Source organism: Macaca mulatta, chromosome 1 (assembly GCF_049350105.2).
Source record: "Macaca mulatta isolate MMU2019108-1 chromosome 1, T2T-MMU8v2.0, whole genome shotgun sequence".
Classification (NCBI taxonomy): domain Eukaryota; kingdom Metazoa; phylum Chordata; class Mammalia; order Primates; family Cercopithecidae; genus Macaca; species Macaca mulatta.
In genome coordinates, this window is record NC_133406.1 from 99332939 (window position 1) to 99477117 (window position 144179).

Genomic DNA, 144179 nt, shown 5'->3' on the forward strand with positions numbered 1-144179 from the left:
GGGATCCGAAATATCTGTTCTCAGATTCCACAGAAATAAGGCTAGCAAAGAGATCCACGACATACACATGTAACTCTGTGAGTGGAAGTCACACATCACAGAGCAGTTTCTCAGAAAGCTTCTTTCCAGATTTCATCTGAGGATATTTCCTTTTTCACCATAGCCCTCTATGGGCTTCCAAATATCACTTTGCCAATTCCACAAGAACTGTCTTAGCGAAAGGCTTCTTGAGGGGAAAGCTGTAACTCTGTGAGATGATTTCACAGAACACAAAGAAGTTTCTCAGAAAGCTTCTTTCTCTTTGTTATCGCAGGATATTTCCTTTGGCCCTATAGTCTTCAAAGGGATCCGAAATATCTGTTCTCAGATTCCACAGAAATAAGGCTAGCAAAGAGATCCACGAAACACAGATGTAACTCTGTGAGATGAATTAACAGAACACTAAGCAGTTTCTCAGAAAGCTTCTTTCCAGATTTCATCTGAGGATATTTCCTTTTTCACCATAGCCCTCTATGGGCTTCCAAATATCACTTTGCCAATTCCACAAGAACTGTCTTAGCGAAAGGCTTCTTGAGGGGAAAGCTGTAACTCTGTGAGATGATTTCACAGAAAACAAAGAAGTTTCTCAGAAAGCTTCTTTCTCTTTGTTATCGGAGGATATTTCCTTTGGCCCTATAGTCTTCAAAGGGATCCGAAATATCTGTTCTCAGATTCCACAGAAATAAGGCTAGCAAAGAGATCCACGAAATACACATGTAACTGTGAGATGAATTAACAGAACACTAAGCAGTTTCTCAGAAAGCTTCTTTCCAGATTTCATCTGAGGATATTTCCTTTTTCACCATAGACCTCTATGGGCTTCCAAATATCACTTTGCCAATTCCACAAGAACTGTCTTAGCGAAAGGCTTCTTGAGGGGAAAGCTGTAACTCTGTGAGATTATTTCACAGAACACAAAGAAATTTCTCTGAAAGCTTCTTTCTCTTTGTTATCGGAGGATATTTCCTTTGGCCCTATAGTCTTCAAAGGGATCCCAAATATCTGTTCTCAGATTCCACAGAAATAAGGCTAGCAAAGAGATCCACGACATACACATGTAACTCTGTGAGTGGAAGTCACACATCACAGAGGAGTTTCTCAGAAAGCTTCTTTCCAGATTTCATCTGAGGATATTTCCTTTTTCACCATAGCCCTCTATGGGCTTCCAAATATCACTTTGCCAATTCCACAAGAACTGTCTTAGCGAAAGGCTTCTTGAGGGGAAAGCTGTAACTCTGTGAGATGATTTCACAGAACACAAAGAAGTTTCTCAGAAAGCTTCTTTCTCTTTGTTATCGGAGGATATTTCCTTTGGCCCTATAGTCTTCAAAGGGATCCGAAATATCTGTTCTCAGATTCCACAGAAATAAGGCTAGCAAAGAGATCCACGAAATACACATGTAACTCTGTGAGATGAATTAACAGAACACTAAGCAGTTTCTCAGAAGGCTTCTTTCCAGATTTCATCTGAGGATATTTCCTTTTTCACCATAGCCCTCAAAGGGCTTCCAAATATTACTTTGCCAATTCCACAAGAAGTGTCTTAGCGAAAGGCTTCTTGAGGGGAAAGCTGTAATTCTGTGAGATGATTTCACAGAACACAAAGAGGTTTCTCTGAAAGTTTCTTTTTCTTTGTTATCGGAGGATATTTCCTTTGGCCCTATAGTCTTCAAAGGGATCCGAAATATCTGTTCTCAGATTCCACAGAAATAATGCTAGCAAAGAGATCCACGACATACACATGTAACTCTGTGAGTGGAAGTCACACATCACAGAGGAGTTTCTCAGAAAGCTTCTTTCCAGATTTCATCTGAGGATATTTCCTTTTTCACCATAGCCCTCTATGGGCTTCCAAATATCACTTTGCCAATTCCACAAGAACTGTCTTAGCGAAAGGCTTCTTGAGAGGAAAGCTGTAACTCTGTGAGATGATTTCACAGAACACAAAGAACTTGCTCAGAAAGCTTCTTTCTCTTTGTTATCGGAGGATATTTCCTTTGGCCCTATAGTCTTCAAAGGGATCCGAAATATCTGTTCTCAGATTCCACAGAAATAAGGCTAGCAAAGAGATCCACGAAATACACATGTAACTCTGTGAGATGAATTAACAGAACACTAAGCAGTTTCTCAGAAGGCTTCTTTCCAGATTTCATCTGAGGATATTTCCTTTTTCACCATAGCCCTCAAAGGGCTTCCAAATATTACTTTGCCAATTCCACAAGAAGTGTCTTAGCGAAAGGCTTCTTGAGGGGAAAGCTGTAATTCTGTGAGATGATTTCACAGAACACAAAGAAGTTTTTCTGAAAGCTTCTTTTTCTTTGTTATCGGAGGATATTTCCTTTGGCCCTATAGTCTTCAAAGGGATCCGAAATATCTGTTCTCAGATTCCACAGAAATAAGGCTAGCAAAGAGATCCACGACATACAGATGTAACTCTGTGAGTGGAAGTCACACATCACAGAGCAGTTTCTCAGAAAGCTTCTTTCCAGATTTCATCTGAGGATATTTCCTTTTTCACCATTGCCCTCTATGGGCTTCCAAATATCACTTTGCCAATTCCACAAGAACTGTCTTAGCGAAAGGCTTCTTGAGGGGAAAGCTGTAACTCTGTGAGATGATTTCACAGAACACAAAGAAGTTTCTCAGAAAGCTTCTTTCTCTTTGTTATCGCAGGATATTTCCTTTGGCCCTATAGTCTTCAAAGGGATCCGAAATATCTGTTCTCAGATTCCACAGAAATAAGGCTAGCAAAGAGATCCACGAAACACAGATGTAACTCTGTGAGATGAATTAACAGAACACTAAGCAGTTTCTCAGAAAGCTTCTTTCCAGATTTCATCTGAGGATATTTCCTTTTTCACCTTAGCACTCTATGGGCTTCCAAATATCACTTTGCCAATTCCACAAGAACTGTCTTAGCGAAAGACTTCTTGAGGGGAAAGCTGTAACTCTGTGAGATGATTTCACAGAACACAAAGAAGTTTCTCAGAAAGCTTCTTTCTCTTTGTTATCGGAGGATATTTCCTTTGGCCCTATAGTCTTCAAAGGGATCGGAAATATTTGTTCTCAGATTCCACAGAAATAAGGCTAGCAAAGAAATCCACGAAATACAGATGTAACTGTGAGATGAATTAACAGAACACTAAGCAGTATCTCAGAAAGCTTCTTTCCAGATTTCATCTGAGGATATTTCCTTTTTCACCATAGCCCTCTATGGGCTTCCAAATATCACTTTGCCAATTCCACAAGAACTGTCTTAGCGAAAGGCTTCTTGAGGGGAAAGCTGTAACTCTGTGAGATGATTTCACAGAACACAAAGAACTTGCTCAGAAAGCTTCTTTCTCTTTGTTATCGGAGGATATTTCCTTTGGCCCTATAGTCTTCAAAGGGATCCGAAATATCTGTTCTCAGATTCCACAGAAATAAGGCTAGCAAAGAGATCCACGAAATACACATGTAACTCTGTGAGATGAATTAACAGAACACTAAGCAGTTTCTCAGAAAGCTTCTTTCCAGATTTCATCTGAGGATATTTCCTTTTTCACCATAGCCCTCTATGGGCTTCCAAATATCACTTTGCCAATTCCACAAGAACTGTCTTAGCGAAAGGCTTCTTGAGGGGAAAGCTGTAACTCTGTGAGATGATTTCACAGAACACAAAGAAATTTCTCTGAAAGCTTCTTTTTCTTTGTTATCGGAGGATATTCCCTTTGGCAATATAGTCTTCAAAGGGATACGAAATATCTGTTCTCAGATTCCACAGAAATAAGGCTAGCAAAGAGATCCACGACATACACATGTAACTCTGTGAGTGGAAGTCACACATCACAGAGCAGTTTCTCAGAAAGCTTCTTTCCAGATTTCATCTGAGGATATTTCCTTTTTCACCATAGCCCTCTATGGGCTTCCCAATATCACTTTGCCAATTCCACAAGAACTGTCTTAGCGAAAGGCTTCTTGAGGGGAAAGCTGTAACTCTGTGAGATGATTTCACAGAACACAAAGAAGTTTCTCAGAAAGCTTCTTTCTCTTTGTTATCGGAGGATATTTCCTTTGGCCCTATAGTCTTCAAAGGGATCCGAAATATCTGTTCTCAGATTCCACAGAAATAAGGCTAGCAAAGAGATCCACGAAATACACATGTAACTCTGTGAGATGAATTCACAGAACACTAAGCAGTTTCTCAGAAAGCTTCTTTCCAGATTTCATCTGAGGATATTTCCTTTTTCACCATAGCCCTCTATGGGCTTCCAAATATCACTTTGCCAATTCCACAAGAACTGTCTTAGCGAAAGGCTTCTTGAGGGGAAAGCTGTAACTCTGTGAGATGATTTCACAGAACACAAAGAAGTTTCTCAGAAAGCTTCTTTCTCTTTGTTATCGGAGGATATTTCCTTTGGCCCTATAGTCTTCAAAGGGATCCGAAATATCTGTTCTCAGATTCCACAGAAATAAGGCTAGCAAAGAGATCCACGAAATACACATGTAACTCTGTGAGATGAATTAACAGAACACTAAGCAGTTTCTCAGAAAGCTTCTTTCCAGATTTCATCTGAGGATATTTCCTTTTTCACCATAGCCCTCAAAGGGCTTCCAAATATCACTTTGCCAATTCCACAAGAAGTGTCTTAGCGAAAGGCTTCTTGAGGGGAAAGCTGTAATTCTGTGAGATGATTTCACAGAACACAAAGAAGTTTCTCAGAAAGCTTCTTTCTCTTTGTTATCGGAGGATATTTCCTTTGGCCCTATACTCTTCAAAGGGATCCGAAATATCAGTTCTCAGATTCCACAGAAATAAGGCTAGCAAAGAGATCCACGAAATACAGATGTAACTCTGTGAGATGAATTCACAGAACACTAAGCAGTTTCTCAGAAAGCTTCTTTCCAGATTTCATCTGAGGATATTTCCTTTTTCACCATAGCCCTCTATGGGCTTCCAAATATCACTTTGCCAATTCCACAAGAACTGTCTTAGCGAAAGGCTTCTTGAGGGGAAAGCTGTAACTCTGTGAGATGATTTCACAGAACACAAAGAAGTTTCTCAGAAAGCTTCTTTCTCTTTGTTATCGGAGGATATTTCCTTTGGCCCTATAGTCTTCAAAGGGATCCGAAATATCTGTTCTCAGATTCCACAGAAATAAGGCTAGCAAAGAGATCCACGAAATACACATGTAACTCTGTGAGATGAATTAACAGAACACTAAGCAGTTTCTCAGAAAGCTTCTTTCCAGATTTCATCTGAGGATATTTCCTTTTTCACCATAGCCCTCTATGGGCTTCCAAATATCTCTTTGCCAATTCCACAAGAACTGTCTTAGCAAAAGGCTTCTTGAGGGGAAAGCTGTAACTCTGTGAGATGATTTCACAGAACAAAAAGAAGTTTCTCAGAAAGCTTCTTTCTCTTTGTTATCGGAGGATATTTCCTTTGGCCCTATAGTCTTCAAAGGGATCCGAAATATCTGTTCTCAGATTCCACAGAAATAAGGCTAGAAAAGAGATCCACGAAATACAGATGAAACTCTGTGAGAAGAATTAACAGAACACTAAGCAGTTTCTCAGAAAGCTTCTTTCCAGATTTCATCTGAGGATATTTCCTTTTTCACCATAGCCCTCTATGGTCTTCCAAATATCACTTTGCCAATTCCACAAGAACTGTCTTAGTGAAAGGCTTCTTGAGGGGAAAGCTGTAACTCTGTGAGATGATTTCACAGAACACAAAGAACTTTCTCAGAAAGCTTCTTTCTCTTTGTTATCGGAGGATATTTCCTTTGGCCCTATAGTCTTAATATGGATCCGAAATATCTGTTCTCAGATTCCACAGAAATAAGGCTAGCAAAGAGATCCACGAAATACACTAGTAACTCTGTGAGATGAATTAACAGAACACTAAGCAGTTTCTCAGAAAGCTTCTTTCCAGATTTCATCTGAGGATATTTCCTTTTTCACCATAGCCCTCTATGGGCTTCCAAATATCACTTTGCCAATTCCACAAGAACTGTCTTAGCGAAAGGCTTCTTGAGGGGAAAGCTGTAACTCTGTGAGATGATTTCACAGAACACAAAGAAGTTTCTCAGAAAGCTTCTTTCTCTTTGTTATCGCAGGATATTTCCTAGGCCCTATAGTCTTCAAAGGGATCCGAAATATCTGTTCTCAGATTCCACAGAAATAAGGCTAGCAAAGAGATCCACGACATACACATGTAACTCTGTGAGTGGAAGTCACACATCACAGAGCAGTTTCTCAGAAAGTTTCTTTCCAGATTTCATCTGAGGATATTTCCTTTTTCACCATAGCCCTCAATGGGCTTCCAAATATCACTTTGCCAATTCCACAAGAACTGTCTTAGCGAAAGGCTTCTTGAGGGGAAAGCTGTAACTCTGTGAGATGATTTCACAGAACACAAAGAAGTTTCTCAGAAAGCTTCTTTCTCTTTGTTATCGGAGGATATTTCCTTTGGCCCTATAGTCTTCAAAGGGATCCGAAATATCTGTTCTCAGATTCCACAGAAATGAGGCTAGCAAAGAGATCCACGAAACACAGATGTAACTCTGTGAGATGAATTAACAGAACACTAAGCAGTTTCTCAGAAAGCTTCTTTCCAGATTTCATCTGAGGATATTTCCTTTTTCACCATAGCCCTCTATGGGCTTCCAAATATCACTTTGCCAATTCCACAAGAACTGTCTTAGCGAAAGGCTTCTTGAGGGGAAAGCTGTAACTCTGTGAGATGATTTCACAGAACACAAAGAAGTTTCTCAGAAAGCTTCTTTCTCTTTGTTATCGGAGGATATTTCCTTTGGCCCTATAGTCTTCAAAGGGATCCGAAATATCTGTTCTCAGATTCCACAGAAATAAGGCTAGCAAAGAGATCCACGAAATACACATGTAACTCTGTGAGATGAATTAACAGAACACTAAGCAGTTTCTCAGAAGGCTTCTTTCCAGATTTCATCTGAGGATATTTCCTTTTTCACCATAGCCCTCAAAGGGCTTCCAAATATTACTTTGCCAATTCCACAAGAAGTGTCTTAGCGAAAGGCTTCTTGAGGGGAAAGCTGTAATTCTGTCAGATGATTTCACAGAACACAAAGAGGTTTCTCTGAAAGTTTCTTTTTCTTTGTTATCGGAGGATATTTCCTTTGGCCCTATAGTCTTCAAAGGGATCCGAAATATCTGTTCTCAGATTCCACAGAAATAATGCTAGCAAAGAGATCCACGACATACACATGTAACTCTGTGAGTGGAAGTCACACATCACAGAGGAGTTTCTCAGAAAGCTTCTTTCCAGATTTCATCTGAGGATATTTCCTTTTTCACCATAGCCCTCTATGGGCTTCCAAATATCACTTTGCCTATTCCACAAGAACTGTCTTAGCGAAAGGCTTCTTGAGGGGAAAGCTGTAACTCTGTGAGATGATTTCACAGAAAACAAAGAAATTTCTCTGAAAGCTTCTTTTTCTTTGTTATCGGAGGATATTTCCTTTGGCCCTATAGTCTTCAAAGGGATCCGAAATATCTGTTCTCAGATTCCACAGAAATAAGGCTAGCAAAGAGATCCACGACATACACATGTAACTCTGTGAGTGGAAGTCACACATCACAGAGCAGTTTCTCAGAAAGCTTCTTTCCAGATTTCATCTGAGGATATTTCCTTTTTCACCATAGCCCTCTTTGGGCTTCCAAATATCACTTTGCCAATTCCACAAGAACTGTCTTAGCGAAAGGCTTCTTGAGGGGAAAGCTGTAACTCTGTGAGATAATTTCACAGAACACAAAGAAGTTTCTCAGAAAGCTTCTTTTTCTTTGTTATCGCAGGATATTTCCTTTGGCCCTATAGACTTCAAAGGGATCCGAAATATCTGTTCTCAGATTCCACAGAAATAAGGCTAGCAAAGAGATCCACGAAATACAGATGTAACTCTGTGAGATGAATTAACAGAACACTTAGCAGTTTCTCAGAAATCTTCTTTCCAGATTTCATCTGAGGATATTTCCTTTTTCACCAAGCCCTCTATTGGCTTACAAATATCACTTTGCCAATTCCACAAGAACTGTCTTAGCGAAAGGCTTCTTGAGGGGAAAGCTGTCACTCTGTGAGATGATTTCACAGAACACAAAGAAGTTTCTCAAAAAGCTTCTTTCTCTTTGTTATCGGAGGATATTTCCTTTGGCCCTATAGTCTTCAAAGGGATCCGAAATATCTGTTCTCAGATTCCACAGAAATAAGGCTAGCAAAGAGATCCACGAAATACACATGTAACTCTGTGAGATGAATTAACAGAACACTAAGCAGTTTCTCAGAAAGCTTCTTTCCAGATTTCATCTGAGGATATTTCCTTTTTCACCATAGCCCTCTATGGGCTTCCAAATATCTCTTTGCCAATTCCACAAGAACTGTCTTAGCGAAAGGCTTCTTGAGGGGAAAGCTGTAACTCTGTGAGATGATTTCACAGAACAAAAAGAAGTGTCTCAGAAAGCTACTTTCTCTTTGTTATCGGAGGATATTTCCTTTGGCCCTATAGTCTTCAAAGGGATCCGAAATATCTGTTCTCAGATTCCACAGAAATAAGGCTAGCAAAGAGATACACGAAATACAGATGTAACTCTGTGAGAAGAATTAACGAAACACTAAGCAGTTTCTCAGAAAGCTTCTTTCCAGATTTCATCTGAGGATATTTCATTTTTCACCATAGCCCTCTATGGGCTTCCTAATATCACTTTGCCATTTCCACAAGAACTGTCTTAGCGAAAGGCTTCTTGAGGGGAAAGCTGTAACTCTGTGAGATGATTTCACAGAACACAAAGAAGTTTCTCAGAAAGCTTCTTTCTCTTTGTTATCGGAGGATATTTCCTTTGGCCCTATAGTCTTCAAAGGGATCCGAAATATCTGTTCTCAGATTCCACAGAAATAAGGCTAGCAAAGAGTTCCACGAAATACAGATGTAACTCTGTGAGATGAATTAACAGAACGCTAAGCAGTTTCTCAGAAAGCTTCTTTCCAGATTTCATCTGAGGATATTTCCTTTTTCACCATAGCCCTCTATGGGCTTCCAAATATCACTTTGCCAATTCCACAAGAACTGTCTTAGTGAAAGGCTTCTTGAGGGGAAAGCTGTAACTCTGTGAGATGATTTCACAGAACACAAAGAAGTTTCTCAGAAAGCTTCTTTTTCTTTGTTATCGGAGGATATTTTCTTTGGCCCTATAGTCTTCAAAGGGATCCGAAATATCTGTTCTCAGATTCCACAGAAATAAGGCTAGCAAAGAGATCCACGAAATACACATGTAACTCTGTGAGATGAATTAACAGAACACTAAGCAGTTTCTCAGAAAGCTTCTTTCCAGATTTCATCTGAGGATATTTCCTTTTTCACCATAGCCCTCTATGGGCTTCCAAGTATCACTTTGCCAATTCCACAAGAACTGTCTTAGCGAAAGGCTTCTTGAGGGGAAAGCTGTAACTCTGTGTGATGATTTCACAGAACACAAAGAAATTTCTCAGAAAGTTTCTTTTTCTTTGTTATCGGAGGATATTTCCTTTGGCCCTATAGTCTTCAAAGGGATCCGAAATATCTGTTCTCAGATTCCACAGAAATAAGGGTAGCAAAGAGATCCACGAAATACACATGTAACTCTGTGAGTGGAAGTCACACATCACAGAGCAGTTTCTCAGAAAGCTTCTTTCCAGATTTCATCTGAGGATATTTCCTTTTTCACCATAGCCCTCTATGGGCTTCCAAATATCACTTTGCCAATTCCACAAGAACTGTCTTAGCGAAAGGCTTCTTGAGGGGAAAGCTGTAACTCTGTGAGATGATTTCACAGAACACAAAGAAATTTCTCTGAAAGCTTCTTTCTCTTTGTTATCGGAGGATATTTCCTTTGGCCCTATAGTCTTCAAAGGGATCCGAAATATCTGTTCTCAGATTCCACAGAAATAAGGCTAGCAAAGAGATCCACGACATACACATGTAACTCTGTGAGTGGAAGTCACACATCACAAAGGAGTTTCTCAGAAAGCTTCTTTCCAGATTTCATCTGAGGATATTTCCTTTTTCACCATAGCCCTCTATGGGCTTCCAAATATCACTTTGCCAATTCCACAATAACTGTCTTAGCGAAAGGCTTCTTGAGGGGAAAGCTGTAACTCTGTGAGATGATTACACAGAACACAAAGAAGTTTCTCAGAAAGCTTCTTTCTCTTTGTTATCGGAGGATATTTTCTTTGGCCCTATAGTCCTCAAAGGGATCCGAAATATCTGTTCTCAGATTCCACAGAAATAAGGCTAGCAAAGAGATCCACGAAATACACATGTAACTCTGTGAGATGAATTAACAGAACACTAAGCAGTTTCTCAGAAGGCTTCTTTCCAGATTTCATCTGAGGATATTTCCTTTTTCACCATAGCCCTCAAAGGGCTTCCAAATATTACTTTGCCAATTCCACAAGAAGTGTCTTAGCGAAAGGCTTCTTGAGGGGAAAGCTGTAATTCTGTGAGATGATTTCACAGAACACAAAGAAGTTTCTCTGAAAGTTTCTTTTTCTTTGTTATCGGAGGATATTTCCTTTGGCCCTATAGTCTTCAAAGGGATCCGAAATATCTGTTCTCAGATTCCACAGAAATAAGGCTAGCAAAGAGATCCACGACATACACATGTAACTCTGTGAGTGGAAGTCACACATCACAGAGGAGTTTCTCAGAAAGCTTCTTTCCAGATTTCATCTGAGGATATTTCCTTTTTCACCATAGCCCTCTATGGGCTTCCAAATATCACTTTGCCAATTCCACAAGAACTGTCTTAGCGAAAGGCTTCTTGAGGGGAAGCTGTAACTCTGTGAGATGATTTCACAGAACACAAAGAAGTTTCTCAGAAAGCTTCTTTCTCTTTCTTATCGGAGGATATTTCCTTTGGCCCTATAGTCTTCAAAGGGATCCGAAATATCTGTTCTCAGATTCCACAGAAATAAGGCTAGCAAAGAGATCCACGAAATACACATGTAACTCTGTGAGATGAATTAACAGAACACTAAGCAGTTTCTCAGAAGGATTCTTTCCAGATTTCATCTGAGGATATTTCCTTTTTCACCATAGCCCTCAAAGGGCTTCCAAATATTACTTTGCCAATTCCACAAGAAGTGTCTTAGCGAAAGGCTTCTTGAGGGGAAAGCTGTAATTCTGTGAGATGATTTCACAGAACACAAAGAAGTTTTTCAGAAATCTTCTTTCTCTTTGTTATCGGAGGATATTTCCTTTGGCCCTATAGTCCTCAAAGGGATCCGAAATATCTGTTCTCAGATTCCACAGAAATAAGGCTAGCAAAGAGATCCACGAAATACACATGTAACTCTGTGAGATGAATTCACAGAACACTAAGCAGTTTCTCAGAAAGCTTCTTTCCAGATTTCATCTGAGGATATTTCCTTTTTCACCATAGCCCTCTATGGGCTTCCAAATATCACTTTGCCAATTCCACAAGAACTGTCTTAGCGAAAGGCTTCTTGAGGGGAAAGCTGTAACTCTGTGAGATGATTTCACAGAACACAAAGAAGTTTCTCAGAAAGCTTCTTTCTCTTTGTTATCGGAGGATATTTCCTTTGGCCCTATAGTCTTCAAAGGGATCCGAAATATCTGTTCTCAGATTCCACAGAAATAAGGCTAGCAAAGAGATCCACGACATACACATGTAACTCTGTGAGTGGAAGTCACACATCACAGAGGAGTTTCTCAGGAAGCTTCTTTCCAGATTTCATCTGAGGATATTTCCTTTTTCACCATAGCCCTCTATGGGCTTCCAAATACCACTTTGCCAATTCCACAAGAACTGTCTTAGCGAAAGGCTCCTTGAGGGGAAAGCTGTAACTCTGTGAGATGATTTCACAGAACACAAAGAAGTTTCTCAGAAAGCTTCTTTCTCTTTGTTATCGGAGGATATTTCCTTTGGCCCTATGGTCTTCAAAGGGATCCGAAATATCTGTTCTCAGATTCCACAGAAAGAAGGCTAGCAAAGAGATCCACGAAATACACATGTAACTCTGTGAGATGAATTAACAGAACACTAAGCAGTTTCTCAGAAGGCTTCTTTCCAGATTTCATCTGAGGATATTTCGTTTTTCACCATAGCCCTCAAAGGGCTTCCAAATATTACTTTGCCAATTCCACAAGAAGTGTCTTAGCGAAAGGCTTCTTGAGGGGAAAGCTGTAATTCTGTGAGATGATTTCACAGAACACAAAGAAGTTTCTCAGAAAGCTTCTTCCTCTTTGTTATCGGAGGATATTTCCTTTGGCCCTATAGTCTTCAAAGGGATCCGAAATATCTGTTCTCAGATTCCACAGAAATAAGGCTAGCAAAGAAATCCACGAAATACACATGTAACTCTGTGAGATGAATTCACAGAACACTAAGCAGTTTCTCAGAAAGCTTCTTTCCAGATTTCATCTGAGGATATTTCCTTTTTCACCATAGCCCTGTATGGGCTTCCAAATATCACTTTGCCAATTCCACAAGAACTGTCTTAGCGAAAGGCTTCTTGAGGGGAAAGCTGTAACTCTGTGAGATGATTTCACAGAACACAAAGAAGTTTCTCAGAAAGCTTCTTTCTCTTTGTTATCGGAGTATATTTCCTTTGGCCCTATAGTATTCAAAGGGATCCGAAATATCTGTTCTCAGATTCCACAGAAATATGGCTAGCAAAGAGATCCACGAAATACACATGTAACTCTGTGAGATGAATTAACAGAACACTAAGCAGTTTCTCAGATGCTTCTTTCCAGATTTCATCTGAGGATATTTCCTTTTTCACCATAGCCCTCTGGGGGCTTCCAAATATCTCTTTGCCAATTGCACACGAACTGTCTTAGCGAAAGGCTTCTTGAGGGGAAAGCTGTAACTCTGTGAGATGATTTCACAGAACACAAAGAAGTTTCTCAGAAAGCTTCTTTCTCTTTGTTATCGGAGGATATTTCCTTTGGCCCAATAGTCTTCAAAGGGATCCGAAATATCTGTTCTCAGATTCCACAGAAATAAGGCTAGCAAAGAGATCCACGAAATACAGATGTAACTCTGTGAGTGGAAGTCACACATCACAGAGCAGTATCTCAGAAAGCTTCTTTCCAGATTTCATCTGAGGATATTTCCTTTTTCACCATAGCCCTCTATGGGCTTCCAAATATCACTTTGCCAATTCCACAAGAACTGTCTTAGCGAAAGGCTTCTTGAGGGGAAAGCTGTAACTCTGTGAGATGATTTCACAGAACACAAAGAAGTTTCTCAGAAAGCTTCTTTCTCTTTGTTATCGCAGGATATTTCCTTTGGCCCTATAGTCTTCAAAGGGATCCGAAATATCTGTTCTCAGATTCCACAGAAATAAGGCTAGCAAAGAGATCCACGAAACACAGATGTAACTCTGTGAGATGAATTAACAGAACACTAAGCAGTTTCTCAGAAAGCTTCTTTCCAGATTTCATCTGAGGATATTTCCTTTTTCACCATAGCACTCTATGGGCTTCCAAATATCACTTTGCCAATTCCACAAGAACTGTCTTAGCGAAAGGCTTCTTGAGGGGAAAGCTGTAACTCTGTGAGATGATTTCACAGAACACAAAGAAGTTTCTCAGAAAGCTTCTTTCTCTTTGTTATCGGAGGATATTTCCTTTGGCCCTATAGTCTTCAAAGGGATCCGAAATATCTGTTCTCAGATTCCACAGAAATAAGGTTAGCAAAGAGATCCACGAAATACATATGTACCTCTGTGAGATGAATTAACAGAACACTAAGCAGTTTCTCAGAAAGCTTCTTTCCAGATTTCATCTGAGGATATTTCCTTTTTCACCATAGCCCTCTATGGGCTTCCAAATATCACTTTGCCAATTCCACAAGAACTGTCTTAGCGAAAGGCTTCTTGAGGGGAAAGCTGTAACTCTGTGAGATGATTTCACAGAACACAAAGAACTTTCTCAGAAAGCTTCTTTCTCTTTGTTATCGGAGGATATTTCCTTTGGCCCTATAGTCTTCAAAGGGATCCGAAATATCTGTTCTCAGATTCCACAGAAATAAGGCTAGCAAAGAGATCCACGAAATACACATGTAACTCTGTGAGATGAATTAACAGAACACTAAGCAGTTTCTCTGAAAGCTTCTTTCCAGATTTCAACTGAGGATATTTCCTTTTTCACCATTGCCCTCTATGGGCTTCCAAATATCACTTTGCCAATTCCACAAGAACTGTCTTAGCGAAAGGCTTCTTGAGGGGAAAGCTGTAACTCTGTAAGATGATTTCACAGAACACAAAGAAGTTTCTCAGAAAGCTTCTTTTTCTTTGTTATCGGAGGATATTCCCTTTGGCAATATAGTCTTCAAAGGGATCCGAAATATCTGTTCTCAGATTTCACAGAAATAAGGCTAGCAAAGAGATCGACGACATACACATGTAACTCTGTGAGTGGAAGTCACACATCACAGAGCAGTTTCTCAGAAAGCTTCTTTCTCTTTGTTATCGCAGGATATTTCCTTTGGCCCTATAGTCTTCAAAGGGATCCGAAATATCTGTTCTCAGATTCCACAGAAATAAGGCTAGCAAAGAGATCCACGAAACACAGATGTAACTCTGTGAGATGAATTAACAGAACACTAAGCAGTTTCTCAGAAAGCTTCTTTCCAGATTTCATCTGAGGATATTTCCTTTTTCACCATAGCACTCTATGGGCTTCCAAATATCACTTTGCCAATTCCACAAGAACTGTCTTAGCGAAAGGCTTCTTGAGGGGAAAGCTGTAACTCTGTGAGATGATTTCACAGAACACAAAGAAGTTTCTCAGAAAGCTTCTTTCTCTTTGTTATCGGAGGATATTTCCTTTGGCCCTATAGTCTTCAAAGGGATCCGAAATATCTGTTCTCAGATTCCACAGAAATAAGGTTAGCAAAGAGATCCACGAAATACATATGTACCTCTGTGAGATGAATTAACAGAACACTAAGCAGTTTCTCAGAAAGCTTCTTTCCAGATTTCATCTGAGGATATTTCCTTTTTCACCATAGCCCTCTATGGGCTTCCAAATATCACTTTGCCAATTCCACAAGAACTGTCTTAGCGAAAGGCTTCTTGAGGGGAAAGCTGTAACTCTGTGAGATGATTTCACAGAACACAAAGAACTTTCTCACAAAGCTTCTTTCTCTTTGTTATCGGAGGATATTTCCTTTGGCCCTATAGTCTTCAAAGGGATCCGAAATATCTGTTCTCAGATTCCACAGAAATAAGGCTAGCAAAGAGATCCACGAAATACACATGTAACTCTGTGAGATGAATTAACAGAACACTAAGCAGTTTCTCTGAAAGCTTCTTTCCAGATTTCAATTGAGGATATTTCCTTTTTCACCATTGCCCTCTATGGGCTTCCAAATATCACTTTGCCAATTCCACAAGAACTGTCTTAGCGAAAGGCTTCTTGAGGGGAAAGCTGTAACTCTGTGAGATGATTTCACAGAACACAAAGAAGTTTCTCAGAAAGCTTCTTTTTCTTTGTTATCGGAGGATATTCCCTTTGGCAATATAGTCTTCAAAGGGATCCGAAATATCTGTTTTCAGATTTCACAGAAATAAGGCTAGCAAAGAGATCCACGACATACACATGTAACTCTGTGAGTGGAAGTCACACATCACAGAGCAGTTTCTCAGAAAGCTTCTTTCCAGATTTCATCTGAGGATATTTCCTTTTTCACCATAGCCCTCTATGGGCTTCCAAATATCACTTTGCCAATTCCACAAGAACTGTCTTAGCGAAAGGCTTCTTGAGGGGAAAGCTGTAACTCTGTGAGATGATTTCACAGAACACAAAGAAGTTCCTCAGAAAGCTTCTTTCTCTTTGTTATCGCAGGATATTTCCTTTGGCCCTATAGACTTCAAAGGGATCCGAAATATCTGTTCACAGATTCCACAGAAATAAGGCTAGCAAAGAGATCCACGAAACAAAGATGTAACTCTGTGAGATGAATTAACAGAACACTTAGCAGTTTCTCAGAAATTTTCTTTCCAGATTTCATCTGAGGATATTTCCTTTTTCACCATAGCCCTCTATGGGCTTCCAAATATCACTTTGCCAATTCCACAAGAACTGTCTTAGCGAAAGGCTTCTTGAGGGGAAAGCTGTAACTCTGTGAGATGATTTCACAGAACACAAAGAAATTTCTCTGAAAGCTTCTTTTTCTTTGTTATCGGAGGATATTTCCTTTGGCCCTATAGTCTTCAAAGGGATCCGAAATATCTGTTCTCAGATTCCACAGAAATAAGGCTAGCAAAGAGATCCACAACATACAGATGTAACTCTGTGAGTGGAAGTCACACATCACAGAGCAGTTTCTCAGAAAGCTTCTTTCCAGATTTCATCTGAGGATATTTCCTTTTTCACCATAGCCCTCTATGGGCTGCCCAATATCACTTTGCCAATTCCACAAGAACTGTCTTAGCGAAAGGCTTCTTGAGGGGAAAGCTGTAACTCTGTGAGATGATTTCACAGAACACAAAGAAGTTTCTCAGAAAGCTTCTTTCTCTTTGTTATCGGAGGATATTTCCTTTGGCCCTATAGTCTTCAAAGGGATCCGAAATATCTGTTCTCAGATTCCACAGAAATAAGGCTAGCAAAGAGATCCACGAAATACAGATGTAACTGTGAGATGAATTAACAGAACACTAAGCAGTTTCTCAGAAAGCTTCTTTCCAGATTTCATCTGAGGATATTTCCTTTTTCACCAAGCCCTCTAATGGCTTCCAAATATCACTTTGCCAATTCCACAAGAACTGTCTTAGCGAAAGGCTTCTTGAGGGGAAAGCTGTAACTCTGTGAGATGATTTCACAGAACACAAAGAAGTTTCTCAGAAAGCTTCTTTCTCTTTGTTATCGGAGGATATTTCCTTTGGCCCTATAGTCTTCAAAGGGATCCGAAATATCTGTTCTCAGATTCCACAGAAATAAGGCTAGCAAAGAGATCCACGAAATACAGATGTAACTCTGTGAGATGAATTCACAGAACACTAAGCAGTTTCTCAGATAGCTTCTTTCCAGATTTCATCTGAGGATATTTCCTTTTTCACCATAGCCCTCTATGGGCTTCCAAATATCACTTTGCCAATTCCACAAGAGCTGTCTTAGCGAAAGGCTTCTTGAGGGGAAAGCTGTAACTCTGTGAGATGATTTCACAGAACACAAAGAAGTTTCTCAGAAAGCTTCTTTCTCTTTGTTATCGGAGGATATTTCCTTTCGCCCTATAGTCTTCAAAGGGATCCGAAATATCTGTTCTCAGATTCCACAGAAATAAGGCTAGCAAAGAGTTCCACGAAATACAGATGTAACTCTGTGAGATGAATTCACAGAACACTAAGCAGTTTCTCAGAAAGCTTCTTTCCAGATTTCATCTGAGGATATTTCCTTTTTGACCATAGCCCTCTATGGGCTTCCAAATATCGCTTTGCCAATTCCACAAGAACTGTCTTAGCGAAAGGCTTCTTGAGGGGAAAGCTGTAACTCTGTGAGATGATTTCACAGAACACAAAGAAGTTTCTCAGAAAGCTTCTTTCTCTTTGTTATCGGAGGATATTTCCTTTGGCCCTATAGTCTTCAAAGGGATCCGAAATATCTGTTCTCAGATTCCACAGAAATTAGGCTAGCAAAGAGATCCACGAAATACAGATGCAACTCTGTGAGATGAATTAACAGAACACTAAGCAGTTTCTCAGAAAGCTTCTTTCCAGATTTCATCTGAGGATATTTCCTTTTTCACCATAGCCCTCAAAGGGCTTCCGAATTTCACTTTGCCAATTCCACAAGAACTGTCTTAGCGAAAGGCTTCTTGAGGGGAAAGCTGTAACTCTGTGAGATGATTTCACAGAACACAAAGAAGTTTCTCAGAAAGCTTCTTTCTCTTTGTTATCGGAGGATATTTCCTTTGGCCCTATAGTCTTCAAAGGGATCCGAAATATCTGTTCTCAGATTCCACAGAAATAAGGCTAGCAAAGAGATCCACGAAATACAGATGTAACTCTGTGAGATGAATTAACAGAACACTAAGCAGTTTCTCAGAAAGCTTCTTTCCAGATTTCTTCTGAGGATATTTCCTTTTTTCAACATAGCAATCTATGGGCTTCCAAATATCACTTTGCCAATTGCACAAGAACTGTCTTAGCGAAAGGCTTCTTGAGGGGAAAGCTGTAACTCTGTGAGATGATTTCACAGAACACAAAGAACTTTCTCAGAATGCTTCTTTCTCTTTGTTATTGGAGGATATTTCCTTTGGCCCTATAGTCTTCAAAGGGATCCGAAATATCTGTTCTCAGATTCCACAGAAATAAGGCTAGCAAAGAGATCCACGAAATACACATGTAACTCTGTGAGATGAATTAACAGAACACTAAGCAGTTTCTCAGAAAGCTTCTTTCCAGATTTCATCTGAGGATATTTCCTTTTTCACCATAGCCCTCTATGGGCTTCCAAATATCACTTTGCCTATTCCACAAGAACTGTCTTAGCGAAAGGCTTCTTGAGGGGAAAGCTGTAACTCTGTGAGATGATTTCACAGAAAACAAAGAAATTTCTCTGAAAGCTTCTTTTTCTTTGTTATCGGAGGATATTTCCTTTGGCCCTATAGTCTTCAAAGGGATCCGAAATATCTGTTCTCAGATTCCACAGAAATAAGGCTAGCAAAGAGATCCACGACATACACATGTAACTCTGTGAGTGGAAGTCACACATCACAGAGCAGTTTCTCAGAAAGCTTCTTTCCAGATTTCATCTGAGGATATTTCCTTTTTCACCATAGCCCTCTATGGGCTTCCAAATATCACTTTGCCAATTCCACAAGAACTGTCTTAGCGATAGGCTTCTTGAGGGGAAAGCTGTAACTCTGTGAGATGATTTCACAGAACACAAAGAAGTTTCTCAGAAAGCTTCTTTTTCTTTGTTATCGCAGGATATTTCCTTTGGCCCTATAGACTTCAAAGGGATCCGAAATATCTGTTCTCAGATTCCACAGAAATAAGGCTAGCAAAGAGATCCACGAAATACAGATGTAACTCTGTGAGATGAATTAACAGAACACTTAGCAGTTTCTCAGAAATCTTCTTTCCAGATTTCATCTGAGGATATTTCCTTTTTCACCAAGCCCTCTATTGGCTTACAAATATCACTTTGCCAATTCCACAAGAACTGTCTTAGCGAAAGGCTTCTTGAGGGGAAAGCTGTCACTCTGTGAGATGATTTCACAGAACACAAAGAAGTTTCTCAGAAAGCTTCTTTCTCTTTGTTATCGGAGGATATTTCCTTTGGCCCTATAGTCTTCAAAGGGATCCGAAATATCTGTTCTCAGATTCCACAGAAATAAGGCTAGCAAAGAGATCCACGAAATACACATGTAACTCTGTGAGATGAATTAACAGAACACTAAGCAGTTTCTCAGAAAGCTTCTTTCCAGATTTCATCTGAGGATATTTCCTTTTTCACCATAGCCCTCTATGGGTTTCCAAATATCTCTTTGCCAATTCCACAAGAACTGTCTTAGCGAAAGGCTTCTTGAGGGGAAAGCTGTAACTCTGTGAGATGATTTCACAGAACAAAAAGAAGTGTCTCAGAAAGCTACTTTCTCTTTATTATCGGAGGATATTTCCTTTGGCCCTATAGTCTTCAAAGGGATCCGAAATATCTGTTCTCAGATTCCACAGAAATAAGGCTAGCAAAGAGATACACGAAATACAGATGTAACTCTGTGAGAAGAATTAACGGAACACTAAGCAGTTTCTCAGAAAGCTTCTTTCCAGATTTCATCTGAGGATATTTCATTTTTCACCATAGCCCTCTATGGGCTTCCAAATATCACTTTGCCATTTCCACAAGAACTGTCTTAGCGAAAGGCTTCTTGAGGGGAAAGCTGTAACTCTGTGAGATGATTTCACAGAACACAAAGAAGTTTCTCAGAAAGCTTCTTTCTCTTTGTTATCGGAGGATATTTCCTTTGGCCCTATAGTCTTCAAAGGGATCCGAAATATCTGTTCTCAGATTCCACAGAAATAAGGCTAGCAAAGAGTTCCACGAAATACAGATGTAACTCTGTGAGATGAATTAACAGAACGCTAAGCAGTTTCTCAGAAAGCTTCTTTCCAGATTTCATCTGAGGATATTTCCTTTTTCACCCTAGCCCTCTATGGGCTTCCAAATATCACTTTGCCAATTCCACAAGAACTGTCTTAGTGAAAGGCTTCTTGAGGGGAAAGCTGTAACTCTGTGAGATGATTTCACAGAACACAAAGAAGTTTCTCAGAAAGCTTCTTTTTCTTTGTTATCGGAGGATATTTTCTTTGGCCCTATAGTCTTCAAAGGGATCCGAAATATCTGTTCTCAGATTCCACAGAAATAAGGCTAGCAAAGAGATCCACGAAATACACATGTAACTCTGTGAGATGAATTAACAGAACACTAAGCAGTTTCTCAGAAAGCTTCTTTCCAGATTTCATCTGAGGATATTTCCTTTTTCACCATAGCCCTCTATGGGCTTCCAAGTATCACTTTGCCAATTCCACAAGAACTGTCTTAGCGAAAGGCTTCTTGAGGGGAAAGCTGTAACTCTGTGTGATGATTTCACAGAACACAAAGAAATTTCTCAGAAAGTTTCTTTTTCTTTGTTATCGGAGGATATTTCCTTTGGCCCTATAGTCTTCAAAGGGATCCGAATTATCTGTTCTCAGATTCCACAGAAATAAGGCTAGCAAAGAGATCCACGAAATACACATGTAACTCTGTGAGTGGAAGTCACACATCACAGAGCAGTTTCTCAGAAAGCTTCTTTCCAGATTTCATCTGAGGATATTTCCTTTTTCACCATAGCCCTCTATGGGCTTCCAAATATCACTTTGCCAATTCCACAAGAACTGTCTTAGCGAAAGGCTTCTTGAGGGGAAAGCTGTAACTCTGTGAGATGATTTCACAGAACACAAAGAAATTTCTCTGAAAGCTTCTTTCTCTTTGTTATCGGAGGATATTTCCTTTGGCCCTATAGTCTTCAAAGGGATCCGAAATATCTGTTCTCAGATTCCACAGAAATAAGGCTAGCAAAGAGATCCACGACATACACATGTAACTCTGTGAGTGGAAGTCACACATCACAGAGGAGTTTCTCAGAAAGCTTCTTTCCAGATTTCATCTGAGGATATTTCCTTTTTCACCATAGCCCTCTATGGGCTTCCAAATATCACTTTGCCAATTCCACAATAACTGTCTTAGCGAAAGGCTTCTTGAGGGGAAAGCTGTAACTCTGTGAGATGATTACACAGAACACAAAGAAGTTTCTCAGAAAGCTTCTTTCTCTTTGTTATCGGAGGATATTTCCTTTGGCCCTATAGTCCTCAAAGGGATCCGAAATATCTGTTCTCAGATTCCACAGAAATAAGGCTAGCAAAGAGATCCACGAAATACACATGTAACTCTGTGAGATGAATTAACAGAACACTAAGCAGTTTCTCAGAAGGCTTCTTTCCAGATTTCATCTGAGGATATTTCCTTTTTCACCATAGCCCTCAAAGGGCTTCCAAATATTACTTTGCCAATTCCACAAGAAGTGTCTTAGCGAAAGGCTTCTTGAGGGGAAAGCTGTAATTCTGTGAGATGATTTCACAGAACACAAAGAAGTTTCTCTGAAAGTTTCTTTTTCTTTGTTATCGGAGGATATTTCCTTTGGCCCTATAGTCTTCAAAGGGATCCGAAATATCTGTTCTCAGATTCCACAGAAATAAGGCTAGCAAAGAGATCCACGACATACACATGTAACTCTGTGAGTGGAAGTCACACATCACAGAGGAGTTTCTCAGAAAGCTTCTTTCCAGATTTCATCTGAGGATATTTCCTTTTTCACCATAGCCCTCTATGGGCTTCCAAATATCACTTTGCCAATTCCACAAGAACTGTCTTAGCGAAAGGCTTCTTGAGGGGAAGCTGTAACTCTGTGAGATGATTTCACAGAACACAAAGAAGTTTCTCAGAAAGCTTCTTTCTGTTTCTTATCGGAGGATATTTCCTTTGGCCCTGTAGTCTTCAAAGGGATCCGAAATATCTGTTCTCAGATTCCACAGAAATAAGGCTAGCAAAGAGATCCACGAAATACACATGTAACTCTGTGAGATGAATTAACAGAACACTAAGCAGTTTCTCAGAAGGATTCTTTCCAGATTTCATCTGAGGATATTTCCTTTTTCACCATAGCCCTCAAAGGGCTTCCAAATATTACTTTGCCAATTCCACAAGAAGTGTCTTAGCGAAAGGCTTCTTGAGGGGAAAGCTGTAATTCTGTGAGATGATTTCACAGAACACAAAGAAGTTTTTCAGAAATCTTCTTTCTCTTTGTTATCGGAGGATATTTCCTTTGGCCCTATAGTCCTCAAAGGGATCCGAAATATCTGTTCTCAGATTCCACAGAAATAAGGCTAGCAAAGAGATCCACGAAATACACATGTAACTCTGTGAGATGAATTCACAGAACACTAAGCAGTTTCTCAGAAAGCTTCTTTCCAGATTTCATCTGAGGATATTTCCTTTTTCACCATAGCCCTCTATGGGGTTCCAAATATCACTTTGCCAATTCCACAAGAACTGTCTTAGCGAAAGGCTTCTTGAGGGGAAAGCTGTAACTCTGTGAGATGATTTCACAGAACACAAAGAAGTTTCTCAGAAAGCTTCTTTCTCTTTGTTATCGGAGGATATTTCCTTTGGCCCTATAGTCTTCAAAGGGATCCGAAATATCTGTTCTCAGATTCCACAGAAATAAGGCTAGCAAAGAGATCCACGACATACACATGTAACTCTGTGAGTGGAAGTCACACATCACAGAGGAGTTTCTCAGGAAGCTTCTTTCCAGATTTCATCTGAGGATATTTCCTTTTTCACCATAGCCCTCTATGGGCTTCCAAATACCACTTTGCCAATTCCACAAGAACTGTCTTAGCGAAAGGCTCCTTGAGGGGAAAGCTGTAACTCTGTGAGATGATTTCACAGAACACAAAGAAGTTTCTCAGAAAGCTTCTTTCTCTTTGTTATCGGAGGATATTTCCTTTGGCCCTATGGTCTTCAAAGGGATCCGAAATATCTGTTCTCAGATTCCACAGAAAAAAGGCTAGCAAAGAGATCCACGAAATACACATGTAACTCTGTGAGATGAATTAACAGAACACTAAGCAGTTTCTCAGAAGGCTTCTTTCCAGATTTCATCTGAGGATATTTCGTTTTTCACCATAGCCCTCAAAGGGCTTCCAAATATTACTTTGCCAATTCCACAAGAAGTGTCTTAGCGAAAGGCTTCTTGAGGGGAAAGCTGTAATTCTGTGAGATGATTTCACAGAACACAAAGAAGTTTCTCAGAAAGCTTCTTTCTCTTTGTTATCGGAGGATATTTCCTTTGGCCCTATAGTCTTCAAAGGGATCCGAAATATCTGTTCTCAGATTCCACAGAAATAAGGCTAGCAAAGAGATCCACGAAATACACATGTAACTCTGTGAGATGAATTCACAGAACACTAAGCAGTTTCTCAGAAAGCTTCTTTCCAGATTTCATCTGAGGATATTTCCTTTTTCACCATAGCCCTGTATGGGCTTCCAAATATCACTTTGCCAATTCCACAAGAACTGTCTTACTTAAAGGCTTCTTGAGGGGAAAGCTGTAACTCTGTGAGATGATTTCACAGAACACAAAGAAGTTTCTCAGAAGGCTTCTTTCTCTTTGTTATCGGAGTATATTTCCTTTGGCCCTATATTATTCAAAGGGATCCGAAATATCTGTTCTCAGATTCCACAGAAATAAGGCTAGCAAAGAGATCCACGAAGTACAGATGTAACTCTGTGAGATGAATTCACAAAACACTAAGCAGTTTCTCAGAAAGCTTCTTTCCAGATTTCATCTGAGGATATTTCCTTTTTCACCATAGCCCAATATGGGCTTCCAAATATCACTTTCCCAATTCCACAAGAACTGTCTTAGTGAAAGGCTTCTTGAGGGGAAAGCTGTAACTCTGTGAGATGATTTCACAGAACACAAAGAAGTTTCTCAGAAAGATTCTTTCTCTTTGTTATCGGAGGATATTTCCTATGGCCCTATAGTCTTCAAAGGGATCCGAAATATCTGTTCTCAGATTCCACAGAAATAAGGCTAGCAAAGAGTTCCACGAAATACAGATGTAGCTCTGTGAGATGAATTAACAGAACACTAAGCAGTTTCTCAGAAAGCTTCTTTCCAGATTTCATCTGAGGATATTTCCTTTTTCACCTTAGCCCTCTATGGGCTTCCAAATGTCACTTTGCCAATTCCACAAGAACTGTCTTAGCGAAAGGCTTATTGAGGGGAAAGCTGTAACTCTGTGAGATGATTTCACAGAACACAAAGAAGTTTCTCAGAAAGCTTCTTTCTCTTTGTTATCGCAGGATATTTCCTTGGCCCTATAGTCTTCAAAGGGATCCGAAATATCTGTTCTCAGATTCCACAGAAATAAGGCTAGCAAAGAGATCCACGATATACAGATGTAACTCTGTGAGTGGAAGTCACACATCACAGAGCAGTATCTCAGAAATCTTCTTTCCAGATTTCATCTGAGGATATTTCCTTTTTCACCATAGCCCTCTATGGGCTTCCAAATATCACTTTGCCAATTCCACAAGAACTGTCTTAGCGAAAGGCTTCTTGAGGGGAAAGCTGTAACTCTGTGAGATGATTTCACAGAACACAAAGAAGTTTCTCAGAAAGCTTCTTTCTCTTTGTTATCGCAGGATATTTCCTTGGCCCTATAGTCTTCAAAGGGATCCGAAATATCTGTTCTCAGATTCCACAGAAATAAGGCTAGCAAAGAGATCCACGATATACAGATGTAACTCTGTGAGTGGAAGTCACACATCACAGAGCAGTATCTCAGAAATCTTCTTTCCAGATTTCATCTGAGGATATTTCCTTTTTCACCATAGCCCTCTATGGGCTTCCAAATATCACTTTGCCAATTCCACAAGAACTGTCTTAGCGAAAGGCTTCTTGAGGGGAAAGCTGTAACTCTGTGAGATGATTTCACAGAACACAAAGAAGTTTCTCAGAAAGCTTCTTTCTCTTTGTTATCGCAGGATATTTCCTTTGGCCCTATAGTCTTCAAAGGGATCCGAAATATCTGTTCTCAGATTCCACAGAAATAAGGCTAGCAAAGAGATCCACGAAACACAGATGTAACTTTGTGAGATGAATTAACAGAACACTAAGCAGTTTCTCAGAAAGCTTCTTTCCAGATTTCATCTGAGGATATTTCCTTTTTCACCATAGCACTCTATGGGCTTCCAAATATCACTTTGCCAATTCCACAAGAACTGTCTTAGCGAAAGGCTTCTTGAGGGGAAAGCTGTAACTCTGTGAGATGATTTCACAGAACACAAAGAAGTTTCTCAGAAAGCTTCTTTCTCTTTGTTATCGGAGGATATTTCCTTTGGCCCTATAGTCTTCAAAGGGATCCGAAATATCTGTTCTCAGATTCCACAGAAATAAGGTTAGCAAAGAGATCCACGAAATACATATGTACCTCTGTGAGATGAATTAACAGAACACTAAGCAGTTTCTCAGAAAGCTTCTTTCCAGATTTCATCTGAGGATATTTCCTTTTTCACCATAGCCCTCTATGGGCTTCCAAATATCACTTTGCCAATTCCACAAGAACTGTCTTAGCGAAAGGCTTCTTGAGGGGAAAGCTGTAACTCTGTGAGATGATTTCACAGAACACAAAGAAGTTTCTCAGAAAGCTTCTTTCTCTTTGTTATCGGAGGATATTTCCTTTGGCCCTATAGTCTTCAAAGGGATCCGAAATATCTGTTCTCAGATTCCACAGAAATTAGGCTAGCAAAGAGATCCACGAAATACAGATGTAACTCTGTGAGATGAATTAACAGAACACTAAGCAGTTTCTCAGAAAGCTTCTTTCCAGATTTCATCTGAGAATATTTCCTTTTTCACCATAGCCCTCAAAGGGCTTCCGAATATCACTTTGCAAATTCCACAAGAACTGTCTTAGCGAAAGGCTTCTTGAGGGGAAAGCTGTAACTCTCTGAGATGATTTCACAGAACACAAAGAAGTTTCTCAGAAAGCTTCTTTCTCTTTGTTATCGGAGGATATTCCCTTTGGCAATATAGTCTTCAAAGGGATCCGAAATATCTGTTCTCAGATTTCACAGAAATAAGGCTAGCAAAGAGATCCACGACATACACATGTAACTCTGTGAGTGGAAGTCACACATCACAGAGCAGTTTCTCAGAAAGCTTCTTTCCAGATTTCATCTGAGGATATTTCCTTTTTCACCATAGCCCTCTATGGGCTTCCAAATATCACTTTGCCAATTCCACAAGAACTGTCTTAGCGAAAGGCTTCTTGAGGGGAAAGCTGTAACTCTGTGAGATGATTTCACAGAACACAAATTAGTTCCTCAGAAAGCTTCTTTCTCTTTGTTATCACAGGATATTTCCTTTGGCCCTATAGACTTCAAAGGGATCCGAAATATCTGTTCACAGATTCCACAGAAATAAGGCTAGCAAAGAGATCCACGAAACAAAGATGTAACTCTGTGAGATGAATTAACAGAACACTTAGCAGTTTCTCAGAAATTTTCTTTCCAGATTTCATCTGAGGATATTTCCTTTTTCACCATAGCCCTCTATGGGCTTCCAAATATCACTTTGCCAATTCCACAAGAACTGTCTTAGCGAAAGGCTTCTTGAGGGGAAAGCTGTAACTCTGTGAGATGATTTCACAGAACACAAAGAAATTTCTCTGAAAGCTTCTTTTTCTTTGTTATCGGAGGATATTTCCTTTGGCCCTATAGTCTTCAAAGGGATCCGAAATATCTGTTCTCAGATTCCACAGAAATAAGGCTAGCAAAGAGATCCACAACATACAGATGTAACTCTGTGAGTGGAAGTCACACATCACAGAGCAGTTTCTCAGAAAGCTTCTTTCCAGATTTCATCTGAGGATATTTCCTTTTTCACCATAGCCCTCTATGGGCTGCCCAATATCACTTTGCCAATTCCACAAGAACTGTCTTAGCGAAAGGCTTCTTGAGGGGAAAGCTGTAACTCTGTGAGATGATTTCACAGAACACAAAGAAGTTTCTCAGAAAGCTTCTTTCTCTTTGTTATCGGAGGATATTTCCTTTGGCCCTATAGTCTTCAAAGGGATCCGAAATATCTGTTCTCAGATTCCACAGAAATAATGCTAGCAAAGAGATCCACGAAATACAGATGTAACTGTGAGATGAATTAACAGAACACTAAGCAGTTTCTCAGAAAGCTTCTTTCCAGATTTCATCTGAGGATATTTCCTTTTTCACCAAGCCCTCTAATGGCTTCCAAATATCACTTTGCCAATTCCACAAGATCTGTCTTAGCGAAAGGCTTCTTGAGGGGAAAGCTGTAACTCTGTGAGATGATTTCACAGAACACAAAGAAGTTTCTCAGAAAGCTTCTTTCTCTTTGTTATCGGAGGATATTTCCTTTGGCCCTATAGTCTTCAAAGGGATCCGAAATATCTGTTCTCAGATTCCACAGAAATAAGGCTAGCAAAGAGATCCACGAAATACAGATGTAACTCTGTGAGATGAATTCACAGAACACTAAGCAGTTTCTCAGATAGCTTCTTTCCAGATTTCATCTGAGGATATTTCCTTTTTCACCATAGCCCTCTATGGGCTTCCAAATATCACTTTGCCAATTCCACAAGAGCTGTCTTAGCGAAAGGCTTCTTGAGGGGAAAGCTGTAACTCTGTGAGATGATTTCACAGAACACAAAGAAGTTTCTCAGAAAGCTTCTTTCTGAGAGTTATCGGAGGATATTTCCTTTGGCCCTATAGTCTTCAAAGGGATCCGAAATATCTGTTCTCAGATTCCACAGAAATAAGGCTAGCAAAGAGATCCACGAAATACAGATGTAACTCTGTGAGATGAATTCACAGAACACTAAGCAGTTTCTCAGAAAGCTTCTTTCCAGATTTCATCTGAGGATATTTCCTTTTTGACCATAGCCCTCTATGGGCTTCCAAATATCGCTTTGCCAATTCCACAAGAACTGTCTTAGCGAAAGGCTTCTTGAGGGGAAAGCTGTAACTCTGTGAGATGATTTCACAGAACACAAAGAAGTTTCTCAGAAAGCTTCTTTCTCTTTGTTATCGGAGGATATTTCCTTTGGCCCTATAGTCTTCAAAGGGATCCGAAATATCGGTTCTCAGATTCCACAGAAATTAGGCTAGCAAAGAGATCCACGAAATACAGATGCAACTCTGTGAGATGAATTAACAGAACACTAAGCAGTTTCTCAGAAAGCTTCTTTCCAGATTTCATCTGAGGATATTTCCTTTTTCACCATAGCCCTCAAAGGGCTTCCGAATATCACTTTGCCAATTCCACAAGAACTGTCTTAGCGAAAGGCTTCTTGAGGGGAAAGCTGTAACTCTGTGAGATGATTTCACAGAACACAAAGAAGTTTCTCAGAAAGCTTCTTTCTCTTTGTTATCGGAGGATATTTCCTTTGGCCCTATAGTCTTCAAAGGGATCCGAAATATCTGTTCTCAGATTCCACAGAAATAAGGCTAGCAAAGAGATCCACGAAATACAGATGTAACTCTGTGAGATGAATTAACAGAACACTAAGCAGTTTCTAAGAAAGCTTCTTTCCAGATTTCTTCTGAGGATATTTCCTTTTTTCAACATAGCAATCTATGGGCTTCCAAATATCACTTTGCCAATTGCACAAGAACTGTCTTAGCGAAAGGCTTCTTGAGGGGAAAGCTGTAACTCTGTGAGATGATTTCACAGAACACAAAGAATTTTCTCAGAATGCTTCTTTCTCTTTGTTATTGGAGGATATTTCCTTTGGCCCTATAGTCTTCAAAGGGATCCGAAATATCTGTTCTCAGATTCCACAGAAATAAGGCTAGCAAAGAGATCCACGAAATACACATGTAACTCTGTGAGATGAATTAACAGAACACTAAGCATTTTCTCAGAAAGCTTCTTTCCAAATTTCATCTGAGGATATTTCCTTTTTCACCATAGCCCTCTATGGGCTTCCAAATATCACTTTGCCTATTCCACAAGAACTGTCTTAGCGAAAGGCTTCTTGAGGGGAAAGCTGTAACTCTGTGAGATGATTTCACAGAAAACAAAGAAATTTCTCTGAAAGCTTCTTTTTCTTTGTTATCGGAGGATATTTCCTTTGGCCCTATAGTCTTCAAAGGGATCCGAAATATCTGTTCTCAGATTCCACAGAAATAAGGCTAGCAAAGAGATCCACGACATACACATGTAACTCTGTGAGTGGAAGTCACACATCACAGAGCAGTTTCTCAGAAAGCTTCTTTCCAGATTTCATCTGAGGATATTTCCTTTTTCACCATAGCCCTCTATGGGCTTCCAAATATCACTTTGCCAATTCCACAAGAACTGTCTTAGCGAAAGGCTTCTTGAGGGGAAAGCTGTAACTCTGTGAGATGATTTCACAGAACACAAAGAAGTTTCTCAGAAAGCTTCTTTTTCTTTGTTATCGCAGGATATTTCCTTTGGCCCTATAGACTTCAAAGGGATCCGAAATATCTGTTCTCAGATTCCACAGAAATAAGGCTAGCAAAGAGATCCACGAAATACAGATGTAACTCTGTGAGATGAATTAACAGAACACTTAGCAGTTTCTCAGAAATCTTCTTTCCAGATTTCATCTGAGGATATTTCCTTTTTCACCAAGCCCTCTATTGGCTTACAAATATCACTTTGCCAATTCCACAAGAACTGTCTTAGCGAAAGGCTTCTTGAGGGGAAAGCTGTCACTCTGTGAGATGATTTCACAGAACACAAAGAAGTTTCTCAGAAAGCTTCTTTCTCTTTGTTATCGGAGGATATTTCCTTTGGCCCTATAGTCTTCAAAGGGATCCGAAATATCTGTTCTCAGATTCCACAGAAATAAGGCTAGCAAAGAGATCCACGAAATACACATGTAACTCTGTGAGATGAATTAACAGAACACTAAGCAGTTTCTCAGAAAGCTTCTTTCCAGATTTCATCTGAGGATATTTCCTTTTTCACCATAGCCCTCTATGGGCTTCCAAATATCTCTTTGCCAATTCCACAAGAACTGTCTTAGCGAAAGGCTTCTTGAGGGGAAAGCTGTAACTCTGTGAGATGATTTCACAGAACAAAAAGAAGTGTCTCAGAAAGCTACTTTCTCTTTGTTATCGGAGGATATTTCCTTTGGCCCTATAGTCTTCAAAGGGATCCGAAATATCTGTTCTCAGATTCCACAGAAATAAGGCTAGCAAAGAGATACACGAAATACAGATGTAACTCTGTGAGAAGAATTAACGGAACACTAAGCAGTTTCTCAGAAAGCTTCTTTCCAGATTTCATCTGAGGATATTTCATTTTTCACCATAGCCCTCTATGGGCTTCCAAATATCACTTTGCCATTTCCACAAGAACTGTCTTAGCGAAAGGCTTCTTGAGGGGAAAGCTGTAACTCTGTGAGATGATTTCACAGAACACAAAGAAGTTTCTCAGAAAGCTTCTTTCTCTTTGTTATCGGAGGATATTTCCTTTGGCCCTATAGTCTTCAAAGGGATCCGAAATATCTGTTCTCAGATTCCACAGAAATAAGGCTAGCAAAGAGTTCCACGAAATACAGATGTAACTCTGTGAGATGAATTAACAGAACGCTAAGCAGTTTCTCAGAAAGCTTCTTTCCAGATTTCATCTGAGGATATTTCCTTTTTCACCATAGCCCTCTATGGGCTTCCAAATATCACTTTGCCAATTCCACAAGAACTGTCTTAGCGAAAGGCTTCTTGAGGGGAAAGCTGTAACTCTCTGAGATGATTTCACAGAACACAAAGAAGTTTCTCAGAAAGCTTCTTTCTCTTTGTTATCAGAGGATATTTCCTTTGGCCCTATAGTCTTCAAAGGGATCCGAAATATCTGTTCTCAGATTCCACAGAAATAAGGCTAGCAAAGAGATCCACGACATACACATGTAACTCTGTGAGTGGAAGTCACACATCACAGAGCAGTTTCTCAGAAAGCTTCTTTCCAGATTTCATCTGAGGATATTTCCTTTTTCACCATAGCCCTCTATGGGCTTCCAAATATCACTTTGCCAATTCCACAAGAACTGTCTTAGCGAAAGTCTTCTTGAGGGGAAAGCTGTAACTCTGTGAGATGATTTCACAGAACACAAAGAAGTTTCTCAGAAAGCTTCTTTCTCTTTGTTATCGGAGGATATTTTCTTTGGCCCTGTAGTCTTCAAAGGGATCCGAAATATCTGTTCTCAGATTCCACAGAAATAAGGCTAGCAAAGAGATCCACGAAATACACATGTAACTCTGTGAGATGAATTAACAGAACACTAAGCAGTTTCTCAGAAAGCTTCTTTCCAGATTTCATCTGAGGATATTTCCTTTTTCACCATAGCCCTCTATGGGCTTCCAAATATCACTTTGCCAATTCCACAAGAACTGTCTTAGCGAAAGGCTTCTTGAGGGGAAAGATGTAACTCTGTGAGATGATTTCACAGAACACAAAGAAGTTTCTCAGAAAGCTTCTTTCTCTTTGTTATCGGAGGATATTTCCTTTGGCCCTATAGTCTTCAAAGGGATCCGAAATATCTGTTCTCAGATTCCACAGAAATTAGGCTAGCAAAGAGATCCACGAAATACAGATGTAACTCTGTGAGATGAATTAACAGAACACTAAGCAGTTTCTCAGAAAGCTTCTTTCCAGATTTCATCTGAGAATATTTCCTTTTTCACCATAGCCCTCAAAGGGCTTCCGAATATCACTTTGCCAATTCCACAAGAACTGTCTTAGCGAAAGGCTTCTTGAGGGGAAAGCTGTAACTCTGTGAGATGATTTCACAGAACACAAAGAAGTTTCTCAGAAAGCTTCTTTCTCTTTGTTATCGGAGGATATTTCCTTTGGCCCTATAGTCTTCAAAGGGATCCGAAATATCTGTTCTCAGACTCCACAGAAATAAGGCTAGCAAAGAGATCCACGAAATACACATGTAACTCTGTGAGATGAATTAACAGAACACTAAGCAGTTTCTCAGAAAGCTTCTTTCCAGATTTCATCTGAGGATATTTCCTTTTTTCAACATAGCCCTCTATGGGCTTCCAAATTTCACTTTGCCAATTGCACAAGAACTGTCTTAGCGAAAGGCTTCTTGAGGGGAAAGCTGTAACTCTGTGAGATGATTTCACAGAACACAAAGAACTTTCTCAGAATGCTTCTTTCTCTTTGTTATCGGAGGATATTTCCTTTGGCCCTATAGTCTTCAAAGGGATCCGAAATATCTGTTCTCAGATTCCACAGAAATAAGGCTAGCAAAGAGATCCACGAAATACACATGTAACTCTGTGAGATGAATTAACAGAACACTAAGCATTTTCTCAGAAAGCTTCTTTCCAGATTTCATCTGAGGATATTTCCTTTTTCACCATAGCCCTCTATGGGCTTCCAAATATCACTTTGCCTATTCCACAAGAACTGTCTTAGCGAAAGGCTTCTTGAGGGGAAAGCTGTAACTCTGTGAGATGATTTCACAGAACACAAAGAAATTTCTCTGAAAGCTTCTTTTTCTTTGTTATCGGAGGATATTTCCTTTGGCCCTCTAGTCTTCAAAGGGATCCGAAATATCTGTTCTCAGATTCCACAGAAATAAGGCTAGCAAAGAGATCCACGACATACACATGTAACTCTGTGAGTGGAAGTCACACATCACAGAGCAGTTTCTCAGAAAGCTTCTTTCCAGATTTCATCTGAGGATATTTCCTTTTTCACCATAGCCCTCTATGGGCTTCCAAATATCACTTTGCCAATTCCACAAGAACTGTCTTAGCGAAAGGCTTCTTGAGGGGAAAGCTGTAACTCTGTGAGATGATTTCACAGAACACAAAGAAGTTTCTCAGAAATCTTGTTTCTCTGTGTTATCATAGGATATTTCCTTTGGCCCTTTAGTCTTCAAAGGGATCCGAAATATCTGTTCTCAGATTCCACAGAAATAAGGCTAGCAAAGAGATCCACGAAATACAGATGTAACTCTGTGAGATGAATTAACAGAACACTAAGCAGTTTCTCAGAAAGCTTCTTTCCAGATTTCATCTGAGGATATTTCCTTTTTCACCATAGCCCTCCATGGGCTTCCAAATATCACTTTGCGAATTCCACAAGAACTGTCTTAGCGAAAGACTTCTTAAAGGGAAAGCTGTAACTCTGTGAGATGATTTCACAGAACACAAAGAAGTTTCCAGAAAGCTTCTTTCTCTTTGTTATCGGAGGATATTTCCTTTGGCCCTATAGTCTTCAAAGGGATCCGAAATATCTGTTCTCAGATTCCACAGAAATAAGGCTAGCAAAGAGATCCACGAAATACAGATGTAACTCTGTGAGATGAATTAACAGACCACTAAGCAGTTTCTCAGAAAGCTTCTTTCCAGATTTCATCTGAGGTTATTTCCTTTTTCACCATAGCCCTCTATGGGCTTCCAAATATCACTTTGCCAATTCCACAAGAACTGTCTTAGCGAAAGGCTTCTTGAGGGGAAAGCTGTAACTCTGTGAGATGATTTCACAGAACACAAAGAAGTTTCTCAGAAAGCTTCTTTCTCTTTGTTATCGGAGGATATTTCCTTTGGCCCTATAGTCTTCAAAGGGATCCGAAATATCTGTTCTCAGATTCCACAGAAATAAGGCTAGCAAAGAGATCCAAGAAATACACATGTAACTCTGTGAGATGAATTAACAGAACACTAAGCAGTTTCTCAGAAAGCTTCTTTCCAGATTTCATCTGAGGATATTTCCTTTTTCACCATAGCCCTCTATGGGCTTCCAAATATCACTTTGCCAATTCCACAAGAACTATCTTAGCGAAAGGCTTCTTGAGGGGAAAGCTGTAACTCTGTGAGATGATTTCACAGAACACAAAGAAGTTTCTCAGAAAGCTTCTTTCTCTTTGTTATCGGAGGATATTTCCTTTGGCCCTATAGTCTTCAAAGGGATCCGAAATATCTATTCTCAGATTCCACAGAAATAAGGCTAGCAAAGAGATCCACGAAATACAGATGTAACTCTGTGAGATGAATTAACAGAACACTAAGCAGTTTCTCAGAAAGCTTCTTTCCAGATTTCATCTGAGGATATTTCCTTTTTCACCATAGCCCTCTATGGGCTTCCAAATATCACTTTGCCAATTCCACAAGAAATGTCTTAGCGAAAGGCTTCTTGAGGGGAAAGCTGTAACTCTGTGAGATGATTTCACAGAACACAAAGAAGTTTCTCAGACAGCTTCTTTCTGAGAGTTATCGGAGGATATTTCCTTTGGCCCTATAGTCTTCAAAGGGATCCGAAATATCTGTTCTCAGATTCCACAGAAATAAGGCTAGCAAAGAGATCCACGAAATACAGATGTAACTCTGTGAGATGAAATAAAAGAACACTAAGCAGTTTCTCAGAAAGCTTCTTTCCAGATTTCATCTGAGGATATTTCCTTTTTGACCATAGCCCTCTATGGGCTTCCAAATATCACTTTGCCAATTCCACAAGAACTGTGTTAGCGAAAGGCTTCTTGAGGTGAAAGCTTTAACTCTGTGAGATGATTTCACAGAACACAAAGAAGTTTCTCAGAAAGCTTCTTTCTCTTTGTTATCGGAGGATATTTCCTTTGGCCCTATAGTCTTCAAAGGGATCCGAAATATCTGTTCTCAGATTGCACAGAAATAAGGCTAGCAAAGAGATCCACGAAATACAGATGTAACTCTGTGAGATGAATTCACAGAACACTAAGCAGTTTCTCAGAAAGCTTCTTTCCAGATTTCATCTGAGGATATTTCCTTTTTCACCATAGCCCTCTATGGGCTTCCAAATATCACTTTGCCAATTCCACAAGAACTGTCTTAGCGAAAGGCTTCTTGAGGGGAAAGCTGTAACTCTGTGAGATGATTTCACAGAACACAAAGAAGTTTCCAGAAAGCTTCTTTCTCTTTGTTATCAGAGGATATTTCCTTTGGCCCTATAGTCTTCAAAGGATCCGAAATATCTGTTCTCAGATTCCACAGAAATAAGGCTAGCAAAGAGATCCACGAAATACAGATGTAACTCTGTGAGTGGAAGTCACACATCACAGAGCAGTTTCTCGGAAACTTCTTTCCAGATTTCATCTGAGGATATTTCCTTTTTCACCATAGCCCTCTATGGGCTTCCAAATATCACTTTGCCAATTCCACAAGAACTGTCTTAGCGAAAGGCTTCTTGAGGGGAAAGCTGTAACTCTGTGAGTTGATTTCACAGAACACAAAGAAGTTTCTCAGAAAGCTTCTTTCTCTTTGTTATCGCAGGATATTTCCTTTGGCCCTATAGTCTTCAAAGGGATCCGAAATATCTGTTCTCAGATTCCACAGAAATAAGGCTAGCAAAGAGATCCACGAAATACAGATGTAACTCTTTGAGATGAATTAACAGAACACTAAGCAGTTTCTCAGAAAGCTTCTTTCCAGATTTCATGTGAGGATATTTCCTTTTTCACCATAGCCCTCTATGGGCTTCCAAATATCACTTTGCCAATTCCACAAGAACTGTCTTAGCGAAAGGCTTCTTGAGGGGAAAGCTGTAATTCTGTGAGATGATTTTACAGAACACAAAGAAGTTTCTCAGAAAGCTTCTTTCTCTTTGTTATCGGGGGATATTTCCTTTGGCCCTATAGTCTTCAAAGGGATCCTAAATATCTGTTCTCAGAGTCCAAAGAAATAAGGCTCGCAATGAGATCCACGAAATACAGATGTAACTCTGTGAGATGAATTAACAGAACACTAGGCAGTTTCTCAGAAAGCTTCTTTCCAGATTTCATCTGAGGATATTTCCTTTTTCACCATAGCCCTCTATGGGCTTCCAAATATCACTTTGCCAATTCCACAAGAACTGTCTTAGCGAAAGGCTTCTTGAGGGAAAAGCTGTAACTCTGTGAGATGATTTCACAGAACACAAAGAATTTTCTCAGAAAGCTTCTTTCTCTTTGTTATCGGAGGATATTTCCTTTGGCCCTACAGTCTTCAAAGGGATCCGAAATATCTGTTCTCAGATTCCACAGAAATAAGGCTAGCAAAGAGATCCGCGAAATACAGATGTAACCGTGTGACATGAATTAACAGAACACTAAGCAGTTTCTCAGAAAGATTCTTTCCAGATTTCATCTGAGGATATTTCCTTTTTCAACATAGTCCTCTAAGGGCTTCCAAATATCACTTTGCCAATTCCACAAGAACTGTCTTAGCGAAAGGCTTCTTTAGGGGAAAGCTGTAACTCTGTGAGATGATTTCACAGAACACAAAGAAGTTTCTCAGAAAGCTTCTTTCTCTTTGTTATCGGAGGATATTTCCTTTGGCCCTATAGTCTTCAAAGGGATCCGAAATATCTGTTCTCAGATTCCACAGAAATAAGGCTAGCAAAGAGATCCACGAAATACAGATGTAACTCTGTGAGATGAATTTACAGAACACTAAGCAGTTTCTCAGAAAGCTTCTTTCCAGATTTCATCTGAGGATATTTCCTTTTTCACCATAGCCCTCTATGGGCTTCCAAATATCACTTTGCCAATTCCACAAGAACTGTCTTAGCGAAAGGCTTCTTGAGGGGAAAGCTGTAATTCTGTGAGATGATTTCACAGAACACAAAGAAGTTTCTCAGAAAGCTTCTTTCTCTTTGTTATCGGAGGATATTTCCTTTGGCCCTATAGTCTTCAAAGGGATCCTAAATATCTGTTCTCAGATTCCACAGAAATAAGGCTCGCAATGAGATCCACGAAATACAGATGTAACTCTGTGAGATGAATTAACAGAACACTAGGCAGTTTCTCAGAAAGCTTCTTTCCAGATTTCATCTGAGGATATTTCCTTTTTCACCATAGCCCTCTATGGGCTTCCAAATATCACTTTGCCAATTCCACAAGAACTGTCTTAGCGAAAGGCTTCTTGAGGGGAAAGCTGTAACTCTGTGAGATGATTTCACAGAACACAAAGAAGTTTCTCAGAAAGCTTCTTTCTCTTTGTTATCGGAGGATAGTTCCTTTGGCCCTATAGTCTTCAAAGGGATCCGAAATATCTGTTCTCAGATTCCACAGAAATAAGGCTAGCAAAGAGATCCACGAAATACAGATGTAACTCTGTGAGATGAATTAACAGAACACTAAGCAGCTCCTCAGAAAGCTTCTTTCCAGATTTCATCTGAGGATATTTCCTTTTTCACCATAGCCCTCTATGGGCTTCCAAATATCACTTTGCCAATTCCACAAGAACTGTCTTAGCGAAAGGCTTATTGAGGGAAAAGCTGTAACTCTGTGACATGATTTCACAGAACACAAAGAAGTTTCTCAGAAAGCTTCTTTCTCTTTGTTATCGGAGGATATTTCCTATGGCCGTATAGTCTTCAAAGGGATCCGAAATATCTGTTCTCAGATTCCACTGAAATAAGGTAGCAAAGAGATCAACGAAATACAGATGGAACCGTGTGAGATGCATTAACAGAACACTAAGCAGTTTCTCAGAAAGCTTCTTTCCAGATTTCTTCTGAGGATAGTTCCTTTTTCACCATAGCCCTCTATGGGCTTCCAAATATCACTTTGCCAATTCCACAAGAACTGTCTTAGCCAAAGGCTTCTTGAAGGGAAAGCTGTAACTCTGTGAGATGATTTCACAGAACACAAAGAAGTTTCTCCGAAAGCTTCTTTCTCTTTGTTATCGGAGGATATTTCCTTTGGCCCTATAGTCTTCAAAGGGATCCGAAATATCTGTTCTCAGATTCCACAGAAATAAGGCTAGCAAATACATCCACGAAATACAGATGTAACTTTTTGAGATGAATTTACAGAACACTAAGCAGTTTCTCAGAAAGCTTCTTTCCAGATTTCATCTGAGGATATTTCCTTTTTCACCATAGCCCTCTACGGGCTTCCAAATATCACTTTGCCAATTCCACAAGAACTGTCTTAGCGAAAGGCTTCTTGAGGGGAAAGCTGTAACTCTGTGAGATGATTTCACAGAACACAAAGAAGTTTCTCAGAAAGCTTCTTTCTCTTTGTTATCGGAGGATATTTCCTTTGGCCCTATAGTCTTCAAAGGGATCCGAAATATCTGTTCTCAGATTCCACAGAAATAAGGCTAGCAAAGAGATCCACGAAATACAGATGTAACTCTGTGAGATGAATTAACAGAACACTAAGCAGTTTCTCAGAAAGCTTCTTTCCAGATTTCATCTGAGGATATTTCCTTTTTCAACATAGTCCTCTAAGGGCTTCCAAATATCACTTTGCCAATTCCACAAGAACTGTCTTAGCGAAAGGCTTCTTGAGGGGAAAGCTGTAACTCTGTGAGATGATTTCACAGAACACAAAGAAGTTTCTCAGAAAGCTTCTTTCTCTTTGTTATCGGAGGATATTTCCTTTAGCCCTATAGTCTTCAAAGGGATCCGAAATATCTGTTCTCATATTCCACAGAAATAAGGCTAGCAAAGAGATCCACGAAATACAGATGTAACTCTCTGAGATGAATTTACAGAACACTAAGCAGTTTCTCAGAATGCTTGTTTCCAGATTTCATCTGAGGATATTTCCTTTTTCACCATAGCACTCTATGGGCATGCAAATATGACTTTGCCAATTCCACAAGAACTGTCTTAGCGAAAGGCTTCTTGAGGGGAAAGCTGTAACTCTGTGAGATGATTTCACAGAACACAAAGAAGTTTCTCAGAAAGCTTCTTTCTCTTTGTTATCGGAGGATATTTCCTTTGGCCCTATAGTCTTCAAAGGGATCCGAAATATCTGTTCTCAGATTCCACAGAAATAAGGCTAGCAAAGAGATCAACGAAATACAGATGTAACTCTGTGAGATGAATTAACAGAACACTAAGCAGTTTTCTCAGAAAGCTTCTTTCCAGATTTCATCTGAGTATATTTCCTTTTTCACCATAGCCCTCTATGGGCTTCCAAATATCACTTTGCCAATTCCACCAGAACTGTCTTAGCGAAAGCCTTCGTGAGGGGAAAGCTGTAACTCTGTGACATGATTTCACAGAACACAAAGAAGTTTCTCAGAAAGCTTCTTTCTCTTTGTTATCGGAGGATAGTTCCTTTGGCCCTATAGTCTTCAAAGGGATCCGAAATATCTGTTCTCAGATTCCACAGAAATAAGGCTAGCAAAGAGATCCACGAAATACAGATGTAACTCTGTGAGATGAATTAACAGAACACTAAGCAGTTTCTCAGAAAGCTTCTTTCCAGATTTCATCTGAGGATATTTCCTTTCTCACCATAGTCCTCTAAGGGCTTCCAAATATCACTTTGCCAATTCCACAAGAACTGTCTTAGCGAAAGGCTTCTTGAGGGGAAAGCTTTAACTCTGTGAGATGATTTCACAGAACACAAAGAACTTTCTCAGAAAGCTTCTTTCTCTTTGTTATCGGAGGATATTTCCTTTGGCCCTATAGTCTTCAAAGGGATCCGAAATATCTGTTCTCAGATTCCACAGAAATAAGGCTAGCAAAGAGATCCACGAAATACAGATGTAACTCTGTCAGATGAATTTACAGAACACTAAGCAGTTTCTCAGAAAGCTTGTTTCCAGATTTCATCTGAGGATATTTCCTTTTTCACCATAGCACTCTATGGGCTTCCAAATATGACTTTGCCAATTCCACAAGAACTGTCTTAGCGAAAGGCTTCTTGAGGGGAAAGCTGTAACTCTGTGAGATGATTTCACAGAACACAAAGAAGTTTCTTACAAAGCTTCTTTCTCTTTGTTATCGGAGGATATTTCCTTTGGGCCTATATTCTTCAAAGGGATCCGAAATATCTGTTCTCAGATTCCACAGAAATAAGGCTAGCAAAGAGATCCACGAAATACAGATGTAACTCTGTGAGTGAAAGTCACACAACAGAGCAGTTTCTCAGAAAGCTTCTTTCCAGATTTCATCTGAGGATATTTCCTTTTTCACCATAGCCCTCTATGGGCTTCCAAATATCACTTTGCCAATTCCACAAGAAGTGTCTTAGCGAAAGGCTTCTTGAGGGGAAAGCTGTAACTCTGTGAGATGATTTCACAGAACACAAAGAAGTTTCTCAGAAAGCTTCTTTCTCTTTGTTATCGGAGGATATTTCCTTTGGCCCTATAATCTTCAAAGGGATCCGAAATATCTGTTCTCAGATTCCACAGAAATAAGGCTAGCAAAGAGATCCACGAAATACACATGTAACTCTGTGAGATGAATTAACAGAACACTAAGCAGTTTCTCAGAAAGCTTCTTTCCAGATTTCATCTGAGGATATTTCCTTTTTCACCATTGCCCTCTATGGGCTTCCAAATATCACTTTGCCAATTCCACAAGAACTGTCTTAGCGAAAGGCTTCTTGAGGGAAAAGCTGTAACTCTGTGAGATGATTTCACAGAACACAAAGAAGTTTCTCAGAAAGCTTCTTTCTCTTTGTTATCGGAGGATAGTTCCTTTGGCCCTATAGTCTTCAAAGGGATCCGAAATATCTGTTCTCAGATTCCACAGAAATAAGGCTAGCAAAGAGATCCACGAAATACAGATGTAACTCTGTGAGATGAATTAACAGAACACTAAGCAGTTTCTCAGAAAGCTTCTTTCCAGATTTCATCTGAGGATATTTCCTTTCTCACCATAGTCCTCTAAGGGCTTCCAAATATCACTTTGCCAATTCCACAAGAACTGTCTTAGCGAAAGGCTTCTTGAGGGGAAAGCTTTAACTCTGTGAGATGATTTCACAGAATACAAAGAACTTTCTCAGAAAGCTTCTTTCTCTTTGTTATCGGAGGATATTTCCTTTGGCCCTATAGTCTTCAAAGGGATCCGAAATATCTGTTCTCAGATTCCACAGAAATAAGGCTAGCAAAGAGATCCACGAAATACAGATGTAACTCTGTCAGATGAATTTACAGAACACTAAGCAGTTTCTCAGAAAGCTTGTTTCCAGATTTCATCTGAGGATATTTCCTTTTTCACCATAGCACTCTATGGGCTTCCAAATATGCCTTTGCCAATTCCACAAGAACTGTCTTAGCGAAAGGCTTCTTGAGGGGAAAGCTGTAACTCTGTGAGATGATTTCACAGAACACAAAGAAGTTTCTTACAAAGCTTCTTTCTCTTTGTTATCGGAGGATATTTCCTTTGGGCCTATATTCTTCAAAGGGATCCGAAATATCTGTTCTCAGATTCCACAGAAATAAGGCTAGCAAAGAGATCCACGAAATACAGATGTAACTCTGTGAGTGAAAGTCACACAACACAGAGCAGTTTCTCAGAAAGCTTCTTTCCAGATTTCATCTGAGGATATTTCCTTTTTCACCATAGCCCTCTATGGGCTTCCAAATATCACTTTGCCAATTCCACAAGAAGTGTCTTAGCGAAAGGCTTCTTGAGGGGAAAGCTGTAACTCTGTGAGATGATTTCACAGAACACAAAGAAGTTTCTCAGAAAGCTTCTTTCTCTTTGTTATCGGAGGATATTTCCTTTGGCCCTATAGTCTTCAAAGGGATCCGAAATATCTGTTCTCAGATTCCACAGAAATAAGGCTAGCAAAGAGATCCACGAAATACACATGTAACTCTGTGAGATGAATTAACAGAACACTAAGCAGTTTCTCAGAAAGCTTCTTTCCAGATTTCATCTCAGGATATTTCCTTTTTCACCATTGCCCTCTATGGGCTTCCAAATATCACTTTGCCAATTCCACAAGAACTGTCTTAGCGAAAGGCTTCTTGAGGGAAAAGCTGTAACTCTGTGAGATGATTTCACAGAACACAAAGAAGTTTCTCAGAAAGCTTCTTTCTCTTTGTTATCGCAGGATATTTCCTTTGGCCCTATAGTCTTCAAAGGGATCCGAAATATCTGTTCTCAGATTCCACAGAAATAAGGCTAGCAAAGAGATCCACGAAATACAGATGTAACTCTTTGAGATGAATTAACAGAACACTAAGCAGTTTCTCAGAAAGCTTCTTTCCAGATTTCATCTGAGGATATTTCCTTTTTCACCATAGCCCTCTATGGGCTTCCAAATATCACTTTGCCAATTCCACAAGAACTGTCTTAGCGAAAGGCTTCTTGAGGGGAAAGCTGTAATTCTGTGAGATGATTTCACAGAACACAAAGAAGTTTCTCAGAAAGCTTCTTTCTCTTTGTTATCGCAGGATATTTCCTTTGGCCCTATAGTCTTCAAAGGGATCCTAAATATCTGTTCTCAGATTCCACAGAAATAAGGCTAGCAATGAGATCCACGAAATACAGATGTAACTCTGTGAGATGAATTAACAGAACACTAAGCAGTTTCTCAGAAAGCTTCTTTCCAGATTTCATCTGAGGATATTTCCTTTTTCACCATTGCCCTCTATGGGCTTCCAAATATCACTTTGCCAATTCCACAAGAACTGTCTTAGCGAAAGGCTTCTTGAGGGAAAAGCTGTAACTCTGTGAGATGATTTCACAGAACACAAAGAAGTTTCTCAGAAAGCTTCTTTCTCTTTGTTATCGGAGGATAGTTCCTTTGGCCCTATAGTCTTCAAAGGGATCCGAAATATCTGTTCTCAGATTCCACAGAAATAAGGCTAGCAAAGAGATCCACGAAATACAGATGTAACTCTGTGAGATGAATTAACAGAACACTAAGCAGTTTCTCAGAAAGCTTCTTTCCAGATTTCATCTGAGGATATTTCCTTTCTCACCATAGTCCTCTAAGGGCTTCCAAATATCACTTTGCCAATTCCACAAGAACTGTCTTAGCGAAAGGCTTCTTGAGGGGAAAGCTTTAACTCTGTGAGATGATTTCACAGAACACAAAGAACTTTCTCAGAAAGCTTCTTTCTCTTTGTTATCGCAGGATATTTCCTTTGGCCCTATAGTCTTCAAAGGGATCCGAAATATCTGTTCTCAGATTCCACAGAAATAAGGCTAGCAATGACATCCACGAAATACAGATGTAACTCTGTGAGATGAATTAACAGAACACTAAGCAGTTTCTCAGAAAGCTTCTTTCCAGATTTCATCTGAGGATATTTCCTTTTTCACCATAGCCCTCTATGGGCTTCCAAATATCACTTTGCCAATTCCACAAGAACTGTCTTAGCGAAAGGCTTCTTGAGGGGAAAGCTGTAACTCTGTGAGATGATTTCACAGAACACAAAGAATTTTCTCAGAAAGCTTCTTTCTCTTTTTTATCGGAGGATAGTTCCTTTGGCCCTATAGTCTTCAAAGGGATCCGAAATATCTGTTCTCAGATTCCACAGAAATAAGGCTAGCAAAGAGATCCACGAAATACAGATGTAACTCTGTGAGATGAATTAACAGAACACTAAGCAGTTTCTCAGAAATCTTCTTTCCAGATTTCATCTGAGGATATTTCCTTTTTCACCATAGCCCTCTATGGGCTTCCAAATATCACTTTGCCAATTCCACAAGAACTTTCTTAGCGAAAGGCTTCTTGAGGGGAAAGCTGTAACTCTGTGAGATGATTTCACAGAACACAAAGAAGTTTCTCAGAAAGCTTCTTTCTCTTTGTTATCGGAGGATATTTCCTTTGGCCCTATAGTCTTCAAAGGGATCCGAAATATCTGTTCTCAGATTCCACAGAAATAAGGCTAGCAAAGAGATCCACTAAATACAGATGTAACTCTGTGAGATGAATTAACAGAACACTAAGCAGTTTCTCAGAAAGCTTCTTTCCAGATTTCATCTGAGGATATTTCCTTTTTCACCATTGCCCTCTATGGGCTTCCAAATATCACTTTGCCAATTCCACAAGAACTGTCTTAGCGAAAGACTTCTTGAGGGAAAAGCTGTAACTCTGTGAGATGATTTCACAGAACACAAAGAAGTTTCTCAGAAAGCTTCTTTCTCTTTGTTATCGCAGGATATTTCCTTTGGCCCTATAGTCTTCAAAGGGATCCGAAATATCTGTTCTCAGATTACACAGAAATAAGGCTAGCAAAGAGATCCACGAAATACAGATGTAACTCTTTGAGATGAATTAACAGAACACTAAGCAGTTTCTCAGAAAGCTTCTTTCCAGATTTCATCTGAGGATATTTCCTTTTTCACCATAGCCCTCTATGGGCTTCCAAATATCACTTTGCCAATTCCACAAGAACTGTCTTAGCGAAAGGCTTCTTGAGGGGAAAGCTGTAATTCTGTGAGATGATTTCACAGAACACAAAGAAGTTTCTCAGAAAGCTTCTTTCTCTTTGTTATCGCAGGATATTTCCTTTGGCCCTATAGTCTTCAAAGGGATCCTAAATATCTGTTCTCAGATTCCACAGAAATAAGGCTAGCAATGAGATCCACGAAATACAGATGTAACTCTGTGAGATGAATTAACAGAACACTAAGCAGTTTCTCAGAAAGCTTCTTTCCAGATTTCATCTGAGGATATTTCCTTTTTCACCATTGCCCTCTATGGGCTTCCAAATATCACTTTGCCAATTCCACAAGAACTGTCTTAGCGAAAGGCTTCTTGAGGGAAAAGCTGTAACTCTGTGAGATGATTTCACAGAACACAAAGAAGTTTCTCAGAAAGCTTCTTTCTCTTTGTTATCGGAGGATAGTTCCTTTGGCCCTATAGTCTTCAAAGGGATCCGAAATATCTGTTCTCAGATTCCACAGAAATAAGGCTAGCAAAGAGATCCACGAAATACAGATGTAACTCTGTGAGATGAATTAACAGAACACTAAGCAGTTTCTCAGAAAGCTTCTTTCCAGATTTCATCTGAGGATATTTCCTTTCTCACCATAGTCCTCTAAGGGCTTCCAAATATCACTTTGCCAATTCCACAAGAACTGTCTTAGCGAAAGGCTTCTTGAGGGGAAAGCTTTAACTCTGTGAGATGATTTCACAGAACACAAAGAACTTTCTCAGAAAGCTTCTTTCTCTTTGTTATCGGAGGATATTTCCTTTGGCCCTATAGTCTTCAAAGGGATCCGAAATATCTGTTCTCAGATTCCACAGAAATAAGGCTAGCAAAGAGATCCACGAAATACAGATGTAACTCTGTCAGATGAATTTACAGAACACTAAGCAGTTTCTCAGAAAGCTTGTTTCCAGATTTCATCTGAGGATATTTCCTTTTTCACCATAGCACTCTATGGGCTTCCAAATATGCCTTTGCCAATTCCACAAGAACTGTCTTAGCGAAAGGCTTCTTGAGGGGAAAGCTGTAACTCTGTGAGATGATTTCACAGAACACAAAGAAGTTTCTTACAAAGCTTCTTTCTCTTTGTTATCGGAGGATATTTCCTTTGGGCCTATATTCTTCAAAGGGATCCGAAATATCTGTTCTCAGATTCCACAGAAATAAGGCTAGCAAAGAGATCCACGAAATACAGATGTAACTCTGTGAGTGAAAGTCACACAACACAGAGCAGTTTCTCAGAAAGCTTCTTTCCAGATTTCATCTGAGGATATTTCCTTTTTCACCATAGCCCTCTATGGGCTTCCAAATATCACTTTGCCAATTCCACAAGAAGTGTCTTAGCGAAAGGCTTCTTGAGGGGAAAGCTGTAACTCTGTGAGATGATTTCACAGAACACAAAGAAGTTTCTCAGAAAGCTTCTTTCTCTTTGTTATCGGAGGATATTTCCTTTGGCCCTATAGTCTTCAAAGGGATCCGAAATATCTGTTCTCAGATTCCACAGAAATAAGGCTAGCAAAGAGATCCACGAAATACACATGTAACTCTGTGAGATGAATTAACAGAACACTAAGCAGATTCTCAGAAAGCTTCTTTCCAGATTTCATCTGAGGATATTTCCTTTTTCACCATTGCCCTCTATGGGCTTCCAAATATCACTTTGCCAATTCCACAAGAACTGTCTTAGCGAAAGGCTTCTTGAGGGAAAAGCTGTAACTCTGTGAGATGATTTCACAGAACACAAAGAAGTTTCTCAGAAAGCTTCTTTCTCTTTGTTATCGCAGGATATTTCCTTTGGCCCTATAGTCTTCAAAGGGATCCGAAATATCTGTTCTCAGATTCCACAGAAATAAGGCTAGCAAAGAGATCCACGAAATACAGATGTAACTTGTGAGATGAATTAACAGAACACTAAGCAGTTTCTCAGAAAGCTTCTTTCCAGATTTCATCTGAGGATATTTCCTTTTTCACCATAGCCCTCTATGGGCTTCCAAATATCACTTTGCCAATTCCACAAGAACTGTCTTAGCGAAAGGCTTCTTGAGGGGAAAGCTGTAATTCTGTGAGATGATTTCACAGAACACAAAGAAGTTTCTCAGAAAGCTTCTTTCTCTTTGTTATCGCAGGATATTTCCTTTGGCCCTATAGTCTTCAAAGGGATCCGAAATATCTGTTCTCAGATTCCACAGAAATAAGGCTAGCAATGACATCCACGAAATACAGATGTAACTCTGTGAGATGAATTAACAGAACACTAAGCAGTTTCTCAGAAAGCTTCTTTCCAGATTTCATCTGAGGATATTTCCTTTTCACCATAGCCCTCTATGGGCTTCCAAATATCACTTTGCCAATTCCACAAGAACTGTCTTAGCGAAAGACTTCTTGAGGGGAAAGCTGTAACTCTGTGAGATGATTTCACAGAACACAAAGAATTTTCTCAGAAAGCTTCTTTCTCTTTTTTATCGGAGGATAGTTCCTTTGGCCCTATAGTCTTCAAAGGGATCCGAAATATCTGTTCTCAGATTCCACAGAAATAAGGCTAGCAAAGAGATCCACGAAATACAGATGTAACTCTGTGAGATGAATTAACAGAACACTAAGCAGTTTCTCAGAAAGCTTCTTTCCAGATTTCATCTGAGGATATTTCCTTTTTCACCATAGCCCTCTATGGGCTTCCAAATATCACTTTGCCAATTCCACAAGAACTTTCTTAGCGAAAGGCTTCTTGAGGGGAAAGCTGTAACTCTGTGAGATGATTTCACAGAACACAAAGAAGTTTCTCAGAAAGCTTCTTTCTCTTTGTTATCGGAGGATATTTCCTTTGGCCCTATAGTCTTCAAAGGGATCCGAAATATCTGTTCTCAGATTCCACAGAAATAAGGCTAGCAAAGAGATCCACTAAATACAGATGTAACTCTGTGAGATGAATTAACAGAACACTAAGCAGTTTCTCAGAAAGCTTCTTTCCAGATTTCATCTGAGGATATTTCCTTTTTCACCATTGCCCTCTATGGGCTTCCAAATATCACTTTGCCAATTCCACAAGAACTGTCTTAGCGAAAGACTTCTTGAGGGAAAAGCTGTAACTCTGTGAGATGATTTCACAGAACACAAAGAAGTTTCTCAGAAAGCTTCTTTCTCTTTGTTATCGCAGGATATTTCCTTTGGCCCTATAGTCTTCAAAGGGATCCGAAATATCTGTTCTCAGATTCCACAGAAATAAGGCTAGCAAAGAGATCCACGAAATACAGATGTAACTCTTTGAGATGAATTAACAGAACACTAAGCAGTTTCTCAGAAAGCTTCTTTCCAGATTTCATCTGAGGATATTTCCTTTTTCACCATAGCCCTCTATGGGCTTCCAAATATCACTTTGCCAATTCCACAAGAACTGTCTTAGCGAAAGGCTTCTTGAGGGGAAAGCTGTAATTCTGTGAGATGATTTCACAGAACACAAAGAAGTTTCTCAGAAAGCTTCTTTCTCTTTGTTATCGCAGGATATTTCCTTTGGCCCTATAGTCTTCAAAGGGATCCTAAATATCTGTTCTCAGATTCCACAGAAATAAGGCTAGCAATGAGATCCACGAAATACAGATGTAACTCTGTGAGATGAATTAACAGAACACTAAGCAGTTTCTCAGAAAGCTTCTTTCCAGATTTCATCTGAGGATATTTCCTTTTTCACCATAGCCCTCTAAGGGCTTCCAAATATCACTTTGTCAATTCCACAAGAACTGTCTTAGCGAAAGGCTCCTTGAGGGGAAAGCTGTAACTCTGTGAGATGATTTCACAGAACACAAAGAATTTTCTCAGAAAGCTTCTTTCTCTTTGTTATCGGAGGATAGTTCCTTTGGCCCTATAGTCTACAAAGGGATCCGAAATATCTGTTCTCAGATTCCACAGAAATAAGGCTTGGAAATACATCCACGAAATACAGATGTAACTCTGTGAGATGAATTTACAGAACACTAAGCAGTTTCTCAGAAAGCTTCTTTCTAGATTTCATCTGAGGATATTTCCTTTTTCACCATAGCACTCTATGGGCTTCCAAATATGACTTTGCCGATTCCACAAGAACTGTCTTAGCGAAAGGCTTCTTGAGGGGATAGCTGTAACTCTGTGAGATGATTTCACAGAACACAAAGAAGTTTCTCAGAAAGCTTCTTTCTCTTTGTTATCGGAGGATATTTCCTTTGGCCCTATAGTCTTCAAAGGGATCCGAAATATCTGTTCTCAGATTCCACAGAAATAAGGCTAGCAAAGAGATCCACGAAATACAGATGTAACTCTGTGAGATGAATTAACAGAACACTAAGCAGTTTCTCAGAAAGCTTCTTTCCAGATTTCATCTGAGGATATTTCCTTTTTCAACATAGTCCTCTAAGGGCTTCCAAATATCACTTTGCCAATTCCACAAGAACTGTCTTAGCGAAAGGCTTCTTGAGGGGAAAGCTTTAACTCTGTGAGATGATTTCACAGAACACAAAGAAGTTTCTCAGAAAGCTTCTTTCTCTTTGTTATCGCAGGATATTTCCTTTGGCCCTATAGTCTTCAAAGGGATCCGAAATATCTGTTCTCAGATTCCACAGAAATAAGGCTAGGAAAGAGATCCACGAAATACAGATGTATCTCTGTGAGATGAATTTACAGAACACTAAGCAGTTTCTCAGAAAGCTTCTTTCCAGATTTCATCTGAGGATATTTCCTTTTTCACCATAGCACTCTATGGGCATCCAAATATGACTTTGCCAATTCCACAAGAACTGTCTTAGCGAAAGGCTTCTTGAGGGGAAAGTTGTAACTCTGTGAGATGATTTCACAGAACACAAAGAAGTTTCTCAGAAAGCTTCTTTCTCTTTGTTATCGCAGGATATTTCCTTTGGCCCTATAGTCTTCAAAGGGATCCGAAATATCTGTTCTCAGATTCCACAGAAATAAGGCTAGCAAAGAGATCCACGAAATACAGATGTAACTCTGTGAGATGAATTCACCGAACACTAAGCAGTTCCTCAGAAAGCTTCTTTCCAGATTTCATCTGAGGATATTTCCTTTTTCACCATAGCCCTCTAGGGGCTTCCAAATATCACTTTGACAATTCCACAAGAACTGTCCTAGCGAAAGGCCTCTTGAGGGGAATGCTGAAACTCTGTGAGATGATTTCACAGAACACAAAGAAGTTTCTCAGAAAGCTTCTTTCTCTTTGTTATCGGAGGATATTTCCTTTGGCCCTATAGTCTTCAAAGGGATCCGAAATATCTGTTCTCAGATTCCACAGAAATAAGGCTAGCAAAGAGATGCACGAAATACAGATGTAACCGTGTGACATGAATTAACAGAACACTAAGCAGTTTCTCAGAAAGCTTCTTTCCAGATTTCATCTGAGGATATTTCCTTCTTCACCATAGCCCTCTATGGGCTTCCAAATATCACTTTGCCAATTCCACAAGAACTGTCTTAGCGAAAGTCTTCTTGAGGGGAAAGCTGTAACTCTGTGAGATGATTTCACAGAACACAAAGAAGTTTCTCAGAAAGCTTCTTTCTCTTTGTTATCGGAGGATATTTCCTTTGGCCCTATAGTCTTCAAAGGGATCCGAAATATCTGTTCTCAGATTCCACAGAAATAAGGCTAGCAAAGAGATCCACGAAATACAGATGTAACTCTGTGAGATGAATTAACAGAACACTAAGCAGTTTCTCAGAAAGCTTCTTTCCAGATTTCATCTGAGGATATTTCCTTTTTCAACATAGTCCTCTTAGGGCTTCCAAATATCACTTTGCCAATTCCACAAGAACTGTCTTAGCGAAAGGCTTCTTGAGGGGAAAGCTGTAACTCTGTGAGATGATTTAACAGAACACAAAGAAGTTTCTCAGAAAGCTTCTTTCTCTTTGTTATCAGAGGATATTTCCTTTGGCCCTATAGTCTTCAAAGGGATCCGAAATATCTGTTCTCAGATTCCACAGAAATAAGGCTAGCAAAGAGATCCACGAAATACAGATGTAACTCTGTGAGTGGAAGTCACATATCACAGAGCAGTTTCGTAGAAAGATTCTTTCCAGATTTCATCTGAGGCTATTTCCTTTTTCACCATAGCCCTCTATGGGCTTCCAAATATGACTTTGCGAACTCCACAAGAACTGTCCTAGCGAAAGGCTTCTTGAGGGGAAAGCTGTAACTCTGTGAGATGATTTCACAGAACACAAAGAAGTTTCTCAGAAAGCTTCTTTCTCTTTGTTATCGGAGGATGTTTGCTTTGGCCCTATAGTCTTCAAAGGGATCCGAAATATCTGTTCTCAGATTCCACAGAAATAAGGCTAGCAAAGAGATCCACGAAATACAGATGTAACTCTGTGAGATGAATTAACAGAACACTAAGCAGTTTCTCAGAAAGCTTCTTTCCAGATTTCATCTGAGGATATTTCCTTTTTCAACATAGTCCTCTAAGGGCTTCCAAATATCACTTTGCCAATTCCAAAAGAACTGTCTTAGCGAAAGGCTTCTTGAGGGGAAAGCTGTAACTCTGTGAGATGATTTCACATAACACAAAGAAGTTTCTCACAAAGCTTCTTTCTCTTTGTTATCGGAGGATATTTCCTTTGGCCCTGTAGTCTTCAAAGGGATCCGAAATATCTGTTCTCAGATTCCACAGAAATAAGGCTAGCAAAGAGATCCACGAAATACAGATGTAACTCTGTGAGATGAATTAACAGAACACTAAGCAGTTTCTCAGAAAGCTTCTTTCCAGATTTCATCTGAGGATATTTCCTTTTTCACCATAGCCCTCTATGGGCTTCCAAATATCACTTTGCCAATGCCACAAGAACTGTCTTAGCGAAAGCTTCTTGAAGGGAAATCTGTAACTCTGTGAGACGATTTCACAGAACACAAAGAAGTTTCTCAGAAAGCTTCTTTCTCTTTGTTATCGGAGGATATTTCCTTTGGCCTTATAGTCTTCAAAGGATCCGAAATATCTGTTCTCAGATTCCACAGAAATAAGGCTAGCAAAGAGATCCACGAAATACAGATGTAACTCTGTGAGTGGAAGTCACACATCACAGAGCAGTTTCTCAGAAAGCTTCTTTCCAGATTTCATCTGAAGGTATTTCCTTTTTCACCATAGCCCTCTATGGGCTTCCAAATATCACTTTGCCAATTCCACAAGAACTGTCTTAGCGAGAGGCTTCTTGAGGGGAAAGCTGTAATTCTGTGAGATGATTTCACAGAACACAAAGAAGTTTCTCAGAAAGCTTCTTTCTCTTTGTTATCGGAGGATATTTCCTTTGGCCCTATAGTCTTCAAAGGGATCCTAAATATCTGTTCTCAGATTCCACAGAAATAAGGCTAGCAATGAGATCCACGAAATACAGATGTAACTCTGTGAGATGAATTAACAGAACACTAAGCAGTTTCTCAGAAAGCTTCTTTCCAGATTTCATCTGAGGATATTTCCTTTTTCACCATAGCCCTCTATGGGCTTCCAAATATCACTTTGCCAATTCCACAAGAACTGTCTTAGCGAAAGGCTTCTTGAAGGGAAAGCTGTAACTCTGTGAGACGATTTCACAGAACACAAAGAAGTTTCTCAGAAAGCTTCTTTCTCTTTGTTATCGGAGGATATTTCCTTTGGCCCTATAGTCTTCAAAGGATCCGAAATATCTGTTCTCAGATTCCACAGAAATAAGGCTAGCAAAGAGATCCACGAAATAAAGATGTAACTCTGTGAGATGAATTAACAGAACACTAAGCAGTTCCTCAGAAAGCTTCTTTCCAGATTTCATCTGAGGATATTTAATTTTTAACCATAGCCCTCTATGGGCTTCCAAATATCACTTTGCCAATTCCACAAGAACTGTCTTAGCGAAAGGCTTCTTGAGGGAAAAGTTGTAACTCTGTGAGATGATTTCACAGAACAAAAAGAAGTTTATCAGAAAGCTTCTTTCTCTTTGTTATCGGAGGATATTTGCTTTGGCCCTATAGTCTTCAAAGGGATCCGAAATATCTGTTCTCAGATTCCACAGAAATAAGGCTAGCAAAGAGATCCACGAAATACAGATGTAACTCTGTGAGTGGAAGTCACACATCACAGAGCAGTTTCTCAGAAAGCTTCTTTCCAGATTTCATCAGAGGATATTTCCTTTTTCAGCATAGCCCTCTATGGGCTTCCAAATATCACTTTGCCAATTCCACAAGAACTGTCTTAGCGAAAGGCTTCTTGAGGGGAAAGCTGTAACTCTGTGAGATGATTTCACAGAACACAAAGAACTTTCTCAGAAAGCTTCTTTCTCTTTGTTATCGGAGGATATTTTCTTTGGCCCTATAGTCTTCAAAGGGATCCGAAATATCTGTTCTCAGATTCCACAGAAATAAGGCTAGCAAAGAGATCCACGAAATACAGATGTAACTCTGTGAGATGAATTTACAGAACACTAAGCAGTTTCTCAGAAAGCTTGTTTCCAGATTTCATCTGAGGATATTTCCTTTTTCACCGTAGCACTCTATGGGCTTCCAAATATGACTTTGCCAATTCCACAAGAACTGTCTTAGCGAAAGTCTTCTTGAGGGGAAAGCTGTAACTCTGTGAGATGATTTCACAGAACACAAAGAAGTTTCTCACAAAGCTTCTTTCTCTTTGTTATCGGAGGATAGTTCCTTTGGCCCTATATTCTTCAAAGGGATCCGAAATATCTGTTCTCAGATTCCACAGAAATAAGGCTAGCAAAGAGATCCACGAAATACAGATGTAACTCTGTGAGATGAATTAACAGAACACTAAGCAGTTTCTCAGAAAGCTTCTTTCCAGATTTCATCTGAGGATATTTCCTTTTTCACCATAGCCCTCTATGGGCTTCCAAATATCACTTTGCCAATGCCACAAGAACTGTCTTAGCGAAAGCTTCTTGAAGGGAAATCTGTAACTCTGTGAGACGATTTCACAGAACACAAAGAAGTTTCTCAGAAAGCTTCTTTCTCTTTGTTATCGGAGGATATTTCCTTTCGCCCTATAGTCTTCAAAGGATCCGAAATATCTGTTCTCAGATTCCACAGAAATAAGGCTAGCAAAGAGATCCACGAAATACAGATGTAACTCTGTGAGTGGAAGTCACACATCACAGAGCAGTTTCTCAGAAAGCTTCTTTCCAGATTTCATCTGAAGGTATTTCCTTTTTCACCATAGCCCTCTATGGGCTTCCAAATATCACTTTGCCAATTCCACAAGAACTGTCTTAGCGAGAGGCTTCTTGAGGGGAAAGCTGTAATTCTGTGAGATGATTTCACAGAACACAAAGAAGTTTCTCAGAAAGCTTCTTTCTCTTTGTTATCGGAGGATATTTCCTTTGGCCCTATAGTCTTCAAAGGGATCCTAAATATCTGTTCTCAGATTCCACAGAAATAAGGCTAGCAATGAGATCCACGAAATACAGATGTAACTGTGTGAGATGAATTAACAGAACACTAAGCAGTTTCTCAGAAAGCTTCTTTCCAGATTTCATCTGAGGATATTTCCTTTTTCACCATAGCCCTCTATGGGCTTCCAAATATTACTTTGCCAATTCCACAAAAACTGTCTTAGCGAAAGGCTTCTTGAGGGGAAAGCTGTAACTCTGTGACATGATTTCACAGAACACAAAGAAGTTTCTCTGAAAGCTTCTTTCTCTTTGTTATCGGAGTATATTTCCTTTGGCCCTGTAGTCTTCGAAGGGATCCGACATATGTGTTCTCAGATTCCACAGAAATAAGGCTAGCAAAGAGATCCACGAAATACAGATGTAACTCCGTGAGTGGAAGTCACACATCACAGAGCAGTTTCTCAGAAAGCTTCTTTCCAGATTTCATCTGAGGATATTTCCTTTTTCACCATAGCCCTCTAGGGGCTTTCAAATATCACTTTGCCAATTCCACAAGAACTGTCTTAGCGAAAGGATTCTTGAGGGGAAACCTGTAACTCTGTGAGATGATTTCACAGAATACAAAGAAGTTTCTCAGACAGCTTCTTTCTCTTTGTTATCGGAGGATATTTCCTTTGGCCCTATAGTCTTCAAAGGGATCCGAAATATCTGTTCTCAGATTCCACAGAAATAAGGCTAGCAAAGAGATCCACGAAATGTAGATGTAACTCTGTGAGATGAATTAACAGAACACTAAGCAGTTTCTCAGAAAGCTTCTTTCCAGATTTCATCAGAGGATATTTCCTTTTTCACCATAGCCCTCTATGGGCTTCCAAATATCACTTTGCCAATTCCACAACAACTGTCTTAGCGAAAGGCTTCTTGAGGGGAAAGCTGTAACTCTGTGAGATGATTTCACAGAACACAAAGAAGTTTCTCAGAAAGCTTCTTTCTATTTGTTATCGGAGGATATTTCCTTTGGCCCTATAGTCTTCAAAGGGATCCGAAATATCTGTTCTCAGATTCCACAGAAATAAGGCTAGCAAGAGATCCACGAAATACAGATGTAACTCTGTGAGATGAATTAACAGAACACTAAGCAGTTTCTCACAAAGCTACTTCCCAGATTTCATCTGAGGATATTTCCTTTTTCACCATAGCCCTCTATGGGCTTCCTAATATCACTTTGCCAATTCCACAAGAACTGTCTTAGCGAAAGGCATCTTTAGGGGAAAGCTGTAACTCTGTGAGATGATTTCACAGAACACAAAGAAGTTTCTCAGAAAGCTTCTTTCTCTTTGTTATCGGAGGATATTTCCTCTGGCCCTATAGTCTTCAAAGGGATCCGAAATATCTGTTCTCAGATTCCACAGAAATAAGGCTAGCAAAGACATCCACGAAATACTGATGTAACTCTGTGAGATGAATTAACAGAACACTAAGCAGTTTAACAGAAAGCTTCTTTCCAGATTTCATCTGAGGATACTTCCTTTATCACCATAGCCCTCTATGGGCTTCCAAATATCACTTTGCCAATTCTACAAGAACTGTCTTAGCGAAAGGCTTCTTGAGGGGAAAGCTGTAACTCTGTGAGATGATTTCACAGAACACAAAGAAGTTTCTCAGATAGCTTCTTTCTCTTTGTTATCAGTGGATATTTCCTTTGGCCCTGTAGTCTTCAAAGGGATCCGAAATATCTTTTCTCATATTCCACAGAGATAAGGGTAGCAAAGAGATCCACGAAATACAGATGTAACTCTGTGAGTGGAAGTCAAACACCACAGAGCAGTTTCTCAGAAAGCTTCTTTCCAGATTTCATCTGAGGACATTTCCTCGTTCACCATAGCCCTTTAAGGGCTTCGAAATATCACTTTGCCAATTCCACAAGAACTGTCTTAGCGAAAGGCTTCTTGAGGGGAAAGCTGTAACTCTGTGAGATGATTTCACAGAACACAAAGAAGTTTCTCAGAAAGCTTCTTTCTCTTTGTTATAGCAGGATATTTCCTTTGGCCCTATATTCTTCAAAGGCATCCGAAATATCTGTTCTCAGATTCCACAGAAATAAGGCTAGCAACGAGATTCAGGAAATACAGATGTAACTCTGTGACATGAATTAACAGAACACTAAGCAGTTTGTCAGAAAGCTTCTTTCCAGATTTCATCTGAGGATATTTCCTTTTTCACCATAGCCCTCTATGGGCTTCCAAATATCACTTTGCCAATTCCACAAGAACTGTCTTAGCGAAAGGCTTCTTGAGGGGAAAGCTGTAACTCTGTGAGATGATTTCACAGAACACAAAGAAGTTTCTCAGAAAGCTTCTTTCTCTTTGTTATCGGAGTATATTTCCTTTGGCTCTATAGACTTCGAAGGGATCCGAAATATCTGTTCTCAGATTCCACAGAAATAAGGCTAGCAAAGAGATCCACGAAATACAGATGTAACTCTGTGAGTGGAAGTCACACATCACAGAGCAGTTTCTCAGAAAGCTTCTTTCCAGATTTCATCAGAGGATATTTCCTTTTTCACCATAGCCCTCTATGGGCTTCCAAATATCACTTTGCCAATTCCAGAAGAACTCTCTTAGCGAACGGCTTCTTGAGGGGAAAGCTGTAACTCTGTGAGATGATTTCACAGAACACAAAGAAGTTTCTCAGAAAGCTTCTTTCTCTTTGTTATCGGAGGATATTTCCTTTGGCCCTATTGACTTCAATGGGATCCGAAATATCTGTTCTCAGATTCCACAGAAATAAGGCTAGCAAAGAGATCCACGAAATGCAGATGTAACTCTGTGAGATGAATTAACAGAACACTAAGCAGTTTCTCAGAAAGCTTCTTTCCAGATTTCATCAGAGGATATTTCCTTTTTCACCATAGCCCTCTATGGACTTCCAAATATCACTTTGCCAATTCCACAAGAACTGTCTTAGCGAAAGGCTTCTTGAGGGGAAAGCTGTAACTCTGTTAGATGATTTCACAGAACACAAAGAAGTTTCTCAGAAAGCTTCTTTCTATTTGTTTTCGGAGGATATTTCCTTTGGCCCTGTAGTCTTCAAAGGGATCCGAAATATCTGTTCTCAGATTCCACAGAAATAAGGCTAGCAAGAAATCCACGAAATACATATGTAACTCTGTGAGATGAATTCACAGAACACTAAGCATTTTCTCACAAAGCTACTTCCCAGATTTCATCTGAGGATATTTCCTTTTTCACAATAGCCCTCTATGGGCTTCCAAATATCACTTTGCCAATTCCACAAGAACTGTCTTAGCGAAAGGCTTCTTGAGGGGAAAGCTGTAACTCTGTGAGATGATTTCACAGAACACAAAGAAGTTTCTCAGAAAGCTTCTTTCTCTTTGTTATCGGAGGATATTTCCTTTGGCCCTATAGTCATCAAAGGGATCCGAAATATCTGTTCTCAGATTCCACAGAAATAAGGCTAGCAAAGAGATCCACGAAATACAGATGTAACTTTGTGAGATGAATTAACAGAACACTAAGCAATTTCTCAGAAAACTTCTTTCCAGATTTCATCTGAGGATATTTCCTTTTTCACCATAGCCCTCTAAGGGCTTCCAAATATCACTTTGCCAATTCCACAAGAACTGTCTTAGCGAAAGGCTTCTTGAGGGGAAAGCTTTAACTCTGTGAGATGATTTCACAGAACACAAAGAAGTTTCTCAGAAAGCTTCTTTCTCTTTGTTATCGGAGGATATTTCCTTTGGCCCTATAGTCTTCAAAGGGATCCGAAATATCTGTTCTCAGATTCCACAGAAATAAGGCTAGCAAAGAGATCCACGAAATACAGATGTAACTCTGTGAGTGGAAGTCACACATCACAGAGCAGTTTCTCAGAAAGCTTCTTTCCAGATTTCATCTGAAGGTATTTCCTTTTTCACCATAGCCCTCTATGGGCTTCCAAATATCACTTTGCCAATTCCACAAGAACTGTCTTAGCGAAAGGCTTCTTGAGGGGAAAGCTGTAATTCTGTGAGATGATTTCACAGAACACAAAGAAGTTTCTCAGAAAGATTCTTTCTCTTTGTTATCGCAGGATATTTCCTTTGGCCCTATAGTCTTCAAAGGGATCCGAAATATCTGTTCTCATATTCCACAGAAATAAGGCTAGCAAAGAGATCCACGAAATACAGATATAACTCTTTGAGATGAATTAACAGAACACTAAGCAGTTTCTCAGAAAGCTTCTTTCCAGATTTCATCTGAGGATATTTCCTTTTTCACCATAGCCCTCTATGGGCTTCCAAATATCACTTTGCCAATTGCACAAGAACTGTCTTAGCGAAAGGCTTCTTGAGGGGAAAGATGTAACTCTGTGAGATGATTTCACAGAACACAAAGAAGTTTCTCAGAAAGCTTCTTTCTCTTTGTTATCGGAGGATATTTCCTTTGGCCCTATAGTCTTCAAAGGGATCCGAAATATCTGTTCTCAGATTCCACAGAAATAAGGCTAGCAAAGAGATCCACGAAATACAGATGTAACTCTGTGAGATGAATTAACAGAACACTAAGCAGTTTCTCAGAAAGCTTCTTTCCAGATTTCATCTGAGGATATTTCCTTTTTCACCATAGCCCTCTATGGGCTTCCAAATATCACTTTGCCAATTCCACAAGAACTGTCTTAGCGAAAGGCTTCTTGAGGGGAAAACTGTAACTCTGTGAGATGATTTCACAGAACACAAAGAAGTTTCTCAGAAAGCTTCTTTCTCTTTGTTATCGGAGGATATTTCCTTTGGCCCTATAGTCTTCAAAGGGATCCGAAATATCTGTTCTCAGATTCCACAGAAATAAGGCTAGCAAAGAGATCCACGAAATACAGATGTAACTCTGTGAGATGAATTAACAGAACACTAAGCAGTTCCTCAGAAAGCTTCTTTCCAGATTTCATCTGAGGATATTTCCTTTTTCACCATAGCCCTCTATGGGCTTCCAAATATCACTTTGCCAATTCCACAAGAACTGTCTTAGCGAAAGGCTTCTTGAGGGAAAACCTGTAACTCTGTGAGATGATTTCACAGAACACAAAGAAGTTTCTCAGAAAGCTTCTTTCTCTTTTTTATCGGAGGATATTTCCTTTGGCCCTATAGTCTTCAAAGGGATCCGAAATATCTGTTCTCAGATTCCACAGAAATAAGGCTAGCAAAGAGATCCACGAAATACAGATGTAACTCTGTGAGTGGAAGTCACACATCACAGAGCAGTTTCTCAGACAGCTTCTTTCCAGATTTCTTCTGAGGATATTTCCTTTTTCACCATAGCCCTCTAGGGGCTTCCAAATATCACTTTGCCAATTCCACAAGAACTGTTTTAGCGAAAGGCTTCTTGAGGGGAAAGCTTTAACTCTGTGAGATGATTTCACAGAACACAAAGAACTTTCTCAGAAAGCTTCTTTCTCTTTGTTATCGGAGGATATTTCCTTTGGCCCTATAGTCTTCAAAGTGATCCGAAATATCTGTTCTCAGATTCCACAGAAATAAGGCTAGCAAAGAGATCCACGAAATACAGATGTAACTCTGTGAGATGAATTTACAGAACACTAAGCAGTTTCTCAGAAAGCTTGTTTCCAGATTTCATCTGAGGATATTTCCTTTTTCACCATAGCACTCTATGGGTTTCCAAATATGACTTTGCCAATTCCACAAGAACTGTCTTAGCGAAAGTCTTCTTGAGGGGAAAGCTGTAACTCTGTGAGATGATTTCACATAACATAAAGAAGTTTCTCACAAAGCTTCTTTCTCTTTGTTATCGGAGGATATTTCCTTTGGCCCTATATTCTTCAAAGGGATCCGAAATATCTGTTCTCAGATTCCACAGAAATAAGGCTAGCAAAGATATCCATGAAATACAGATGTAACTCTGTGAGATGAATTAACAGAACACTAAGCAGTTTCTCAGAAAGCTTCTTTCCAGATTTCATCTGAGGATATTTCCTTTTTCACCATAGCCCTTTATGGTCTTCCAAATATCACTTTGCCAATGCCACAAGAACTGTCTTAGCGAAAGCTTCTTGAAGGGAAATCTGTAACTCTGTGAGACGATTTCACAGAACACAAAGAAGTTTCTCAGAAAGCTTCTTTCTCTTTGTTATCGGAGGATATTTCCTTTGGCCCTATAGTCTTCAAAGGATCCGAAATATCTGTTCTCAGATTCCACAGAAATAAGGCTAGCAAAGAGATCCACGAAATACAGATGTAACTCTGTGAGTGGAAGTCACACATCACAGAGCAGTTTCTCAGAAAGCTTCTTTCCAGATTTCATCTGAAGGTATTTCCTTTTTCACCATAGCTCTCTATGGGCTTCCAAATATCACTTTGCCAATTCCAGAAGAACTCTCTTAGCGAACGGCTTCTTGAGGGGAAAGCTGTAACTCTGTGAGATGATTTCACAGAACACAAAGAAGTTTCTCAGAAAGCTTCTTTCTCTTTGTTATCGGAGGATATTTCCTTTGGCCCTATAGTCTTCAAAGGGATCCGAAATATCTGTTCTCAGATTCCACAGAAATAAGGCTAGCAAAGAGATCCACGAAATACACATGTAACTGTGAGATGAATTAACAGAACACTAAGCAGTTTCTCAGAAAGCTTCTTTCCAGATTTCATCAGAGGATATTTCCTTTTTCACCATAGCCCTCTATGGGCTTCCAAATATCACTTTGCCAATTCCACAAGAACTGTCTTAGCGTAAGGCTTCTTGAGGGGAAAGCTGTAACTCTGTGAGATGATTTCACAGAACACAAAGAAGTTTCTCAGAAAGCTTCTTTCTATTTGTTTTCGGAGGATATTTCCTTTGGCCCTATAGTCTTCAAAGGGATCCGAAATATCTGTTCTCAGATTCCACAGAAATAAGGCTAGCAAGAGATCCACGAAATACAGATGTAACTCTGTGAAATGAATTCACAGAACACTAAGCAGTTTCTCACGAAGCTACTTCCCAGATTTCATCTGAGGATATTTCCTTTTTCACCATAGCCCTCTATGGGCTTCCTAATATCACTTTGCCAATTCCACAAGAACTGTCTTAGCGAAAGGCTTCTTGAGGGGAAAGCTGTAACTCTGTGAGATGATTTCACAGAACACGAAGAAGTTTCTCAGAAAGCTTCTTTCTCTTTGTTATCGGAGGATATTTCCTCTGGCCCTATAGTCTTCAACGGGATCCGAAATATCTGTTCTCAGATTCCACAGAAATAAGGCTAGCAAAGACATCCACGAAATACTGATGTAACTCTGTGAGATGAATTAACAGAACACTAAGCAGTTTATCAGAAAGCTTCTTTCCAGATTTCATCTGAGGATACTTCCTTTATCACCATAGCCCTCTATGGCCTTCCAAATATCACTTTGCCAATTCTACAAGAACTGTCTTAGCGAAAGGCTTCTTGAGGGGAAAGATGTAACTCTGTGAGATGATTTCACAGAACACAAAGAAGTTTCTCAGATAGCTTCTTTCTCTTGGTTATCAGAGGATATTTCCTTTGGCCCTGTAGTCTTCAAAGGGATCCGAAATATCTTTTCTCATATTCCACAGAGATAAGGGTAGCAAAGAGATCCACGAAATACAGATGTAACTCTGTGAGTGGAAGTCAAACACCACAGAGCAGTTTCTCAGAAAGCTTCTTTCCAGATTTCATCTGAGGATATTTCCTCTTTCACCATAGCCCTTTAAGGGCTTCCAAATATCACTTTGCCAATTCCACAAGAACTGTCTTAGCGAAAGGCTTCTTGAGGGGAAAGCTGTAACGCTGTGAGATGATTTCACAGAACACAAAGAAGTTTCTCAGAAAGCTTCTTTCTCTTTGTTATAGCAGGATATTTCCTTTGGCCCTATATTCTTCAAAGGGATCCGAACTATCTGTTCTCAGATTCCACAGAAATAAGGCTAGCAAAGAGATTCAGGAAATACAGATGTAACTCTGTGAGATGAATTAACAGAACACTAAGCAGTTTCTCAGAAAGCTTCTTTCCAGATTTCATCTGAGGATATTTCCTTTCTCACCATAGCCCTCTATGGGCTTCCAAATATCACTTTGCCAATTCCACAAGAACTGTCTTAGCGAAAGGCTTCTTGAGGGGAAAGCTGTAACTCTGTGAGATGATTTTACAGAACACAAAGAAGTTTCTCAGAAAGCTTCTTTCTCTTTGTTATCGGAATATATTTCCTTTGGCTCTATAGTCTTCGAAGGGATCCGAAATATCTGTTCTCAGATTCCACAGAAATAAGGCTAGCAAAGAGATCCACGAAATACAGATGTAACTTTGTGAGATGAATTAACAGAACACTAAGCAGTTTCTCAGAAAACTTCTTTCCAGATTTCATCTGAGGATATTTCCTTTTTCACCATAGCCCTCTAAGGGCTTCCAAATATCACTTTGCCAATTCCACAAGAACTGTCTTAGCGAAAGGCTTCTTGAGGGGAAAGCTTTAACTCTGTGAGTTGATTTCACAGAACACAATGAACTTTCTCAGAAAGCTTCTTTCTCTTTGTTATCGGAGGATATTTCCTTTGGCCCTATAGTCTTCAAAGGGATCCGAAATATCTGTTCTCAGATTCCACAGAAATAAGGCTAGCAAAGAGATCCACGAAATACAGATGTAACTCTGTGAGATGAATTTACAGAACACTAAGCAGTTTCTCAGAAAGCTTGTTTCCAGATTTCATCTGAGGATATTTCCTTTTTCACCATAGCACTCTATGGGCTTCCAAATATGACTTTGCCAATTCCACAAGAACTGTCTTAGCGAAAGGCTTCTTGAAGGGAAAGCTGTAACTCTGTGAGACGATTTCACAGAACACAAAGAAGTTTCTCACAAAGCTTCTTTCTCTTTGTTATCGGAGGATATTTCCTTTGGCCCTATATTCTTCAAAGGGATCCGAAATATCTGTTCTCAGATTCCACAGAAATAAGGCTAGCAAAGAGATCCATGAAATACAGATGTAACTCTGTGAGATGAATTAACAGAACACTAAGCAGTTTCTCAGAAAGCTTCTTTCCAGATTTCATCTGAGGATATTTCCTTTTTCACCATAGCCCTTTATGGTCTTCCAAATATCACTTTGCCAATGCCACAAGAACTGTCTTAGCGAAAGCTTCTTGAAGGGAAATCTGTAACTCTGTGAGACGATTTCACAGAACACAAAGAAGTTTCTCAGAAAGCTTCTTTCTCTTTGTTATCGGAGGATATTTCCTTTGGCCCTATAGTCTTCAAAGGATCCGAAATATCTGTTCTCAGATTCCACAGAAATAAGGCTAGCAAAGAGATCCACGAAATACAGATGTAACTCTGTGAGTGGAAGTCACACATCACAGAGCAGTTTCTCAGAAAGCTTCTTTCCAGATTTCATCTGAAGGTATTTCCTTTTTCACCATAGCTCTCTATGGGCTTCCAAATATCACTTTGCCAATTCCACAAGAACTGTCTTAGCGAGAGGCTTCTTGAGGGGAAAGCTGTAACTCTGTGAGATGATTTCACAGAACACAAAGAAGTTTCTCAGAAAGCTTCTTTCTCTTTGTTATCGCAGGATATTTCCTTTGGCCCTATAGTCTTCAAAGGGATCCGAAATATCTGTTCTCAGATTCCACAGAAATAAGGCTAGCAAAGAGATCCACGAAATACACATGTAACTGTGAGATGAATTAACAGAACACTAAGCAGTTTCTCAGAAAGCTTCTTTCCAGATTTCATCAGAGGATATTTCCTTTTTCACCATAGCCCTCTATGGGCTTCCAAATATCACTTTGCCAATTCCACAAGAACTGTCTTAGCGTAAGGCTTCTTGAGGGGAAAGCTGTAACTCTGTGAGATGATTTCACAGAACACAAAGAAGTTTCTCAGAAAGCTTCTTTCTATTTGTTTTCGGAGGATATTTCCTTTGGCCCTATAGTCTTCAAAGGGATCCGAAATATCTGTTCTCAGATTCCACAGAAATAAGGCTAGCAAGAGATCCACGAAATACAGATGTAACTCTGTGAAATGAATTCACAGAACACTAAGCAGTTTCTCACGAAGCTACTTCCCAGATTTCATCTGAGGATATTTCCTTTTTCACCATAGCCCTCTATGGGCTTCCTAATATCACTTTGCCAATTCCACAAGAACTGTCTTAGCGAAAGGCTTCTTGAGGGGAAAGCTGTAACTCTGTGAGATGATTTCACAGAACACGAAGAAGTTTCTCAGAAAGCTTCTTTCTCTTTGTTATCGGAGGATATTTCCTCTGGCCCTATAGTCTTCAACGGGATCCGAAATATCTGTTCTCAGATTCCACAGAAATAAGGCTAGCAAAGACATCCACGAAATACTGATGTAACTCTGTGAGATGAATTAACAGAACACTAAGCAGTTTATCAGAAAGCTTCTTTCCAGATTTCATCTGAGGATACTTCCTTTATCACCATAGCCCTCTATGGCCTTCCAAATATCACTTTGCCAATTCTACAAGAACTGTCTTAGCGAAAGGCTTCTTGAGGGGAAAGATGTAACTCTGTGAGATGATTTCACAGAACACAAAGAAGTTTCTCAGATAGCTTCTTTCTCTTGGTTATCAGAGGATATTTCCTTTGGCCCTGTAGTCTTCAAAGGGATCCGAAATATCTTTTCTCATATTCCACAGAGATAAGGGTAGCAAAGAGATCCACGAAATACAGATGTAACTCTGTGAGTGGAAGTCAAACACCACAGAGCAGTTTCTCAGAAAGCTTCTTTCCAGATTTCATCTGAGGATATTTCCTCTTTCACCATAGCCCTTTAAGGGCTTCCAAATATCACTTTGCCAATTCCACAAGAACTGTCTTAGCGAAAGGCTTCTTGAGGGGAAAGCTGTAACGCTGTGAGATGATTTCACAGAACACAAAGAAGTTTCTCAGAAAGCTTCTTTCTCTTTGTTATAGCAGGATATTTCCTTTGGCCCTATATTCTTCAAAGGGATCCGAACTATCTGTTCTCAGATTCCACAGAAATAAGGCTAGCAAAGAGATTCAGGAAATACAGATGTAACTCTGTGAGATGAATTAACAGAACACTAAGCAGTTTCTCAGAAAGCTTCTTTCCAGATTTCATCTGAGGATATTTCCTTTCTCACCATAGCCCTCTATGGGCTTCCAAATATCACTTTGCCAATTCCACAAGAACTGTCTTAGCGAAAGGCTTCTTGAGGGGAAAGCTGTAACTCTGTGAGATGATTTTACAGAACACAAAGAAGTTTCTCAGAAAGCTTCTTTCTCTTTGTTATCGGAATATATTTCCTTTGGCTCTATAGTCTTCGAAGGGATCCGAAATATCTGTTCTCAGATTCCACAGAAATAAGGCTAGCAAAGAGATCCACGAAATACAGATGTAACTTTGTGAGATGAATTAACAGAACACTAAGCAGTTTCTCAGAAAACTTCTTTCCAGATTTCATCTGAGGATATTTCCTTTTTCACCATAGCCCTCTAAGGGCTTCCAAATATCACTTTGCCAATTCCACAAGAACTGTCTTAGCGAAAGGCTTCTTGAGGGGAAAGCTTTAACTCTGTGAGTTGATTTCTCAGAACACAATGAACTTTCTCAGAAAGCTTCTTTCTCTTTGTTATCGGAGGATATTTCCTTTGGCCCTATAGTCTTCAAAGGGATCCGAAATATCTGTTCTCAGATTCCACAGAAATAAGGCTAGCAAAGAGATCCACGAAATACAGATGTAACTCTGTGAGATGAATTTACAGAACACTAAGCAGTTTCTCAGAAAGCTTGTTTCCAGATTTCATCTGAGGATATTTCCTTTTTCACCATAGCACTCTAAGGGCTTCCAAATATGACTTTGCCAATTCCACAAGAACTGTCTTAGCGAAAGGCTTCTTGAAGGGAAAGCTGTAACTCTGTGAGACGATTTCACAGAACACAAAGAAGTTTCTCAGAAAGCTTCTTTCTCTTTGTTATCGGAGGATATTTCCTTTGGCCCTATAGTCTTCAAAGGATCCGAAATATCTGTTCTCAGATTCCACAGAAATAAGGCTAGCAAAGAGATCCACGAAATAAAGATGTAACTCTGTGAGATGAATTAACAGAACACTAAGCAGTTCCTCAGAAAGCTTCTTTCCAGATTTCATCTGAGGATATTTAATTTTTAACCATAGCCCTCTATGGGCTTCCAAATATCACTTTGCCAATTCCACAAGAACTGTCTAAGCGAAAGGCTTCTTGAGGGAAAAGTTGTAACTCTGTGAAATGATTCACAGAACACAAAGAAGTTTATCAGAAAGCTTCTTTCTCTTTGTTATCGGAGGATATTTGCTTTGGCCCTATAGTCTTCAAAGGGATCCGAAATATCTGTTCTCAGATTCCACAGAAATAAGGCTAGCAAATAGATCCACGAAATACAGATGTAACTCTGTGAGTGGAAGTCACACATCACAGAGCAGTTTCCCAGAAAGCTTCTTTCCAGATTTCATCTGAAGGTATTTCCTTTTTCACCATAGCCCTCTATGGGCTTCCAAATATCACTTTGCCAATTCCACAAGAACTGTCTTAGCGAAAGGCTTCTTGAGGGGAAAGCTGTAATTCTGTGAGATGATTTCACAGAACACAAAGAAGTTTCTCAGAAAGATTCTTTCTCTTTGTTATCGCAGGATATTTCCTTTGGCCCTATAGTCTTCAAAGGGATCCGAAATATCTGTTCTCAGATTCCACAGAAATAAGGCTAGCAAAGAGATCCACGAAATACAGATATAACTCTTTGAGATGAATTAACAGAACACTAAGCAGTTTCTCAGAAAGCTTCTTTCCAGATTTCATCTGAGGATATTTCCTTTTTCACCATAGCCCTCTATGGGCTTCCAAATATCACTTTGCCAATTGCACAAGAACTGTCTTAGCGAAAGGCTTCTTGAGGGGAAACCTGTAACTCTGTGAGATGATTTCACAGAACACAAAGAAGTTTCTCAGAAAGCTTCTTTCTCTTTGTTATCGGAGGATATTTCCTTTGGCCCTATAGTCTTCAAAGGCATCCGAAATATCTGTTCTCAGATTCCACAGAAATAAGGCTAGCAAAGAGATCCACGAAATACAGATGTAACTCTGTGAGATGAATTAACAGAACACTAAGCAGTTTCTCAGAAAGCTTCTTTCCAGATTTCATCTGAGGATATTTCCTTTTTCACCATAGCCCTCTATGGGCTTCCAAATATCACTTTGCCAATTCCACAAGAACTGTCTTAGCGAAAGGCTTCTTGAGGGGAAAGCTGTAACTCTGTGAGATGATTTCACAGAACACAAAGAAGATTCTCAGAAAGCTTCTTTCTCTTTGTTATCGGAGGATAGTTCCTTTGGCCCTATTGTCTTCAAAGGGATCCGAAATATCTGTTCTCAGATTCCACAGAAATAAGGCTAGCAAAGAGATCCACGAAATAAAGATGTAACTCTGTGAGATGAATTAACAGAACACTAAGCAGTTCCTCAGAAAGCTTCTTTCCAGATTTCATCTGAGGATATTTCCTTTTTCACCATAGCCCTCTATGGGCTTCCAAATATCACTTTGCCAATTCCACAAGAACTGTCTTAGCGAAAGGCTTCTTGAGGGAAAAGCTGTAACTCTGTGAGATGATTTCACAGAACACAAAGAAGTTTATAAGAAAGCTTCTTTCTCTTTGTTATCAGAGGATATTTCCTTTGGCCCTATAGTCTTCAAAGGGATTCGAAATATCTGTTCTCAGATTCCACAGAAATAAGGCTAGCAAAGAGATCCACGAAATACAGATGTAACTCTGTGAGTGGAAGTCACACATCACAGAGCAGTTTCTTAGAAAGATTCTTTCCAGATTTCATCTGAGGCTATTTCCTTTTTCACCATAGCCCTCTATGGGCTTCCAAATATGACTTTGCGAATTCCACAAGAACTGTCCTAGCGAAAGGCTTCTTGAGGGGAAAGCTGTAACTCTGTGAGATGATTTCACAGAACACAAAGAAGTTTCTCAGAAAGCTTCTTTCTCTTTGTTATCGGAGGATATTTCCTTTGGCCCTATAGTCTTCAAAGGGATCCGAAATATCTGTTCTCAGATTCCACAGAAATAAGGCTAGCAAAGAGATCCACGAAATACAGATGTAACTCTGTGAGATGAATTAACAGAACACTAAGCAGTTCCTCAGAAAGCTTCTTTCCAGATTTCATCTGAGGATATTTCCTTTTTCACCATAGCCCTCTAGGGGTTCCAAATATCACTTTGCCAATTCCACAAGAACTGTCTTAGCGAAAGGCTTCTTGAGGGAAAAGCTGTAACTCTGTGAGATGATTTCACAGAACACAAAGAAGTTTCTCAGAAAGCTTCTTTCTCTTTTTTATCGGAGGATATTTCCTTTAGCCCTATAGTCTTCAAAGGGATCCGAAATATCTGTTCTCAGATTCCACAGAAATAAGGCTAGCAAAGAGATCCACGAAATACAGATGTAACTCTGTGAGTGGAAGTCACACATCACAGAGCAGTTTCTCAGAAAGCTTCTTTCCAGATTTCTTCTGAGGATATTTCCTTTTTCACCATAGCCCTCTAAGGGCTTCCAAATATCACTTTGCCAATTCCACAAGAACTGTCTTAGCGAAAGGCTTCTTGAGGGGAAAGCTTTAACTCTGTTAGATGATTTCACAGAACACAAAGAACTTTCTCAGAAAGCTTCTTTCTCTTTGTTATCGGAGGATATTTCCTTTGGCCCTATAGTCTTCAAAGGGATCCGAAATATCTGTTCTCAGATTCCACAGAAATAAGGCTAGCAAAGAGATCCACGAAATACAGATGTAACTCTGTGAGATGAATTTACAGAACACTAAGCAGTTTCTCAGAAAGCTTGTTTCCAGATTTCATCTGAGAATATTTCCTTTTTCACCATAGCACTCTATGGGCTTCCAAATATGACTTTGCCAATTCCACAAGAACTGTCTTAGCGAAAGTCTTCTTGAGGGGAAAGCTGTAACTCTGTGAGATGATTTCACATAACACAAAGAAGTTTCTCACAAAGCTTCTTTCTCTTTGTTATCGGAGGATATTTCCTTTGGCCCTATATTCTTCAAAGGGATCCGAAATATCTGTTCTCAGATTCCACAGAAATAAGGCTAGCAAAGAGATCCACGAAATACAGATGTAACTCTGTGAGATGAATTAACGGAACACTAAGCAGTTTCTCAGAAAGCTTCTTTCCAGATTTCATCTGAGGCTATTTCCTTTTTCACCATAGCCCTCTATGGGCTTCCAAATATGACTTTGTGAATTCCACAAGAACTGTCCTAGCGAAAGGCTTCTTGAGGGGAAAGCTGTAACTCTGTGAGATGATTTCACAGAACACAAAGAAGTTTCTCAGAAAGCTTCTTTCTCTTTGTTATCGGAGGATATTTCCTTTGGCCCTATAGTCTTCAAAGGGATCCGAAATATCTGTTCTCAGATTCCACAGAAATAAGGCTAGCAAAGAGATCCACGAAATACAGATGTAACTCTGTGAGATGAATTAACAGAACACTAAGCAGTTCCTCAGAAAGCTTCTTTCCAGATTTCATCTGAGGATATTTCCTTTTTCACCATAGCCCTCTATGGGGTTCCAAATATCACTTTGCCAATTCCACAAGAACTGTCTTAGCGAAAGGCTTCTTGAGGGAAAAGCTGTAACTCTGTGAGATGATTTCACAGAACACAAAGAAGTTTCTCAGAAAGCTTCTTTCTCTTTTTTATCGGAGGATATTTCCTTTGGCCCTATAGTCTTCAAAGGGATCCGAAATATCTGTTCTCAGATTCCACAGAAATAAGGCTAGCAAAGAGATCCACGAAATACAGATGTAACTCTGTGAGTGGAAGTCACACATCACAGAGCAGTTTCTCAGAAAGCTTCTTTCCAGATTTCTTCTGAGGATATTTCCTTTTTCACCATAGCCCTCTAAGGGCTTCCAAATATCACTTTGCCAATTCCACAAGAACTGTCTTAGCGAAAGGCTTCTTGAGGGGAAAGCTTTAACTCTGTGAGATGATTTCACAGAACACAAAGAACTTTCTCAGAAAGCTTCTTTCTCTTTGTTATCGGAGGATATTTCCTTTGGCCCTATAGTCTTCAAAGGGATCCGAAATATCTGTTCTCAGATTCCACAGAAATAAGGCTAGCAAAGAGATCCACGAAATACAGATGTAACTCTGTGAGATGAATTTACAGAACACTAAGCAGTTTCTCAGAAAGCTTGTTTCCAGATTTCATCTGAGAATATTTCCTTTTTCACCATAGCACTCTATGGGCTTCCAAATATGACTTTGCCAATTCCACAAGAACTGTCTTAGCGAAAGTCTTCTTGAGGGGAAAGCTGTAACTCTGTGAGATGATTTCACATAACACAAAGAAGTTTCTCACAAAGCTTCTTTCTCTTTGTTATCGGAGGATATTTCCTTTGGCCCTATATTCTTCAAAGGGATCCGAAATATCTGTTCTCAGATTCCACAGAAATAAGGCTAGCAAAGAGATCCACGAAATACAGATGTAACTCTGAGAGATGAATTAACAGAACACTAAGCAGTTTCTCAGAAAGCTTCTTTCCAGATTTCATCTGAGGATATTTCCTTTTTCACCATAGCCCTCTATGGGCTTCCAAATATCACTTTGCCAATGCCACAAGAACTGTCTTAGCGAAAGCTTCTTGAAGGGAAATCTGTAACTCTGTGAGACGATTTCACAGAACACAAAGAAGTTTCTCAGAAAGCTTCTTTCTCTTTGTTATCGGAGGATATTTCCTTTGGCCCTATAGTCTTCAAAGGATCAGAAATATCTGTTCTCAGATTCCACAGAAATAAGGCTAGCAAAGAGATCCACGAAATACAGATGTAACTCCGTGAGTGGAAGTCACACATCACAGAGCAGTTTCTCAGAAAGCTTCTTTCCAGATTTCATCTGAGGATATTTCCTTTTTCACCATAGCCATCTAGGGGCTTTCAAATATCACTTTGCCAATTCCACAAGAACTGTCTTAGCGAAAGGCTTCTTGAGGGGAAACCTGTAACTCTGTGAGATGATTTCACAGAACACAAAGAAGTTTCTCAGACAGCTTCTTTCTCTTTGTTATCGGAGGATATTTCCTTTGGCCCTATAGTCTTCAAAGGGATCCGAAATATCTGTTCTCAGATTCCACAGAAATAAGGCTAGCAAAGAGATCCACGAAATGTAGATGTAACTCTGTGAGATGAATTAACAGAACACTAAGCAGTTTCTCAGAAAGCTTCTTTCCAGATTTCATCAGAGGATATTTCCTTTTTCACCATAGCCCTCTATGGGCTTCCAAACATCACTTTGCCAATTCCACAAGAACTGTCTTAGCGAAAGGCTTCTTGAGGGGAAAGCTGTAACTCTGTGAGATGATTTCACAGAACACAAAGAAGTTTCTCAGAAAGCTTCTTTCTATTTGTTTTCGGAGGTTATTTCCTTTGGCCCTATAGTCTTCAAAGGGATTCGAAATATCTGTTCTCAGATTCCACAGAAATAAGGCTAGCAAGAGATCCACGAAATACAGATGTAACTCTGTGAGATGAATTCACAGAACACTAAGCAGTTTCTCACAAAGCTACTTCCCAGATTTCATCTGAGGATATTTCCTTTTTCACCATAGCCCTCTATGGGCTTCCAAATATCACTTTGCCAATTCCACAAGAACTGTCTTAGCGAAAGGCTTCTTGAGGGGAAAGCTGTAACTCTGTGAGATGATTTCACAGAACACAAAGAAGTTTCTCAGAAAGCTTCTTTCTCTTTGTTATCGGAGGATATTTCCTCTGGCCCTATAGTCTTCAAAGGGATCCGAAATATCTGTTCTCAGATTCCACAGAAATAAGGCTAGCAAAGACATCCACGAAATACTGATGTAACTCTGTGAGATGAATTAACAGAACACTAAGCAGTTTATCAGAAAGCTTCTTTCCAGATTTCATCTGAGGATACTTCCTTTATCACCATAGCCCTCTATGGGCTTCCAAATATCACTTTGCCAATTCTACAAGAACTGTCTTAGCGAAAGGCTTCTTGAGGGGAAAGATGTAACTCTGTGAGATGATTTCACAGAACACAAAGAAGTTTCTCAGATAGCTTCTTTCTCTTTGTTATCAGAGGATATTTCCTTTGGCCCTGTAGTCTTCAAAGGGATCTGAAATATCTTTTCTCATATTCCACAGAGATAAGGGTAGCAAAGAGATCCACGAAATACAGATGTAACTCTGTGAGTGGAAGTCAAACACCACAGAGCAGTTTCTCAGAAAGGTTCTTTCCAGATTTCATCTGAGAATATTTCCTCTTTCACCATAGCCCTTTAAGGGCTTCCAAATATCACTTTGCCAATTCCACAAGAACTGTCTTAGCGAAAGGCTTCTTGAGGGGAAAGCTGTAACTCTGTGAGATGATTTCACAGAACACAAAGAAGTTTCTCAGAAAGCTACTTTCTCTTTGTTATAGCAGGATATTTCCTTTGGCCCTATATTCTTCAAAGGGATCCGAAATATCTGTTCTCAGATTCCACAGAAATAAGGCTAGCAAAGAGATTCAGGAAATACAGATGTAACTCTGTGAGATGAATTAACAGAACACTAAGCAGTTTCTCAGAAAGCTTCTTTCCAGATTTCATCTGAGGATATTTCCTTTTTCACCATAGCCCTCTATGGGCTTCCAAATATCACTTTGCCAATTCCACAAGAACTGTCTTAGCGAAAGGATTCTTGAGGGGAAAGCTGTAACTCTGTGAGATGATTTCACAGAACACAAAGAAGTTTCTCAGAAAGCTTCTTTCTCTTTGTTATCGGAGTATATTTCCTTTGGCTCTATAGTCTTCGAAGGGATCCGAAATATCTGTTCTCAGATTCCACAGAAATAAGGCTAGCAAAGAGATCCACGAAATACAGATGTATCTCTGTGAGTGGAAGTCACACATCACAGAGCAGTTTCTCAGAAAGCTTCTTTCCAGATTTCATCAGAGGATATTTCCTTTTTCACCATAGCCCTCTATGGGCTTCCAAATATCACTTTGCCAATTCCAGAAGAACTCTCTTAGCGAACGGCTTCTTGAGGGGAAAGCTGTAACTCTGTGAGATGATTTCACAGAACACAAAGAAGTTTCTCAGACAGCTTCTTTCTCTTTGTTATCGGAGGATATTTCCTTTGGCCCTATAGTCTTCAAAGGGATCCGAAATATCTGTTCTCAGATTCCACAGAAATAAGGCTAGCAAAGAGATCCACGAAATGTAGATGTAACTCTGTGAGATGAATTAACAGAACACTAAGCAGTTTCTCAGAAAGCTTCTTTCCAGATTTCATCAGAGGATATTTCCTTTTTCACCATAGCCCTCTATGGGCTTCCAAATATCACTTTGCCAATTCCACAAGAACTGTCTTAGCGAAAGGCTTCTTGAGGGGAAAGCTGTAACTCTGTGAGATGATTTCACAGAACACAAAGAAGATTCTCAGAAAGCTTCTTTCTATTTGTTTTCGGAGGATATTTCCTTTGGCCCTGTAGTCTTCAAAGGGATCCGAAATATCTGTTCTCAGATTCCACAGAAATAAGGCTAGCAAGAGATCCACGAAATACAGATGTAACTCTGTGAGATGAATTCACAGAACACTAAGCAGTTTCTCACAAAGCTACTTCCCAGATTTCATCTGAGGATATTTCCTTTTTCACCATAGCCCTCTATGGGCTTCCAAATATCACTTTGCCAATTCCACAAGAACTGTCTTAGCGAAAGGCTTCTTGAGGGGAAAGCTGTAACTCTGTGAGATGATTTCACAGAACACAAAGAAGTTTCTCAGAAAGCTTCTTTCTCTTTGTTATCGGAGGATATTTCCTCTGGCCCTATAGTCTTCAAAGGGATCCGAAATATCTGTTCTCAGATTCCACAGAAATAAGGCTAGCAAAGACATCCACGAAATACTGATGTAACTCTGTGAGATGAATTAACAGAACACTAAGCAGTTTATCAGAAAGCTTCTTTCCAGATTTCATCTGAGGATACTTCCTTTATCACCATAGCCCTCTATGGGCTTCCAAATATCACTTTGCCAATTCTACAAGAACTGTCTTAGCGAAAGGCTTCTTGAGGGGAAAGATGTAACTCTGTGAGATGATTTCACAGAACACAAAGAAGTTTCTCAGATAGCTTCTTTCTCCTTGTTATCAGAGGATATTTCCTTTGGCCCTGTAGTCTTCAAAGGGATCTGAAATATCTTTTCTCATATTCCACAGAGATAAGGGTAGCAAAGAGATCCACGAAATACAGATGTAACTCTGTGAGTGGAAGTCAAACACCACAGAGCAGTTTCTCAGAAAGGTTCTTTCCAGATTTCATCTGAGAATATTTCCTCTTTCACCATAGCCCTTTAAGGGCTTCCAAATATCACTTTGCCAATTCCACAAGAACTGTCTTAGCGAAAGGCTTCTTGAGGGGAAAGCTGTAACTCTGTGAGATGATTTCACAGAACACAAAGAAGTTTCTCAGAAAGCTACTTTCTCTTTGTTATAGCAGGATATTTCCTTTGGCCCTATATTCTTCAAAGGGATCCGAAATATCTGTTCTCAGATTCCACAGAAATAAGGCTAGCAAAGAGATTCAGGAAATACAGATGTAACTCTGTGAGATGAATTAACAGAACACTAAGCAGTTTCTCAGAAAGCTTCTTTCCAGATTTCATCTGAGGATATTTCCTTTTTCACCATAGCCCTCTATGGGCTTCCAAATATCACTTTGCCAATTCCACAAGAACTGTCTTAGCGAAAGGCTTCTTGAGGGGAAAGCTGTAACTCTGTGAGATGATTTCACAGAACACAAAGAAGTTTCTCAGAAAGCTTCTTTCTATTTGTTTTCGGAGGATATTTCCTTTGGCCCTGTAGTCTTCAAAGGGATCCGAAATATCTGTTCTCAGATTCCACAGAAATAAGGCTAGCAAGAGATCCACGAAATACAGATGTAACTCTGTGAGATGAATTCACAGAACACTAAGCAGTTTCTCACAAAGCTACTTCCCAGATTTCATCTGAGGATATTTCCTTTTTCACCATAGCCCTCTATGGGCTTCCAAATATCACTTTGCCAATTCCACAAGAACTGTCTTAGCGAAAGGCTTCTTGAGGGGAAAGCTGTAACTCTGTGAGATGATTTCACAGAACACAAAGAAGTTTCTCAGAAAGCTTCTTTCTCTTTGTTATCGGAGGATATTTCCTCTGGCCCTATAGTCTTCAAAGGGATCCGAAATATCTGTTCTCAGATTCCACAGAAATAAGGCTAGCAAAGACATCCACGAAATACTGATGTAACTCTGTGAGATGAATTAACAGAACACTAAGCAGTTTATCAGAAAGCTTCTTTCCAGATTTCATCTGAGGATACTTCCTTTATCACCATAGCCCTCTATGGGCTTCCAAATATCACTTTGCCAATTCTACAAGAACTGTCTTAGCGAAAGGCTTCTTGAGGGGAAAGATGTAACTCTGTGAGATGATTTCACAGAACACAAAGAAGTTTCTCAGATAGCTTCTTTCTCTTTGTTATCAGAGGATATTTCCTTTGGCCCTGTAGTCTTCAAAGGGATCCGAAATATCTTTTCTCATATTCCACAGAGATAAGGGTAGCAAAGAGATCCACGAAATACAGATGTAACTCTGTGAGTGGAAGTCAAACACCACAGAGCAGTTTCTCAGGAAGCTTCTTTCCAGATTTCATCTGAGGATATTTCCTTTTTCACCATAGCCCTCTATGGGCTTCCAAATATCACTTTGCCAATTCCACAAGAACTGTCTTAGCGAAAGGCTTCTTGAGGGGAAAGCTGTAACTCTGTGAGATGATTTCACAGAACACAAAGAAGTTTCTCAGAAAGCTTCTTTCTCTTTGTTATCGGAGGATATTTCCTTTGGCCCTATAGACTTCAATGGGATCCGAAATATCTGTTCTCAGATGCCACAGAAATAAGGCTAGCAAAGAGATCCACGAAATACAGATGTAACTCCGTGAGTGGAAGTCACACATCACAGAGCAGTTTCTCAGAAAGCTTCTTTCCAGATTTCATCTGAGGATATTTCCTTTTTCACCATAGCCCTCTATGGGCTTCCAAATATCACTTTGCCAATTCCACAAGAACTGTCTTAGCGAAAGGCTTCTGGAGGGGAAACCTGTAACTCTCTGAGATGATTTCACAGAACACAAAGAAGTTTCTCAGACAGCTTCTTTCTCTTTGTTATCGGAGGATATTTCCTTTGGCCCTATAGTCTTCAAAGGGATCCGAAATATCTGTTCTCAGATTCCACAGAAATAAGGCTAGCAAAGAGATCCACGAAATGCAGATGTAACTCTGTGAGATGAATTAACAGAACACTAAGCAGTTTCTCAGAAAGCTTCTTTCCAGATTTCATCAGAGGATATTTCCTTTTTCACCATAGCCCTCTATGGACTTCCAAATATCACTTTGCCAATTCCACAAGAACTGTCTTAGCGAAAGGCTTCTTGAGGGGAAAGCTGTAACTCGGTGAGATGATTTCACAGAACACAAAGAAGTTTCTCAGAAAGCTTCTTTCTATTTGTTTTCGGAGGATATTTCCTTTGGCCCTATAGTCTTCAAAGGGATCCGAAATATCTGTTCTCAGATTCCACAGAAATAAGGCTAGCAAGAGATCCACGAAATACAGATGTAACTCTGTGAGATGAATTCACAGAACACTAAGCATTTTCTCACAAAGCTACTTCCCAGATTTCATCTGAGGATATTTCCTTTTTCACAATAGCCCTCTATGGGCTTCCAAATATCACTTTGCCAATTCCACAAGAACTGTCTTAGCGAAAGGCTTCTTGAGGGGAAAGCTGTAACTCTGTGAGATGATTTCACAGAACACAAAGAAGTTTCTCAGAAAGCTTCTTTCTCTTTGTTATCGGAGGATATTTCCTTTGGCCCTATAGTCTTCAAAGGGATCCGAAATATCTGTTCTCAGATTCCACAGAAATAAGGCTAGCAAAGAGATCCACGAAATACAGATGTAACTCTGTGAGTGGAAGTCACACATCACAGAGCAGTTTCTTAGAAAGATTCTTTCCAGATTTCATCTGAGGCTATTTCCTTTTTCACCATAGCCCTCTATGGGCTTCCAAATATGACTTTGCGAATTCCACAAGAACTGTCCTAGCGAAAGGCTTCTTGAGGGGAAAGCTGTAACTCTGTGAGATGATTTCACAGAACACAAAGAAGTTTCTCAGAAAGCTTCTTTCTCTTTGTTATCGGAGGATATTTCCTTTGGCCCTATAGTCTTCAAAGGGATCCGAAATATCTGTTCTCAGATTCCACAGAAATAAGGCTAGCAAAGAGATCCACGAAATACAGATGTAACTCTGTGAGATGAATTAACAGAACACTAAGCAGTTCCTCAGAAAGCTTCTTTCCAGATTTCATCTGAGGATATTTCCTTTTTCACCATAGCCCTCTATGGGGTTCCAAATATCACTTTGCCAATTCCACAAGAACTGTCTTAGCGAAAGGCTTCTTGAGGGAAAAGCTGTAACTCTGTGAGATGATTTCACAGAACACAAAGAAGTTTCTCAGAAAGCTTCTTTCTCTTTTTTATCGGAGGATATTTCCTTTGGCCCTATAGTCTTCAAAGGGATCCGAAATATCTGTTCTCAGATTCCACAGAAATAAGGCTAGCAAAGAGATCCACGAAATACAGATGTAACTCTGTGAGTGGAAGTCACACATCACAGAGCAGTTTCTCAGAAAGCTTCTTTCCAGATTTCATCTGAGGATATTTCCTTTTTCACCATAGCCCTCTATGGGCTTCCAAATATCACTTTGCCAATGCCACAAGAACTGTCTTAGCGAAAGCTTCTTGAAGGGAAATCTGTAACTCTGTGAGACGATTTCACAGAACACAAAGAAGTTTCTCAGAAAGCTTCTTTCTCTTTGTTATCGGAGGATATTTCCTTTGGCCCTATAGTCTTCAAAGGATCAGAAATATCTGTTCTCAGATTCCACAGAAATAAGGCTAGCAAAGAGATCCACGAAATACAGATGTAACTCCGTGAGTGGAAGTCACACATCACAGAGCAGTTTCTCAGAAAGCTTCTTTCCAGATTTCATCTGAGGATATTTCCTTTTTCACCATAGCCCTCTAGGGGCTTTCAAATATCACTTTGCCAATTCCACAAGAACTGTCTTAGCGAAAGGCTTCTTGAGGGGAAACCTGTAACTCTGTGAGATGATTTCACAGAACACAAAGAAGTTTCTCAGAAAGCTTCTTTCTCTTTGTTATCGGAGGATATTTCCTTTGGCCCTATAGTCTTCAAAGGGATCCGAAATATCTGTTCTCAGATTCCACAGAAATAAGGCTAGCAAAGAGATCCACGAAATGTAGATGTAACTCTGTGAGATGAATTAACAGAACACTAAGCAGTTTCTCAGAAAGCTTCTTTCCGGATTTCATCAGAGGATATTTCCTTTTTCACCGTAGCCCTCTATGGGCTTCCAAATATCACTTTGCCAATTCCACAAGAACTGTCTTAGCGAAAGGCTTCTTGAGGGGAAAGCTGTAACTCTGTGAGATGATTTCACAGAACACAAAGAAGTTTCTCAGAAAGCTTCTTTCTATTTGTTTTCGGAGGTTATTTCCTTTGGCCCTATAGTCTTCAAAGGGATTCGAAATATCTGTTCTCAGATTCCACAGAAATAAGGCTAGCAAGAGATCCACGAAATACAGATGTAACTCTGTGAGATGAATTCACAGAACACTAAGCAGTTTCTCACAAAGCTACTTCCCAGATTTCATCTGAGGATATTTCCTTTTTCACCATAGCCCTCTATGGGCTTCCAAATATCACTTTGCCAATTCCACAAGAACTGTCTTAGCGAAAGGCTTCTTGAGGGGAAAGCTGTAACTCTGTGAGATGATTTCACAGAACACAAAGAAGTTTCTCAGAAAGCTTCTTTCTCTTTGTTATCGGAGGATATTTCCTCTGGCCCTATAGTCTTCAAAGGGATCCGAAATATCTGTTCTCAGATTCCACAGAAATAAGGCTAGCAAAGACATCCACGAAATACTGATGTAACTCTGTGAGATGAATTAACAGAACACTAAGCAGTTTATCAGAAAGCTTCTTTCCAGATTTCATCTGAGGATACTTCCTTTATCACCATAGCCCTCTATGGGCTTCCAAATATCACTTTGCCAATTCTACAAGAACTGTCTTAGCGAAAGGCTTCTTGAGGGGAAAGATGTAACTCTGTGAGATGATTTCACAGAACACAAAGAAGTTTCTCAGATAGCTTCTTTCTCTTTGTTATCGGAGGATATTTCCTTTGGCCCTGTAGTCTTCAAAGGGATCTGAAATATCTTTTCTCATATTCCACAGAGATAAGGGTAGCAAAGAGATCCACGAAATACAGATGTAACTCTGTGAGTGGAAGTCAAACACCACAGAGCAGTTTCTCAGAAAGGTTCTTTCCAGATTTCATCTGAGAATATTTCCTCTTTCACCATAGCCCTTTAAGGGCTTCCAAATATCACTTTGCCAATTCCACAAGAACTGTCTTAGCGAAAGGCTTCTTGAGGGGAAAGCTGTAACTCTGTGAGATGATTTCACAGAACACAAAGAAGTTTCTCAGAAAGCTACTTTCTCTTTGTTATAGCAGGATATTTCCTTTGGCCCTATATTCTTCAAAGGGATCCGAAATATCTGTTCTCAGATTCCACAGAAATAAGGCTAGCAAAGAGATTCAGGAAATACAGATGTAACTCTGTGAGATGAATTAACAGAACACTAAGCAGTTTCTCAGAAAGCTTCTTTCCAGATTTCATCTGAGGATATTTCCTTTTTCACCATAGCCCTCTATGGGCTTCCAAATATCACTTTGCCAATTCCACAAGAACTGTCTTAGCGAAAGGATTCTTGAGGGGAAAGCTGTAACTCTGTGAGATGATTTCACAGAACACAAAGAAGTTTCTCAGAAAGCTTCTTTCTCTTTGTTATCGGAGTATATTTCCTTTGGCTCTATAGTCTTCGAAGGGATCCGAAATATCTGTTCTCAGATTCCACAGAAATAAGGCTAGCAAAGAGATCCACGAAATACAGATGTATCTCTGTGAGTGGAAGTCACACATCACAGAGCAGTTTCTCAGAAAGCTTCTTTCCAGATTTCATCAGAGGATATTTCCTTTTTCACCATAGCCCTCTATGGGCTTCCAAATATCACTTTGCCAATTCCAGAAGAACTCTCTTAGCGAACGGCTTCTTGAGGGGAAAGCTGTAACTCTGTGAGATGATTTCACAGAACACAAAGAAGTTTCTCAGACAGCTTCTTTCTCTTTGTTATCGGAGGATATTTCCTTTGGCCCTATAGTCTTCAAAGGGATCCGAAATATCTGTTCTCAGATTCCACAGAAATAAGGCTAGCAAAGAGATCCACGAAATGTAGATGTAACTCTGTGAGATGAATTAACAGAACACTAAGCAGTTTCTCAGAAAGCTTCTTTCCAGATTTCATCAGAGGATATTTCCTTTTTCACCATAGCCCTCTATGGGCTTCCAAATATCACTTTGCCAATTCCACAAGAACTGTCTTAGCGAAAGGCTTCTTGAGGGGAAAGCTGTAACTCTGTGAGATGATTTCACAGAACACAAAGAAGTTTCTCAGAAAGCTTCTTTCTATTTGTTTTCGGAGGATATTTCCTTTGGCCCTATAGTCTTCAAAGGGTTCCGAAATATCTGTTCCCAGATTCCACAGAAATAAGGCTAGCAAGAGATCCACGAAATACAGATGTAACTCTGTGAGATGAATTCACAGAACACTAAGCAGTTTCTCACAAAGCTACTTCCCAGATTTCATCTGAGGATATTTCCTTTTTCACCATAGCCCTCTATGGGCTTCCAAATATCACTTTGCCAATTCCACAAGAACTGTCTTAGCGAAAGGCTTCTTGAGGGGAAAGCTGTAACTCTGTGAGATGATTTCACAGAACACAAAGAAGTTTCTCAGAAAGCTTCTTTCTCTTTGTTATCGGAGGATATTTCCTCTGGCCCTATAGTCTTCAAAGGGATCCGAAATATCTGTTCTCAGATTCCACAGAAATAAGGCTAGCAAAGACATCCACGAAATACTGATGTAACTCTGTGAGATGAATTAACAGAACACTAAGCAGTTTATCAGAAAGCTTCTTTCCAGATTTCATCTGAGGATACTTCCTTTATCACCATAGCCCTCTATGGGCTTACAAATATCACTTTGCCAATTCTACAAGAACTGTCTTAGCGAAAGGCTTCTTGAGGGGAAAGATGTAACTCTGTGAGATGATTTCACAGAACACAAAGAAGTTTCTCAGATAGCTTCTTTCTCTTTGTTATCAGAGGATATTTCCTTTGGCCCTGTAGTCTTCAAAGGGATCCGAAATATCTTTTCTCATATTCCACAGAGATAAGGGTAGCAAAGAGATCCACGAAATACAGATGTAACTCTGTGAGTGGAAGTCAAACACCACAGAGCAGTTTCTCAGAAAGCTTCTTTCCAGATTTCATCTGAGGATATTTCCTCTTTCACCATAGCCCTTTAAGGGCTTCCAAATATCACTTTGCCAATTCCACAAGAACTGTCTTAGCGAAAGGCTTCTTGAGGGGAAAGCTGTAACTCTGTGAGATGATTTCACAGAACACAAAGATGTTTCTCAGAAAGCTTCTTTCTCTTTGTTATAGCAGGATATTTCCTTTGGCCCTATATTCTTCAAAGGGATCCGAAATATCTGTTCTCAGATTCCACAGAAATAAGGCTAGCAAAGAGATTCAGGAAATACAGATGTAACTCTGTGAGATGAATTAACAGAACACTAAGCAGTTTCTCAGAAAGCTTCTTTCCAGATTTCATCTGAGGATATTTCCTTTTTCACCATAGCCCTCTATGGGCTTCCAAATATCACTTTGCCAATTCCACAAGAACTGTCTTAGCGAAAGGATTCTTGAGGGGAAAGCTGTAACTCTGTGAGATGATTTCACAGAACACAAAGAAGTTTCTCAGAAAGCTTCTTTCTCTTTGTTATCGGAGTATATTTCCTTTGGCTCTATAGTCTTCGAAGGGATCCGAAATATCTGTTCTCAGATTCCACAGAAATAAGGCTAGCAAAGAGATCCACGAAATACAGATGTAACTCTGTGAGTGGAAGTCACACATCACAGAGCAGTTTCTCAGAAAGCTTCTTTCCAGATTTCATCAAAGGATATTTCCTTTTTCACCATAGCCCTCTATGGGCTTCCAAATATCACTTTGCCAATTCCAGAAGAACTCTCTTAGCGAACGGCTTCTTGAGGGGAAAGCTGTAACTCTGTGAGATGATTTCACAGAACACAAAGAAGTTTCTCAGAAAGCTTCTTTCTCTTTGTTATCGGAGGATATTTCCTTTGGTCCTATAGTCTTCAAAGGGATCCGAAATATCTGTTCTCAGATTCCACAGAAATAAGGCTAGCAAAGAGATACACGAAATACAGATGTAACTCTGTGAGATGAATTTACAGAACACTAAGCAGTTTCTCAGAAAGCTTGTTTCCAGATTTCATCTGAGGATATTTCCTTTTTCACCATAGCACTCTATGGGCTTCCAAATATGACTTTGCCAATTCCACAAGAACTGTCTTAGCGAAAGTCTTCTTGAGGGGAAAGCTGTAACTCTGTGAGATGATTTCACATAACACAAAGAAGTTTCTCACAAAGCTTCTTTCTCTTTGTTATCGGAGGATATTTCCTTTGGCCCTATATTCTTCAAAGGGATCCGAAATATCTGTTCTCAGATTCCACAGAAATAAGGCTAGCAAAGAGATCCACGAAATACAGATGTAACTCTGTGAGATGAATTAACAGAACACTAAGCAGTTTCTCAGAAAGCTTCTTTCCAGATTTCATCTGAGGATATTTCCTTTTTCACCATAGCCCTCTATGGGCTTCCAAATATCACTTTGCCAATGCCACAAGAACTGTCTTAGCGAAAGCTTCTTGAAGGGAAATCTGTAACTCTGTGAGACGATTTCACAGAACACAAAGAAGTTTCTCAGAAAGCTTCTTTCTCTTTGTTATCGGAGGATATTTCCTTTGGCCCTATAGTCTTCAAAGGATCCGAAATATCTGTTCTCAGATTCCACAGAAATAAGGCTAGCAAAGAGATACACGAAATACAGATGTAACTCTGTGAGTGGAAGTCACACATCACAGAGCAGTTTTCAGAAAGCTTCTTTCCAGATTTCATCTGAAGGTATTTCCTTTTTCACCATAGCCCTCTATGCGCTTCCAAATATCACTTTGCCAATTCCACAAGAACTGTCTTTGCGAGAGGCTTCTTGAGGGGAAAGCTGTAATTCTGTGAGATGATTTCAAAGAACACAAAGAAGTTTCTCAGAAAGCTTCTTTCTCTTTGTTATCGGAGGATATTTCCTTTGGCCCTATAGTCTTCAAAGGGATCCGAAATATCTGTTCTCAGATTCCACAGAAATAAGGCTAGCAATGAGATCCACGAAATACAGATGTAACTCTGTGAGATGAATTAACAGAACACTAAGCAGTTTCTCAGAAAGCTTCATTCCAGATTTCATCTGAGGATATTTCCTTTTTCACCATAGCCCTCTATGGGCTTCCAAATATCACTTTGCCAATTCCACAAGAACTGTCTTAGCGAAAGGCTTCTTGAGGGGAAAGCTGTAACTCTGTGAAATGATTTCACAGAACACAAAGAAGTTTCTCAGAAAGCTTCTTTCTCTTTGTTATCGGAGTATATTTCCTTTGGCCCTGTAGTCTTCGAAGGGATCCGACATATCTGTTCTCAGATTCCACAGAAATAAGGCTAGCAAAGAGATCCACGAAATACAGATGTAACTCCGTGCGTGGAAGTCACACATCACAGAGCAGTTTCTCAGAAAGATTCTTTCCAGATTTCATCTGAGGATATTTCCTTTTTCACCATAGCCCTCTAGGGGCTTTCAAATATCACTTTGCCAATTCCACAAGAACTGTCTTAGCGAAAGGCTTCTTGAGGGGAAACCTGTAACTCTGTGAGATGATTTCACAGAACACAAAGAAGTTTCTCAGACAGCTTCTTTCTCTTTGTTATCGGAGGATATTTCCTTTGGCAATATAGTCTTCAAAGGGATCCGAAATATCTGTTCTCAGATTCCACAGAAATAAGGCTAGCAAAGAGATCCACGAAATGTAGATGTAACTCTGTGAGATGAATTAACAGAACACTAAGCAGTTTCTCAGAAAGCTTCTTTCCAGATTTCATCAGAGGATATTTCCTTTTTCACCATAGCCCTCTATGGGCTTCCAAATATCACTTTGCCAATTCCACAAGAACTGTCTTATCGCAAGGCTTCTTGAGGGGAAAGCTGTAACTCTGTGAGATGATTTCACAGAACACAAAGAAGTTTCTCAGAAAGCTTCTTTCTATTTGTTTTCGGAGGATATTTCCTTTGGCCCTATAGTCTTCAAAGGGATCCGAAATATCTGTTCTCAGATTCCACAGAAATAAGGCTTGGAAGAGATCCACGAAATACAGATGTAACTCTGTGAGATGAATTCACAGAACACTAAGCAGTTTCTCACAAAGCTACTTCCCAGATTTCATCTGAGGATATTTCCTTTTTCACCATAGCCCTCTATGGGCTTCCAAATATCACTTTGCCAATTCCACAAGAACTGTCTTAGCGAAAGGCTTCTTGAGGGGAAAGCTGTAACTCTGTGAGATGATTTCACAGAACACAAAGAAGTTTCTCAGAAAGCTTCTTTCTCTTTGTTTTCGGAGTATATTTCCTTTGGCCCTATAGTCTTCAAAGGGATCCGAAATATCTGTTCTCAGATTCCACAGAAATAAGGCTAGCAAAGACATCCACGAAATACTGATGTAACTCTGTGAGATGAATTAACAGAACACTAAGCAGTTTATCAGAAAGCTTCTTTCCAGATTTCATCTGAGGATACTTCCTTTATCACCATAGCCCTCTATGGGCTTCCAAATATCACTTTGCCAATTCTACAAGAACTGTCTTAGCGAAAGGCTTCTTGAGGGGAAAGATGTAACTCTGTGAGATGATTTCACAGAACACAAAGAAGTTTCTCAGATAGCTTCTTTCTCTTTGTTATCAGAGGATATTTCCTTTGGCCCTGTAGTCTTCAAAGGGATCCGAAATATCTTTTCTCATATTCCACAGAGATAAGGGTAGCAAAGAGATCCACGAAATACAGATGTAACTCTGTGAGTGGAAGTCAAACACCACAGAGCAGTTTCTCAGAAAGCTTCTTTCCAGATTTCATCTGAGGATATTTCCTCTTTCACCATAGCCCTTTAAGGGCTTCCAAATATCACTTTGCCAATTCCACAAGAACTGTCTTAGCGAAAGGCTTCTTGAGGGGAAAGCTGTAACTCTGTGAGATGATTTCACAGAACACAAAGAAGTTTCTCAGAAAGCTTCTTTCTCTTTGTTATAGCAGGATATTTCCTTTGGCCCTATATTCTTCAAAGGGATCCGAAATATCTGTTCTCAGATTCCACAGAAATAAGGCTAGCAAAGAGATTCAGGAAATACAGATGTAACTCTGTGAGATGAATTAACAGAACACTAAGCAGTTTCTCAGAAAGCTTCTTTCCAGATTTCATCTGAGGATATTTCCTTTTTCACCATAGCCCTCTATGGGCTTCCAAATATCACTTTGCCAATTCCACAAGAACTGTCTTAGCGAAAGGATTCTTGAGGGCAAAGCTGTAACTCTGTGAGATGATTTCACAGAACACAAAGAAGTTTCTCAGAAAGCTTCTTTCTCTTTGTTATCGGAGTATATTTCCTTTGGCTCTATAGTCTTCGAAGGGATCCGAAATATCTGTTCTCAGATTCCACAGAAATAAGGCTAGCAAAGAGATCCACGAAATACAGATGTAACTCTGTGAGTGGAAGTCACACATCACAGGGCAGTTTCTCAGAAAGCTTCTTTCCAGATTTCATCAGAGGATATTTCCTTTTTCACCATAGCCCTCTATGGGCTTCCAAATATCACTTTGCCAATTCCAGAAGAACTCTCTTAGCGAACGGCTTCTTGAGGGGAAAGCTGTAACTCTGTGAGATGATTTCACAGAACACAAAGAAGTTTCTCAGACAGCTTCTTTCTCTTTGTTATCGGAGGATATTTCCTTTGGCCCTATAGTCTTCAAAGGGATCCGAAATATCTGTTCTCAGCTTCCACAGAAATAAGGCTAGCAAAGAGTTCTACGAAATGTAGATGTAACTCTGTGAGATGAATTAACAGAACACTAAGCAGTTTCTCAGAAAGCTTCTTTCCAGATTTCATCAGAGGATATTTCCTTTTTCACCATAGCCCTCTATGGGCTTCCAAATATCACCTTGCCAATTCCACAAGAACTGTCTTAGCGAAAGGCTTCTTGAGGGGAAAGCTGTAACTCTGTGAGATGATTTCACAGAACACAAAGAAGTTTCTCAGAAAGCTTCTTTCTATTTGTTTTCGGAGGATATTTCCTTTGGCCCTATAGTCTTCAAAGGGATCCGAAATATCTGTTCTCAGATTCCACAGAATTAAGGCTAGCAAGAGATCCACGAAATACAGATGTAACTCTGTGAGATGAATTCACAGAACACTAAGCAGTTTCTCACAAAGCTACTTCCCGGATTTCATCTGAGGATATTTCCTTTTTCACCATAGCCCTCTATGGGCTTCCAAATATAACTTTGCCAATTCCACAAGAACTGTCTTAGCGAAAGGCTTCTTGAGGGGAAAGCTGTAACTCTGTGAGATGATTTCACAGAACACAAAGAAGTTTCTCAGAAAGCTTCTTTCTCTTTGTTATCGGAGGATATTTCCTCTGGCCCTATAGTCTTCAAAGGGATCCGAAATATCTGTTCTCAGATTCCACAGAAATAAGGCTAGCAAAGACATCCACGAAATACTGATGTAACTGTGTGAGATGAATTAACAGAACACTAAGAAGTTTATCAGAAAGCTTCTTTCCAGATTTCATCTGAGGATACTTCCTTTATCACCATAGCCCTCTATGGGCTTCCAAATATCACTTTGACAATTCTACAAGAACTGTCTTAGCGAAAGGCTTCTTGAGGGGAAAGATGTAACTCTGTGAGATGATTTCACAGAACACAAAGAAGTTTCTCAGATAGCTTCTTTCTCTTTGTTATCAGAGGATATTTCCTTTGGCCCTGTAGTCTTCAAAGGGATCCGAAATATCTTTTCTCATATTCCACAGAGATAAGGGTAGCAAAGAGATCCACGAAATACAGATGTAACTCTGTGAGTGGAAGTCAAACACCACAGAGCAGTTTCTCAGAAAGCTTCTTTCCAGATTTCATCTGAGGATATTTCCTCTTTCACCATAGCCCTTTAAGGGCTTCCAAATATCACTTTGCCAATTCCACAAGAACTGTCTTAGCGAAAGGCTTCTTGAGGGGAAAGCTGTAACTCTGTGAGATGATTTCACAGAACACAAAGAAGTTTCTCAGAAAGCTTCTTTCTCTTTGTTATAGCAGGATATTTCCTTTGGCCCTATATTCTTCAAAGGGATCCGAAATATCTGTTCTCAGATTCCACAGAAATAAGGCTAGCAAAGAGATTCAGGAAATACAGATGTAACTCTGTGAGATGAATTAACAGAACACTAAGCAGTTTCTCAGAAAGCTTCTTTCCAGATTTCATCTGAGGATATTTCCTTTTTCACCATAGCCCTCTATGGGCTTCCAAATATCACTTTGCCAATTCCACAAGAACTGTCTTAGCGAAAGGATCCTTGAGGGGAAAGCTGTAACTCTGTGAGATGATTTCACAGAACACAAAGAAGTTTCTCAGAAAGCTTCTTTCTCTTTGTTATCGGAGTATATTTCCTTTGGCTCTATAGTCTTCGAAGGGATCCGAAATATCTGTTCTCAGATTCCACAGAAATAAGGCTAGCATAGAGATCCACGAAATACAGATGTAACTCTGTGAGTGGAAGTCACACATCACAGAGCAGTTTCTCAGAAAGCTTCTTTCCAGATTTCATCTGAGGATATTTCCTTTTTCACCATAGCCCTCTATGGGCTTCCAAATATCACTTTGCCAATTCCAGAAGAACTCTCTTAGCGAACGGCTTCTTGAGGGGGAAAGCTGTAACTCTGTGAGATGATTTCACAGAACACAATGAAGTTTCTCAGAAAGCTTCTTTCTCTTTGTTATCGGAGGATATTTCCTTTGGCCCTATAGACTTCAATGGGATCCGAAATATCTGTTCTCAGATGCCACAGAAATAAGGCTAGCAAAGAGATCCACGAAATACAGATGTAACTCCGTGAGTGGAAGTCACACATCACAGAGCAGTTTCTCAGAAAGCTTCTTTCCATATTTCATCTGTGGATATTTCCTTTTTCACAATAGCCCTCTATGGGCTTCCAAATATCACTTTGCCAATTCCAGAAGAACTCTCTTAGCGAAAGGCTTCTTGAGGGGAAAGCTGTAACTCTGTTAGATGATTTCACAGAACCCAAAGAAGTTTCTCAGACAGCTTCTTTCTCTTTGTTATCAGAGGGTATTTCCTTTGGCCCTATAGTCTTCAAAGGGATCCGAAATATCTGTTCTCAGATTCCACAGAAATAAGGCTAGCAAAGAGATCCACGAAATACAGATGTAACTCTGTGAGATGAATTAACAGAACACTAAGCAGTTTCTCAGAAAGCTTCTTTCCAGATTTCATCTGAGGATATTTCCTTTTTCACCATAGCCCTCTATGGGCTTCCAAATATGACTTTGCCAATTCCACAAGAACTGTCTTAGCGAAAGACTTCTTGAGGGGAAAGCTGTAACTCTGTGAGATGATTTCACAGAACACAAAGAAGTTTCTCAGAAAGCTTCTTTCTCTTTGTTATCGGAGGATATTTCCTTTGGCCCTATAGACTTCAATGGGATCCGAAATATCTGTTCTCAGATGCCACAAAAATAAGGCTAGCAAAGAGATCCACGAAATACAGATGTAACTCTGTGAGATGAATTAACAGAACACTAAGCAGTTTCTCAGAAAGCTTCTTTCCAGATTTCATCTGAGGATATTTCCTTTTTCACCATAGCCCTCTATGGGCTTCCAAATATCACTTTGCCAATTCCAAAAGAACTGTCTTAGCGAAAGGCTGCTTGAGGGGAAAGCTGTAACTCTGTGAGCTGATTTCACAGAACACAAAGAAGTTTCTCAGAAAGCTTCTTTCTCTTTGTTATCGGAGGATATTTCCTTTGGCCCTATAGTCTTCAAAGGGATCCGAAATATCTGTTCTCAGATCCACAGAAATAAGGCTAGCAAAGAGATACACGAAATACAGATGTAGCTCTGTGAGTGGAAGTCACATATCACAGAGCAGTTTCTCAGAAAGCTTCTTTCCAGATTTCATCTGAGGATATTTCCTTTTTCACCATAGCCCTCTATGGGCTTCCAAATATCACTTTGCCAATTCCACAAGAACTGTCTTAGCGAAAGGCTTCTTGAGGGGAAAGCTGTAACTCTGTGAGATGATTTCACAGAACCCAAAGAAGTTTCTCAGAAAGCTTCTTTCTCTTTGTTATAGCAGGATATTTCCTTTGGCCCTATAGTCTTCAAAGGGATCCGAAATATCTGTTCTCAGATTCCACAGAAATAAGGCTAGCAAAGAGATTCAGGAAATACAGATGTAACTCTGTGAGATGAATTAACAGAACACTAAGCAGTTTCTCAGAAAGCTTCTTTCCAGATTTCATCTGAGGATATTTCCTTTTTCAACATAGTCCTCTAAGGGCTTCCAAATATCACTTTGCCAATTCCACAAGAACTGTCTTAGCGAAAGGCTTCTTGAGGGGAAAGCTGTAACTCTGTGAGATGATTTCAAAGAACACAAAGAAGTTTCTCAGAAAGCTTCTTTCTCTTTGTTATCGGAGGATAGTTCCTTTGGCCCTATAGTCTTCAAAGGGATCCGAAATATCTGTTCTCAGATTCCACAGATATAAGGCTAGCAAAGAGATCCAGGAAATACAGAGGTAACTCTGTGAGATGAATTAACAGAACACTAAGCAGTTCCTCAGAAAGCTTCTTTCCAGATTTCATCTGAGGATATTTCCTTTTTCACCATAGCCCTCTATGGGCTTCCAAATATCACTTTGCCAATTCCACAAGAACTGTCTTAGCGAAAGACTTCTTGAGGGGAAAGCTGTAACTCTGTGAGATGATTTCACAGAACACAAAGAAGTTTCTCAGAAAGCTTCTTTCTCTTTGTTATCGGAGGATATTTCCTTTGGCCCTATAGACTTCAATGGGATCCGAAATATCTGTTCTCAGATGCCACAAAAATAAGGCTAGCAAAGAGATCCACGAAATACAGATGTAACTCTGTGAGATGAATTAACAGAACACTAAGCAGTTTCTCAGAAAGCTTCTTTCCAGATTTCATCTGAGGATATTTCCTTTTTCACCATAGCCCTCTATGGGCTTCCAAATATCACTTTGCCAATTCCACAAGAACTGTCTTAGCGAAAGGCTGCTTGAGGGGAAAGCTGTAACTCTGTGAGCTGATTTCACAGAACACAAAGAAGTTTCTCAGAAAGCTTCTTTCTCTTTGTTATCGGAGGATATTTCCTTTGGCCCTATAGTCTTCAAAGGGATCCGAAATATCTGTTCTCAGATCCACAGAAATAAGGCTAGCAAAGAGATACACGAAATACAGATGTAGCTCTGTGAGTGGAAGTCACATATCACAGAGCAGTTTCTCAGAAAGCTTCTTTCCAGATTTCATCTGAGGATATTTCCTTTTTCACCATAGCCCTCTATGGGCTTCCAAATATCACTTTGCCAATTCCACAAGAACTGTCTTAGCGAAAGGCTTCTTGAGGGGAAAGCTGTAACTCTGTGAGATGATTTCACAGAACCCAAAGAAGTTTCTCAGAAAGCTTCTTTCTCTTTGTTATAGCAGGATATTTCCTTTGGCCCTATAGTCTTCAAAGGGATCCGAAATATCTGTTCTCAGATTCCACAGAAATAAGGCTAGCAAAGAGATTCAGGAAATACAGATGTAACTCTGTGAGATGAATTAACAGAACACTAAGCAGTTTCTCAGAAAGCTTCTTTCCAGATTTCATCTGAGGATATTTCCTTTTTCAACATAGTCCTCTAAGGGCTTCCAAATATCACTTTGCCAATTCCACAAGAACTGTCTTAGCGAAAGGCTTCTTGAGGGGAAAGCTGTAACTCTGTGAGATGATTTCAAAGAACACAAAGAAGTTTCTCAGAAAGCTTCTTTCTCTTTGTTATCGGAGGATAGTTCCTTTGGCCCTATAGTCTTCAAAGGGATCCGAAATATCTGTTCTCAGATTCCACAGATATAAGGCTAGCAAAGAGATCCACGAAATACAGATGTAACTCTGTGAGATGAATTAACAGAACACTAAGCAGTTCCTCAGAAAGCTTCTTTCCAGATTTCATCTGAGGATATTTCCTTTTTCACCATAGCCCTCTATGGGCTTCCAAATATCACTTTGCCAATTCCACAAGAACTGTCTTAGCGAAAGGCTTCTTGAGGGAAAAGCTGTAACTCTGTGAGATGATTTCACAGAACACAAAGAAGTTTCTCAGAAAGCTTCTTTCTCTTTGTTATCGGAGGATATTTCCTTTGGCCCTATAGTCTTCAAAGGGATCCGAAATATCTGTTCTCAGATTCCACAGAAATAAGGCTAGCAAAGAGATCCACGAAATACAGATGTAACTCTGTGAGTGGAAGTCACACATCACAGAGCAGTTTCTCAGAAAGCTTCTTTCCAGATTTCTTCTGAGGATATTTCCTTTTTCACCATAGCCCTCTATGGGCTTCCAAATATCACTTTGCCAATTCCACAAGAACTGTCCTAGCGAAAGGCTTCTTGAGGGGAATGCTGTAACTCTGTGAGATGATTTCACAGAACACAAAGAAGTTTCTCAGAAAGCTTCTTTCTCTTTGTTATCGGAGGATATTTCCTTTGGCCCTATAGTCTTCAAAGGGATCCGAAATATCTGTTCTCAGATTCCACAGAAATAAGGCTAGCAAAGAGATCCACGAAATACAGATGTAACCGTGTGACATGAATTAACAGAACTCTAAGCAGTTTCTCAGAAAGCTTCTTTCCAGATTTCATCTGAGGATATTTCCTTTTTCACCATAGCCCTCTATGGGCTTCCAAATATCACTTTGCCAATTCCACAAGAACTGTCTTAGCGAAAGGCTTCTTGAGGGGAAAGCTGTAACTCTGTTAGATGATTTCACAGAACACAAAGAAGTTTCTCAGAAAGCTTCTTTCTCTTTGTTATCGGAGAATATTTCCTTTGGCCCTATAGTCTTCAAAGGGATCCGAAATATCTGTTCTCAGATTCCACAGAAATAAGGCTAGCAAAGAGATCCACGAAATACAGATGTAACTCTGTGAGATGAATTTACAGAACACTAAGCAGTTTCTCAGAAAGCTTCTTTCCAGATTTCATCTGAGGACATTTCCTTTTTCACCGTAGCACTCTATGGGCTTCCAAATATGACTTTGCCGATTCCACAAGAACTGTCTTAGCGAAAGGCTTCTTGAGGGGATAGCTGTAACTCTGTGAGATGATTTCACAGAACACAAAGAAGTTTCTCAGAAAGCTTCTTTCTCTTTGTTATCGGAGGATATTTCCTTTGGCCCTATAGTCTTCAAAGGGATCCGAAATATCTGTTCTCAGATTCCACAGAAATAAGGCTAGCAAAGAGATCCACGAAATACAGATGTAACTCTGTGAGATGAATTAACAGAACACTAAGCAGTTTCTCAGAAATCTTCTTTCCAGATTTCATCTGAGGATATTTCCTTTTTCACCATAGCCCTCTATGGGCTTCCAAATATCACTTTGCCAATTCCACAAGAACTGTCTTAGCGAAAGGCTTCTTGAGGGGAAAGCTGTAACTCTGTGAGATGATTTCACAGAACACAAAGAAGTTTCTCAGAAAGCTTCTTTCTCTTTGTTATCGGAGGATATTTCCTTTGGCCCTATAGTCTTCAAAGGGATCCGAAATATCTGTTCTCAGATTCCACAGAAATAAGGCTAGCAAAGAGATCCACGAAATACAGATGTAACTTTGTGAGATGAATTAACAGAACACTAAGAAGTTTCTCAGAAAACTTCTTTCCAGATTTCATCTGAGGATATTTCCTTTTTCACCATAGCCCTCTAAGGGCTTCCAAATATCACTTTGCCAATTCCACAAGAACTGTCTTAGCGAAAGGCTTCTTGAGGGGAAAGCTTTAACTCTGTGAGATGATTTCACAGAACACAAAGAACTTTCTCAGAAAGCTTCTTTCTCTTTGTTATCGGAGGATATTTTCTTTGGCCCTATAGTCTTCAAAGGGATCCGAAATATCTGTTCTCAGATTCCACAGAAATGAGGCTAGCAAAGAGATCCACGAAATACAGATGTACCTCTGTGAGATGAATTTACAGAACACTAAGCAGTTTCTCAGAAAGCTTGTTTCCAGATTTCATCTGAGGATATTTCCTTTTTCACCATAGCACTCTATGGGCTTCCAAATATGACTTTGCCAATTCCACAAGAACTGTCTTAGCGAAAGGCTTCTTGAGGGGAAAGCTGTAACTCTGTGAGATGATTTCACAGAACACAAAGAAGTATCTCAGAAAGCTTCTTTCTCTTTGTTATCGGAGGATATTTCCTTTGGCCCTATAGTCTTCAAAGGCATCCGAAATATCTGTTCTCAGATTCCACAGAAAAAAGGCTAGCAAAGAGATCCACGAAATATAGATGTAACTCTGTGAGATGAATTAACAGAACACTAAGCAGTCTCTCAGAAAGCTTCTTTCCAGATTTCATCTGAGGATATTTCCTTTTTCACCATAGCCCTCTATGGGCTTCGAAATATCACTTTGCCAATGCCACAAGAACTGTCTTAGCGAAAGGCTTCTTGAAGGGAAAGCTGTAACTCTGTGAGACGATTTCACAGAACACAAAGAAGTTTCTCAGAAAGCTTCTTTCTCTTTGTTATCGGAGGACATTTCCTTTGGCCCTATAGTCTTCAAAGGATCCGAAATATCTGTTCTCAGATTCCACAGAAATAAGGCTAGCAAAGAGATCCACGAAATACAGATGTAACTCTGTGAGTGGAAGTCACACATCACAGAGCAGTTTCTCAGAAAGCTTCTTTCCAGATTTCATCTGAAGGTATTTCCTTTTTCACCATAGCCCTCTATGGGCTTCCAAATATCACTTTGCCAATTCCACAAGAACTGTCCTAGCGAAAGGCTTATTGAGGGGAAAGCTGTAACTCTGTGAGATGATTTCACAGAACACAAAGAAGTTTCTCAGAAAGCTTCTTTCTCTTTGTTATCGCAGGATATTTCCTTTGGCCCTATAGTCTTCAAAGGGATCCGAAATATCTGTTCTCAGATTCCACAGAAATAAGGCTAGCAAAGAGATCCACGAAATACAGATATAACTCTTTGAGATGAATTAACAGAACACTAAGCAGTTTCTCAGAAAGCTTCTTTCCAGATTTCATCTGATGATATTTCCTTTTTCACCATAGCCCTCTATGGGCTTCCAAATATCACTTTGCCAATTGCACAAGAACTGTCTTAGCGAAAGGCTTCTTGAGGGGAAAGCTGTAACTCTGTGAGATGATTTCACAGAACACAAAGAAGTTTCTCAGAAAGCTTCTTTCTCTTTGTTATCGGAGGATATTTCCTTTGGCCCTATAGTCTTCAAAGGGATCCGAAATCTCTGTTCTCAGATTCCACAGAAATAAGGCTAGCAAAGAGATCCACCAAATACAGGTGTAACTCTGTGAGATGAATTAACAGAACACTAAGCAGATTCTCAGAAAGCTTCTTTCCAGATTTCATCTGAGGATATTTCCTTTTTCACCATAGCCCTCTATGGGCTTCCAAATATCACTTTGCCAATTCCACAAGAACTGTCTTAGCGAAAGGCTTCTTGAGGGGAAAGCTGTAACTCTGTGAGATGATTTCACAGAACACAAAGAAGTTTCTCAGAAAGCTTCTTTCTCTTTGTTATCGGAGGATAGTTCCTTTGACCCTATAGTCTTCAAAGGGATCCGAAATATCTGTTCTCAGATTCCACAGAAATAAGGCTAGCAAAGAGATCCACGAAATAAAGATGTAACTCTGTGAGATGAATTAACAGAACACTAAGCAGTTCCTCAGAAAGCTTCTTTCCAGATTTCATCTGAGGATATTTCCTTTTTCACCATTGCCCTCTATGGGCTTCCAAATATTACTTTGCCAATTCAACAAGAACTGTCTTAGCGAAAGGCTTCTTGAGGGAAAAGTTGTAACTCTGTGAGATGATTTCACAGAACACAAAGAAGTTTCTCAGAAAGCTTCTTTCTCTTTGTTATCGGAGGATATTTCCTTTGGCCCTATAGTCTTCAAAGGGATCCGAAATATCTGTTCTCAGATTCCACAGAAATAAGGCTAGCAAAGAGATCCACGAAATACAGATGTAACTCTGTGAGTGGAAGTCACACATCACAGAGCAGTTTCTCAGAAAGCTTCTTTCCAGATTTCATCTGAAGTTATTTCCTTTTTCACCATAGCCCTCTATGGGCTTCCAAATATCACTTTGCCAATTCCACAAGAACTGTCTTAGCGAAAGGCTTCTTGAGGGGAAAGCTGTAACTCTGTGAGATGATTTCACAGAACACAAAGAAGTTTCTCAGAAAGATTCTTTCTCTTTGTTATCGCAGGATATTTCCTTTGGCCCTATAGTCTTCAAAGGGATCCGAAATATCTGTTCTCAGATTCCACAGAAATAAGGCTAGCAAAGAGATCCACGAAATACAGATATAACTCTTTGAGATGAATTAACAGAACACTAAGCAGTTTCTCAGAAAGCTTCTTTCCAGATTTCATCTGAGGATATTTCCTTTTTCACCATAGCCCTCTATGGGCTTCCAAATATCACTTTACCAATTGCACAAGAACTGTCTTAGCGAAAGGCTTCTTGAGGGGAAAGCTGTAACTCTGTGAGATGATTTCACAGAACACCAAGAAGTTTCTCAGAAAGCTTCTTTCTCTTTGTTATCGGAGGATAGTTCCTTTGACCCTATAGTCTTCAAAGGGATCCGAAATATCTGTTCTCAGATTCCACAGAAATAAGGCTAGCAAAGAGATCCACGAAATAAAGATGTAACTCTGTGAGATGAATTAACAGAACACTAAGCAGTTCCTCAGAAAGCTTCTTTCCAGATTTCATCTGAGGATATTTCCTTTTTCACCATAGCCCTCTATGGGCTTCCAAATATCACTTTGCCAATTCCACAAGAACTGTCTTAGCGAAAGGCTTCTTGAGGGAAAAGTTGTAACTCTGTGAGATGATTTCACAGAACACAAAGAAGTTTCTCAGAAAGCTTCTTTCTCTTTGTTATCGGAGGATATTTCCTTTGGCCCTATAGTCTTCAAAGGGATCCGAAATATCTGTTCTCAGATTCCACAGAAATAAGGCTAGCAAAGAGATCCACGAAATACAGATGTAACTCTGTGAGTGGAAGTCACACATCACAGAGCAGTTTCTCAGAAAGCTTCTTTCCAGATTTCATCTGAAGTTATTTCCTTTTTCACCATAGCCCTCTATGGGCTTCCAAATATCACTTTGCCAATTCCACAAGAACTGTCTTAGCGAAAGGCTTCTTGAGGGGAAAGCTGTAACTCTGTGAGATGATTTCACAGAACACAAAGAAGTTTCTCAGAAAGATTCTTTCTCTTTGTTATCGCAGGATATTTCCTTTGGCCCTATAGTCTTCAAAGGGATCCGAAATATCTGTTCTCAGATTCCACAGAAATAAGGCTAGCAAAGAGATCCACGAAATACAGATATAACTCTTTGAGATGAATTAACAGAACACTAAGCAGTTTCTCAGAAAGCTTCTTTCCAGATTTCATCTGAGGATATTTCCTTTTTCACCATAGCCCTCTATGGGCTTCCAAATATCACTTTGCCAATTGCACAAGAACTGTCTTAGCGAAAGGCTTCTTGAGGGGAAAGCTGTAACTCTGTGAGATGATTTCACAGAACACAAAGAAGTTTCTCAGAAAGCTTCTTTCTCTTTGTTATCGGAGGATATTTCCTCTGGCCCTATAGTCTTCAAAGGGATCCGAAATATCTGTTCTCAGATTCCACAGAAATAAGGCTAGCAAAGACATCCACGAAATACTGATGTAACTGTGTGAGATGAATTAACAGAACACTAAGAAGTTTATCAGAAAGCTTCTTTCCAGATTTCATCTGAGGATACTTCCTTTATCACCATAGCCCTCTATGGGCTTCCAAATATCACTTTGACAATTCTACAAGAACTGTCTTAGCGAAAGGCTTCTTGAGGGGAAAGATGTAACTCTGTGAGATGATTTCACAGAACACAAAGAAGTTTCTCAGATAGCTTCTTTCTCTTTGTTATCAGAGGATATTTCCTTTGGCCCTGTAGTCTTCAAAGGGATCCGAAATATCTTTTCTCATATTCCACAGAGATAAGGGTAGCAAAGAGATCCACGAAATACAGATGTAACTCTGTGAGTGGAAGTCAAACACCACAGAGCAGTTTCTCAGAAAGCTTCTTTCCAGATTTCATCTGAGGATATTTCCTCTTTCACCATAGCCCTTTAAGGGCTTCCAAATATCACTTTGCCAATTCCACAAGAACTGTCTTAGCGAAAGGCTTCTTGAGGGGAAAGCTGTAACTCTGTGAGATGATTTCACAGAACACAAAGAAGTTTCTCAGAAAGCTTCTTTCTCTTTGTTATAGCAGGATATTTCCTTTGGCCCTATATTCTTCAAAGGGATCCGAAATATCTGTTCTCAGATTCCACAGAAATAAGGCTAGCAAAGAGATTCAGGAAATACAGATGTAACTCTGTGAGATGAATTAACAGAACACTAAGCAGTTTCTCAGAAAGCTTCTTTCCAGATTTCATCTGAGGATATTTCCTTTTTCACCATAGCCCTCTATGGGCTTCCAAATATCACTTTGCCAATTCCACAAGAACTGTCTTAGCGAAAGGATCCTTGAGGGGAAAGCTGTAACTCTGTGAGATGATTTCACAGAACACAAAGAAGTTTCTCAGAAAGCTTCTTTCTCTTTGTTATCGGAGTATATTTCCTTTGGCTCTATAGTCTTCGAAGGGATCCGAAATATCTGTTCTCAGATTCCACAGAAATAAGGCTAGCATAGAGATCCACGAAATACAGATGTAACTCTGTGAGTGGAAGTCACACATCACAGAGCAGTTTCTCAGAAAGCTTCTTTCCAGATTTCATCTGAGGATATTTCCTTTTTCACCATAGCCCTCTATGGGCTTCCAAATATCACTTTGCCAATTCCAGAAGAACTCTCTTAGCGAACGGCTTCTTGAGGGGGAAAGCTGTAACTCTGTGAGATGATTTCACAGAACACAATGAAGTTTCTCAGAAAGCTTCTTTCTCTTTGTTATCGGAGGATATTTCCTTTGGCCCTATAGACTTCAAAGGGATCCGAAATATCTGTTCTCAGATGCCACAGAAATAAGGCTAGCAAAGAGATCCACGAAATACAGATGTAACTCCGTGAGTGGAAGTCACACATCACAGAGCAGTTTCTCAGAAAGCTTCTTTCCATATTTCATCTGTGGATATTTCCTTTTTCACAATAGCCCTCTATGGGCTTCCAAATATCACTTTGCCAATTCCAGAAGAACTCTCTTAGCGAAAGGCTTCTTGAGGGGAAAGCTGTAACTCTGTTAGATGATTTCACAGAACCCAAAGAAGTTTCTCAGACAGCTTCTTTCTCTTTGTTATCAGAGGGTATTTCCTTTGGCCCTATAGTCTTCAAAGGGATCCGAAATATCTGTTCTCAGATTCCACAGAAATAAGGCTAGCAAAGAGATCCACGAAATACAGATGTAACTCTGTGAGATGAATTAACAGAACACTAAGCAGTTTCTCAGAAAGCTTCTTTCCAGATTTCATCTGAGGATATTTCCTTTTTCACCATAGCCCTCTATGGGCTTCCAAATATGACTTTGCCAATTCCACAAGAACTGTCTTAGCGAAAGACTTCTTGAGGGGAAAGCTGTAACTCTGTGAGATGATTTCACAGAACACAAAGAAGTTTCTCAGAAAGCTTCTTTCTCTTTGTTATCGGAGGATATTTCCTTTGGCCCTATAGACTTCAATGGGATCCGAAATATCTCTTCTCAGATGCCACAAAAATAAGGCTAGCAAAGAGATCCACGAAATACAGATGTAACTCTGTGAGATGAATTAACAGAACACTAAGCAGTTTCTCAGAAAGCTTCTTTCCAGATTTCATCTGAGGATATTTCCTTTTTCACCATAGCCCTCTATGGGCTTCCAAATATCACTTTGCCAATTCCAAAAGAACTGTCTTAGCGAAAGGCTGCTTGAGGGGAAAGCTGTAACTCTGTGAGCTGATTTCACAGAACACAAAGAAGTTTCTCAGAAAGCTTCTTTCTCTTTGTTATCGGAGGATATTTCCTTTGGCCCTATAGTCTTCAAAGGGATCCGAAATATCTGTTCTCAGATCCACAGAAATAAGGCTAGCAAAGAGATACACGAAATACAGATGTAGCTCTGTGAGTGGAAGTCACATATCACAGAGCAGTTTCTCAGAAAGCTTCTTTCCAGATTTCATCTGAGGATATTTCCTTTTTCACCATAGCCCTCTATGGGCTTCCAAATATCACTTTGCCAATTCCACAAGAACTGTCTTAGCGAAAGGCTTCTTGAGGGGAAAGCTGTAACTCTGTGAGATGATTTCACAGAACCCAAAGAAGTTTCTCAGAAAGCTTCTTTCTCTTTGTTATAGCAGGATATTTCCTTTGGCCCTATAGTCTTCAAAGGGATCCGAAATATCTGTTCTCAGATTCCACAGAAATAAGGCTAGCAAAGAGATTCAGGAAATACAGATGTAACTCTGTGAGATGAATTAACAGAACACTAAGCAGTTTCTCAGAAAGCTTCTTTCCAGATTTCATCTGAGGATATTTCCTTTTTCAACATAGTCCTCTAAGGGCTTCCAAATATCACTTTGCCAATTCCACAAGAACTGTCTTAGCGAAAGGCTTCTTGAGGGGAAAGCTGTAACTCTGTGAGATGATTTCAAAGAACACAAAGAAGTTTCTCAGAAAGCTTCTTTCTCTTTGTTATCGGAGGATAGTTCCTTTGGCCCTATAGTCTTCAAAGGGATCCGAAATATCTGTTCTCAGATTCCACAGATATAAGGCTAGCAAAGAGATCCAGGAAATACAGAGGTAACTCTGTGAGATGAATTAACAGAACACTAAGCAGTTCCTCAGAAAGCTTCTTTCCAGATTTCATCTGAGGATATTTCCTTTTTCACCATAGCCCTCTATGGGCTTCCAAATATCACTTTGCCAATTCCACAAGAACTGTCTTAGCGAAAGACTTCTTGAGGGGAAAGCTGTAACTCTGTGAGATGATTTCACAGAACACAAAGAAGTTTCTCAGAAAGCTTCTTTCTCTTTGTTATCGGAGGATATTTCCTTTGGCCCTATAGACTTCAATGGGATCCGAAATATCTGTTCTCAGATGCCACAAAAATAAGGCTAGCAAAGAGATCCACGAAATACAGATGTAACTCTGTGAGATGAATTAACAGAACACTAAGCAGTTTCTCAGAAAGCTTCTTTCCAGATTTCATCTGAGGATATTTCCTTTTTCACCATAGCCCTCTATGGGCTTCCAAATATCACTTTGCCAATTCCACAAGAACTGTCTTAGCGAAAGGCTGCTTGAGGGGAAAGCTGTAACTCTGTGAGCTGATTTCACAGAACACAAAGAAGTTTCTCAGAAAGCTTCTTTCTCTTTGTTATCGGAGGATATTTCCTTTGGCCCTATAGTCTTCAAAGGGATCCGAAATATCTGTTCTCAGATCCACAGAAATAAGGCTAGCAAAGAGATACACGAAATACAGATGTAGCTCTGTGAGTGGAAGTCACATATCACAGAGCAGTTTCTCAGAAAGCTTCTTTCCAGATTTCATCTGAGGATATTTCCTTTTTCACCATAGCCCTCTATGGGCTTCCAAATATCACTTTGCCAATTCCACAAGAACTGTCTTAGCGAAAGGCTTCTTGAGGGGAAAGCTGTAACTCTGTGAGATGATTTCACAGAACCCAAAGAAGTTTCTCAGAAAGCTTCTTTCTCTTTGTTATAGCAGGATATTTCCTTTGGCCCTATAGTCTTCAAAGGGATCCGAAATATCTGTTCTCAGATTCCACAGAAATAAGGCTAGCAAAGAGATTCAGGAAATACAGATGTAACTCTGTGAGATGAATTAACAGAACACTAAGCAGTTTCTCAGAAAGCTTCTTTCCAGATTTCATCTGAGGATATTTCCTTTTTCAACATAGTCCTCTAAGGGCTTCCAAATATCACTTTGCCAATTCCACAAGAACTGTCTTAGCGAAAGGCTTCTTGAGGGGAAAGCTGTAACTCAGTGAGATGATTTCAAAGAACACAAAGAAGTTTCTCAGAAAGCTTCTTTCTCTTTGTTATCGGAGGATAGTTCCTTTGGCCCTATAGTCTTCAAAGGGATCCGAAATATCTGTTCTCAGATTCCACAGATATAAGGCTAGCAAAGAGATCCACGAAATACAGATGTAACTCTGTGAGATGAATTAACAGAACACTAAGCAGTTCCTCAGAAAGCTTCTTTCCAGATTTCATCTGAGGATATTTCCTTTTTCACCATAGCCCTCTATGGGCTTCCAAATATCACTTTGCCAATTCCACAAGAACTGTCTTAGCGAAAGGCTTCTTGAGGGAAAAGCTGTAACTCTGTGAGATGATTTCACAGAACACAAAGAAGTTTCTCAGAAAGCTTCTTTCTCTTTGTTATCGGAGGATATTTCCTTTGGCCCTATAGTCTTCAAAGGGATCCGAAATATCTGTTCTCAGATTCCACAGAAATAAGGCTAGCAAAGAGATCCACGAAATACAGATGTAACTCTGTGAGTGGAAGTCACACATCACAGAGCAGTTTCTCAGAAAGCTTCTTTCCAGATTTCTTCTGAGGATATTTCCTTTTTCACCATAGCCCTCTATGGGCTTCCAAATATCACTTTGCCAATTCCACAAGAACTGTCCTAGCGAAAGGCTTCTTGAGGGGAATGCTGTAACTCTGTGAGATGATTTCACAGAACACAAAGAAGTTTCTCAGAAAGCTTCTTTCTCTTTGTTATCGGAGGATATTTCCTTTGGCCCTATAGTCTTCAAAGGGATCCGAAATATCTGTTCTCAGATTCCACAGAAATAAGGCTAGCAAAGAGATCCACGAAATACAGATGTAACCGTGTGACATGAATTAACAGAACTCTAAGCAGTTTCTCAGAAAGCTTCTTTCCAGATTTCATCTGAGGATATTTCCTTTTTCACCATAGCCCTCTATGGGCTTCCAAATATCACTTTGCCAATTCCACAAGAACTGTCTTAGCGAAAGGCTTCTTGAGGGGAAAGCTGTAACTCTGTTAGATGATTTCACAGAACACAAAGAAGTTTCTCAGAAAGCTTCTTTCTCTTTGTTATCGGAGAATATTTCCTTTGGCCCTATAGTCTTCAAAGGGATCCGAAATATCTGTTCTCAGATTCCACAGAAATAAGGCTAGCAAAGAGATCCACGAAATACAGATGTAACTCTGTGAGATGAATTTACAGAACACTAAGCAGTTTCTCAGAAAGCTTCTTTCCAGATTTCATCTGAGGACATTTCCTTTTTCACCATAGCACTCTATGGGCTTCCAAATATGACTTTGCCGATTCCACAAGAACTGTCTTAGCGAAAGGCTTCTTGAGGGGATAGCTGTAACTCTGTGAGATGATTTCACAGAACACAAAGAAGTTTCTCAGAAAGCTTCTTTCTCTTTGTTATCGGAGGATATTTCCTTTGGCCCTATAGTCTTCAAAGGGATCCGAAATATCTGTTCTCAGATTCCACAGAAATAAGGCTAGCAAAGAGATCCACGAAATACAGATGTAACTCTGTGAGATGAATTAACAGAACACTAAGCAGTTTCTCAGAAATCTTCTTTCCAGATTTCATCTGAGGATATTTCCTTTTTCACCATAGCCCTCTATGGGCTTCCAAATATCACTTTGCCAATTCCACAAGAACTGTCTTAGCGAAAGGCTTCTTGAGGGGAAAGCTGTAACTCTGTGAGATGATTTCACAGAACACAAAGAAGTTTCTCAGAAAGCTTCTTTCTCTTTGTTATCGGAGGATATTTCCTTTGGCCCTATAGTCTTCAAAGGGATCCGAAATATCTGTTCTCAGATTCCACAGAAATAAGGCTAGCAAAGAGATCCACGAAATACAGATGTAACTTTGTGAGATGAATTAACAGAACACTAAGAAGTTTCTCAGAAAACTTCTTTCCAGATTTCATCTGAGGATATTTCCTTTTTCACCATAGCCCTCTAAGGGCTTCCAAATATCACTTTGCCAATTCCACAAGAACTGTCTTAGCGAAAGGCTTCTTGAGGGGAAAGCTTTAACTCTGTGAGATGATTTCACAGAACACAAAGAACTTTCTCAGAAAGCTTCTTTCTCTTTGTTATCGGAGGATATTTTCTTTGGCCCTATAGTCTTCAAAGGGATCCGAAATATCTGTTCTCAGATTCCACAGAAATGAGGCTAGCAAAGAGATCCACGAAATACAGATGTACCTCTGTGAGATGAATTTACAGAACACTAAGCAGTTTCTCAGAAAGCTTGTTTCCAGATTTCATCTGAGGATATTTCCTTTTTCACCATAGCACTCTATGGGCTTCCAAATATGACTTTGCCAATTCCACAAGAACTGTCTTAGCGAAAGGCTTCTTGAGGGGAAAGCTGTAACTCTGTGAGATGATTTCACAGAACACAAAGAAGTATCTCAGAAAGCTTCTTTCTCTTTGTTATCGGAGGATATTTCCTTTGGCCCTATAGTCTTCAAAGGCATCCGAAATATCTGTTCTCAGATTCCACAGAAAAAAGGCTAGCAAAGAGATCCACGAAATATAGATGTAACTCTGTGAGATGAATTAACAGAACACTAAGCAGTCTCTCAGAAAGCTTCTTTCCAGATTTCATCTGAGGATATTTCCTTTTTCACCATAGCCCTCTATGGGCTTCGAAATATCACTTTGCCAATGCCACAAGAACTGTCTTAGCGAAAGGCTTCTTGAAGGGAAAGCTGTAACTCTGTGAGACGATTTCACAGAACACAAAGAAGTTTCTCAGAAAGCTTCTTTCTCTTTGTTATCGGAGGACATTTCCTTTGGCCCTATAGTCTTCAAAGGATCCGAAATATCTGTTCTCAGATTCCACAGAAATAAGGCTAGCAAAGAGATCCACGAAATACAGATGTAACTCTGTGAGTGGAAGTCACACATCACAGAGCAGATTCTCAGAAAGCTTCTTTCCAGATTTCATCTGAAGGTATTTCCTTTTTCACCATAGCCCTCTATGGGCTTCCAAATATCACTTTGCCAATTCCACAAGAACTGTCCTAGCGAAAGGCTTATTGAGGGGAAAGCTGTAACTCTGTGAGATGATTTCACAGAACACAAAGAAGTTTCTCAGAAAGCTTCTTTCTCTTTGTTATCGCAGGATATTTCCTTTGGCCCTATAGTCTTCAAAGGGATCCGAAATATCTGTTCTCAGATTCCACAGAAATAAGGCTAGCAAAGAGATCCACGAAATACAGATATAACTCTTTGAGATGAATTAACAGAACACTAAGCAGTTTCTCAGAAAGCTTCTTTCCAGATTTCATCTGATGATATTTCCTTTTTCACCATAGCCCTCTATGGGCTTCCAAATATCACTTTGCCAATTGCACAAGAACTGTCTTAGCGAAAGGCTTCTTGAGGGGAAAGCTGTAACTCTGTGAGATGATTTCACAGAACACAAAGAAGTTTCTCAGAAAGCTTCTTTCTCTTTGTTATCGGAGGATATTTCCTTTGGCCCTATAGTCTTCAAAGGGATCCGAAATCTCTGTTCTCAGATTCCACAGAAATAAGGCTAGCAAAGAGATCCACCAAATACAGGTGTAACTCTGTGAGATGAATTAACAGAACACTAAGCAGATTCTCAGAAAGCTTCTTTCCAGATTTCATCTGAGGATATTTCCTTTTTCACCATAGCCCTCTATGGGCTTCCAAATATCACTTTGCCAATTCCACAAGAACTGTCTTAGCGAAAGGCTTCTTGAGGGGAAAGCTGTAACTCTGTGAGATGATTTCACAGAACACAAAGAAGTTTCTCAGAAAGCTTCTTTCTCTTTGTTATCGGAGGATAGTTCCTTTGACCCTATAGTCTTCAAAGGGATCCGAAATATCTGTTCTCAGATTCCACAGAAATAAGGCTAGCAAAGAGATCCACGAAATAAAGATGTAACTCTGTGAGATGAATTAACAGAACACTAAGCAGTTCCTCAGAAAGCTTCTTTCCAGATTTCATCTGAGGATATTTCCTTTTTCACCATTGCCCTCTATGGGCTTCCAAATATTACTTTGCCAATTCCACAAGAACTGTCTTAGCGAAAGGCTTCTTGAGGGAAAAGTTGTAACTCTGTGAGATGATTTCACAGAACACAAAGAAGTTTCTCAGAAAGCTTCTTTCTCTTTGTTATCGGAGGATATTTCCTTTGGCCCTATAGTCTTCAAAGGGATCCGAAATATCTGTTCTCAGATTCCACAGAAATAAGGCTAGCAAAGAGATCCACGAAATACAGATGTAACTCTGTGAGTGGAAGTCACACATCACAGAGCAGTTTCTCAGAAAGCTTCTTTCCAGATTTCATCTGAAGTTATTTCCTTTTTCACCATAGCCCTCTATGGGCTTCCAAATATCACTTTGCCAATTCCACAAGAACTGTCTTAGCGAAAGGCTTCTTGAGGGGAAAGCTGTAACTCTGTGAGATGATTTCACAGAACACAAAGAAGTTTCTCAGAAAGATTCTTTCTCTTTGTTATCGCAGGATATTTCCTTTGGCCCTATAGTCTTCAAAGGGATCCGAAATATCTGTTCTCAGATTCCACAGAAATAAGGCTAGCAAAGAGATCCACGAAATACAGATATAACTCTTTGAGATGAATTAACAGAACACTAAGCAGTTTCTCAGAAAGCTTCTTTCCAGATTTCATCTGAGGATATTTCCTTTTTCACCATAGCCCTCTATGGGCTTCCAAATATCACTTTGCCAATTGCACAAGAACTGTCTTAGCGAAAGGCTTCTTGAGGGGAAAGCTGTAACTCTGTGAGATGATTTCACAGAACACCAAGAAGTTTCTCAGAAAGCTTCTTTCTCTTTGTTATCGGAGGATAGTTCCTTTGACCCTATAGTCTTCAAAGGGATCCGAAATATCTGTTCTCAGATTCCACAGAAATAAGGCTAGCAAAGAGATCCACGAAATAAAGATGTAACTCTGTGAGATGAATTAACAGAACACTAAGCAGTTCCTCAGAAAGCTTCTTTCCAGATTTCATCTGAGGATATTTCCTTTTTCACCATAGCCCTCTATGGGCTTCCAAATATCACTTTGCCAATTCCACAAGAACTGTCTTAGCGAAAGGCTTCTTGAGGGAAAAGTTGTAACTCTGTGAGATGATTTCACAGAACACAAAGAAGTTTCTCAGAAAGCTTCTTTCTCTTTGTTATCGGAGGATATTTCCTTTGGCCCTATAGTCTTCAAAGGGATCCGAAATATCTGTTCTCAGATTCCACAGAAATAAGGCTAGCAAAGAGATCCACGAAATACAGATGTAACTCTGTGAGTGGAAGTCACACATCACAGAGCAGTTTCTCAGAAAGCTTCTTTCCAGATTTCATCTGAAGTTATTTCCTTTTTCACCATAGCCCTCTATGGGCTTCCAAATATCACTTTGCCAATTCCACAAGAACTGTCTTAGCGAAAGGCTTCTTGAGGGGAAAGCTGTAACTCTGTGAGATGATTTCACAGAACACAAAGAAGTTTCTCAGAAAGATTCTTTCTCTTTGTTATCGCAGGATATTTCCTTTGGCCCTATAGTCTTCAAAGGGATCCGAAATATCTGTTCTCAGATTCCACAGAAATAAGGCTAGCAAAGAGATCCACGAAATACAGATATAACTCTTTGAGATGAATTAACAGAACACTAAGCAGTTTCTCAGAAAGCTTCTTTCCAGATTTCATCTGAGGATATTTCCTTTTTCACCATAGCCCTCTATGGGCTTCCAAATATCACTTTGCCAATTGCACAAGAACTGTCTTAGCGAAAGGCTTCTTGAGGGGAAAGCTGTAACTCTGTGAGATGATTTCACAGAACGCAAAGAAGTTTCTCAGAAAGCTTCTTTCTCTTTGTTATCGGAGGATATTTCCTTTGGCCCTATAGTCTTCAAAGGGATCCGAAATATCTGTTCTCAGATTCCACAGAAATAAGGCTAGCAAGGAGATCCACGAAATACAGATGTAACTCTGTGAGATGAATTAACAGAACACTAAGCAGTTTCTCAGAAAGCTTCTTTCCAGATTTCATCTGAGGATATTTCCTTTTTCACCATAGCCCTCTATGGGCTTCCAAATATCACTTTGCCAATTCCACAAGAACTGTCTTAGCGAAAGGCTTCTTGAGGGGAAAGCTGTAACTCTGTGAGATGATTTCACAGAACACAAAGAAGTTTCTCAGAAAGCTTCTTTCTCTTTGTTATCGGTGGATAGTTCCTTTGGCCCTATAGTCTTCAAAGGGATCCGAAATATCTGTTCTCAGACTCCACAGAAATAAGGCTAGCAAAGAGATCCACGAAATACAGATGTAACTCTGTGAGAAGAATTAACAGAACACTAAGCAGTTTCTCAGAAAGCTTCTTTCCAGATTTCATCTGAGGATATTTCCTTTTTCACCATAGCCCTCTATGGGCTTCCAAATATCACTTTGCCAATGCCACAAGAACTGTCTTAGCGAAAGGCTTCTTGAAGGGAAAGCTGTAACTCTGTGAGACGATTTCACAGAACACAAAGAAGTTTCTCAGAAAGCTTCTTTCTCTTTGTTATCGGAGGATATTTCCTTTGGCCCTATAGTCTTCAAAGGATCCGAAATATCTGTTCTCAGATTCCACAGAAATAAGGCTAGCAAAGAGATCCACGAAATACATATGTAACTCTGTCAGTGGAAGTCACACATCACAGAGCAGTTTCTCAGAAAGCTTCTTTCCAGATTTCATCTGAAGGTATTTCCTTTTTCACCATAGCCCTCTATGGGCTTCCAAATATCTCTTTGCCAATTCCACAAGAACTGTCTTAGCGAAAGGCTTCTTGAGGGAAAAGCTGTAACTCTGTGAGATGATTTCACAGAACACAAAGAAGTTTCTCAGAAAGCTTCTTTCTCTTTGTTATCGCAGGATATTTCTTTTGGCCCTATAGTCTTCAAAGGGATCCGAAATATCTGTTCTCAGATTCCACAGAAATAAGGCTAGCAAAGAGATCCACGAAATACAGATATAACTCTTTGAGATGAATTAACAGAACACTAAGCAGTTTCTCAGAAAGCTTCTTTCCAGATTTCATCTGAGGATATTTCCTTTTTCACCATAGCCCTCTATGGGCTTCCAAATATCACTTTGCCAATTCCACAAGAACTGTCTTAGCGAAAGGCTTCTTGAGGGGAAAGCTGTAACTCTGTGAGATGATTTCACAGAACCCAAAGAAGTTTCTCAGAAAGCTTCTTTCTCTTTGTTATCGGAGGATATTTCCTTTGTCCCTATAGTCTTCAAAGGGATCCGAAATATCTGTTCTCAGATTCCACAGAAATAAGGCTAGCAAAGAGATCCACCAAATACAGATGTAACTCTGTGAGATGAATTAACAGAACACTAAGCAGTTTCTCAGAAAGCTTCTTTCCAGATTTCATCTGAGGATATTTCCTTTTTCACCATAGCCCTCTATGGGCTTCCAAATATCACTTTGCCAATTCCACAAGAACTGTCTTAGCGAAAGGCTTCTTGAGGGGAAAGCTGTAACTCTGTGAGATGATTTCACAGAACACAAAGAAGTTTCTCAGAAAGCTTCTTTCTCTTTGTTATCGGAGGATATTTCCTTTGGCCCTATAGTCTTCAAAGGATCCGAAATATCTGTTCTCAGATTCCACAGAAATAAGGCTAGCAAAGAGATCCACGAAATAAAGATGTAACTCTGTGAGATGAGTTAACAGAACACTAAGCAGTTCCTCAGAAAGCTTCTTTCCAGATTTCATCTGAGGATATTTCCTTTTTCACCATAGCCCTCTATGGGCTTCCAAATATCACTTTGCCAATTCCACAAGAACTGTCTTAGCGAAAGGCTTCTTGAGGGAAAAGTTGTAACTCTGTGAGATGATTTCACAGAACACAAAGAAGTTTCTCAGAAAGCTTCTTTCTCTTTGTTATCGGAGGATATTTCCTTTGGCCCTATAGTCTTCAAAGGGATCCGAAATATCTGTTCTCAGATTCCACAGAAATAAGGCTAGCAAAGAGATCCACGAAATACAGATGTAACTCTGTGAGTGGAAGTCACACATCATAGAGCAGTTTCTCAGAAAGCTTCTTTCCAGATTTCATCTGAAGTTATTTCCTTTTTCACCATAGCCCTCTAAGGGCTTCCAAATATCACTTTGCCATTTCCACAAGAACTGTCTTAGCGAAAGGCTTCTTGAGGGGAAAGCTGTAACTCTGTGAGATGATTTCACAGAACACAAAGAAGTTTCTCAGAAAGCTTCTTTCTCTTTGTTATCGGAGGATAGTTCCTTTGGCCCTATAGTCTTCAAAGGGATCCGAAATATCTGTTCTCAGATTCCACAGAAATAAGGCTAGCAAAGAGATCCACGAAATAAAGATGTAACTCTGTGAGATGAATTAACAGAACACTAAGCAGTTCCTCAGAAAGCTTCTTTCCAGATTTCATCTGAGGATATTTCCTTTTTCACCATAGCCCTCTATGGGCTTCCAAATATCACTTTGCCAATTCCACAAGAACTGTCTTAGCGAAAGGCTTCTTGAGGGAAAAGTTGTATATCTGTGAGATGATTTCACAGAACACAAAGAAGTTTCTCAGAAAGCTTCTTTCTCTTTGTTATCGGAGGATATTTCCTTTGGCCCTATAGTCTTAAAAGGGATCCGAAATATCTGTTCTCAGATTCCACAGAAATAAGGCTAGCAAAGAGATCCACGAAATACAGATGTAACTCTGTGAGATGAATTAACAGAACACTAAGCAGTTCCTCAGAAAGCTTCTTTCCAGATTTCATCTGAGGATATTTCCTTTTTCACCATAGCCCTCTATGGGCTTCCAAATATCACTTTGCCAATTCCACAAGAACTGTCTTAGCGAAAGGCTTCTTGAGGGAAAAGCTTTAACTCTGTGAGATTATTTCACAGAACACAAAGAACTTTCTCAGAAAGCTTCTTTCTCTTTGTTATCGGAGGATATTTCCTTTGGCCCTATAGTCTTCAAAGGGATCCGAAATTTCTGTTCTCAGATTCCACAGAAATAAGGCTAGCAAAGAGATCCACGAAATACAGATGTAACTCTGTGAGTGGAAGTCACACATCACAGAGCAGTTTCTTAGAAAGCTTCTTTCCAGATTTCATCTGAGGCTATTTCCTTTTTCACCATAGCCCTCTATGGGCTTCCAAATATGACTTTGCCAATTCCACAAGAACTGTCCTAGCGAAAGGCTTCTTGAGGGGGAAGCTGTAACTCTGTGAGATGATTTCACAGAACACAAAGAAGTTTCTCAGAGAGCTTCTTTCTCTTTGTTATCGGAGGATATTTCCTTTGGCCCTATAGTCTTCAAAGGGATCCGAAATATCTGTTCTCAGATTCCACAGAAATAACGCTAACAAAGAGATCCACGAAATACAGATGTAACTCTGTGAGATGAATTAACAGAACACTAAGCAGTTTCTCAGAAAGCTTCTTTCCAGATTTCATCTGAGGATATTTCCTTTTTCAACATAGTCCTCTATGGGCTTCCAATTATCACTTTGCCAATTCCACAAGAACTGTCTTAGCGAAAGGCTTCTTGAAGGGAAAGCTGTAACTCTGTGAGATGATTTCACAGAACACAAAGAAGTTTCTCAGAAAGCTTCTTTCTCTTTGTTATCGGAGGATATTTCCTTTGGCCCTATAGTCTTCAAAGGGATCCGAAATATCTGTTCTCAGATTCCACAGAAATAAGGCTAGCAAAGAGATCCACGAAATACAGATGTAACCGTGTGACATGAATTAACAGAACACTAAGCAGTTTCTCAGAAAGCTTCTTTCCAGATTTCATATGAGGATATTTCCTTTTTCACCATAGCCCTCTATGGGCTTCCAAATATCACTTTGCCAATTCCACAAGAACTGTCTTAGCGAAAGGCTTCTTGAGGAGAAAGCTGTAACTCTGTGAGATGATTTCACAGAACACAAAGAAGTTTCTCAGAAAGTTTCTTTCTCTTTGTTATCGGAGGATATTTCCTTTGGCCCTATAGTCTTCAAAGGGATCCGAAATATCTGTTCTCAGATTCCACAGAAATAAAGGTAGCAAATATATCCACGAAATACAGATGTAACTCTGTGAGATGAATTTACAGAACACTAAGCAGTTTCTCAGAAAGCTTCTTTCCAGATTTCATCTGAGGATATTTCCTTTTTCACCATAGCACTCTATGGGCTTCCAAATATGACTTTGCCAATTCCACAAGAACTGTCTTAGCGAAAGGCTTCTTGAGGGGAAAGCTGTAACTCTGTGAGATGATTTCACAGAACACAAAGAAGTTTCTCACAAAGCTTCTTTCTCTTTGTTATCGGAGGATATTTCCTTTGGCCCTATATTCTTCAAAGGGATCCCAAATATCTGTTCTCAGATACCACAGAAATAAGGCTAGCAAAGAGATCCACGAAATACAGATGTAACTCTGTGAGATGAATTAACAGAACACTAAGCAGTTTCTCAGAAAGCTTCTTTCCAGATTTCATCTGAGGATATTTCCTTTTTCACCATAGCCCTCTATGGGCTTCCAAATATCACTTTGCCAATGCCACAAGAACTGTCTTAGTGAAAGGCTTCTTGCAGGGAAAGCTGTAACTCTGTGAGACGATTGCACAGAACACAAAGAAGTTTCTCAGAAAGCTTCTTTCTCTTTGTTATCGGAGGATATTTCCTTTGGCCCTATAGTCTTCAAAGGATCCGAAATATCTGTTCTCAGATTCCACAGAAATAAGGCTAGCAAAGAGATCCACGAAATACAGATGTAACTCTGTGAGTGGAAGTCACACATCACAGAGCAGTTTCTCAGAAAGCTTCTTTCCAGATTTCATCTGAAGGTATTTCCTTTTTCACCATAGCCCTCTATGGGCTTCCAAATATCACTTTGCCAATTGCACAAGAACTGTCTTAGCGAAAGGCTTCTTGAGGGGAAAGCTGTAACTCTGTGAGATGATTTCACAGAACACAAAGAAGTTTCTCAGAAAGATTCTTTCTCTTTGTTATCGCAGGATATTTCCTTTGGCCCTATTGTCTTCAAAGGGATCCGAAATATCTGTTCTCAGATTCCACAGAAATAAGGCTAGCAAAGAGATCCACGAAATACAGATATAACTCTTTGAGATGAATTAACAGAACACTAAGCAGTTTCTCAGAAAGCTTCTTTCCAGATTTCATCTGAGGATATTTCCTTTTTCACCATAGCCCTCTATGGGCTTCCAAATATCACTTTGCCAATTCCACAAGAACTGTCTTAGCGAAAGGCTTCTTGAGGGGAAAGCTGTAACTCTGTGAGATGATTTCACAGAACACAAAGAAGTTTCTCAGAAAGCTTCTTTCTCTTTGTTATCGGAGGATAGTTCCTTTGGCCCTATAGTCTTCAAAGGGATCCGAAATATCTGTTCTCAGATTCCACAGAAATAAGGCTAGCAAAGAGATCCACAAAATAAAGATGTAACTCTGTGAGATGAATTAACAGAACACTAAGCAGTTCCTCAGAAAGCTTCTTTCCAGATTTCATCTGATTATATTTCCTTTTTCACCATAGCCCTCTATGGGCTTCCAAATATCACTTTGCCAATTCCACAAGAACTGTCTTAGCGAAAGGCTTCTTGAGGGAAAAGTTGTAACTCTGTGAGATGATTTCACAGAACACAAAGAAGTTTCTCAGAAAGCTTCTTTCTCTTTGTTATCGGAGGATATTTCCTTTGGCCCCATAGCCTTCAAAGGGATCCGAAATATCTGTTCTCAGATTCCACAGAAATAAGGCTAGCAAAGAGATCCACGAAATACAGATGTAACTCTGTGAGATGAATTAACAGAACACTAAGCAGTTTCTCAGAAAGCTTCTTTCCAGATTTCATCTGAGGATATTTCCTTTTTCACCATAGCCCTCTATGGGCTTCCAAATATCACTTTGCCAATTGCACAAGAACTGTCTTAGCCGAAGGCTTCTTGAGGGGAAAGCTGTAACTCTGTGAGATGATTTCACAGAACACAAAGAAGTTTCTCAGAAAGCTTCTTTCTCTTTGTTATCGGAGGATATTTCCTTTGGCCCTATAGTCTTCAAAGGGATCCGAAATATCTGTTCTCAGATTCCACAGAAATAAGGCTAGCAAGGAGATCCACGAAATACAGATGTAACTCTGTGAGATGAATTAACAGAACACTAAGCAGTTCCTCAGAAAGCTTCTTTCCAGATTTCATCAGAGGATATTTCCTTTTTCACCATAGCCCTCCATGGGCTTCCAAATATCACTTTCCCAATTCCACAAGAACTGTCTTAGCGAAAGGCTTCTTGAGGGAAAAGCTGTAACTCTGTGAGATGATTTCACAGAACTCAAAGAAGTTTCTCAGAAAGCTTCTTTCTCTTTGTTATCGGAGGATATTTCCTTTGGCCCTATAGTCTTCAAAGGGATCCAAAATATCTGTTCTCAGATTCCACAAAAATAAGGCTAGCAAAGAGATCCACGAAATACAGATGTAACCGTGTGACTAGAATTAACAGAACACTAAGCAGTTTCTCAGAAAGCTTCTTTCCAGATTTCATCTGAGGATATTTCCTTTTTCACCATAGCCCTCTATGGGCTTCCAAAGATGACTTTGCCAATTCCACAAGAACTGTCTTAGCGAAAGGCTTCTTGAGGGGAAAGCTGTAACTCTGTGAGATGATTTCACAGAACACAAAGAAGTTTCTCAGAAAGCTTCTTTCTCTTTGTTATCGGAGGATATTTCCTTTGGCCCTATAGTCTTCAAAGGGATCCGAAATATCTGTTCTCAGATTCCACAGAAATAAGGCTAGCAAAGAGATCCACGAAATACAGATGTAACTCTGTGAGTGGAAGTCACACATCACAGAGCAGTTTCTCAGAAAGCTTCTTTCCAGAGTTCTTCTGAGGATATTTCCTTTTTCACCATAGCCCTCTATGGGCTTCCAAATATCACTTTGCCAATTCCACAAGAACTGTCTTAGCGAAAGGCTTCTTGAACGGAAAGCTGTAACTCTGTGAGATGATTTAACGGAACACAAAGAAGTTTCTCAGAAAGCTTCTTTCTCTTTGTTATCAGAGGATATTTCCTTTGGCCCTATAGTCTTCAAAGGGATCCGAAATATCTGTTCTCAGATTCCACAGAAATAAGGCTAGCAAAGAGATCCACCAAATACAGATGTAACTCTGTGAGTGGAAGTCACACATCACAGAGCAGTTTCTTAGAAAGCTTCTTTCCAGATTTCATCTGAGGCTATTTCCTTTTTCACCATAGCCCTCTATGGGCTTCCAAATATGACTTTGCCAATTCCACAAGAACTGTCTTAGCGAAAGGCTTCTTGAGGGGAAAGCTGTAACTCTGTGAGATGATTTCACAGAACACAAAGAAGTTTCTCAGAAAGCTTCTTTCTCTTTGTTATCGGAGGATATTTCCTTTGGCCCTATAGTCTTCAAAGGGATCCGAAATATCTGTTCTCAGATTCCACAGAAATAAGGCTAGCAAAGAGATCCACGAAATACAGATGTAACTCTGTGAGATGAATTAACAGAACACTAAGCAGTTTCTCAGAAAGCTTCTTTCCAGATTTCATCTGAGGATATTTCCTTTTTCAACATAGTCCTCTAAGGGCTTCCAAATATCACTTTGCCAATTCCACAAGAACTGTCTTAGCGAAAGGCTTCTTAAGGGGAAAGCTTTAACTCTGTGAGATGATTTCACAGAACACAAAGAAGTTTCTCAGAAAGCTTCTTTCTCTTTGTTATCGGAGGATATTTCCTTAGGCCCTATAGTCTTCAAAGGGATCCGAAATATCTGTTCTCAGATTCCACAGAAATAAGGCTAGCGAAGAGATCCACGAAATACAGATGTAACTCTGTGAGATGAATTTACAGAACACTAAGCAGTTTCTCAGAAAGCTTGTTTCCAGATTTCATCTGAGGATATTTCCTTTTTCACCATAGCACTCTAAGGGCTTCCAAATATGACTTTGCCAATTCCACAAGAAATGTCTAGCGAAAGGCTTCTTGAGGGGAAAGCTGTAACTCTGTGAGATGATTTCACAGAACACAAAGAAGTTTCTCAGAAAGCTTCTTTCTCTTTGTTATCGGAGGATAGTTCCTTTGGCCCTATAGTCTTCAAAGGGATCCGAAATATCTGTTCTCAGATTCCACAGAAATAAGGCTAGCAAAGAGATCCACGAAATACAGATGTAACTCTGTGAGATGAATTAACAGAACACTAAGCAGTTCCTCAGAAAGCTTCTTTCCAGATTTCATCTGAGGATATTTCCTTTTTCACCATAGCCCTCTATGGGCTTCCAAATATCACTTTGCCAATTCCACAAGAACTGTCATAGCGAAAGGCTTCTTGAGGGAAAAGCTGTAACTCTGTGAGATGATTTCACAGAACACAAAGAAGTTTCTCAGAAAGCTTCTTTCTCTTTGTTATCGGAGGATATTTCCTTTGGCCCTATAGTCTCAAAGGGATCCGAAATATCTGTTCTCAGATTCCACAGAAATAAGGCTAGCAAAGAGATCCACGAAATACAGAAATAACCGTGTGACATGAATTAACAGAACACTAAGCAGTTTCTCAGAAAGCTTCTTTCCAGATTTCATCTGAGGATATTTCCTTTTTCACCATAGCCCTCTATGGGCTTCCAAATATGACTTTGCCAATTCCACAAGAACTGTCTTAGCGAAAGGCTTCTTGAGGGGAAAGCTGTAACTCTGTGAGATGGTTTCACAGAACACAAAGAAGTTTCTCAGAAAGCTTCTTTCTCTTTGTTATCGGAGGATATTTCCTTTGGCCCTATAGTCTTCAAAGGGATCCGAAATATCTGTTCTCAGATTCCACAGAAATAAAGGTAGCAAATACATCCACGAAATACAGATGTAACTCTGTGAGATGAATTTACAGAACACTAAGCAGTTTCTCAGAAAGCTTCTTTCCAGATTTCATCTGAGGATATTTCCTTTTTCACCATAGCACTCTATGGGCTTCCAAATATGACTTTGCCAATTCCACAAGAACTGTCTTAGCGAAAGGCTTCTTGAGGGGAAAGCTGTAACTCTGTGAGATGATTTCACAGAACACAAAGAAGTTTCTCAGAAAGCTTCTTTCTCTTTGTTATCGGTGGATATTTCCTTTGGCCCTATAGTCTTCAAAGGGATCCGAAATATCTGTTCTCAGATTCCACAGAAATAAGGCTAGCAAAGAGATCCACGAAATACAGATGTAACTCTGTGAGTGGAAGTCACACATCACAGAGCAGTTTCTCAGAAAGCTTCTTTCCAGATTTCTTCTGAGGATATTTCCTTTTTCACCATAGCCCTCTAGGGGCTTCCAAATATCACCTTGCCAATTCCACAAGAACTGTCTTAGCGAAAGGCTTCTTGAAGGGAAAGCTGTAACTCTGTGAGATGATTTAACAGAACACAAAGAAGTTTCTCAGAAAGCTTCTTTCTCTTTGTTATCAGAGGATATTTCCTTTTGCCCTATAGTCTTCAAAGGGATCCGAAATATCTGTTCTCAGATTCCACAGAAATAAGGCTAGCAAAGAGATCCACGAAATACAGATGTAACTCTGTGAGATGAATTAACAGAACACTAAGCAGTTTCTCAGAAAGCTTCTTTCCAGATTTCATCTGAGGATATTTCCTTTTTCAACATAGTCCTCTAAGGGCTTCCAAATATCACTTTGCCTATTCCACAAGAACTGTCTTAGCGAAAGGCTTCTTGAGGGGAAAGCTGTAACTCTGTGAGATGATTTCACAGAACACAAAGAAGTTTCTCAGAAAGCTTCTTTCTCTTTGTTATCGGAGGATATTTCCTTTGGCCCTATAGTCTTCAAAGGGATCCGAAATATCTGTTCTCAGATTCCACAGAAATAAGGCTAGCAAAGAGATCCACGAAATACAGATGTAACTCTGTGAGATGAATTAACAGAACACTAAGCAGTTCCTCAGAAAGCTTCTTTCCAGATTTCATCTGAGGATATTTCCTTTTTCACCATAGCCCTCTATGGGCTTCCAAATATCAGTTTGCCAATTCCACAAGAACTGTCATAGCGAAAGGCTTCTTGAGGGAAAAGCTGTAACTCTGTGAGATGATTTCACAGAACACAAAGAAGTTTCTCAGAAAGCTTCTTTCTCTTTGTTATCGGAGGATATTTCCTTTGGCCCTATAGTCTTCAAAGGGATCCGAAATATCTGTTCTCAGATTCCACAGAAATAAGGCTAGCAAAGAGATCCACCAAATACAGATGTAACTCTGTGAGTGGAAGTCACACATCACAGAGCAGTTTCTTAGAAAGCTTCTTTCCAGATTTCATCTGAGGATATTTCCTTTTTCACCATAGCCCTCTATGGGCTTCCAAATATCACTGTGCCAATTCCACAAGAACTGTCTTAGCGAAAGGCTTCTTGAGGGAAAAGCTGTAACTCGGTGAGATGATTTCACAGAACACAAAGAAGTTTCTCAGAAAGCTTCTTTCTCTTTGTTATCGGAGGATATTTCCTTTGGCCCTATAGTCTTCAAAGGGATCCGAAATATCTGTTCTCAGATTCCACAGAAATAAGGCTAGCAAAGAGATCCACGAAATACAGAAATAACCGTGTGACATGAATTAACAGAACACTAAGCAGTTTCTCAGAAAGCTTCTTTCCAGATTTCATCTGAGGATATTTCCTTTTTCACCATAGCCCTCTATGGGCTTCCAAATATGACTTTGCCAATTCCACAAGAACTGTCTTAGCGAAAGGCTTCCTGAGGGGAAAGCTGTAACTCTGTGAGATGATTTCACAGAACACAAAGAAGTTTCTCAGAAAGCTTCTTTCTCTTTCTTATCGGAGGATATTTCCTTTGGCCCTATAGTCTTCAAAGGGATCCGAAATATCTATTCTCAGATTCCACAGAAATAAAGTTAGCAAATACATCCACGAAATACAGATGTAACTCTGTGAGATGAATTTACAGAACACTAAGCAGTTTCTCAGAAAGCTTCTTTCCAGATTTCATCTGAGGATATTTCCTTTTTCACCATAGCACTCTATGGGCTTCCAAATATGACTTTGCCAATTCCACAAGAACTGTCTTAGCGAAAGGCTTCTTGAGGGGAAAGCTGTAACTCTGTGAGATGATTTCAAAGAACACAAAGAAGTTTCTCAGAAAGCTTCTTTCTCTTTGTTATCGGAGGATATTTCCTTTGGCCCTATAGTCTTCAAAGGGATCCGAAATATCTGTTCTCAGATTCCACAGAAATAAGGCTAGCAAAGAGATCCACGAAATACAGATGTAACTCTGTGAGTGGAAGTCACACATCACAGAGCAGTTTCTCAGAAAGCTTCTTTCCAGATTTCTTCTGAGGATATTTCCTTTTTCACCATAGCCCTCTAGGGGCTTCCAAATATCACCTTGCCAATTCCACAAGAACTGTCTTAGCGAAAGGCTTCTTGAAGGGAAAGCTGTAACTCTGTGAGATGATTTAACAGAACACAAAGAAGTTTCTCAGAAAGCATCTTTCTCTTTGTTATCAGAGGATATTTCCTTTGGCCCTATAGTCTTCAAAGGGATCCGAAATATCTGTTCTCAGATTCCACAGAAATAAGGCTAGCAAAGAGATCCACGAAATAAAGATGTAACTCTGTGAGATGAATTAACAGAACACTAAGCAGTTTCTCAGAAAGCTTCTTTCCAGATTTCATCTGAGGATATTTCCTTTTTCAACATAGTCCTCTAAGGGCTTCCAAATATCACTTTGCCAATTCCACAAGAACTGTCTTAGCGAAAGGCTTCTTGAGGGGAAAGCTTTAACTCTGTGAGATGATTTCACAGAACACAAAGAAGTTTCTCAGGAAGCTTCTTTCTCTTTGTTATCGGAGGATATTTCCTTTGGCCCTATAGTCTTCAAAGGGATCCGAAATATCTGTTCTTAGATTCCACAGAAATAAGGCTAGCAAAGAGATCCACGAAATACAGATGTAACTCTGTGAGTGGAAGTCGCACATCACAGAGCAGTTTCTCAGAAAGCTTCTTTCCAGATTTCTTCTGAGGATATTTCCTTTTTCACCATAGCCCTCTATGGGCTTCAAAATATCACTTTGCCAATTCCACAAGAACTGTCTTAGCGAAAGGCTTCTTGAGGGGAAAGCTGTAACTCTGTGAGATGATTTCACAGAACACAAAGAAGTTTCTCAGAAAGCTTCTTTCTCTTTGTTATCGGAGGATAGTTCCTTTGGCCCTATAGTCTTCAAAGGGATCCGAAATATCTGTTCTCAGATTCCACAGAAATAAGGCTAGCAAAGAGATCCACGAAATAAAGATGTAACTCTGTGAGATGAATTAACAGAACACTAAGCAGTTCCTCAGAAAGCTTCTTTCCAGATTTCATCTGAGGATATTTCCTTTTTCACCATAGCCCTCTATGGGCTTCCAAATATCACTTTCCCAATTCCACAAGAACTGTCTTAGCGAAAGGCTTCTTGAGGGAAAAGCTGTAACTCTGTGAGATGATTTCACAGAACACAAAGAAGTTTATAAGAAAGCTTCTTTCTCTTTGTTATCGGAGGATATTTCCTTTGGCCCTATAGTCTTCAAAGGGATCCGAAATATCTGTTCTCAGATTCCACAGAAATAAGGCTAGCAAAGAGATCCACGAAATACAGATGTAACCGTGTGAGATGAATTAACAGAACACTAAGCAGTTTCTCAGAAAGCTTCTTTCCAGATTTCATCTGAGGATATTTCCTTTTTCACCATAGCCGTCTATGGGCTTCCAAATATCACTTTGCCAATTCCACAAGAACTGTCTTCGCGAAAGGCTTCTTGAGGGGAAAGCTGTAACTCTGTGAGATGATTTCACAGAAGACAAAGAAGTTTCTCCGAAAGCTTCTTTCTCTTTGTTATCGGAGGATATTTCCTTTGGCCCTATAGTCTTCAAAGGGATCCGAAATATCTGTTCTCAGATTGCACAGAAATAAGGCTAGCAAATACATCCACGAAATACAGATGTAACTTTTTGAGATGAATTTACAGAACACTAAGCAGTTTCTCAGAAAGCTTCTTTCCAGATTTCATCTGAGGATATTTCCTTTTTCACCATAGCCCTCTATGGGCTTCCAAATATGACTTTGCCGATTCCACAAGAACTGTCTTAGCGAAAGGCTTCTTGAGGGGAAAGCTGTAACTCTGTGAGATGATTTTACAGAACACAAAGAAGTTTCTCAGAAAGCTTCTTTCTCTTTGTTATCGGAGGATATTTCCTTTGGCCCTATAGTCTTCAAAGGGATCCGAAATATCTGTTCTCAGATTCCACAGAAATAAGGCTAGCAAAGAGATCCACGAAATACAGATGTAACTCTGTGAGATGAATTTACAGAACACTAAGCAGTTTCTCAGAAAGCTTGTTTCCAGATTTCATCTGAGGATATTTCCTTTTTCACCATAGCACTCTATGGGCTTCCAAATATCACTTTGCCAATTCCACAAGAACTGTCTTAGCGAAAGGCTTCTTGAGGGGAAAGCTGTAACTCTGTGAGATGATTTCACAGAACACAAAGAAGTTTCTCAGAAAGCTTCTTTCTCTTTGTTATCGGAGGATAGTTCCTTTGGCCCTATAGTCTTCAAAGGGATCCGAAATATCTGTTCTCAGATTCCACAGAAATAAGGCTAGCAACGAGATCCACGAAATACATATGTAACTCTGTGAGATGAATTAACAGAACACTAAGCAGTTCCTCAGAAAGCTTCTTTCCAGATTTCATCTGAGGATATTTCCTTTTTCACCATAGCCCTCTATGGGCTTCCAAATATCACTTTGCCAATTCCACAAGAACTGTCTTAGCGAAAGGCTTCTTGAGGGAAAAGCTGTAACTCTGTGAGATGATTTCACAGAACACAAAGAAGTTTCTCAGAAAGCTTCTTTCTCTTTGTTATCGGAGGATATTTCCTTTGGCCCTATAGTCTTCAAAGGGATCCGAAATATCTGTTCTCAGATTCCACAGAAATAAGGCTAGCAAAGAGATCCACGAAATACAGATGTAACCGTGTGACATGAATTAACAGAACACTAAGCAGTTTCTCAGAAAGCTTCTTTCCAGATTTCATCTGAGGATATTTCCTTTTTCACCATAGCCCTCTATGGGCTTCCAAATATGACTTTGCCAATTCCACAAGAACTGTCTTAGCGAAAGGCTTCTTGAGGGGAAAGCTGTAACTCTGTGAGATGATTTCACAGAACACAAAGAAGTTTCTCAGAAAGCTTTTTTCTCTTTGTTATCAGAGGATATTTCCTTTGGCCCTATAGTGTTCAAAGGGATCCGAAATATCTGTTCTCAGATTCCACAGAAATAAGGCTAGCAAAGAGATCCACGAAATACAGATGTAACTCTGTGAGTTGAAGTCACACATCACAGAGCAGTTTCTTAGAAAGCTTCTTTCCAGATTTCATCTGAGGCTATTTCCTTTTTCACCATAGCCCTCTATGGGCTTCCAAATATGACTGCCAATTACACAAGAACTGTCTTAGCGAAAGGCTTCTTGAGGGGAAAGCTGTAACTCTGTGAGATGATTTCACAGAACACAAAGAAGTTTCTCAGAAAGCTTCTTTCTCTTTGTTATCGGAGGATATTTCCTTTGGCCGTATAGTCATCAAAGGGATCCGAAATATCTGTTCTCAGATTCCACAGAAATAAGGCTAGCAAAGAGATCCACGAAATACAGATGTAACTCTGTGAGATGAATTAACAGAACACTAAGCAGTTTCTCAGAAAGCTTCTTTCCAGATTTCATCTGAGGATATTTCCTTTTTCAACATAGTCCTCTAAGGGCTTCCAAATATCACTTTGCCAATTCCACAAGAACTGTCTTAGCGAAAGGCTTCTTGAGGGGAAAGCTTAAACTATGTGAGATGATTTCACAGAACACAAAGAAGTTTCTCAGAAAGCTTCTTTCTCTTTGTTATCGGAGGATATTTCCTTTGGCCCTATAGTCTTCAAAGGGATCCGAAATATCTGTTCTCAGATTCCACAGAAATACGGCTAGCAAAGAGATCCACGAAATACAGATGTAACTCTGTGAGTGGAAGTCACACATCACAGAGCAGTTTCTTAGAAAGCTTCTTTCCAGATTTCTTCTGAGGATATTTCCTTTTTCACCATAGCCCTCTAGGGGCTTCCAAATATCACCTTGCCAATTCCACAAGAACTGTCTTAGCGAAAGGCTTCTTGAAGGGAAAGCTGTAACTCTGTGAAATGATTTAACAGAACACAAAGAAGTTTCTCAGAAAGCTTCTTTCTCTTTGTTATCAGAGGATATTTCCTTTGGCCCTATAGTCTTCAAAGGGATCCGAAATATCTGTTCTCAGATTCCACAGAAATAAGGCTAGCAAAGTGATCCACGAAATACAGATGTAACTCTGTGAGATGAATTAACAGAACACTAAGCAGTTTCTCAGAAAGCTTCTTTCCAGATTTCATCTGAGGCTATTTCCTTTTTCACCATAGCCCTCTATGGGCTTCCAAATATCACTTTGCCAATTCCACAAGAACTGTCTTAGCGAAAGGCTTCTTGAGGGGAAAGCTGTAACTCTGTGAGATGATTTCACAGAACACAAAGAAGTTTCTCAGAAAGCCTCTTTCTCTTTGTTATCGGAGGATATTTCCTTTGGCCCTATAGTCTTCAAAGGGATCCGAAATATCTGTTCTCAGATTCCACAGAAATAAGGCTAGCAAAGAGATCCACGAAATACAGATGTAACTCTGTGAGATGAATTAACAGAACACTAAGCAGTTTCTCAGAAAGCTTCTTTCCAGATTTCATCTGAGGATATTTCCTTTTTCAACATAGTCCTCTAAGGGCTTCCAAATATCACTTTGCCAATTCCACAAGAACTGTCTTAGCGAAAGGCTTCTTGAGGGGAAAGCTTAAACTATGTGAGATGATTTCACAGAACACAAAGAAGTTTCTCAGAAAGCTTCTTTCTCTTTGTTATCGGAGGATATTTCCTTTGGCCCTATAGTCTTCAAAGGGATCCGAAATATCTGTTCTCAGATTCCACAGAAATACGGCTAGCAAAGAGATCCACGAAATACAGATGTAACTCTGTGAGTGGAAGTCACACATCACAGAGCAGTTTCTTAGAAAGCTTCTTTCCAGATTTCTTCTGAGGATATTTCCTTTTTCACCATAGCCCTCTAGGGGCTTCCAAATATCACCTTGCCAATTCCACAAGAACTGTCTTAGCGAAAGGCTTCTTGAAGGGAAAGCTGTAACTCTGTGAAATGATTTAACAGAACACAAAGAAGTTTCTCAGAAAGCTTCTTTCTCTTTGTTATCAGAGGATATTTCCTTTGGCCCTATAGTCTTCAAAGGGATCCGAAATATCTGTTCTCAGATTCCACAGAAATAAGGCTAGCAAAGTGATCCACGAAATACAGATGTAACTCTGTGAGATGAATTAACAGAACACTAAGCAGTTTCTCAGAAAGCTTCTTTCCAGATTTCATCTGAGGCTATTTCCTTTTTCACCATAGCCCTCTATGGGCTTCCAAATATCACTTTGCCAATTCCACAAGAACTGTCTTAGCGAAAGGCTTCTTGAGGGGAAAGCTGTAACTCTGTGAGATGATTTCACAGAACACAAAGAAGTTTCTCAGAAAGCCTCTTTCTCTTTGTTATCGGAGGATATTTCCTTTGGCCCTATAGTCTTCAAAGGGATCCGAAATATCTGTTCTCAGATTCCACAGAAATAAGGCTAGCAAAGAGATCCACGAAATACAGATGTAACTCTGTGAGATGAATTAACAGAACAATAAGCAGTTCCTCAGAAAGCTTCTTTCCAGATTTCATCTGAGGATATTTCCTTTTTCACCATAGCCCTCTATCGGCTTCCAAATATCACTTTGCCAATTCCACAAGAACTGTCATAGCGAAAGGCTTCTTGAGGGAAAAGCTGTAACTCTGTGAGATGATTTCACAGAACACAAAGAAGTTTCTCAGAAAGCTTCTTTCTCTTTGTTATTGGAGGATATTTCCTTTGTCCCTATAGTCTTCAAAGGGATCCGAAATATCTGTTCTCAGATTCCACAGAAATAAGGCTAGCAAATATATCCACGAAATACAGATGTAACTCTGTGAGATGAATTTACAGAACACTAAGCAGTTTCTCAGAAAGCTTGTTTCCAGATTTCATCTGAGGATATTTCCTTTTTCACCATAGCACTCTATGGGCTTCCAAATATCACTTTGCCAATTCCACAAGAACTGTCTTAGCGAAAGGCTTCTTGAGGGGAAAGCTGTAACTCTGTGAGATGATTTCACAGAACACAAAGAAGTTTCTCAGAAAGCTTCTTTCTCTTTGTTATCGGAGGATATTTCCTTTGGCCCTATAGTCTTCAAAGGGATCCGAAATATCTGTTCTCAGATTCCACAGAAATAAGGCTAGCAAAGAGATCCACGAAATACAGATGTAACTCTGTGAGATGAATTAACAGAACAATAAGCAGTTCCTCAGAAAGCTTCTTTCCAGATTTCATCTGAGGATATTTCCTTTTTCACCATAGCCCTCTATGGGCTTCCAAATATCACTTTGCCAACTCCACAAGAACTGTCATAGCGACAGGCTTCTTGAGGGAAAAGCTGTAACTCTGTGAGATGATTTCACAGAACACAAAGAAGTTTCTCAGAAAGCTTCTTTCTCTTTGTTATTGGAGGATATTTCCTTTGGCCCTATAGTCTTCAAAGGGATCCGAAATATCTGTTCTCAGATTCCACAGAAATAAGGCTAGCAAATACATCCACGAAATACAGATGTAACTCTGTGAGATGAATTTACAGAACACTAAGCAGTTTCTCAGAAAGCTTGTTTCCAGATTTCATCTGAGGATATTTCCTTTTTCACCATAGCCCTCTATGGGCTTCCAAATATGACTTTGCCAATTCCTCAAGAACTGTCTTAACGAAAGGCTTCTTGAGGGGAAAGCTTTAACTCTGTGAGATGATTTCACAGAACACAAAGAAGTTTCTCAGAAAGCTTCTTTCTCTTTGTTATCGGAGGATATTTCCTTTGGCCCTCTAGTCTTCAAAGGGATCCGAAATATCTGTTCTCAGATTCCACAGAAATAAGGCTAGCAAAGAGATCCACGAAATACAGATGTAACTCTGTGAGATGAATTTACAGAACACTAAGCAGTTTCTCAGAAAGCTTGTTTCCAGATTTCATCTGAGGATATTTCCTTTTTCACCATAGCACTCTATGGGCTTCCAAATATCACTTTGCCAATTCCACAAGAACTGTCTTAGCGAAAGGCTTCTTGAGGGGAAAGCTGTAACTCTGTGAGATGATTTCACAGAACACAAAGAAGTTTCTCAGAAAGCTTCTTTCTCTTTGTTATCGGAGGATAGTTCCTTTGGCCCTATAGTCTTCAAAGGGATCCGAAATATCTGTTCTCAGATTCCACAGAAATAAGGCTAGCAAAGAGATCCACGAAATACAGATGTAACTCTGTGAGATGAATTAACAGAACAATAAGCAGTTCCTCAGAAAGCTTCTTTCCAGATTTCATCTGAGGATATTTCCTTTTTCACCATAGCCCTCTATGGGCTTCCAAATATCACTTTGCCAACTCCACAAGAACTGTCATAGCGACAGGCTTCTTGAGGGAAAAGCTGTAACTCTGTGAGATGATTTCACAGAACACAAAGAAGTTTCTCAGAAAGCTTCTTTCTCTTTGTTATTGGAGGATATTTCCTTTGGCCCTATAGTCTTCAAAGGGATCCGAAATATCTGTTCTCAGATTCCACAGAAATAAGGTAGCAAAGAGATCCACGAAATACAGATGTAACTCTGTGAGTGGAAGTCACACATCAAAGAGCAGTTTCTCAGAAAGCTTCTTTCCAGATTTCATCTGAGGATATTTCCTTTTTCACCATAGCCCTCTATGGGCTTCCAAATATCACTTTGCCAATTCCACAAGAACTGTCATAGCGAAAGGCTTCTTGAGGGAAAAGCTGTAACTCTGTGAGATGATTTCACAGAACACAAAGAAGTTTCTCAGAAAGCTTCTTTCTCTTTGTTATCGGAGGATATTTCCTTTGCCCCTATAGTCTTCAAAGGGATCCGAAATATCTGTTCTCAGATTCCACAGAAATAAGGCAAGCAAAGAGATCCACGAAATACAGAAATAACCGTGTGACATGAATTAACAGAACACTAAGCAGTTTCTCAGAAAGCTTCTTTCCAGATTTCATCTGAGGATATTTCCTTTTTCACCATAGCCCTCTATGGGCTTCCAAGTATGACTTTGCCAATTCCACAAGAACTGTTTTAGCGAAAGGCTTCTGGAGGGGAAAGCTGTAACTCTGTGAGATGATTTCACAGAACTCAAAGAAGTTTCTCAGAAAGCTTCTTTCTCTTTGTTATCGGAGGATATTTCCTTTGGACCTATAGTCTTCAAAAGAATCCGAAATATCTGTTCTCAGATTCCACAGAAATAAAGGTAGCAAATACATCCACGAAATACAGATGTAACTCTGTGAGATGGATTTACAGAACACTAACCAGTTTCTCAGAAAGCTTGTTTCCAGATTTCATCTGAGGATATTTCCTTTTTCACCATAGCACTCTATGGGCTTCCAAATATGACTTTGCCAATTCCACAAGAAGTGTCTTAGCGAAAGGCTTCTTGAGGGGAAAGCTGTAACTCTGTGAGATGATTTCACAGAACACAAAGAAGTTTCTCAGAAAGCTTCTTTCTCTTTGTTATCGGAGGATATTTCCTTTGGCCCTAGAGTCTTCAAAGGGATCCGAAATATCTGTTCTCAGATTCCACAGAAATAAGGCTAGCAAAGAGATCCACGAAATACAGATGTAACTCTGTGAGTGGAAGTCACACATCACAGAGTAGTTTCTCAGAAAGCTTCTTTCCAGATTTCATCTGAGGATATTTCCTTTTTCACCATAGCCCTCTATGGGCTTCCAAATATCACTTTGCCAATTCCACAAGAACTGTCATAGCGAAAGGCTTCTTGAGGGAAAAGCTGTAACTCTGTGAGATGATTTCACAGAACACAAAGAAGTTTCTCAGAAAGCTTCTTTCTCTTTGTTATCGGAGGATATTTCCTTTGGCCCTATAGTCTTCAAAGGGATCCGAAATATCTGTTCTCAGATTCCACAGAAATAAGGCTAGCAAAGAGATCCACGAAATACAGAAATAACCGTGAGACATGAATTAACAGAACACTAAGCAGTTTCTCAGAAAGCTTCTTTCCAGATTTCATCTGAGGATATTTCCTTTTTCACCATAGTCCTCTATGGGCTTCCAAGTATGACTTTGCCAATTCCACAAGAACTGTCTTAGCGAAAGGCTTCTTGAGGGGAAAGCTGTAACTCTGTGAGATGATTTCACAGAACTCAAAGAAGTTTCTCAGAAAGCTTCTTTCTCTTTGTTATCGGAGGATATTTCCTTTGGACCTATAGTCTTCAAAGGGATCCGAAATATCTGTTCTCAGATTCCACAGAAATAAAGGTAGCAAATACATCCACGAAATACAGATGTAACTCTGTGAGATGGATTTACAGAACACTAACCAGTTTCTCAGAAAGCTTGTTTCCAGATTTCATCTGAGGATATTTCCTTTTTCACCATAGCACTCTATGGGCTTCCAAATATGACTTTGCCAATTCCACAAGAAGTGTCTTAGCGAAAGGCTTCTTGAGGGGAAAGCTGTAACTCTGTGAGATGATTTCACAGAACACAAAGAAGTTTCTCAGAAAGCTTCTTTCTCTTTGTTATCGGAGGATATTTCCTTTGGCCCTATAGTCTTCAAAGGGATCCGAAATATCTGTTCTCAGATTCCACAGAAATAAGGCTAGCAAAGAGATCCACGAAATACAGATGTAACTCTGTGAGTGGAAGTCACACATCACAGAGCAGTTTCTCAGAAAGCTTCTTTCCAGATTTCATCTGAGGATATTTCCTTTTTCACCATAGCCCTCTATGGGCTTCCAAATATGACTTTGCCAATTCCACAAGAACTATCTTAGCGAAAGTCTTCTTGAGGGGAAAGCTGTAACTCTGTGAGATGATTTCACAGAACACAAAGAAGTTTCTCAGAAAGCTTCTTTCTCTTTGTTATCGGAGGATATTTCCTTTGGTCCTATAGTCTTCAAAGGGATCCGAAATATCTGTTCTCAGATTCCACAGAAATAAAGGTAGCAAATACATCCACGAAATACAGATGTAACTCTGTGAGATGAATTTACAGAACACTAAGCAGTTTCTCAGAAATCTTGTTTCCAGATTTCATCTGAGGATATTTCCTTTTTCACCATAGCACGCTATGGGCTTCCAAATATGACTTTGCCAATTCCACAAGAACTGTCTTAGCGAAAGGCTTCTTGAGGGGAAAGCTGTAACTCTTTGAGATGATTTCACAGAACACAAAGAAGTTTCTCAGAAAGCTTCTTTCTCTTTGTTATCGGAGGATATTTCCTTTGGTCCTATAGTCTTCAAAGGGATCCGAAATATCTGTTCTAAGATTCCACAGAAATAAGGCTAGCAAAGAGATCCACGAAATACAGATGTAACTCTGTGAGTGGAAGTCACACATCACAGAGCAGTTTCTCAGAAAGCTTCTTTCCAGATTTCATCTGAGGATATTTCCTTTTTCACCATAGCCCTCTAGGGGCTTCCAAATATCACCTTGCCAATTCCACAAGAACTGTCTTAGCGAAAGGCTTCTTGAAGGGAAAGCTGTAACTCTGTGAGATGATTTAACAGAATACAAAGAAGTTTCTCAGAAAGCTTCTTTCTCTTTGTTATCAGAGGATATTTCCTTTGGCCCTATAGTCTTCAAAGGGATCCGAAATATCTGTTCTCAGATTCCACAGAAATAAGGCTAGCAAAGAGATCCACGAAATACAGATGTAACTCCGTGAGATGAATTTACAGAACACTAAGCAGTTTCTCAGAAAGCTTGTTTCCAGATTACATCTGAGGATATTTCCTTTTTCACCATAGCACTCTAAGGGCTTCCAAATATCACTTTGCCAATTCCACAAGAACTGTCTTAGCGAAAGGCTTCTTGAGGGGAAAGCTGTAACTATGTGAGATGATTTCACAGAACACAAAGAAGTTTCTCAGAAAGCTTCTTTCTCTTTGTTATCGGAGGATAGTTCCTTTGGCCCTATAGTCTTCAAAGGGATCCGAAATATCTGTTCTCAGATTCCAAAGAAATAAGGCTAGCAAAGAGATCCACGAAATACACATGTAACTCTGTGAGATGACTTAACAGAACACTAAGCAGTTCCTCAGAAAGCTTCTTTCCAGATTTCATCTGAGGATATTTCCTTTTTCACCATAGCCCTCTATGGGCTTCCAAATATCACTTTGCCAATTCCACAAGAACTGTCATAGCGAAAGGCTTCTTGAGGGAAAAGCTGGAACTCTGTGAGATGATTTCACAGAACACAAAGAAGTTTCTCAGAAAGCTTGTTTCTCTTTGTTATCGAAGGATATTTCCTTTGGCCCTATAGTCTTCAAAGGGATCCTAAATATCTGTTCTCAGATTCCACAGAAATAAGGCTAGCAAAGAGATCCACGAAATACAGAAATAACCGTGTGACATGAATTAACAGAACACTAAGCAGTTTCTCAGAAAGCTTCTTTCCAGATTTCATCTGAGGATATTTCCTTTTTCACCATAGCCCTCTATGGGCTTCCAAGTATGACTTTGCCAATTCCACAAGAACTGTCTTAGCGAAAGGCTTCTTGAGGGGAAAGCTGTAACTCTGTGAGATGATTTCACAGAACTCAAAGAAGTTTCTCAGAAAGCTTCTTTCTCTTTGTTATCGGAGGATATTTCCTTTGGACCTATAGTCTTCAAAGGGATCCGAAATATCTGTTCTCAGATTCCACAGAAATAAAGGTAGCAAATACATCCACGAAATACAGATGTAACTCTGTGAGATGGATTTACAGAACACTAACCAGTTTCTCAGAAAGCTTGTTTCCAGATTTCATCTGAGGATATTTCCTTTTTCACCATAGCACTCTATGGGCTTCCAAATATGACTTTGCCAATTCCACAAGAAGTGTCTTAGCGAAAGGCTTCTTGAGGGGAAAGCTGTAACTCTGTGAGATGATTTCACAGAACACAAAGAAGTTTCTCAGAAAGCTTCTTTCTCTTTGTTATCAGAGGATATTTCCTTTGGCCCTATAGTCTTCAAAGGGATCCGAAATATCTGTTCTCAGATTCCACAGAAATAAGGCTAGCAAAGAGATCCACGAAATACAGATGTAACTCTGTGAGTGGAAGTCACACATCACAGAGCAGTTTCTCAGAAAGCTTCTTTCCAGATTTCATCTGAGGATATTTCCTTTTTCACCATAGCCCTCTATGGGCTTCCAAATATCACTTTGCCAATTCCACAAGAACTGTCTTAGCGAAAGGCTTCTTGAGGGGAAAGCTGTAACTCTGTGAGATGATTTCACAGAACACAAAGAAGTTTCTCAGAACGCTTCTTTCTCTTTGTTATCGGAGGATATTTCCTTTGGCCCTATAGTCTTCAAAGGGATCCGAAATATCTGTTCTCAGATTCCACAGAAATAAAGGTAGCAAATACATCCACGAAATACAGATGTAACTCTGTGAGATGAATTTACAGAACACTAAGCAGTTTCTCAGAAATCTTGTTTCCAGATTTCATCTGAGGATATTTCCTTTTTCACCATAGCACTCTATGGGCTTCGAAATATGACTTTGCCAATTCCACAAGAACTGTCTTAGCGAAAGGCTTCTTGAGGGGAAAGCTGTAACTCTTTGAGATGATTTCACAGAACACAAAGAAGTTTCTCAGAAAGCTTCTTTCTCTTTGTTATCGGAGGATATTTCCTTTGGCCCTATAGTCTTCAAAGGGATCCGAAATATCTGTTCTCAGATTCCACAGAAATAAGGCTAGCAAAGAGATCCACGAAATACAGATGTAACTCTGTGAGTGGAAGTCACACATCACAGAGCAGTTTCTCAGAAAGCTTCTTTCCAGATTTACTCTGAGGATATTTCCTTTTTCACCATAGCCCTCTAGGGGCTTCCAAATATCACCTTGCCAATTCCACAAGAACTGTCTTAGCGAAAGGCTTCTTGAAGGGAAAGCTGTAACTCTGTGAGATGATTTAACAGAACACGAAGAAGTTTCTCAGAAAGCTTCTTTCTCTTTGTTATCAGAGGATATTTCCTTTGGCCCTATAGTCTTCAAAGGGATCCGAAATATCTGTTCTCAGATTCCACAGAAATAAGGCTAGCAAAGAGATCCACGAAATACAGATGTAACTCCGTGAGATGAATTTACAGAACACTAAGCAGTTTCTCAGAAAGCTTGTTTCCAGATTTCATCTGAGGATATTTCCTTTTTCACCATAGCACTCTAAGGGCTTCCAAATATCACTTTGCCAATTCCACAAGAACTGTCTTAGCGAAAGGCTTCTTGAGGGGAAAGCTGTAACTCTGTGAGATGATTTCACAGAACACAAAGAAGTTTCTCAGAAAGCTTCTTTCTCTTTGTTATCGGAGGATAGTTCCTTTGGCCCTATAGTCTTCAAAGGGATCCGAAATATCTGTTCTCAGATTCCAAAGAAATAAGGCTAGCAAAGAGATCCACGAAATACAGATGTAACTCTGTGAGATGAATTAACAGAACACTAAGCAGTTCCTCAGAAAGCTTCTTTCCAGATTTCATCTGAGGATATTTCCTTTTTCACCATAGCCCTCTATGGGCTTCCAAATATCACTTTGCCAATTCCACAAGAACTGTCATAGCGAAAGGCTTCTTGAGGGAAAAGCTGTAACTCTGTGAGATGATTTCACAGAACACAAAGAAGTTTCTCAGAAAGCTTGTTTCTCTTTGTTATCGGAGGATATTTCCTTTGGCCCTATAGTCTTCAAAGGGATCCGAAATATCTGTTCTCAGATTCCACAGAAATAAGGCTAGCAAAGAGATCCACGAAATACAGAAATAACCGTGTGACATGAATTAACAGAACACTAAGCAGTTTCTCAGAAAGCTTCTTTCCAGATTTCATCTGAGGATATTTCCTTTTTCACCATAGCCCTCTATGGGCTTCCAAATATGACTTTGCCAATTCCACAAGAACTGTCTTAGCGAAAGGCTTCTTGAGGGGAAAGCTGTAACTCTGTGAGATGATTTCACAGAACACAAAGAAGTTTCTCAGAAAGCTTCTTTCTCTTTGTTATCGGAGGATATTTCCTTTGGCCCTATAGTCTTCAAAGGGATCCGAAATATCTGTTCTCAGATTCCACAGAAATAAAGGTAGCAAATACATCCACGAAATACAGATGTAACTCTGTGAGATGAATTTACAGAACACTAAGCAGTTTCTCAGAAAGCTTGTTTCCAGATTTCATCTGAGGATATTTCCTTTTTCACCATAGCACTCTATGGGCTTCCAAATATGACTTTGCCAATTCCACAAGAACTGTCTTAGCGAAAGGCTTCTTGAGGGGAAAGCTGTAACTCTGTGAGATGATTTCACAGAACACAAAGAAGTTTCTCAGAAAGCTTCTTTCTCTTTGTTATCGGAGGATATTTCCTTTGGCCCTATAGTGTTCAAAGGGATCCGAAATATCTGTTCTCAGATTCCACAGAAATAAGGCTAGCAAAGAGATCCACGAAATACAGATGTAACTCTGTGAGTGGAAGTCGCACATCACAGAGCAGTTTCTCAGAAAGCTTCTTTCCAGATTTCTTCTGAGGATATTTCCTTTTTCACCATAGCCCTCTATGGGCTTCCAAATATCACTTTGCCAATTCCACAAGAACTGTCTTAGCGAAAGGCTTCTTGAGGGGAAAGCTGTAACTCTGTGAGATGATTTCACAGAACACAAAGGAGTTTCTCAGAAAGCTTCTTTCTCTTTGTTATCGGAGGATAGTTCCTTTGGCCCTATAGTCTTCAAAGGGATCCGAAATATCTGTTCTCAGATTCCACAGAAATAAGGCTAGCAAAGAGATCCACGAAATAAAGATGTAACTCTGTGAGATGAATTAACAGAACACTAAGCAGTTCCTCAGAAAGCTTCTTTCCAGATTTCATCTGAGGATATTTCCTTTTTCACCATAGCCCTCTATGGGCTTCCAAATATCACTTTCCCAATTCCACAAGAACTGTCTTAGCGAAAGGCTTCTTGAGGGAAAAGCTGTAACTCTGTGAGATGATTTCACAGAACACAAAGAAGTTTATAAGAAAGCTTCTTTCTCTTTGTTATCGGAGGATATTTCCTTTGGCCCTATAGTCTTCAAAGGGATCCGAAATATCTGTTCTCAGATTCCACAGAAATAAGGCTAGCAAAGAGATCCACGAAATACAGATGTAACCGTGTGAGATGAATTAACAGAACACTAAGCAGTTTCTCAGAAAGCTTCTTTCCAGATTTCATCTGAGGATATTTCCTTTTTCACCATAGCCGTCTATGGGCTTCCAAATATCACTTTGCCAATTCCACAAGAACTGTCTTCGCGAAAGGCTTCTTGAGGGGAAAGCTGTAACTCTGTGAGATGATTTCACAGAACACAAAGAAGTTTCTCCGAAAGCTTCTTTCTCTTTGTTATCGGAGGATATTTCCTTTGGCCCTATAGTCTTCAAAGGGATCCGAAATATCTGTTCTCAGATTGCACAGAAATAAGGCTAGCAAATACATCCACGAAATACAGATGTAACTTTTTGAGATGAATTTACAGAACACTAAGCAGTTTCTCAGAAAGCTTCTTTCCAGATTTCATCTGAGGATATTTCCTTTTTCACCATAGCACTCTATGGGCTTCCAAAAATGACTTTGCCGATTCCACAAGAACTGTCTTAGCGAAAGGCTTCTTGAGGGGAAAGCTGTAACTCTGTGAGATGATTTTACAGAACACAAAGAAGTTTCTCAGAAAGCTTCTTTCTCTTTGTTATCGGAGGATATTTCCTTTGGCCCTATAGTCTTCAAAGGGATCCGAAATATCTGTTCTCAGATTCCACAGAAATAAGGCTAGCAAAGAGATCCACGAAATACAGATGTAACTCTGTGAGATGAATTTACAGAACACTAAGCAGTTTCTCAGAAAGCTTGTTTCCAGATTTCATCTGAGGATATTTCCTTTTTCACCATAGCACTCTATGGGCTTCCAAATATCACTTTGCCAATTCCACAAGAACTGTCTTAGCGAAAGGCTTCTTGAGGGGAAAGCTGTAACTCTGTGAGATGATTTCACAGAACACAAAGAAGTTTCTCAGAAAGCTTCTTTCTCTTTGTTATCGGAGGATAGTTCCTTTGGCCCTATAGTCTTCAAAGGGATCCGAAATATCTGTTCTCAGATTCCACAGAAATAAGGCTAGCAAAGAGATCCACGAAATACAGATGTAACTCTGTGAGTGGAAGTCACACATCACAGAGCAGTTTCTTAGAAAGCTTGTTTCCAGATTTCATCTGAGGCTATTTCCTTTTTCACCATAGCCCTCTATGGGCTTCCAAATATGACTTTGCCAATTCCACAAGAACTGTCTTAGCGAAAGGCTTCTTGAGGGGAAAGCTGTAACTCTGTGAGATGATTTCACAGAACACAAAGAAGTATCTCAGAAAGCTTCTTTCTCTTTGTAATCGCAGGGTATTTCCTTTGGCCCTATAGTCTTCAAAGGGATCCGAAATATCTGTTCTCAGATTCCACAGAAATAAGGCTAGCAAAGAGATCCACGAAATACAGATGTAACTCTGTGAGATGAATTAACAGAACACTAAGCAGTTTCTCAGAAAGCTTCTTTCCAGATTTCATCTGAGGATATTTCCTTTTTCAACATAGTCCTCTAAGGGCTTCCAAATATCACTTTGCCAATTCCACAAGAACTGTCTTAGCGAAAGGCTTCTTGAGGGGAAAGCTTTAACTCTGTGAGATGATTTCACAGAACACAAAGAAGTTTCTCAGAAAGCTTCTTTCTCTATGTTATCGGACGATATTTCCTTTGGCCCTATAGTCTTCAAAGGGATCCTAAATATCTGTTCTCAGATTCCACAGAAATAAGGCTAGCAAAGAGATCCACGAAATACAGATGTAACTCTGTGAGTGGAAGTCACACATCACAGAGCAGTTTCTCAGAAAGCTTCTTTCCAGATTTCTTCTGAGGATATTTCCTTTTTCACCATAGCCCTCTAGGGGCTTCCAAATATCACCTTGCCAATTCCACAAGAACTGTCTTAGCGAAAGGCTTCTTGAAGGGAAAGCTGTAACTCTGTGAAATGATTTAACAGAACACAAAGAAGTTTCTCAGAAAGCTTCTTTCTCTTTGTTATCAGAGGATATTTCCTTTGGCCCTATAGTCTTCAAAGGGATCCGAAATATCTGTTCTCAGATTCCACAGAAATAAGGCTAGCAAAGTGATCCACGAAATACAGATGTAACTCTGTGAGATGAATTAACAGAACACTAAGCAGTTTCTCAGAAAGCTTCTTTCCAGATTTCATCTGAGGCTATTTCCTTTTTCACCATAGCCCTCTATGGGCTTCCAAATATGACTTTGCCAATTCCACAAGAACTGTCTTAGCGAAAGGCTTCTTGAGGGGAAGCTGTAACTCTGTGAGATGATTTCACAGAACACAAAGAAGTTTCTCAGAAAGCCTCTTTCTCTTTGTTATCGGAGGATATTTCCTTTGGCCCTATAGTCTTCAAAGGGATCCGAAATATCTGTTCTCAGATTCCACAGAAATAAGGCTAGCAAAGAGATCCACGAAATACAGATGTAACTCTGTGAGATGAATTAACAGAACAATAAGCAGTTCCTCAGAAAGCTTCTTTCCAGATTTCATCTGAGGATATTTCCTTTTTCACCATAGCCCTCTATGGGCTTCCAAATATCACTTTGCCAATTCCACAAGAACTGTCATAGCGAAAGGCTTCTTGAGGGAAAAGCTGTAACTCTGTGAGATGATTTCACAGAACACAAAGAAGTTTCTCAGAAAGCTTCTTTCTCTTTGTTATTGGAGGATATTTCCTTTGGCCCTATAGTCTTCAAAGGGATCCGAAATATCTGTTCTCAGATTCCACAGAAATAAGGCTAGCAAATACATCCACGAAATACAGATGTAACTCTGTGAGATGAATTTACAGAACACTAAGCAGTTTCTCAGAAAGCTTGTTTCCAGATTTCATCTGAGGATATTTCCTTTTTCACCATAGCACTCTATGGGCTTCCAAATATCACTTTGCCAATTCCACAAGAACTGTCTTAGCGAAAGGCTTCTTGAGGGGAAAGCTGTAACTCTGTGAGATGATTTCACAGAACACAAAGAAGTTTCTCAGAAAGCTTCTTTCTCTTTGTTATCGGAGGATATTTCCTTTGGCCCTATAGTCTTCAAAGGGATCCGAAATATCTGTTCTCAGATTCCACAGAAATAAGGCTAGCAAAGAGATCGACGAAATACAGATGTAACTCTGTGAGTGGAAGTCACACATCACAGAGCAGTTTCTCAGAAAGCTTCTTTCCAGATTTCTTCTGAGGATATTTCCTTTTTCACCATAGCCCTCTAGGGGCTTCCAAATATCACCTTGCCAATTCCACAAGAACTGTCTTAGCGAAAGGCTTCTTGAGGGGAAAGCTGTAACTCTGTGAGATGATTTAACAGAACACAAAGAAGTTTCTCAGAAAGCTTCTTTCTCTTTGTTATCAGAGGATATTTCCTTTGGCCCTATAGTCTTCAAAGGGATCCGAAATATCTGTTCTCAGATTCCACAGAAATAAGGCTAGCAAAGTGATCCACGAAATACAGATGTAACTCTGTGAGATGAATTAACAGAACACTAAGCAGTTTCTCAGAAAGCTTCTTTCCAGATTTCATCTGAGGCTATTTCCTTTTTCACCATAGCCCTCTATGGGCTTCCAAATATGACTTTGCCAATTCCACAAGAACTGTCTTAGCGAAAGGCTTCTTGAGGGGAAAGCTGTAACTCTGTGAGATGATTTCACAGAACACAAAGAAGTTTCTCAGAAAGCTTCTTTCTCTTTGTTATCGGAGGATATTTCCTTTGGCCCTATAGTCTTCAAAGGGATCCGAAATATCTGTTCTCAGATTCCACAGAAATAAGGCTAGCAAAGAGATCCACGAAATACAGAAATAACCGTGTGACATGAGTTAGCAGAACACTAAGCAGTTTCTCAGAAAGCTTCTTTCCAGATTTCATCTGAGGATATTTCCTTTTTCACCATAGCCCTCTATGGGCTTCCAAATATGACTTTGCCAATTCCACAAGAACTGTGTTAGCGAAAGGCTTCTGGAGGGGAAAGCTGTAACTCTGTGAGATGATTTCACAGAACACAAAGAAGTTTCTCAGAAAGCTTCTTTCTCTTTGTTATCGGAGGATATTTCCTTTGGCCCTATAGTCTTCAAAGGGATCCGAAATATCTGTTCTCATATTCCACAGAAATAAAGGTAGCAAATACATCCACGAAATACAGATGTAACTCTGTGAGATGAATTTACAGAACACTAAGCAGTTTCTCAGAAAGCTTGTTTCCAGATTTCATCTGAGGATATTTCCTTTTTCACCATAGCACTCTATGGGCTTCCAAATATGACTTTGCCAATTCCACAAGAACTGTCTTAGCGAAAGGCTTCTTGAGGGGAAAGCTGTAACTCTGTGAGATGATTTCACAGAACACAAAGAAGTTTCTCAGAAAGCTTCTTTCTCTTTGTTATCGGAGGATATTTCCTTTGGCCCTATAGTCTTCAAAGGGATCCGAAATATCTGTTCTCAGATTCCACAGAAATAAGGCTAGCAAAGAGATCCACGAAATACAGATGTAACACTGTGAGTGGAAGTCACACATCACAGAGCAGTTTCTCAGAAAGCTTCTTTCCAGATTTCTTCTGAGGATATTTCCTTTTTCACCACAGCCCTCTAGGGGCTTCCAAATATCACTTTGCCAATTCCACAAGAACTGTCTTAGCGACAGGCTTCTTGAAGGGAAAGCTGTAACTCTGCGAGATGATTTCACAGAACACAAAGAAGTTTCTCAGAAAGCTTCTTTCTCTTTGTTATCAGAGGATATTTCCTTTGGCCTATAGTCTTCAAAGGGATCCGAAATATCTGTTCTCAGATTCCACAGAAATAAGGCTAGCAAAGAGATCCACGAAATACAGATGTAACTCTGTGAGTGGAAGTCACACATCACAGAGCAGTTTCTTAGAAAGCTTCTTTCCAGATTTCATCTGAGGCTATTTCCTTTTTCACCATAGCCCTCTATGGGCTTCCAAATATGACTTTGCCAATTCCACAAGAACTGTCTTAGCGAAAGGCTTCTTGAGGGGAAAGCTGTAACTCTGTGAGATTATTTCACAGAACACAAAGAAGTTTCTCAGAAAGCTTCTTTCTCTTTGTTATCGCAGGATATTTCCTTTGGCCCTATAGTCTTCTAAGGGATCCGAAATATCTGTTCTCAGATTCCACAGAAATAAGGCTAGCAATGAGATCCACGAAATACAGATATAACACTTTGAGATGAATTAACAGAACACTAAGCAGTTTCTCAGAAAGCTTCTTTCCAGATTTCTTCTGAGGATATTTCCTTTTTCACCGTAGCCCTCTATGGGCTTCCAAATATCACTTTGCCAATTCCACAAGAACTGTCTTAGCGAAAGGCTTCTTGAGGGGAAAGCTGTAACTCTGTGAGATGATTTCACAGAACACGAAGAAGTTTCTCAGAAAGCTTCTTTCTCTTTGTTATCAGAGGATATTTCCTTTGGCCCTATAATCTTCAAAGGGATCCGAAATATCTGTTATCAGATTCCACAGAAATAAGGCTAGCAAAGAGATCCACGAAATACAGATGTAACTCTGTGAGATGAATTAACAGAAAACTAAGCAGTTTCTCAGAAAGCTTCTTTCCAGATTTCATCTGAGGATATTTCCTTTTTCACCATAGACCTCTATGGGCTTCCAAATATGACTTTTCCAATTCCACAAGAACTGTCTTAGCGAAAGGCTTCTTGAGGGCAAAGCTGTAACTCTGTGAGATGATTTCACAGAACTCAAAGAAGTTTCTCAGAAAGCTTCTTTCTCTTTGTTATCGGAGGATATTTCCTTTGGACCTATAGTCTTCAAAGGGATCCGAAATATCTGTTCTCAGATTCCACAGAAATAAAGGTAGCAAATACATCCACGAAATACAGATGTAACTCTGTGAGATGGATTTACAGAACACTAACCAGTTTCTCAGAAAGCTTTTTTCCAGATTTCATCTGAGGATAATTCCTTTTTCACCATAGCACTCTATGGGCTTCCAAATATGACTTTGCCAATTCCACAAGAAGTGTCTTAGCGAAAGGCTTCTTGAGGGGAAAGCTGTAACTCTGTGAGATGATTTCACAGAACACAAAGAAGTTTCTCAGAAAGCTTCTTTCTCTTTGTTATCGGAGGATATTTCCTTTGGCCCTATAGTCTTCAAAGGGATCCGAAATATCTGTTCTCAGATTCCACAGAAATAAGGCTAGCAAAGAGATCCACGAAATACAGATGTAACTCTGTGAGTGGAAGTCACACATCACAGAGCAGTTTCTCAGAAAGCTTCTTTCCAGATTTTATCTGAGGATATTTCCTTTTTCACCATAGCCCTCTATGGGCTTCCAAATATCACTTTGCCAATTCCACAAGAACTGTCATAGCGAAAGGCTTCTTGAGGGAAAAGCTGTAACTCTGTGAGATGATTTCACAGAACACAAAGAAGTTTCTCAGAAAGCTTCTTTCTCTTTGTTATCGGAGGATATTTCCTTTGGCCCTATAGTCTTCAAAGGGATCCGAAATATCTGTTCTCAGATTCCACAGAAATAAGGCTAGCAAAGAGATCCACGAAATACAGAAATAACCGTGTGACATGAATTAACAGAACACTAAGCAGTTTCTCAGAAAGCTTCTTTCCAGATTTCATCTGAGGATATTTCCTTTTTCACCATAGCCCTCTATGGGCTTCCAAGTATGACTTTGCCAATTCCACAAGAACTGTCTTAGCGAAAGGCTTCTTGAGGGGAAAGCTGTAACTCTGTGAGATGATTTCACAGAACTCAAAGAAGTTTCTCGGAAAGCTTCTTTCTCTTTGTTATCGGAGGATATTTCCTTTGGACCTATAGTCTTCAAAGGGATCCGAAATATCTGTTCTCAGATTCCACAGAAATAAAGGTAGCAAATACATCCACAAAATACAGATGTACCTCTGTGAGATGGATTTACAGAACACTAACCAGTTTCTCAGAAAGCTTGTTTCCAGATTTCATCTGAGGATATTTCCTTTTTCACCATAGCACTCTATGGGCTTCCAAATATGACTTTGCCAATTCCACAAGAAGTGTCTTAGCGAAAGGCTTCTTGAGGGGAAAGCTGTAACTCTGTGAGATGATTTCAAAGAACACAAAGAAGTTTCTCAGAAAGCTTCTTTCTCTTTGTTATCGGAGGATATTTCCTTTGGCCCTATAGTCTTCAAAGGGATCCGAAATATCTGTTCTCAGATTCCACAGAAATAAGGCTAGCAAAGAGATCCACGAAATACAGATGTAACTCTGTGAGTGGAAGTCACACATCACAGAGCAGTTTCTCAGAAAGCTTCTTTCCAGATTTCTTCTGAGGATATTTCCTTTTTCACCATAGCCCTCTAGGGGCTTCCAAATATCACCTTGCCAATTCCACAAGAACTGTCTTAGCGAAAGGGTTCTTGAAGGGAAAGCTGTAACTCTGTGAGATGATTTAACAGAACACAAATAAGTTTCTCAGAAAGCTTCTTTCTCTTTGTTATCAGAGGATATTTCCTTTGGCCCAATAGTCTTCAAAGGGATCCGAAATATCTGTTCTCAGATTCCACAGAAATAAGGCTAGCAAAGAGGTCCACGAAATACAGATGTAACTCTGTGAGATGAATTAACAGAACACTGAGCAGTTTCTCAGAAAGCTTCTTTCCAGATTTCATCTGAGGATACTTCCTTTTTCAGCATAGCCCTCTATGGGCTTCCAAATATCACTTTGCCAATTCCACAAGAACTGTCTTAGCGAAAGTCTTCTTGAGGGGAAAGCTGTAACTGTATGAGATGATTTCACAGAACACAAAGAAGTTTCTCAGAAAGCTTCTTTCTCTTTGTTATCGGAGGATATTTCCTTTGGCCCTATAGTCTTCAAAGGGATCCGAAATATCTGTTCTCAGATTCCACAGAAATAAGGCTAGCAAAGAGATCCACGAAATACAGATGTAACTCTGTGAGTGGAAGTCATACATCACAGAGCAGTTTCTCAGAAAGCTTCTTTCCAGATTTCATCTGAGGATATTTCCTTTTTCACCATAGCCCTCTATGGGCTTCCAAATATCACTTTGGCAATTCCACAAGAACTGTCTTAGCGAAAGGCTACTTGAGGGGAAAGCTGTAACTCTGTGAGATGATTTCACAGAACACAAAGAAGTTTCTCAGAAAGCTTCTTTCTCTTTGTTATCGGAGGATATTTCCTTTGGCCCTATAATCTTCAAAGGGATCCGAAATATCTGTTCTCAGATTCCACAGAAATAAGGCTAGCAAAGAGATCCACGAAATACAGATGTAACTCTGTGAGATGAATTAACAGAACACTAAGCAGTTCCTCAGAAAGCTTCTTTCCAGATTTCATCTGAGGATATTTCCTTTTTCACCATAGCCCTCTATGGGCTTCCAAATATCACTTTGCCAATTCCACAAGAACTGTCATAGCGAAAGGCTTCTTGAGGGAAAAGCTGTAACTCTGTGAGATGATTTCACAGAACACAAAGAAGTTTCTCAGAAAGCTTCTTTCTCTTTGTTATCGGAGGATATTTCCTTTGGCCCTATAGTCTTCAAAGGGATCCGAAATATCTGTTCTCAGATTCCACAGAAATAAGGCTAGCAAAGAGATCCACGAAATACAGAAATAACCGTGTGACATGAATTAACAGAACACTAAGCAGTTTCTCAGAAAGCTTCTTTCCAGATTTCATCTGAGGATATTTCCTTTTTCACCATAGCCCTCTATGGGCTTCCAAATATCACTTTGCCAATTCCACAAGAACTGTCTTAGCGAAAGGCTTCTTGAGGGGAAAGCTGTAACTCTGTGAGATGATTTCACAGAACACAAAGAAGTTTCTCAGAAAGCTTCTTTCTCTTTGTTATCGGAGGATATTTCCTTTGGCCCTATATTCTTCAAAGGGATCCGAAATATCTGTTCTCAGATTCCACAGAAATAAAGGTAGCAAATACATCCACGAAATACAGATGTAAATCTGTGAGATGAATTTACAGAACACTAAGCAGTTTCTCAGAAAGCTTCTTTCCAGATTTCTTCTGAGGATATTTCCTTTTTCACCATAGCCCTCTATGGGCTTCCAAATATGACTTTGCCAATTCCACAAGAACTGTCTTAGCGAAAGGCTTCTTGAGGGGAAAGCTGTAACTCTGTGAGATGATTTCACAGAACACGAAGAAGTTTCTCCGAAAGCTTCTTTCTCTTTGTTATCAGAGGATATTTCCTTTGGCCCTATAGTCTTCAAAGGGATCCGAAATATCTGTTCTCAGATTCCACAGAAATAAGGCTAGCAAAGAGATCCACGAAATACAGATGTAACTCTGTGAGTGGAAGTCACACATCACAGAGCAGTTTCTCAGAAAGCTTCTTTCCAGATTTCATCTGAGGATATTTCCTTTTTCACCATAGCCCTCTATGGGCTTCCAAATATCACTTTGCCAATTCCACAAGAACTGTCATAGCGAAAGGCTTCTTGAGGGAAAAGCTGTAACTCTGTGAGATGATTTCACAGAACACAAAGAAGTTTCTCAGAATGCTTCTTTCTCTTTGTTATCGGAGGATATTTCCTTTGGCCCTATAGTCTTCAAAGGGATCCGAAATATCTGTTCTCAGATTCCACAGAAATAAGGCTAGCAAAGAGATCCACGAAATACAGAAATAACCGTGTGACATGAATTAACAGAACACTAAGCAGTTTCTCAGAAAGCTTCTTTCCAGATTTCATCTGAGGATATTTCCTTTTTCACCATAGCCCTCTATGGGCTTCCAAGTATGACTTTGCCAATTCCACAAGAACTGTCTTAGCGAAAGGCTTCTTGAGGGGAAAGCTGTAACTCTGTGAGATGATTTCACAGAACTCAAAGAAGTTTCTCAGAAAGCTTCTTTCTCTTTGTTATCGGAGGATATTTCCTTTGGACCTGTAGTCTTCAAAGGGATCCGAAATATCTGTTCTCAGATTCCACAGAAATAAAGGTAGCAAATACATCCACGAAATACAGATGTAACTCTGTGAGATGGATTTACAGAACACTAACCAGTTTCTCAGAAAGCTTGTTTCCAGATTTCATCTGAGGATATTTCCTTTTTCACCATAGCACTCTATGGGCTTCCAAATATGACATTGCCAATTCCACAAGAAGTGTCTTAGCGAAAGGCTTCTTGAGGGGAAAGCTGTAACTCTGTGAGATGATTTCACAGAACACAAAGAAGTTTCTCAGAAAGCTTCTTTCTCTTTGTTATCAGAGGATATTTCCTTTGGCCCTATAGTCTTCAAAGGGATCCGAAATATCTGTTCTCAGATTCCACAGAAATAAGGCTAGCAAAGAGATCCACGAAATACAGATGTAACTCTGTGAGTGGAAGTCACACATCACAGAGCAGTTTCTCAGAAAGCTTCTTTCCAGATTTCTTCTGAGGATATTTCCTTTTTCACCATAGCCCTCTAGGGGCTTCCAAATATCACCTTGCCAATTCCACAAGAACTGTCTTAGCGAAAGGCTTCTTGAAGGGAAAGCTGTAACTCTGTGAGATGATTTAACAGAACACAAAGAAGTTTCTCAGAAAGCTTCTTTCTCTTTGTTATCAGAGGATATTTCCTTTGGCCCAATAGTCTTCAAAGGGATCCGAAATATCTGTTCT